The sequence below is a fragment of the Lagopus muta genome, chromosome 3 (genome assembly GCF_023343835.1).
Source record: "Lagopus muta isolate bLagMut1 chromosome 3, bLagMut1 primary, whole genome shotgun sequence".
Classification (NCBI taxonomy): Eukaryota; Metazoa; Chordata; class Aves; order Galliformes; family Phasianidae; genus Lagopus; species Lagopus muta.
Window position 1 is genome coordinate 44,736,374 of NC_064435.1, and position 133,747 is coordinate 44,870,120.

The 133,747-nt window shown below is 43.4% G+C and overlaps 1 protein-coding gene and 1 long non-coding RNA gene across 3 annotated transcripts; both read left to right on the forward strand.

Moving 5' to 3' along the window:
* Window positions 1-11,937: 11,937 nt before the first annotated feature.
* KCTD1 (potassium channel tetramerization domain containing 1) lies at window positions 11,938-108,400 on the forward strand. 2 transcript variants are annotated; one of them, XM_048940291.1, is made up of 5 exons: window positions 11,938-11,998; window positions 77,231-77,409; window positions 102,948-103,092; window positions 105,239-105,544; window positions 108,163-108,400. In XM_048940291.1, the coding sequence occupies exons 1-5, from the start codon at window positions 11,990-11,992 to the stop codon at window positions 108,319-108,321; spliced, it is 798 nt and encodes a 265-aa protein (XP_048796248.1). In that variant the 5' UTR covers window positions 11,938-11,989; the 3' UTR covers window positions 108,322-108,400. The 2 variants fall into 2 exon arrangements, with proteins under 2 accessions (XP_048796248.1, XP_048796249.1); XM_048940292.1 differs by lacking the exon at window positions 11,938-11,998 and adding an exon at window positions 51,681-60,334.
* Window positions 60,346-72,418, forward strand: LOC125691229 (uncharacterized). The gene is made up of 3 exons (XR_007376049.1): window positions 60,346-70,440; window positions 70,532-70,767; window positions 71,684-72,418. It is a non-coding gene; the product is annotated as an uncharacterized LOC125691229 (long non-coding RNA).
* Window positions 108,401-133,747: the final 25,347 nt, after the last annotated feature.

A 133,747-nucleotide genomic window follows, 5' to 3' on the forward strand; every position in this document is an offset into this window, starting at 1 on the left:
AAGATTAAGCAGGACTAGATTATAAGATGTTAAGTCTTTGGAATAGAGATTCTAGCTTAACCCAAACCATCATTTGCATAAATTACATTTTTTCTTTGCTTACAGAACTCTGCTTCCTGTCTTCATCTCTTTCTGCTCAGCTCTGAAGCAAGCCACAAGCTTATATCTAGGATGCTGTAGTCCCTGCTTACTGAGATAATTGTGATCATGGGAGTTTCTCCTTGTTGTTTCATATGGTCAGTTTCAAGTGAGAACTCCTATTCAAACCCTAATATCTGCAGTGATGAGACAAAAAGGCTGTAAACAGTGGCAGGCAACTGACAGAGGCAAATTTCCAATATGCACTCTGAGCTGTTTTCTTATACTAGAAGAATCTCTTCTTTTGGCGTGATCTTACCAGTGCTGAGTGACAGCTGATGGTGTTGATAATGGTGTGCTGCCACTGACATAAGCCAGACGTGAAGATGCTCCACCCTGCAGGGCTGTATCCTGCACTCATCATCACAGTGGTGCGTTTATGAGGCAGTTAGCACTTACTTTTACTTTTGGCATCCTAAAATATAAAATCATTTTTCTGTTATTTGCATTTTACTATGGAAGCAAAGTGTCTGTGGACATACATCTGCCTTAAGTTCAATGAACTCTGTTGTCATTTCACAAAATTAGGTTTCTGCCATGTGAATCTTCTCAACTTTTTCATGATTACTTTGTTGATTTTTTTTACGTCAGTGAGGCACCAAGGAACAAAACAACAAATCCATTTTCACACTGAGTGTATTAATCTCATTTACTAGTGAAATATTATCCCAAATTAAAAGTATTGCCAACTTAGTAGAGGAAAACATTGCTGAAGTCAGGTATGCTGCAAGTGGGCAGGTGAGACCTCCTCTGATAGCAATTATTTTATCTACGCTCAGCTTATTTTGCTAGTTGACATGTGACAGGTTTGGAGAGATATTTTAATGAAACCTCATGATACAGACATTCTAGAAACACCAGCATCACCATAAGCATTTGCAGCTATTTATTTTCCCTTTGTACTGGAGGAATGTAACATCTTTCTGCCAAGTCATAGGGCAGAAAGTACAAACAAATGAATACTTGTCCAAACAATAATGTCAGAAATAACTCATGTTTTCCAAATGGTGAGTTTTAATTGCTGGCTTAATCTAGTGTAATAACAATATGGAAGCTTCAGGCCTCCGTCCATTAAAGCATTTAAACATGCTTAAGTATTGTTGCGCTTCATGAGACTTAAGTCTCTCTCTGCCTCAGTGTTTAGCCAGTTCAGTGACTTGATACAGGAACTGAGGAGTAAATGTTGGCCGATTAAGTCAGACAACTGATGATTCCATAAAATAGCATCTGAACAAAAACTTCTACATAGCATTATCAAGCTAAAGGACAAAACAAAGCAATGAAAGCTAGTGAATCCACTTCCAGCTCCTATGAGCACACTTTCTAAGGAGGAGCTGATTGGAATACTCCCATGCAAAATACAAATATTAGAAAGCTATCAAATACAAACATGCAGCAGAATCTAGCAAGTCAAGTCTTCATGCTAAGAGAACACATTTTGAGAAGGTGAGATTCCCTCCAATTAACAGTCAGGAAACAGACCGCCTCCCATCATTGGAGAGCCTGTTGTGTACAGGGATAGTTGTCACCTACAGTTGCTCAGAAACACCAGGTGGCTGGGCAGGGAGACAGCACCTGGAAACTGAGAGATTCTTCGGGTTGCCTGTGAAACAACTTAGCTATTTTAGAGTTCAACATTTACATACCTCCCTGCAATTTTCTCTGCAGTCTGTCCAATTGCTTGGAGAAGAGAAGGCTCCACGGAGACCTCACTGTGGCTTTCCAGTACTTGAAAGGAACATATAAACAGGAGGGGGAATGGCTGTTTACAAGGGTGGATAGTGATAGGACAAGGGGGAATGGTTTTAAACTGAGACAGGGGAGGTTTAGGTTAGACATTTAGAGGAAGTTTTTCACACAGAGGGTGGCGATGCACTGGAACAGGTTGCCCAAGGAGGTTGTGGATGCCCCATCCCTGGAGGCATTCAAGGCCAGGCTGGATGTGGCTCTGGGCAGCCTGGTCTGGTGGTTGGTGACCCTGCATATAGCAGGGGGGTTAAAACTAGATTAACATTGTGGTCCTTTTCAACCCAGGCCATTCTATGATTCTATGATTCAATTTTTGCATTTTTCTCTAATAAATGTATTATTTTATTTCTGAATACAGTACTGATTTCATAGTTCATAATTTATAAGCTGGAAAATGCAAGAGTTTTGTGTATAGTCTTGACTCTGCCTTTTCTGTTACTGCTAAATAAATCGGTAGATAGATATTCAGATACTCATAGGTAGAGATAGGCATGTTTATATGCCTCTATATATATGTAGAAGAGTACTCAGTACTACCACACCCATAAGGGAGTGCCTGTAAAACTGGGTAATGTTTAAAACCTGAGCAAAGCATTAACAGGATATGTTTACCACCAGGGCTATAAGTGATATGAAATTGCAGTATGTTTGTTTCCGCAAGCTTACAGTTCTAGCTATGATCTCCACAGTAAAATGAATTTACAGAAAAAATTGGAAATGAGAAGTACAACCTTGGGGTATTTAAAGCCATAGGAATTTTGTTACTGGCATCACGAAAAATGAAGTTTCCTTGGGACATACAAATCAATGCTGTACTAATTAACTCTCCAAAGGGTCCAGGAATGTGATGGGCAGTACACATCTATTTGCAAGTTCCTAATTCACTGAAGTGCTACGATTAAAAAAGCCAAGGATTAATTACAAGGAAGGTTGACACTTAAATCTTCCAGTTAGTAAAGTTTTGTAACTAAATGAGAGAAGAATAGCTGTATAGCTAAGAACATAGAGAGAAGTTGTTGCATCAGCTTTATTTAAGACAAAGATTGCGCCTTTGTGATCTTACGACATCATTTCTCCCGAAAAGCTGGCTAGCCTGCAAGTTCCTTTCACAAACATAAGTCATCTGCACCAACACAGGATAGTTAAGATGATTTATTTGGATTTTCTTCAAACTTTTGACAAGATCCCTTACTTAAAGAAAACAACAACAACAACAAAAAGAACTGTAAAAGCTGTACTGTAGGAAAGAAATGTTCTCTGCTGTAAAAACTGGACTAGGAGACAGGAACTCCCAAGTTCTCATTGTATTTCCTTTGATCTATATGCCCTATTCATAGTAAGCCTGACACTTATTCCTTCGGTGGCTTTGGGCAAGTCATATAATCTCTGCCTCTTTTTTCCTGTCTTGGGGGCTATTGCATGGATTAGTTGGTCAATGTTTGTAAAGCAGCTAAAGAGTATTGACTCGATTCTCCCAGGGAAGCACGGACACTCTGCTTCTTGGGAAGTTATGACCAATAAATTCTAAGGCCCTCTACAGGAAATTAAAAAAAAAAAATAGAAATGAAGCCAGCCTTCACACAAATTGTATCTGTTTTAATTCAGCTCGTTCTTGCAAAAGGTTGAACACATTGACCCCCTCCCACAGCTGGCGAGGGAGCCCAGGATCCTCTTGGGGTGACTGACGTCTTTCAAGTTTGGACTGGTGCTTTTGGTGAGAAAGAAGGGAGAAAAGGCTGTTCCTGATGGGCACACAGAAACCACTCCTAGCTAATGTTTGCACTAGTGAGTTGGCAGAGGAAAATAAACAGTGAATGAGTGACACTTGCTAATGGTACTCATTGTCCCACATAGCTGAAGAGGATTGTGAGAAGACTGAGATGAATTAAAAGGCACTGGTGTACCCTCAGTTTGGGGATGACTGATGATCAGATGAAATTTATCTTGGACAAGCATAAGGTAATAAACATTGGCATCACTCCCTCTGTGATCTCACTGATTTCACTTTGAATTCATCTTGGCTTCAATTTGGTACGCAGTCACAACACACGTTTCTACATCTATCTGCATGCAAGCACAGAGAAATAACAGAGAGGATCGCTTCTGTGCTGGCATCAGAGTGGATTGGTTAGCTGAGCACTGAGTTAAAAAAGCAAATTGAACGTATTCATTACTAAAACTATGAGAGAAATCATAAGAAACAATATCCTGGCCAAGCTATTGGTAAGAGGCAACAAACAGCCAGGCTGTTTGAAGGGAGGTTTCTGTCCACCTCGGTGGTCGTTCCTTATCATTTTGGATATTGGTTTTCATCGTTTGTTGGTGCCATGCGGATAAAGAGAGAGACTGCTGCTGCATTAGCAAAGTTTTGTTTTCTGCTGAGGCAGACAAATGCAGGAGACAGAGATAGTGCAATTTTGCCTTTGTAAGCTCACTTTGGAGTAACTACTCATGTTTGTGGGCAGTGTAGTTGCATAGAGAGAAGGCAGCCAGCTATCTTGACAAAGAGCCTTCTCCTTCCTTTGCACCAGCAGCTATTCCAGCTACACCAAGCCGCAGACCCTTTGACAGCACTCTATGATATTATATCTGTCAGGGAAGTGTTCCTAACATAGACGTGGCCTTGGCAGCAATCCTTGCTTGCCAGCATGCTCTTGTGAGGTGCTTTTTTCATGCCACCTTCCCTGAATTGTCTTTGTATTTCTGTTTGGCAATCGTCACGTTCTTTCTCTTCTAAGGGCTCTCCTTTAGGAAGTACGTCCCAGGGTTCAGTTACTCACAAGAAGACTGAAGGCTGGAAGAAAATCAGCAAAAGCCCAAGCAGGTTAGCAGGAGGTTGTCTGACAAGGTAGGACTTCTCTCAATATCTGTTTCACGCTGGTTGGGACAGAGAAGGGCTGTCGGGAGGAATCTATGGGAACACTGCCCTTGCGTGAACTAGCTCAGCAGTTTTCATTGACTGTGGCATGAGAGGGGGAGCTTTTTTACATAGATAGCATTTTTCCCTGGCAGACATTTTCAGCCTTTGCCTTGGATGACTTACTCTATTTTCACAGGCAGTCAACTAAAATCCTTTTTAAACTTGTAGGTCTCTGCATGTCCCCCTAACAGCTGTGACAGGGCAAGCAGGACATGGATTAAAATATTGATGAGTTTCTAGCAAGCCACTACTTTTGATTCAAAAAGAAACAAATAAGAATAGTGATGGTGCTACAAGGTTCATCCTTCTGACTGCTTTCTCTATCCAAAAAACCTGCTGCTGTCTAGCACTACTCAGTGCTTACGAGTTCCTCATGTAAAACAAGGTACTGGGCCATTATTAAAACATAAATATCAGCAGTGTAACTGCAGGTGTGACATGCACACTACATATAGAACCAAGAATGAAGTAGTCAAGTAGTTCAACATTTGCTCACTCCTTCCTCCTTGCATAAACGCATCCATCAAGTAAGGCCTCATTAGCTCAGCTCCAATAATTCTTTGCAAACCTGGGAAATGACAATGATGTAAAATCAGTATGAGGTGAAAAACTGCTGCTTTTCATGAAGTGGCTAGGAGAAAAAACGTCACTGATCGAAAAGTGGATTTCTCCAAATTATTCCAAACAGAAAAGTACAGCTGCTTTCAGGGGATTCCCATTCCTGCAGAGAGAGATCAAAGGTATAACAACAACATCAGGTTTTCAAAGCTCACCTTAACACTGAAAGCTTAGGGTAATTTAAATAAATACAACACAACCCATAATACACCTTTGTTTTGGAAAGTCTAACAAGCAATTGCTGCTTCTTTAGTAGATCGGTAGTGAGTATCTCTTTCAAATATATATTTTTAAAATAAACACTTCGTCGACAATGAACATATAAAATGAGTCTGGTTCCAAAATCTGCAGGTCCCTCACTATAACAATTAGACTAACTATCTGAAGGTATAAAACCTTCAAATGGACTGTTTCTGAAGGGTAAGTCATGTTCAGATTTTACAGCCTGACTCTTTCTTCAGCCAGATCAGCCATTAACCATCCCAGACCACTACTCACTCCCAGACTTTGGGCTATTCAGAACACAGATATGGATCCAGATTTTACAGCCTGAGTTTCTCTTGAGGCTGTATTTCTTATCCCTCTGAAATATTTCTTTAGTGGAATAGGATGACTGGTTGCGTAGAAATTCATGCTTCAAGAAATTATCTCAAGGTATTACCATATTTCACTGGCATGCCAATTTTTCTAGAAGAACATGTATAAAAATAAAACTGTATTGAAAGAGAGTACTGTATCATCAATGCCAGTTTCCTCTCTGGAAATTTGTGGTACAGTTGAATAACACTCCAGAGAACAGTGCTTTTAATGTTCCAAATCTGGGAAGGAAGGTTGATGGCGCCTTTTGTTATTTAATAACATCAAATACCTCTGTTCACTGGCTTTATGTACACAGGTACACTCAGGGAATGCTTTTATGGGTAGGAAAGACAAGAGATTGACACTCAAAGGATGAACAAAGAGATATACATAAATTTCATATGGTGCCTCGAAGGTTCCGCCATTGTGTTATAGGGCTCCTCGTGTGCAGTTCTGGCTCAAGCAATAGGACTGTGAAGAAAAGTTAAGTGGCTCTGGACCAGGTGAACTAAGAATGAGTCAGATTATACGATCTCTATGAACTGTGTGTTTTGCTATAGAGTACTAAAAGATAAAATAGCAAAAACAAGTTAATTAAATGCTTATTTTACTCCTTACCAGCTTCCCCCGCACACCCCCAGCACACACACACACATACCCTTTACCCTCTTATCCTTGGTGTAGTCTTTAATTAGAATCAGTTGAGCAGTTCAGTTGGAATGGTCTTAGAGCAATTTGTACAATCTCATGAGATACATTATCACTTATGCCCTGAATTCTGCATGCTTTATCTAACAGTTAGACTGGCTGAAATTTCTCACATGTTCAATCCTGCTGCTGTTTCACATAGTCTGGCCCATAAAAGCTTACAGTGGTCATCAGGGTGCATTAGACCTTCGATAAAGCAGACATCCTTATCTGAAAAACAATCTGCCTTTTGCTGAGGTGGTGGAGGGAAAAAGCTTGAATATCCAAGTAACAGGTAACAGGAGCACAGGTGCACTCCAGTTTGCACTCTGCCTTCACAGGTTGTGCAGAATTGGTTCTTTCCCACCTGTTCTTCAGCAGAAAACACTTTCTGCAGTTCTGTCCTGTTGTGCCCCTCAAAAAGCTTCTCTATGCCACCACTGGGCAAGCAGAGGGGTATGCTACTCACAGAAAGGAGTGCCAGGGGAAGGAAGAGAGAAGGAGAGAATATCAGGGGATTTCTCAAAGTTCACTATAAATGCACCTGTACATAGGAGGCAATTACATCAAGATTCATAATTTCAGTCCTGCATGCTCAAAAACAATCTCCTAAGCCCATCCTTTTTTTGCCTAGCCACAAGTTTCCTGGAGTTCTTAGCATCTCCAGCTCTCACTGCTGGTAGAGGAATCTGGGGTCACTGAAAGCCTCTGGAAAACACTCACAGAAGAGTCCTCCAAAGAAAGAAGAGAGATTTTCTATGAAGCTATTCTATGGTCCCTTAATTACCTGTGCAGTCTGTAAGTGCATCCACAGATTCACATGGGACCCAGAAACTCTCAGAAGATTATGATATATCAGAACCTCATGTTTCTGGGGAAGAACGTAGTTCAGTTTGTGTTTTCACTCCAGTTAGAAAAATTGCATACAGTGTTACGTTAACTTCATCTCCCACTCCAGTGATGCTATTTCTCCTTTAACCACATACCCACAGACTCTGCTCTTATGCCCTGAAGAGGATAAGAAAGAGCTTGGAGCCCAAGGTGCTTAAATGTAGGAAGAAACATCGCCTCCACCTGTAGTTCATGGCAAAAAGGGCTGTCATATCTGGGCAGCCAAGCACAGGACAAGGGCATCTGCATGGAAAGCAGCTGGGAACTGCAAGTGGGATACAGAAATACTGAGATTCTGTTGTTTTTCTAAACACAACAGGACATAAGTGGCATAGGTGGTAGTGGTGTGTAAGGACTCCTTAGGGACAGGGCAGCTTGTTGCTGCATTAGTTCAGCCACCATCCTACAGCAGACCCATGGCATGATTTCCTACTTTTTTTGTGTGTGATTTTTCTCACAAGTGCAGAAGGGATACTATTGCTGAGCCTACATACTGCTCAGTTTGCTTTGCACTGTTCAGTCTCAATTACACCTAAATAAGAAAATCTATTTCTTCAAATGCTGCATCAAAATACTACCGATAACAATGGAAAAAAATAAACTGTCAGTATTTTTTGCAGTCTTTGGAGAAAACAAATCTGGATAAACTGTCTTTCTAAATCTCCCTTGTTGAATGCAATTTAAAATATTCTACATTTGTTTCCTAAAAAGAAGGAATGACTGACAAACCATTCAAACAATCTAAGGCAGATAACTGTCACTCAGCTTTTATTTCCACACTGACCTGCACTTCTCAGTACTTCTGAAACTAGATTACTGCACATGTGGAACTTAAGGAACTGCAGGAGGAAACTTGCAAAAGAAGGTCAGGCCAACATGAGGGCCTTCCTGAGAAGAGCCCTGGTCCTTGCTTGCAGACAGGATTACAACTAAATCAGAAATAATGCCCTTTAGCAAGTGGGCACATATGATCTGCAGCAGCTGGAAAACCTGTCTCTTCAGAAGCCACAATTTTCCCAACTGTTAACACTGACAATGATGCAGCAAAACTACTATAGATTTCCAGAAGCTAATTATGAACAGGTGATGATTTGAGCAAAAATTAAGAAATCAAATGTTGAGCTCAGTTTGAGCTCATTAAGGTTGCTATTCAGCATTGGTAAAATATTCATAATGCACAAACACAATGAAATTTTATGTAAACCTGTTTTTAAGGGAGAAAAAAATAAACATAACTTCAAATAAAAGAGAAAAGAATTTGGTTTAGTACGTTCTCCTTTACATGAAAATTACCTCCAAGCAATTGATAAAGGTAAACACCACTAACTTATTTAGAGTTATGTGGCAGCCCATATGGGTTAGACTAGTGAGCCCTACTGATGTCAAAAATACATCCCCAGGTCAGAGCATGGCCAAACAAGTAGAAAATTCAGACTGAGAGCACTGGATGCTGGTAGAAGGCAGGAGAAGCACAGGCAGGGGCTTTGCATCTCTTGGAAAGCACTGTGGAAATGTTTAATTTGCATGTAAAAAGAGATGCAGATGGCCTTTCAGTGTGATGGTTAATCTTGACATCTTTGAGTGTGTCTCCATTTTACGCATGTGCATTTATATTTTTCTCCATCCTGTAAAGGGAAGGAGGCTGCAGTCCCAACACCATATGGCAATGGACAAATAGAGACATCAGCATCTCCCCAGTATGGTTTGCAGAGAGCATTTGCCCTACCCTGTAAATGCGATGGGAGACTCCAGCCCATAGTTGACATGGAAATGAAAGTTTTAGTGAATGAGTCTTCTTGAAGTAATAAATGCATTTTCTTGCTTCTTAGGAAAATACATCTTTTCTTATCTTTTGACATCACCCGATAAACTCTTTACTGCACGTAAAATAATATTTTTTCATATTTTTTTTAAAGATGCTGCTTCGCTATTTTTCTTCACCTTTCTCTGCATTAGCTACATGCAAGCTTAAAATTAAAATCTGTTCCCTTCCTGATTTTTTCTCTGTGTATTATGCAGGTCGCTAATGAGTACTAGGCTGCTGGCATCGCTTTACTTATTTATTAGAAAGAGAAGAGCAGTGAAGCATTTAAAACAGTCACATACAAAGAGCCATAAAGATTTTTGCAGTGACACAAAGTAAGACTGAAATAAAGTTAGGTCAAGGCACAGGTCTCCCATACCCTGATGCTCAGTTCATTTGGATGGAAAACTTGAGGCCTTTTCTTTACTGCATTTCAAGGTTTTCAGTTCTTAAGGCAGCTTTAAGTTCTTAAAGATGACTCAGTTGCTGAAGCCGCATAACGTGAGTAAGAGCAGTGATGATGTTCTGCCCAAACCCAAGTGGGGAAGGCACAAATGGCTGAGGGAAGCTGTTCCTCCTGTGTGCTGCTTGGTTTTGGGAAGAGTATTAAAAATAAAAATTCCAGATGAAGCCACATATTTCAGTATTTCTTGGGGCATGTAAGTGTGTGGCTGCTTAAAGTTTTTGCTTTTAATTTCTGTCAGCCATTCTCGATTAATTAACAAATATACTGACCCTGCACACAGCATGGGAGTTGAAACCAGATGATCATTGTGGTTCTTTTCAGCCCAGGCCATTCTATGATTCTATGATATCTGTGCCTGTTATACCACAAAGACAAAGCAGTTGCAAATTATGTGACTCTTATGTGAGAAGTGACAACTGCTATTGAAAGAGAAAAGGGGGGAAAAAAATAAAGAAGAGATTGAGTTGGATGTATTTTTAAGCAAGAGAATTGGTCATCATTCCTTAGGTTACATCGACTGCCATCGGGGGAAAAGGCAATAGTTATATTTTGAATTATTTAAGATACTACACAAAAATATAATAAAACGCTAAATGCAGATATTTGCTGGACACGGCTGGTTCTATTTAGGGGCTTTACTGGGCAGTTTTGGCCGCACAGCCTGGTCTTTGTCATAAGAAATGTCAACAGAGTCCCTGAATTAATGGGCTGTGAAGTGCTTAGAAACATACAGTTTCCAAAAAAGTATACTGCAAGGATGTGACACTAATGGGAGGCGACCCATGGGTTTATGATAAAATAGCCCACTGTAACAAAATATATATAATTTAAAAAAAAAAAAAAAAAAAAGATATATTTCTGAACACGGTAGCCTTGAACGCAGCAATATGTAATGGAGTGGGGAGTGAGGAATGTCAGGGAGCCCCGCTCAAGAGAAAGATTTCCCAATGATTGAGTTATCCCTGGTTTTGTTTTCCTCAGGAGAAGGGAGCTGCACGCTCCCCACTGAAGAAGAGGAAATGCGCCAGGCTCCATTTTAATTGGATAATTGGAGAAAGAAAGTTAGTAGCATTTGTGAGCAATGTCACATGAACCTAATTGCTAAATTCCTGGCTTTGCTTACATGGGTTTGTTTTCTTTTAATTTTGCTGCTTCCAAAAAAAAAAAAAAATAAATAAAATAAAATAAAAATGCAATGCAACTCCTTCAATCTTTTTGGAATTCTGCATGGTTGAACATTTGAAATGAGTTTGTGCATCACCCCCAGGCACTGATTCAGACTCGATTGGGGCAAAGCAGACTCCATGTGCTTATTTTTATACACGTCATTTGGGAAGTTATATAGCCAAAGGAACAGAAAATGTGTTGCTCCGCTGCCAAATTATCACATATCCCTCGATCAGAACGGGAGGTGATCCTAATCAACAAGTGGTGTGACCTCGGTGCGATGGCAATGTCAGGTCAGCTCGGGGAGCAAGGAGACAGATCTAAATACAAATAGGGAGAGAGACAGAGAGAAAGAAAGAAACAACCAACAATCCTTATAATTATCATCATCTGCTGCTTTTCCCTCTTCTGGCAAAGAAACACTCCATCCATTTGCAGAAATCGCCTGCGGAAACGTTACATCAAAACTAATCACAACGATTAAAATCAGCTTTTCTGTGCAAGAGGAAAGTAAAAAGCAAGTTGGAGGCTGGAATGAGACTGTTTTTTCCACCAAAAAAAAAAAAATCGGAAAAAAAAATTACACGCGATATATGTATATATATACATATATATATATGCACGTTTCGAAGGAGATCAATTTAATGCCCGTGTGATCAGTTAATTTAATTTAACTTTTATTTCGGAGATTGATTCAGACTGGAGGTAGAGACATGAGCTAATTGTATCCTGATCCTTGCCTTGAGGGGTTTCAAAGCCCTGGAGCAACTATTCTCTGTATTTTGCTCTGTCTACCTTAGCCAAGCTATTGCATTTCTCTCTGGTGTAGCGAGGAGAGCAGACCGCTGCCGGGAGAGAGAAATATCGGAAGTGTGAGTTGGGGGGGGGGGGGAAGGGGAGAAAAAAAAAAAAAAAAAAGGAGGGAAAAAAAAAAAAAGAAAAAAAAAAGAGGGACACTTTGGAGGCTCCGATGTTCCAGGTAAGGGCTGCTCGGGATTGTTGTTGTTTGCAGCGGAGGGTGCGGAGGGACTCGGGCGCCGCTCGCTTCCACGCATGTGCCGGGCGCTCGCACCCCGCGCGGGGACGCGGCGCGGCCGTCTCACCCGCCGCGCTCCCCCGCGCAACTCGCGCCCCCGCGCAGCGCAGCGCCGCGGGGAGGCGGGGAGGGAGGGAAGGATGGAGAGGGAAGAAGGGGGGGGCCTCGCGGCGGCGGCGGCGGCGGCGGCGGGCGGGGGGGGGCTCCTCCTTTCCCCACCGCCTCTCCGAGGAGGGCGGGGGGGAAGGAATGGAAGAGGGGGAATTATTTCATTTAAATTTTAATATTTTCACGCGGGGGGTGCGCGGCAGGCATTGTTCTCCGGCGGGCTGCAGGAGGGGGCCGCCATTGTGTGTGTGTGTGCGTGTGTGTGTGTGTGTGCGGGAGCCGGAGGCACCTTCCCCCCGACACGCGCGCCGCACCTCATCTCACCCCCGCGCCGCCGTCCCTCCGCGGTGCATCCCCTCCGGAGCACCCCGCGGGGCCCTTTGTTGCCGGGGCGGCGAGACAGGCTCGGCCCCAGGGCCCTTCCCCCAACACGGCCCCGGGGGGTAGGCGGCGGGGCCGCGAGAACGGAGGGGATTGAGGTCCCCGAGCGTCCGGCTCCGCTCCCCCGGTGTCCCGGTAGAAAGAGAGCAGCGGTTTGATCTTAAAAAAAAACCAAAAATAAATAATAAAAAAAATAATAAAGCCGTTCGCCGCCTGTTTTCAATCAACGAGATACAAGTTTATTCGAGAATGCCCCGCGGGCAGCGAGCGTGCTGGGATTGTTCGGGCAAATGAAAAAAATGGGCGAAACGCCTCTACCTTCCCAGCGGCGGGGACAGCCCGGCTGCGTCCCCGCAGGGCGGTGGGGAAGGGACGCTTCCCCCCGCCGCAGCGCGAGCATCGCCCAGCGTGCGGGGGACGGCGGCGGACTGCCGGCTGGATGCCTTATGTTGGTTCTTAGGTTCGCCCGAAACGCGACTTTCCGTCTCCCTGGGGGCTCGGGGGTGCGCGGAGCTCCGCGCTGAGGCCGAGATAGGACTCGGGATAAGCCGAGGAAGTTGGTGTTTCGCTGACCGAACCGTCAGAAAGTGGAACTTTAATTGATGCCGATCGGGTTAAGCCGCGCCCGTGCGAGGATGCTCGCGAAGTAGTTGGGAAGCACTGAGCGAAACTTCCCGTCGCGTATTCAAAATGACTGCAGTGGTTGGGATGTGCGAGCCCCGAGCGCGGCACGCAGCTGTAGCACACGCTAGAGGTCCCTCTCACCGCTGTCAGGCACCGGGGTGCTCCCAGGTTGGGGCTTTCTCCCGGTTTCGCTGCTGAAACAGCGCGGGCTGTGGCTGCGAACGGGAGCGCTCCTCAAACGGCAGCGAGGAAACGGGCGGCTGTCAGTGTGCGGGTACCGTGGCTGTTTGGGTCGCCCGAGCTCCGAAAAACGAATGCGAGCGGAGCCAATGGCACTGCGTGCCGCATGGGTTGTCTCGCATGAGGTATCTTTGCAGTTTGTTGTTGTTGGGGCCGAAGTCCGAATTTGATCCTTGGTTTTCTCAAATGAATCCTGTGATGGAATTAACGCCTGAGTAAGGACTTCAGCCTACAGTTTGAGAGTTCTAAAAGCGAAATATGCAAGCGAGTGAAAATACTTGAATTAAGAATAGTCTGTAAAGGAGGTGGAGGTGACTAAAAACGGCTGAGCCCATGCAGTTTCCACCTCCAGAGAGTGCCATAGAACTAACCAGTCCCCCCAGCCTTCGTGTGTTACAAGCAGCATTATCACCATTTTACGGATGGAGAAGCTGAGAAATAAAAAGAAGGTCACTGACTTGCCTGGAGCCATATAGCAAATAAAAGATAGATCTGGAATCAGCTAGGACAGATTTAGATCTCTTGCGGATTTGCACTGTTGTAACCATTGATTTCAGTGGAATTCTCCCAGATATCATTCAGATTCAGACCTTAACGTGTTGCTCTGTCCCTTAGAAACCGCCACCATTTAAAGTTCCATTTTAAACATGATTGAATTAGATGCCAAAATTTCGGAGGAATGTTTGGTGTACATCTGCTATTCAGAAGACAAATTTATTGCAAAACTTTAGAACTGTGTTTTCTCTCCATTCTTTTGTTGTTGTTGTTCATCTGTCACATCAGCATAGTTCCCTGGTTGATGTTTGGTATTGTTTCTTTAATGAACAATTTCCTTGTGCCTGGTGCAGCTTTTGTTGCTGCCCTCCAAGAAGCACTACTTACCAGATGCCTCCTTCCTTTTGAGGCTGAGAACAACCTGTGAGCAAATGGTTTCACATGAGGGGAACTCATGGGTCTTGCTCATGCAGAAATGAAAAACTGACTGACTATCAGGGATCAAAAAGCCACCCTTTCCCCTGCGTCATGGGTAGAAGACCTGCATATATAGGCTCTTTATTGGATTAAGCCAAGTTTATGTATGGAGAAAATGTAACCTGAAAGGAAATATTCACTGTTTATAACAAATGTGAGGACATTATTCAAAGCGGGGTCTCTCGCAGTGAACAAAATATCCTATCTGCCATTCACAGTCAGGCAGAATTTCACATGAGCCCATCTGGGAAGGAAAGATATTTCTGTTTTCTGTATCCTGCCTTCTTTAGAAACATTTAGAGGATACCAGAAAACAGACAGAAACACACAGATTGTGATTATGGCGCTTTGCTGCTCATTTGTTAACGTTGTGCTGGTGTGTGTGAACTGCTACCACTAAAATAATACAGGGTTCTTGCTTTTGTGTATCTAGTCATCAGCTGGGTTTTGGAAGGTGCTGATGCTTCAGGGAGCCCATAGGCACTCACTGTTGCAAGCACTCCTGCAGCAAGGATTAGACCCCCACCTTTCAGTGTGAGGCAGCAGGCACTGAGCTTGGTGAAACTGTTTTCCCCCCACTCCTGAGTTTGAGCCTATATATTTAGGAAGTTGAAGACACTTGAGTGGGAGCTACCTTCACAGAATGTGTGTGAGTTGTTTAAGATCGTACACCGATTCCCAAGCTGAGTTTTAAATTCCAGAGCTTTTGCCCCCTTTTTACATTCTGTGCAGTAAGCTCCTGTGCCTCACTTGCAATATGTGTTCAACTCTTCGCTGGTACCAGAGGAAAAATCATGATGCTCAGAAGCAAATTTTAGTGGAGATGCCTGCTGTTACTTATTTTGGACCCTTCTACACTACTGCACTGGAGCCAAGTTGGATCTCCTTCCAGGAAATAAATTTAGTTAGTTGTTGTTGTTTTTATGACAGAAACATAACTCCTGCTCTAAATGGAATCTCTTCTGTTGGTCCACATTGCACTTATGTTTTCTTTTTACAGCCTGGATAAAATTCATCTCTGGTATAGTTCCATCGACTTCTGTGTTGTTTCACAAAGAATTAATTTGCCTTACTGTGTTAAAATACAGATTTCTGTGTCCTACTTTCCACAGAATAGAAATTCCTTCTTTTTTTTTTTTTTCTTCTGATTGAAATCAAACAGTGTGAAACTCAGACCTTCATTTTTATTTTGTCCACTTCACTACTTGTGCAGGCAGAAGTATCTCTCCTTTTCTTTTTTCTCTAGTAAATTATGTTCATAGAATCATAGAATGGCCTGGGTTTAAAAAGACCATGATGATCATGTAGTTTCAACCCCCCTGCAATGAGCAGGGTTGCCAACCACTAGACCAGGCTGCCCAGAGGCATGTATTGCATGTATTTATACACTTAGAGAATGTTTATGGGTGGGGGGAGGCAGTAACTACTATCTTCCTAGCTGATAATACCTTCAGCATTTTTTTTAAATGTACATGAAAGCCATGAGCACATTCCAAATTGATGATGTGTGTTGTAGTTTTAATAATCTCGAGTTGTCTGCTGTGAATTTTAATCGGGCTTTTGATCCAGAAATCAAATAAACAATATCCCATGCCCAACTGAATCAAAGTGGATGCTGGTACATTCTCAGTTGCGTTAAGCCCATATTTGTGATAAGAACTGCTCACCCTACAACCTTCTCCTGATGGCTGCTCATATGGCTGGCTGCCCCACCAGCAGTGGAAGTTCCCAGCTTGTTGTGGTTGGCAGGTTAGCGCAAATGTGGCTTTGCAGGTGGTTTATGAGTAGCTGAGGCATACGAGTGAGGGATACAAACCTTAAAGGTGCTTGTTTGGGCAAAGGGCAGCCCATCCTTGCAAATTATGTAGTGGCTTTACTCACCTGGCTTTCCTTGCTCGTACTGAGTGTAATGAGTGTACTACTCATAAGAAACAGACTTTTGAGGAAGGGAAAAAAAAGTAGCACTGCACAAGGAGGTTGTCTTTCCTTCCTGTCCTGTCCCCTTCTAAGAAGGGAAGGATTTCTCTCTCACCCAGGCTTTCTACTTGTGATTCTAAGGTGAGACCTGTACAGCTATGGTTATTTGCTCTCAGCCAGCCCTGCTGGTTCAGTTCTGCTCCAGACCTTGGAATTGGTGTAAGCCTCTATGGGATTTCCTTTATTTTCATGCTAATAATTCAGAATGACTGACTGGGTATCTAGCATGCGGGACTGTGACTGGTAGTACGTAAACTCAGGCATATGCCTATTCCTATCCCATCTCTGTGTGAATATGGTGGCCTCTGCCAGACACATACCCGGTGTGGGGACTGAATTATCTCATGCTGCTGTAATACATGTGCTAGACTTCATCTGTCATAGCTTTTAGTTTAGAAGTATGAAACCCCATTGGTACTTGGCTGGACTAGAAATTATGGGTAGTTGTCTCAGGAGAGTCAATTCCAGCAGAAATATTAATACTTCAGTTTAAGGCACAGGTGAAATTTAATCTAGAGCAGAATGCACGACTCAGAGCATCTGTCTTCTAGAACAATGAACTTGGGCTGGAACCAGGGCTAAAAGGATGACTAGGGAGTGGAGTGAAAGGAGATTTAAAGGAACTTGAATGTCTATCTTAGCAGAGCATAGTTTAGAAAGAGATATGACTGTTCTTTATAAATATACACAAGTTGTAAATCCCAGAGAAAAATATCTGCTCAGGCAAAGTGGTGATAAATGTGGACATAAAGAAAGCAATTGTTTCCAAGAATGCTTTCTGACACAAAACCTGGAGTATGTTATTGGAAGTGAGATACCCTTGAATTGAGTGATGCGTTGAACATGTGTTTAAACCTGAGCTGCTTGAAGAATATTTACAAAGAATGCCAACTCTTTATGTTGGTGAGCTCACCTGCACAGTCCCAGTAGTCTATGGCTGACTCACTCTTTTCATCAACAGTTCTGTCAGTAGAAAAAAGCTTAATTTTCTCAAGTAAAAATACATTTTACTTTTAAAAAATCAAATCTGTTTAAAAGCAGATGTGGTGGGATTCTTTTACAAAACTGAAACCAGAGATTTCTCACAACTAGCAACCACAATTTATTTTATTTTGAACTTCAGTTAAATAAAAATTTGAAGAAGACCATATGACAGAAAAACGAAAAAGTATCTGATTTTTTTTTCACAGGAATAAAGTCCTCAATCATTGTCTGTTATTCTGATCAATAAAAAATTTGGATGTTTGTCCATGAGAGGAATTTTTGATTGCCATGTATGTAGATCCATCATTGCTTCTCTGTTCCAGCTGTAAAATTATTTCTCTCTCTGTAGTTCTTTTTTTTTTTTTTTTCAAGTAAACCATTAATGTTTATTGTTCTCTGATTTACTTACTGACATTCACTTTGTTGTGAATTCACTTTCTCACCTCATTCATCCCCCCAGGAGCTGGATTCAGTGTTCCTTGTGGGTCCTTTCCAACTCTGGATGTTCTATGTTTCTATAATTAATATTCATCATGCTCTATGTCAGTGAAAGGAGGACTTAAAAAAGAAACTACGCAAAGAGCCTTTTTCTCTTTTCCTCACCTTCTTACAAGGACTTAAAAACATCCTCCTCATCATCTGATCACCCTGCAAACTTTCTACATGCTAGTTTACCTGTATACCCAGCTTACAGATCCTGCTGGGGAAGGACCACCTCTCCTGCTATAGCAGAACACTGCAGTTATTCAACAAGTAATTAATAATAGTAGCTCCTGCTATCATTGCCAGAGGAGCAGAGGGAAGAGTGGAAAGGCAAATGCTGAGAACATATAAATAGCTGTTGGAAACCAAAGCGTTCAGAAGCTGTTACAATTGCTCAGAGTTAAGGCAAAGTACTCTTACGAAATAAGAACAGCAGTATTTCCCTGTGTGATCTGAACTTGGAGGTAGCATTAGATAGAAGAGGAGCTGTGCATCTCGTGTCTTGTAAAAGAAATGCAGGCCCACCAGCATGATCAAGGGCTGAAGGTAAGAGTGCCATGGTCACCAGACAGAGGGGGAAGGGCTGAAGCAGGGTCTCTGACTAAAATAATGATGCCTCTCTCTATGAGGAGTGCTTCTTTCCAAGTAATGCAAGGAATTAACTTGAAGGTTTAGTTAAGACACCTTCCTAAATGAGATCAATGTTCCATCCATCCATTCAGCATTGGGACCCATGCTGAGTAATTCAAGTCATTGTCATTTCCGTAACCCATTACATACTCATTAAACCAAACACTTTTCTAAACATTGAAGGGTGATGCTGGGGATCACTGACATAAGGTGAATACAGACCTTCCTAGCTTGCTATTGATAGGCAAACTTGAGATCATTTATATACAGCAGCCTGATTCATCCTAAATGGAATAGTAGGAAAATGGCCAGGTGGGCCTTATGGTCTGTATTGGAGGGGACTTTATGGGTGATGTCAAGGCACCTGAACCAGTGCCTGTGGGTAAAGTAATGAAGACCACTGCACTACTAAAGGCAGACTAGGTCAACAGAGAAGGGTTAGCACTGTAATCACAGAAAAAAAAAAAGAGCTTACCGATGTGGGGAAGTTTAGGGAGAGCCCTGAAGAAAATGCAGCACCACTGTGGGGCTTTAAAGAGAGTCAGAAGAGACACCTGAACTGTTAGATCTAGTGGCTTCATTGTGTGTAGACAAACAAAAGGGCTGATGAACACCCTGGATGTCCAGGAAATAATCACTGCTGAGGCCCTGATGGGATCTCATATAGATCCACAGCTCAGCTCTGGAGAAAGAGGGAAAGAGCAGTAAAGTTGGAAGTGTCTGCACACGTGAGCTGAGGGGAAAAGAAACAGACAGCACAGCCTTCCTGACCCTAAGCTTTTTCTTGTATTGGCCCATGTGTACAAGGGCAGTTTGGGATTCCTGGAGGCAAGATGAGAATATCGTTTTGCCTGTTAGCAGGGCTGAGTGTCAAAGGCTGCTCTGATGAACAGGATTCCTGAAAAGTGTGTAGGCTGGTCTGCTCCCATTTGGGGGACATATGAAAAATCAGCTGCTGCCTTTCCTGGACTTTCGCACTCAGGCAGGTGACACTCAGTTGGAGAACATGAAGAGTTAGGTCTTTCTTGGGGGATGGTTCTTCCAGAAGAAAAATGGAGTTTTGAAGAAGTAGTTTCTTGAGCTCAAAGATCTTCTGTATTTATAACTAGCTATAACCATTCCTTTTTTTCTTAATCTTACTGAACAATTTACATCAATATCCTGCAACTGAGAGTTCCATAGGTTGCTTAGAGATAAGCTGGAAAGTGATATCCTTATCCATCTATAGGCTAATGCTGCTTTAAGTTCAATTAGGTGCCCTCTTGTTTTATGAAGGGCATCTGATTTCTCCTTCACACCATTCATTACTTTCTATACCTCAATTCTATCATCTTTTACCGTTTTCCTTTCTAAATGAAATGGTCTTAATCTTTTTGTTTAGAAATACCCCCACACGTCTCTAATCATTTTTGTTGCCTCTGGCTGTCTAGCGTGGCTATCTAGTACTCCCATCATTGCAACTCACTAGATCTTTTAAAGTGAGTTCCAAAGTCATCAGCATGAAGGAGACTGAAGGATGGTTTTGTGGCTAAGGTACATCGCCAGGAGTCCAAAGTCCTGCTTCCACCTCTCCTACCCCATGACCCTGTGCTAATCACTCAGCAGCAGAGATCTGCAGTTTCCCTTTTAGTCCCAGGGAATGAGGCTGGGAATTTTCAAGTAAAATATATGTTTCTCTACGCCTGGATGGAAATTATTATAGAAGCACAGCCGTAATACATGTAGTAGTTTGGATTGTTTTTCCACAATGCAGTTGCATGTGTGTTGAAATTTTTAACATCTCCCTAATTGTTTGATTGCACAGTGCCTGACTGTTTTCTGTTTGTTACACTGCTCTGACATTGGGTTCCAAACAAATTCAATTAAGTCATTTCTCTTTGTTATTTTATGGTGAACTTCGTATGGAAAGTATGAGTTACAAATGGTTTGGGCCAGAGAGACACATGGCTTTCATGTGTTCCTGGGGACTTGGAAAGCCAGCACAGTTCTGCTGAAAGTGAAAAACAGAATCAAATTCCGGCCTCTTACATGCAAGACGGCCCAATTCTTGAAGGTGCTGGGCACCCCACACTCCCACTTGGACTTCATGTGTATAGTTTCAAGACTAAGGTACATTTGCAAGTAGGCTTGGCTGTTACATATTTTCTGTCACACACCTAGTGCTCTCCAAAAGTCCATGTCAGGTCTGGTGACTTCTGTGGTTTTCTGTGTCATTGGTGTCCCCTCATTTCTGGCGTGAGGGATCCGAGGTGTACCCTGCTATTACAACCCATGCTCCAAAGAAACTTACAAGCAAACATTTCCAAATGTCAACTCGTCACAAAACGATCATGGCTCAAGTACTGAGAATGATCTTGGAGGTGTCTGCTATTAAATCCACTTTTTTCTTTTTTCTTTTTTCTTTTTTCTTTTTTCTTTTTTCTTTTTTCTTTTTTCTTTTTTCTTTTTTCTTTTTTCTTTTTTCTTTTTTCTTTTTTCTTTTTTCTTTTTTCTTTTTTCTTTTTTTTTTTTTTTTAATTTTTTGGCCACAAAAGGTGCTTAAGAGGATACACTTCCTTGATAGGATGCTACTCCAGCAGAATAGCAAAAGCAAGCTGCTCAGATATTTATGGTGCAAAACCAGGGAAATCTAAATTCTGCGTTAAGCTGTATTTTTTCCTCTGGTTGTTATCCTCTTAGCCTCATACCTCTCTCCCTTACCTTGATGTCCACCTCTCCTTTTCTGAGCATGTAGTAAGGTTCTGCTCCCATGTATACCCTGGGTTGCACTGCCTTCTGATGCTGACTGGCTAAAGCCTCTGCTCATATTCCCGTGCAGGCGCTGCGTTGTTCAGTTCTTTTCAGGTCTTTTGGGGAAAGAATCAGTCCTATAAGACCCTCTTGATAACCCTGGCTGTGTTAATAGGCCTGTTTGTGTAATTAAGGGTAATGCAGCAGAGCTCAGGGATTTTGTTGTATCAAGAATCTTTCAGCTTTAAGAGAGGAAAAGGGTGGTTTGGCCTTTGGTAGGGCTTGGAGGGTTTTGTTTCCCTTATGCCTTATAGCTGGCATTTTGTCAGAGCTTTCTGCTTGCTAGCATTCCCACGACATATGAACATGCTCAAAGAAAAATTTCCTGTGAGAAATCACTGGGCTTCATTAGATTTTCAGAGTTCAGAGCTGTGATCCTCTTTACCCCTCTCCGGTAGCTGGCCTTGCCAGATTCTGACTGCTTATATGAACATTTGATAAATCTCACTGTGGACTACATTTGCTCTTTCACCCGAGCAGTTATCACACACATTTCCCTAACACTTTAAAATTATGCCTGCCAAACATTTTCTGATGTAAAGTTAAAAGTCATCTATTACTGAAGTGATTTTTCAGCCCTCCTGGGCATGTTTTTCTTCCCTTTTTTTTCCCCTTGTGTAGTTCAGATAGTTTCAAGCTCTTTTAAACAGGCTGCCAAGGGTCAGTTTCAAAATACATATCTTTTTTAAAAATTTTCTCTGCCCTAAAAATACATTGGTGCTTTTCTTTTCTTTTACAAATCTCCTTTTAAAGCCAAGGTCTAATAAATGTAATGTCACCATGCTGCACGACTTCAGCTACCTGCAGCCAAGTAAATCCCACACCATGGTGGGGAAGTAAAAGAAACTGTCCAAACTGACCTTCGCTACGCAATGGCAACCGTCACCTCCAAATCAGGTATGTGGCTTGAAGGGTGTCTCAGCTCCTGCCTGGCTGCTGTGCATCAGAGGGCACTGGGTTCTTGCCCAGGGCCCATCTGGGATGTGGCTGTAGCAGGCATCCAGATGGGAAACACTCCAAGCTCCCCCATTGGACCTGGTTGCAGCTTTGCAGCCCAGTGATTTGGTGTCATTTATGGCCAACCTCCATATGCAAACTCTTTGGTCATATTCAGAGCCTTACCTGACCCTTTCCTTGTTTTTCCTCTTTTTCTCTTCCTGCATGATAATACTCTTGTTTTCAGTGTGAGGAAGGCTAGTTGTTAGTTTTTTCCTTACCATTATGCCCCTTCTCAGTGCTCTTGGCGTTTTTGTTTAAATGCCTTTTTTTTTCTTTTCCCCCCTTAGGTTTCAAAGCTGATTGAAACTGATTAAAGCAGTTTGTTCTACCATGGCAAGGAGATGTTAAAACAAAGCATGTGCGTCTGATGGTTTTAAACCAGAATTTTTTCTTGCAGTTTTCCCAGTTTCTATGTTTAATAAACACAGTGAAACAGGATCATGGAGCAAAAAGAAAACAGAGCAGCCCCTCCATTCCTGGAGAATGCCATCCTGATAACACATCCAGCTTTTTTTCCAAAACGCTGCCAGTGCTTTTGAACTTATTGAAACATGTTCCAGCATCAAGCAGTCTGACCAATCTTACTTTGTCATTTCCCCCTCAAAGTGCTTTGGCAGCACTTTTATTTGAAATTGCATTTGCCACTTGTTTGTGTCACAGCTGTGTTTCATGCAGGATCTGGAAGTATAAAAGCTTGTGCCAGCCTTAAACAAAGAAGCTAACACAGATATCTCCCACCCCGGCTCGGAACGAGAAACCCAAAACATAATACAAAGCCTTACAGGGTGGAGAACAAAATCTACCAGGCAGCTAACAATTAAATTATATTGTAGTTAAAGTATAATCTTTTACATTTCTTGCATTTGGAAGGAATAGAGGGTTGGAAAGAAGTACAGAAGAGGAAACTAATCAGAAGTGAAGACATCACAATCCTTAGCCTCTGCATGGAACTACTTAAGCATACCATAATTGCATCACAGAAGGTATGCATACCCTGAAACCAAAAAGGAAGCAGGAAGGCAAGAAAAAACAAACACAGTACGATGAACCAAACAGGTAACCTTCAGGAAAAGGAAATCTAGCCCTGACTAACCCAACAGAAAGGAACGTAAACTGGCAAGAAAGAGTGAAAGATGGGAAACAGGAGGACTGGGAGGAAATTTTAAAAGCAAGCAGACATATTTCTAGAAACAAATGAGAAATACTAATATGTAAAAGAGAGTTGGTAGACTTGCTAGCAGAGGCTATTCAAAAATGGTAAGTGTATCACAGAGCCTACATTGTGTCCTCCTGTTAGTCTTTACTCGTTGGAAATATATTCACTCTTTACATATTTTATTTAATTACTAAAGGTAAGGGCCTATCAAACATTGGGGTACCACAAGAGAAGCTTCAGGACTGACGTGCTAAAGGAACAAACCTCCCAGAGCAGATGGCATTAATCAAGGCTGAGAGCTGTTAAGAAAATCATGCAGTGTTCCCTTAGAAATTGACTACTCTGCTATACCAAATAAATGGAACATTTCAAGCATTTTGCTTTACAACTGAGATCATCTCAGCCTAATGAAAAAGAAGAAAGGGTGAATTAGTGAGGTACAAAACCTGCAGATGAGCTGAATGTTAGATGTTGTAGAATGAGTAGAGGAAAAGCATATCTCTCCTAATTTCCTAACAGATCCTTGAAGTCTCTCGGTGAAGCCATGGATTAAACAGAACCATTTAACATAAATATTAGGGAAAATAATTTCCATAAAAATTTGTGAAACTATGCGATAGTTTTTCTCACAAGATGAGAAAAATGTTATAGCTATGAAAAATCTAGCAGCCAGGAGGTAAGGTGCAAACTTCTGCCTCGTATATGATTTGAAATAGAAAGCAAATATCGTCAGAATGAAAAGTGAAAGGGCAGTGAGGTTAGGAAGGATGGCAGCAGAATACCCCCAGATAGACCCTTAGGGTAGTCTTTAATACTTTGATCAGTTATCTGAACAATAAAGCGGGGTGTTTGGATGTAATAAAATCAAAAATGTCTGTTCCTTTGGGCAGTCAGGGCAAGACAAGACTGAGAACTTGGGGACCCAAATACAGCGCTGTGAGGAGGAAGATGAAATTCATTTTGCTTCTTTGATGACACAGAAAGTGACAAATGTGAGAAGGAATATTCTGAGTTCTCCACATATGCCATCAGGTTACGGAAAATGTCTAAAAGCTTTATTTCATGTGTCACATGCAGTGTGTGGCTGCTAAAGGCAGCGCTGCAGCAGCGGGGTGCAGCAGGCAGCATGCAGGGCTCCTGGAGGAGCCTCTCAACTCCTTCTCTGGAGGTGGGGATCTCCCAACACAAAGCTGGGGAAAAGTATGTGTAGCAGCACTAGTATTGCTACTGAGGTTTTGTTCACCTGGGTGCTTCTTCTGAAACATGTATTTTTGGAAAATCCAACACACAATGCTAGAGAAAACTACAACAGCAGCAGACACTTTATAAATTTCTAGCAAAATTTGTGAAAGGCATTCTAGGCTATCGGGTATTTATAACAAAAGAAAATCTTGTGCTGACATTTTCAATATAGGACAGAATAACCCAAGTTTAGTATATGTGAAAGCACAATCTATTCCCACATCCCTCCTTTATCTATCTATCTATCTATCTATCTATCTATCTATCTATCTATCTATCTATCTATCTGTTTATTTAGGTTTCCAGTGCAAAACTGAAATCCATCCATGAAGTGCTGATCATCCCACACATTGCTAGTATGCTTCACATTGGTATTTAGTGCTCTACAGTAAAGCTGTGATGCATTTTTTAAGGAGAACAGTGCTGGAGCCTTTCATACCATTTATCTACAAAAACTATTAAATTTTGTGATCTAAAGGATTTTTCCACTCTTATGTATTTTCATTCCCTTGTTCCTGTAGTGATCAAATTCTGCTGCAAAATTACCGTTCAGTTCAGTATGCGCCTATATGATTTTTTTTTTTTCATTTCTGGAGTGGGCAAGAAAGAAATGGAGAGACACTTGAATGAGGAGAAATTCTAGTTTGAGGAAATGAGCAGGGCATGATGAAAGCAGAGTAAGCTCCTTTCATCTTACAGCATTTATGGGATGTGAGGATTACAAGTTTCTTGTGAACAAGTAGAGTTCAGAATACTCTTATTGGTAGTTTTGCAGGTAGGAGCACTTCAGGGTTCAAGAGTCACCCAGGGAAATTATAGAGAAGGAAATAATTTAGAGGAGAAACTAAAGTTTATTGTGACACAAATGACAGTGGAGAAAAGGAAAATAAATTTCACTCACGCATACTGTACATGCTTCAGTCTGCAAGATAAGAAATAATAACACACAGCCCTTCTGCCAGACTTGATCTACAAATAAAAAGGATTAAATTCCTATGCTTCTCCCTGGTACTGGAGTGGCAGTATAGGTAAAATATTGGTGACTTCAGAATGATATTGCAGAACTATGACATTTTTCTGTGGTTTAAGTAAACAGAAATTAGAGCCATATTTTGTTCTTTTTAGTCAGTGTCCCCAGTGGATGCTTCTGTTCTGGCTCATCCAGAGTATTTTCTAGGAAACTGCATTTGAAAGCCTAGTATTTGATCTGTGGTTTTGTCTAACAGGATTGATAATGTTAAAAGCAGAATGACAAACTTGGGAGAGTGCCAAGGTGGCCTTACATGGGCTGCTAGAAAATGAAAAGCATGCAATATATGATGAACTTCTGACCAAACCTTTCACAGAGGCTTCTAGGGTAATACCTATTGCTATATGTATGTAAGAAGGTGAGGGGAAAAAAGAGAGCAGCCAGATTGTGACTGTCTCTTCTGTTCGCAAAGGCAGATCATATAATCCCCATGGTGGGTGCATGTCTTTAAATATATTCAGAGTATTAAAGAAATGGACATTGGTGTCTGCCAGCCACAAAATGGCAATCAGACTGTTCAGAGCATCCTTCAGTGTCTCAGGGTTTCAGCGGAGGTGCTCAAAGCCTGACAAGATCAGACATGCTGGACAAAACCTGCCATATTTAGCTACGTATGAAGAGTTCCCCCCTTTCCTCCTCCATTACATTTGTAAATAAATGTTCTGCTGAAGGTTTTAGTAAGTGCTGTCTATCACTTGTTGGATCTGCAGACTGGATCAGATTAAAACTGATCGGCAAATAGGAAGTGCAGCTGTGTCTTGGGAAGGTGGAAGTCACTGTCCCAAAGCGAAGAGCCAAATACCGGTTCAGAAGCTAAAATAGAGCAGTTGAGCATTCCCTAGGCACATATGGAGGAGAAAAGGGTTGCTCAGTACACCATGCATTTATGAATAAGTATGAGTAGGCAGTAAGGCAGAGATAAGTGTTTTTGTGCTTTATTCTGGGTAAATTCAGTGAAGCAGGCTCCCAGAGGACACAGGTTTACCTGAAGAAGCAGCCTTGGAAACTGTGAACATTCTGTTCCCATTGTGCTCAGGAGAATATGTATCTTCTGCAATGGGTAGATGACACAAAAGGTTAATTTAAAACTATGATCATTTGAATGGAATAACCACAAAGAAAGATAGTGATAGTAATAATAATGGCAGTCTCTTCAGTAGCAGCAGATTTCAAAGTCTCTAACAAATGAGGTGTGGAGCTTGGATGCATTTTGCAGAGAAGGAAACTGCTGCCCAGAAGATAGAGTGGCCTATCCAAATTCAGCTGGGGGCATCTGGCTCAGTCAGGAGGAGAAACCAGAGTACCAGCCCAAAGGGGAATGCTCTCCCAAAGCGTATAGAACCAAGGAGAAACAGGAGCAAGGTCTCCGTGTACCTTTATTCATTCTTTGTTTAGAATATTAGTACCTGCATTTTTTTAAAGACAAGGTTTTAATTAATTACTGAGCAGTTACTCTACAGGGTGAAAACATACACTTGAACAAGCCTCTCCTGCCAACTTTGCCCAACATTGACTCACTTACACTTGTTGGATGAGCGCCACAGATCAGTCCCCAAAATGATACCAAATTTGACACCACAAAAGAAACTTACCACACTGCAGAGGAGAATTGCTCCCAAAGCAACATTGCCTAAATACCAGATTGCTCAGGTTCTTGGTAGAAGAGACCTGCACAGGACATAGAAAACCCTGCAGTTCCTACCACTACCTGCTGAAATCTTTCCATCTCTTTTTAACAGTCTTACCTAATATTTCAGCACGGCTGAAAAAGGATACAGAAATAACTGGCTACAGTTAGGGTGGGATGGGATGATGGAATCCTCTCCTCAGAAGAGTTTTTACTACGCCTTCCTGTATAGAGTGTAGTAAATAGGGGGGTGGGGGGGACAAAATGTCATGTTAATTGTATGAGTCTGACACATGGCTAGTTGGTGAAGTCCTCCTGTTGAGCTACAAGGTTTCTAAACTCCTTTTCAGGGAGGAATCTAGGTGTGTCTAGGCCCAGTCTTTCTCTCAGACTTGGTCAACAGTTTATGTCAGAGGGATTTTGTGCATAGCCACTTATCGGAATCAACATTTGCCTGTCGGAGGCCTCTCAAGGACTTTCTCTGAGATAGATTTTACAAAGTTAGTGGTAGATTTTTGGTAATGGTAGGTTTTTGAGACAACAGATATAACAGATTTGGAATTGTCATTAATAAATGCACTAGCTACATTAGTTCTAAATTTTATGAGGCTAGTCAGTAGTTAATTAAGCTATATTAACAATTTATCATTCACAAAGTAGCAGAGGTGCAATTTCTTACTAAAAGAGGCAACCCTGCTAATAGGCAGTGAGAATGAGACAGATCCACGAATCCACTCAAGTCAATGGAGTGTCTACTTTTAATGCAAGGGACCTGCTTTATACTGCTGGTGAGATGGAAGTCACATGTTGTGTGTTGATAGGCATCTAGTGAGGCTTCTTGTGTTGTTAAATGAAGTCTGGTATAGAGGTCTGAGTGAAGTGAAGTGAGTGTCTGCTCTTTCGCCTTCACTGAAACAACATTGGGTTGTGAAGTCACCACCTTGCCCCAAGCATCACTCAGACCATGGGTGTCCAACCTTTTGGCTTGTGTGGGCCACAGTGAGTAAAGAGGAATTGTCTTGGGCCATATATACGCAGGGTGCTCTAAAAGTAATGCCTTCTATTTGTTTCCATTGAAATGACAGCAAAGTGAACAATAACAGTGTTTGAGCAAATTCTCAGCTACAAAATACTATTTTTCAACATAGTCAATACCATTAGCTGTGCAAAGCTTGTAAAAATCTGTGCCAGTGGAGGTGGCTCACTGTTGATGTTATTGCTGCTGAAATGTACCACCCACTGCTTCACTGTGCTCATATCCACTGTTTGGTCCCTATAAACATTCAGCAAGTATCAATGAATGTCAACAAGTGCTATTTTTTCTATATGCTGGAATTCAGTGACACTCTATTGCTTCATACACGCTTCTGTGTCAGATGCCATTTTGTCAGACTGCCCCTCTGCTGCCGTCTGTCACACAGCAACAAAATGTAATGGGATACTGGTGGGAAGATTCATCCTGTACTACCATATCACCAACATCCACCTCTGACAGTGTGAGCCAAATTAATAAAACAGGAGGCATTACTTTTGGAACAGCTCTCATTAAATATATAGTATAATTGATGTATATAAGTAATAGATTTTTTTGGATTAAAACATATACAAATGAGAGCAACAAAAACATAAAACTTGTGGGATATGTGACCTTGTTTTTGTGAAACTAATACATCACTCTGGTTCAATGGCAGTGGCTTAGTGAACTTTCTTAGTGAGCTCTCAAGGTGTTACTCAGAGGTTTTTGAAGAAATTTTACTCTTCACGCACTTCATCCTTCAAAAGAGTTGTTCACAAATGTACATGCTGACCAAAAGTGATAACGATAATAAGGCATGACTGTGAAGTCAGGGATATTTCTCTCTAGTAAGAGAGGGATTATAAAGCTCTAATCAAAGTTTTGATTGCAGCTTTATACATTCCATTAATATGTTTATGTTGACAGAAAATGAAGTTGCAAATAAACAAAAAATTTGATGATTTTTTTTCAGACGTGTTCTCAAGTTCCTTTGTGGAAAGGGATAACGGCGCAGCATATTCTTTGCTGTTTGCAGATCTATGTTTAGCCAAGTGTATCTAAGTGCATAACTTTATTGGCCATGACTTGAGCTTACACCATGCTGTGCCCCATGCCCTGGTTTCAGCCCAGTTGGGGCTCACAGCACACCAAGGTTTGGTTGGTGCTGAAGGGCTGGGCCAGGCCATTCAGTAGGAAAAGCCGCTGCCATGATGGCACAGGGCAGGGGGTGGATGCTCTGCCAGGTGGGTTGGGCTTCATGCAAGTTGTGTTCTGCAGGTTGGACGTAGCTGACACTGTTGCTACGGTCATCGAGCCATGTTGGAGTGTGAAACAATGTACCTCCACATCTGTCTGCTGCTTTGGTCAGATAAGCAAATTTCTCCCATGTTTGCTCAAGTCCAGTGCAAGATAAGCACATTGATTAAATCACATTCTTTCTCCGTTTGGACTCATCAATTCTCTGCCAACTTATGGTCACACTGTATTTTGATACCTGGTAGTTTCCTGTACGTATGTATGTGAAGGTGAAAAGCTTGGATACTTACAAAGTCTGAAGACTTTGCAGGTTTGATAGATGGCCTAGGGAAACTGTGCTTTCTTGATCACTCGCCAAGTCTCTAGCATGAGATGACCACCTGAGCCAGATTAGCTCCTCAGGAGGTCTGGAGCATCCATAATTGGCACAACAAAGTTTAGATGAAAGAGATGTCTTTGCAAGCCTCGTTTGACTTCATCCAAAGCAATGGTCTTAAGTTTGACCTGCTGAGTGTCTTATTCTGGAATATTTAGTGTTTTTGTAGTGTTCTGCTGCAGTTGTATGGAATGAGCATTTAGCTCTTTCACAAATGACGCATTGAATGACTTGAATCAGACACCCATTTCAGTTTGGTTTAAGTGACTATCCCAGTATCATAGCATAGGAACTTTGTGGCACAAACAAGGCTAGAATCAAAAGATGAATCCTGAGCTCCAGGCAAGTCTACAGACAAACTGTCAGACTACAGATGTCTATTCAATGAGTTCCATTCATCCTGGGTACTGAATAAGGCAAAGGCCCTGTAGAAAAGAGAGAATGTGATTAGATCATTAAGTGCAGAAGAAAATGTGGCAGTAGGAAGAAGAAGCATGGCCACACTGTCTTTAACTAATGAAGAAACTGTTTTATGGTAGATGTGGCTGTATGGAAGACCTCAACAGTGGATGATTTGCATTAATGTTAAACCCTTAGTTTGTTGAGCAGATGTACCATATTCCAGTTGGTTTCCATAAATCCTCAACACGTTAAAGTCAGGATCCATTCTACGATCAAAGCTGAATCATATTCCTGCTGCCTTATCTCCTTCTCTCTATTTAAATGTGCCTGTATGATCACACAAGGTAGGCTTGAACTCAAATACCAAGGCACTGAATGTAACATAAAGGTTGATCAGAAATTGTACACATTTTTATTGTTCTGTAAGGTCTTTGCTTTTCATCTCTATGTAATCTTGAAAATACAGTCTTTCAAAATCCTTACAGCATATCTGTGTATCTCTGCATTTTAGAGAAACCCTGGCACTACGTCCATAAAGTGCATGAGCTAATCTGTGTTAATAGTTAACTGACTGCAGAACAAAGGCATGTGAATACAAATTCTTTGTGGATATTGGACCTCATTATTTTGTTCCTGTTGAAGCAGTGACCTCACCTTTTAGGCTTGTATAGTCTTAGTGTTGTCTAACACCATGGAAATTGAGGTACTGGATGTTTTAAAGCATGGCTATTGATTTCTGTATGCATTAATAAGTGTTTTTTTGTTTGGTTGGGGTTTTTTTGTTTTTGGTTTTTTTTTTACATCACATGGATTTGTAACACAGTTTGCAACATGTCACTCCAATTTTTGAGTCCGAAGACAGGCTCAGTGATGAATCCCAGAAAAAAAGGAGTGATATCCATTTGTAGCTGCATGGAGCTTTGAATGATGGTGGTGGTCTCATAAGAAATGTGACTTGTGGAGGTCGTGTTCACAGCAATGCACAAGACTTTATCAGTACCATCGTAGATCAGAATAAAATTAAAACTCTTCCCATTTAAAAATCACATTAATTAAATTGTCAGTGTTAAGCCAGTTCTGAAATGGTATGAGAAGCCTGTGAACAGAGAAAGGAAGGAGCATGAGAGGTTGTTTGGAGGTCTGTAGTTGGCCATTTTGTATTAGTTGTTGGGCAGATTGTTGCAACTTCATGTAGTAAATTATTTGTGACAGTTACGTCTGATGAAGTCTTGGAGAGACAAAGGAAAATAAGCTGAAGAGGAAGTAAAAATAGGGAAAATGAGGCAGATGAGAATGAATTTGAGAATTAGTTGACTTACAATATATGTGAGAATTGTCAGTTAGATGTCCCTGGACTGCATAGAGCCTAAGTCAGGGTGCAAATTCTGGGGCCCCCAACACTACAAGGACATTGAGCAGGTCCAGAGGAGGGCCACAAAGATGATCAGAGGGCTGGAGCATCTCCTCTGCGGGGAAAGGCTGAGAGAGCTGGGGCTCTTTAGTGTGCAGGAGAGGCTCTGGGGGACCTTGTAGTGGCCTTCTAGTACCTGAAGGGGGCCTACAGGAAAGCTGGGGAGGGACTTCTTGTAAGGGCGTGTAGCAACAGAATGAGGGGAACTGGCTTCAAAATGGAAGAGGATAGATGTAGTCTAGACATGAGGAAGAAATTCTTAACTGTGAGGGTGGTGTGACACTGGAACAGGTTGTCCAGAGAGGTTGTAGGTGCCCCATTCAGGGCCAGGCTGGATGGGGCTTTGAGAAACACAATCTAGAGGGAAGTGTCCCTGCCTATAGCATGCGGGTTGGAACTGGATTTTCAAATGTTTTCCATCAATGCAGTGTCCTTCCCATGGCTGTCCCCAAAGCCAGCTGTCTACTCACACTCATCTAACAGCCGTTCAGCAGCCCTCAGAAGTGACAGAGGAAGGGACATTGGAAGCAGTGGATTCTGTGGCTCAAAAGATTAATTTCCCCTTCATTTAAACATTTATCTTTTTTACAGTTGTAAGGATGACTGCTCAAATGTTCTTAATTGTGTCTGCTTGCCTGATGGGAAATGTGCAAGAGCATTTGGGGTCTGTGGCTTTGGTACATGGCAAATGGCAATTAACAGAACAAAATCTGCCTCTGGCAAATTAACCTTGCACAGATTCTAGAGACTTTTTTCCATCAGTTTTGTTTTTAGATGTTTTTATTTGCTGAAGCCCAGGAAATTGAGGTTATAATTTCAAAATGTATGTTGGGTTGGAGTCCTTCTTGCCTGTCAGGTGCGTGTATTTGCTAGCCCTCCTTTCCCACTCATATTTGCCTAGGTATTGGCCTGCATCCTTTAGTGTGTATTGCCTCTGATGTCTGACTCATTATGGCAACAGAAGTGCTGATGCCAGGCCCAGAAGCAGTACTTAAAAACCTGCTCCTTCAAGCTCAAAGCTAACCCAGTTTGTGGCAAATGGAAGAAATGCAATCATTTGGCACCTTGTCCATGCATCAGATCTGAAACATGGGACATTTCTCCTCTGCTTTTTCTGTTTGACTGGGTTGTCATAAAGTGCTAACTCTGGTGAGTGGAGTTTAATGCTTTGGAAGGAAATGACTGGCTTATTGCATTCTTTTTTGGGTTGCCAAGCATCTTCCCCCACCTCACTCCCCGCTATACTCTGTCTTATATCCAGGAATGAAGAAAAATCTCAGGTTTCAAAGGAGGGAAACAATGTTTTTTAGCCCTTATGTTTGGGATGGAGGGGGAATGGATTGGGCAGCAGGAGAAGAGGAAGGCGGAATAGGACATAAAAACAGACAAAATGCAATCTGAAGGTTCAAAACAAGAAGATAAGTGAATTCCCTCAAACAATCTGCTTTAAAAAAAAATAATGATCAAGTTTTTGTTTTCTTTTCCTTGTGCTTTGTTTGGGAACATCTTGTGGTTATGTGTACTTGAGGCTGGCAAGGCCTGGGCTCTGTTGTACCCAAACACTTGCAATGACACAGACTGAAAGCATAGATGTTCCCTACATGTATCTGTAGAGATCAGCGCTGGCAGACTGCCGTGGTGCCATCATGTTTCTTCCATGTCATATGCCAAGGTGAGGAGGTAGAAACTCCCAAGGAGGCTGGCAGGGTTACACAGAAAACAGAAGAGTTTGGAACAGGAGGTGATGATCATCCTGTCCTTCCCATAAATACCAGCATTATGATCATTTGTTTGAATGACCCCAACAGTGGAGCTGGGGATTCTCCCTGAGAAGTGTTTCTCATAGAAGAATACCAGCAGAAAGGAGAGTGCCAGGCACACAACTTTTGTCAGCTATTTGTACCAGTGTAGCACCTGACTGCTGAGAGTGAGAGTCAGGAGAAAAAGCTCAAGGAGTCTAAGATGAATTTGTCCACAGTCGTGTTTAATTGGAGTGAACAATTGGAAACTGGTAGGTTTCATGCCTCTTTGGGGGTTGCAAAAAAAGAAGATCAAGGACCATTGAAACCAGGCTTCATGCTCACTTTTGGGACAGAGCTGCCCTGTCTGCCAGCAATGATTTTTGCCTGGCCTCTGTGAGATGTCTTCCATTTTGCACTGCCCTAGAGCCCTCTTCTGTGTTCCAAGGGGAGATTCTGTATTGCCTTTTTAGGCACAGCAAATTTACCGTGGCTTTGGTGGGACACCAGTGGTTTGACATGAGTTGAGATTTTAAGCATAGCTGTCCAGAGGTTCTAGCAATTCAGGAAGAACCCAGAGCAGCAGATTGTCATGGGGATAAAACCACCTCAGCCAGAGCCCTAAGAAATGAGATTTGTTCCTGCTGTTTACCAAGGGACTGTCACTTCTGGAAAAGGAGGAATCAGATCCTGTCTCTTGCCAGCTGTGGGATGGAGGAAGCCTGGCTCTGTGGCACCTTTCTTCTGGCTCTGTCACATCTGCCCCCACTCCCCTCCCTCCTCTCTGTCAAATGGCACTGAAACCTGTTCATCGCTGCCACATCACTGGGGCAGTGAAGTTCAAATTCAGTGGTGCTACTGAGAAGCCTTTACCCGTACGGAGCTCACAAATACATCTGAATGTACCTATGTATCATCAGTGGTATAGGAATTCTCCCACATTGACTCATTCTGTACACTAGGACAGCTGATGGGAAAAAAATACAGGCAGACAGACCTCATCTTCTATTAAGTGCTCCTTAGGAAAGTATTGGATGAATGTCACACAGTCTGACAAAAGGATGGGTTTGGGGCCATAAGGTTTCAGATAACTGCTAACAGGCTTGTGTGACATGCAGGGACTGTTGGAGTAAAACACAACCCGAAGAAGAGCAGTTTCAGAATTACTTAATGTTCTGTTGTGGTCCAGCATTAGCCCTTGCTTACTCCTGTCGTTCATCCTTGTTTCACCTTCTTTTCCCTGGCTGATCTAAAACAGCCCTCGCATCATGGTTTCAGATCTTCTCTGATAGGACTGGGATAGTGGTTCAAAAGATCAAGAGAGGATGATATTGAAGCAAAAGCCATCTGTTTGATCTCAGTTTCTGGTGGGTTATTTTGTTTGTTTGATTGATTGATTGATTGATTGATCGGTTTTGGGTGGGATTTTCTTTGCTCAAGAGGAATGTCCATGGTGAAATTGTGTTTCCATCTGTTACGCCCTCGCAAGTAATTTTCTGTCAAACTGGTTGTCATGAGTCCAAGCTGGGTTTCCTCTGATAGGGCTGGTTTGCAATCCTGGGAGATTTTCTTCTCTCTTCTAGAACATATTCACGAACCTGTGACTCTTCTTCCCCTTAACAAGGGAACATGAAGATCTCACATATATAATTATGGCACATCAGCAGTCTTGGAATCCTTACTGTTTCCTGAGAATGTCCTTTTAAAAATAAAATAATAAGCTGAGTGACAGCTGACTACATAGAGTAAGGGAGGTTCCAATTTCTCCCAAGAGGAAACTAAGCCAAATCCATGATGCAGATTATTCTACCAGAAAGTCTTCAACTTTGCGCCTAGATTACTAACATGGTCCTCCAAGGTGTACGCATTTTTCAGTGAGGGCAAACAGCATGGCATGAATGAACATGAGGTCTCAGATGACTGCAGAGAGCTGAGATTCAGTTCTCCTTTGCCCAGCCTATTTGCCAAGTCATATTTTGTTGCCAGATTCCTGTGTTAATCCAGAACACAAGGACAGTCCTCATTGTAGGACTCGAAAGAAGAAGGGCAGCCAGTGATGTGAGATTTTCTCTGTTCTTGCTTTTGAAGTGATTCTTGATGTACTGCTTTGCAATATTAGTAATTTCTACATGAGAAATATGTCTTCTGCATTATCTGGCTAATTGTCCTCAAACTCGTTATTCCAACACAATACAGTTACTGCCCAATTCTGTGTACTGGCCTGTTGATTCAGTGACATTTTAGATGCACTTGAGGGAAAAGATCGTTTTCTAGCAGTGTGCAAATCTCTTGTGTCACCCAAATAAGAAGTTTTATTACCTATATTCATTTCAAGTTTCTTGTTTACATTAGTCTATTTTCAGCTTAGTTTATTATTCAATTTTAAAACATATTTGAAGTTGTCACTTTTTATTGTTGACCTTTCATGACACTTTGGCAAAGAAGTTGGAAGGAATAGTTCTCTCTCTGACGTTGAAACAAAAGGTACACCTTTCCTGAGCTGGGCAGAATAATCCAATTGGCATTGCTGAGAACACAGTGAAGCAGTGGGAGTTTTTCTTAGAAGATTTCTAAATGTAGCATCTAGCAAATATGGAGGTACAAAATATGTAACGCCCAGAAAGGCTGTGTTTTCCTGCAATCTTCAACCAGCGTGCCAGAAAGACCAAAGGTCAGGTTTTCAAAAGAATGCTGCATTCACTAATTCTAATTTAATTATCTACATAAGTAGCCATGTTTTCAAATGGCTAAGCACCAAGCAATTCCCATGGAAACTATATCAAGCACAACCCTGTTTAAAACTACAGCTGGTTTAAATTTCTATTCAACTTTTTTTTTTTTTTTTTTTTTTTTTTAATTTGGAGACTTTCTAGAAAACAGCAAACTTATTGGTTCTGAGAAGTGGACATTAGTGTCTTATGGTAGTTCTTTGTGATCCTTTGATTCTTCAAAAATATATTCCCAAAGAGAGAACAAGACGACTGGTGCGTTTGTTTGGAGTTTTCTGTATTTGTTAATATACATACAGAAGCCTAGAGAGAAGAAGAGCTCAGTAACTTAGAGACTTGTCAAGAAACCCAAGGCAAATTACCAGCTCAGCCCTCACAGGCAGATTGGGAAATCCCAGGAGTGCCAACAAGCAGTGTTCAGAATAAGAAATCTATCTTAAAAATCACAGGAATTTCTCCTTTTTGAACTATGCTTCTCCAGCTAATTTCCTAAGTTTAACAGAGCAGTCATTTGAGTCTTCAAACTATTCTTCCAAACATTAATTTTCAAGCCCTCCATTCCAGTATATGGAGGAGGAAGCTTCAGAAATCCTACCATGAGACTGCTTGAATTGGCAATCCTGTTATCAAGATGTTACTGTCAAGGCCAAACTCATAGGAATGACCTTGGAATAAAGGCCCTATTATCTCTCACCAGCTCTTCAAACTATCCCCCAGGAAGCTCCACAATTGGAATGGGATGCTGGGCTGTCTGGAAGGAGATTAAACTGTTCACAGCTGCCTGGGAATTGACAAACTTCCTGTCCTTTATGGTGGAATGCAGCATATTTTCAAGCCAGGTGGAAGATGGCATGCAACGTTCTTATAGGACCTAGAGTTGGCACAAAGAGCAACATTTTCATGTCTGCACATATATCTGAGCTACCAGGGCTCAATAATAATTTTCTGGCAGATTACTCCTGCCCTACAGCAGGTTTCTGTGATCACTAAAGCCAGAATGAAAGCAATGGGTCTGGATTTCACACTTCATATCATTCCACACTGAAGCTTTAATTTTGAAACCTATTTTTTTCTCCTGTGACACAAATCAGCGGGAATGAGTGTGACAACACACAGGTAAACAGCCGAGGAAACTGCGGGGACAGTTCTGTAGCAGACACAGTGATAATGTCATATCTGGGAGGAAATTATTCCGAATAACTTGATAAACCTTTGCCAAAATTGCTAACTGAGAGATTGTACACTGTAAATAGCAAATGAGATCTTGCTTTGTCCAAGGCAAAATAAAAGCTTCTAGTCTTTCCTTGTTTGTTTTCACAACACTCATTGATCCTAAAAAATAGAGTTCTTACTATCAAATAACTACCTGCCCATATTTAAAAAAAATCAAAGTCCATGAATGTGCAAAGGTCCTCTCGGAGGACTCCCTAAATTTTCTTTATTTGATGGCATCTTCTGTTCTGTGGAAAAAAACTGAATTTTAGCCCTGATCATTAAAGAAGGAAAATTTGGACTGTGCGCAGCTTAATCTTTTACAGACTTAAAAAGGCAGGGCTGTTTAGAACAGGAATGGACAGAAATCGTATTGCACTTAAGCATTCTTAGCAGTTGTAGAGGTAATTTTTTGTAATGCAAAATGCTAATAAAAATACTGATGCTCACCAGCTGTAAGAAGGTATTTTTCACCTGCTTTAGTATTGTCTGAATTGAAAACAAGAGAAGTATACACAATGCGTCAGGTTTTTTTCACTTTGTGTGTTTTCTTTGCCTCCTCATGACATGAAAAAAATCATTTCAATTTATATATATATATGTATATATATATATATATATATATATATATATATATATATATATATATATTTCTAGGGTTTACGGTCTGTGACTTAAAATACAGCTTTCTATTACAATTTGCACTTTCGGTTCTCTCCTACTACATGGCCACTGGTTTCAAACCTCAAGGAAAGGTCCTGGCAACATGCTGAAGATTTTACCACAAGTTTCTGTCTGAAATAACACACTCATTTGTGAAAGGGCTTTTGCATAAAGATCAGTCAAATTGAAACAAGTGCGCAGCCAGTTCTGCTCATCTGGTAATATTCTGACCCAGCTCTTTTCTTGATAAAGACTGAAATCACAGACTGAAAGAGGACATGGTACGAGATGGCAGTCAACATTCTATATTTTCTGTCCCTGTATTCTTCTTCCACATGATCCATGAATATATTCCTTTCTTTTCAAACGCTGCTTTATGAGTCAGTGTGATCTGTGATGCCGACCTTACATAGATGGTTCCTGTTCTCACAGGATGACTAGAAGTTCTTAAGCATCTCACACATAGAGAAGGGAATGAGGAATTCCACTAGTAGAGCCAGAAATCTTTGTGTCTAGGTAATGGCTTAAAAGAAGATAGGTGCAAAAATTGCACAAGACAGCTTTGCCAAAATCCTAGCAAACAAAATGTGGGAGAATGAAGAAAGGGGCACAAGAATGAAGCAGTATTTTTTTGTTTTTCTGATGGTAAATTCCTGCTCCAGCAGCAGCAAGGTGGACAGGGTGACAGCCTGCATGGGACTCTGACACTTGTGGTCAGGATAGTGTCACGCTCTGCATGGTTCAGCTGAACTCAGCCACTTCTAAAGTTGCTTAAAAGGGGTTTGTGTCAACCCGGCTGAGACAACTCAATTGAGGGAAGAAAATCCAAGTAGACAGGCCATTGGTGCTGGATTTTTTGCTATATAAATACCTGAAAAGGAATTTCCAAATCCACTGTGACACAGACATAATACTGGTGGAAAAGGGGAATAATCAGTTTATTTCAGTCACTAAGTCAAAACAAAAGTATATTGACAGTGAATCCACAGTGTAAAGAGTCTCTGAAGCCATTCGCCTGGCAGTGGGAGGAAGATTCCCTTTTGCAGGCGGTGCCAAAGGCCAGCTGCTGCCCATCCCTCGAGGATCCAACCTTGAGCAAAGCCTGCTGTGAGTGAGTGGGTTTGGGCAAGTCCCCAGCCCCAGCCCCACACTGGATTGGGGCACTGAGCCCCACCTTGGAGAGTGCTGGCGCTGTGTCTTACTTCCTGGGGATGGAGAGAATAAACAAGATAAAGCTGAACCCATGCAGTACAGAAACAAGGTAGGGAGTGCATTTCATCACGGTCTCAACAGCAGTATTTTATTTTTCATAGTATCATAGAATCATAGAATAGTCTGGGTTGAAAAGGATGTCAGAGATCATCTATTTTCAACCCTCCCACCACAAGGGAGGGTTGCCAACCACCAGACCAGTGTTTGGGCAGCATCATCAACCGCTGGACTAGTGTTTGTTACACTGTGAGGTTACAGGTTTTTCCTCCTTTCTTTCTTAAGGGAACGTTTAAGAAATCTTAAGAAGCAGTGCTGCAGTACAGCTGTGCCTTCCTTGCTGCATCTGTAGATTTCACACAGCCCAGTTTGACTTCCTGCCCCAACTTTTTGTTCAAAATAAACTTTTATTGGAAGATTATATATTTTGAGAAGTCCATATCCAACAGAGTATTAATTTATACTCCATTATGTAGCACTAAAAATGCTATTAAAAGCAAAAACTTATGCTTCCACAGACCAAGAATATCTATAAACGAGGCTTAGTGGTTTCACAGGGATCTCTCTTTTGAGGTTTCTTTCCTGAGTCACTGCTTTAGTCGTTCCAAATCTTCACCTCAGGGTAGTTTACTGAGGAGGACCACAAGCTGACCTGCATTATTACCCGGGCACAAAGAGCCCTTTCTCCCTGCGGAGGATAAATACCATGTCCCCAATGTAGTGGGCTGCTCAGTGTCAGCAGTTCCTACACACAACTGCCGGAGCCACTTCTGTGCATTACAGAGCAGCTGATTTGTTTCCAAAGCCATCATCAGCACAGAAGCAAAGACAAACACAAACGCAAACATAGATAAATAGAACATTAATATGCCTGCTGGCAACCTGCACCCTGCACAGATTAAGAGACCCTTAAAACCTCTGCGCAGTGTGATGCAATACACTACCTGACTCTCTTCAAGCTGTCTGACAACACAGCTCTCTGTATGTCTGTTTATAAGCAAAAAATGCTACAGCTACTTGACACTTCAAATAACAGCAATTCGCAAAGTCTTGGCACTTAATTTGCCAACTGTGCTTCCTTGCAAGGATGATGACTTGGGTTTTCTTCGTTTTGCTTGGAAAACAGAGTAATGAGGAAAACAACTTTCCTCAGCAGCACAAAATATTGCTTCTGTAAAAGAGTGAAAAAACATGAGTTAAAAGCAGCAAAAAGCTGTGGTAGAACTGCGAGCACACTTCGGCAGTGTGCTCTCAAGCCATGATACAGGGCTCGGTGTGGGCAGGCTGGATGCTGCCTTCATCCACTGTGTATTGGCAGCAGTCGGGGCTTTGATGTGCGCTGCTACCGCCTGCACTTCACAACAGGACCGTCCCTTAGGTGCAATAGCTTTTGTGTGTTAAATATCATTAAGGACAGCAGCTACTTGGCTGCAATGGATACAGCGCTGCTTTCTAAATCAGTGTCTCCTTTGTTGGGTTGTGTAAATCTGTTTTGCTGCTGCCCAGATAGGAACTGCTAATCTAAAAAACAAAACAAAACAAAACAAACAAACAAACAAAAAACCCACTAAAATAAGAGAGATTTATAATCTATTATAGCACAGTGTGTCGACATCAGCTTTCCCTGGTATTGAGAAGTAATAAAATAACCCAAATTATTCTATATACAAGTGAAAGACTGCAAGGAAAATGTTGTTTGAAGTGACTGCTCTGAAATGCTGAAAAAGCTCCTCTCAAATTGTAGTGTGCCTGAAGGACTTCTGGGACATGCTTTTTCCCTGAGTGAATTTACCAGGCATCCCGAGCATTGTTTGCCTCTTGGTTCTGTGGTGTCTCTGTGGATTTCTCATACTGATTGCTGCATTGCCTGCCTCTATGGGGAAAATAGCCTGTGTTTAGAAAATATATTAACATGCTTTAAGAATGTGTCTATTGTATTCAAACTAACAGTAAAAAAACAAGGAGAAAAAGCAATTTTCTTAAACCCATGCCGTGTGGTCAGCTTTAAAGCTAACCAACACACTTGTTCTGAGCACTGCGTTTAAAAATCTTTTTTAGATATCTCTCCTGGATCCCAAGGAACAGAGGTCTGGTGGGTTTTCTTTGCTCCTTGGCTCTTGAAGTGTATACCATTTTAGTTCGTAGTGAAGCTTCATGAAACACCTGCCGAGAACATAGAGCCTTAGGTGAATGCAAGTCAAATAGCCATGTCTGGGGGAGCGCCTGCACTGGATCTGTACGAGAATGAGGCTGCAAAGAGCTTTAGACAATGGTCTGATTGTCTGGGTCTCTGTGCCTGCCAGGAGCAAGACCAGGGGAAGGTGGGGTGGGGGCGAAAGGAGCTGGAAAAAAAGAAGTGAGGAAAAGCCTGAAACTATTTGGTTACAGCGTTACCCGTGTTATGACAGGGGCAGAAGGCTCCTTTGGTTTTGGTTCTTAACCTGGAATGCTAATTGTGTTACATATAAATCAATCTCTGAGAATATGAAAAGAAGGAAAATCAAGTCCTGGGGTTTCAGTCCTAGTGGGGGCAGGTGCATTATTAGTGCTTTGTGGGTAATTACATCTTCTCCACTGACAGCAGTAATAAAACTTATTGTGTGGACAGAGCTTACGTTGGTACCAGCCTCGAGCACTGAGTCACAGGGGAAGGCTCTGCCTGTGTGGGGCTCTCTGCAGGACAAAACTTTGATATGTGGCATGGAGGGTGTGATGGGTCTAAGTGTGATGTTGGTGTGTCTCAGTCAGACAGCCTTGTATGGCTCAGGCAGCTGTGAGACACTGCTCCATTACCTGGCATAGCCTGCGAGCTGAAGCTTCAGGAATGCAACTGAGGAAGCTATATTTTATCTTTATGAATGTAGAGAGACAGGCAGCTTACATGCCTATGTGATTAACATACACGTACACACGTATACATATAGGTTATACAGGTATATATGTTATATGGGTGTCTTCCCAATTATGGTCGCCTGCAGCACCCTAAACACTTCATTTGCGATTCTCTGAATTCCCTCTGGCTGTTGAGGTGCTTCCAACTGATGTGTATAATATGGATGTTCCATGTATATTTTTCCCCTCCAACCTCACTGCAAGTTCTTAATGTCCTTTATACTTACTATTCCTATACTTGGCTCCATATTCATCTCTGAATCTGTCAACACAGTTCACCTCCTGTAATCAGGAAATGGTGATTAAATGAACATCCAAGTACAGAAGCTGTCAACCTGGTGTTCATCTTTTTTTAAAGTTAGGAAAAAAAAAAAACAACCAACATTCAATTACCTTTTGCACTCATGTGGCTCTGAAAAACTCTTGGAAAAAGATTAAGGTGGAAAGGGGAAAATGAAAAAAAAAGGGGAGGGGAGGAGAAGGGGAAAAGATAAATGGGAAAAAAAAAAAAAAAGAAAAGGAAAAAAAGGGGGGAAAGGAGAAAAGGGGGAAAGATTGAAAGGAAGAAAGGAAAAAGGAAAAAGGAAGAGGGAGAGGGAGAGGGAGTGTATGACCTTAGCACAGAATCAGGTTGGAAGGCTAATATCAATTGTGTCATTTTTTGCATTTACTAGAGCAATAAAGGAAAAAGATCTCCATTGAAAATCCACGCATTGCAAGCCCTGCAGTTCTGTGTCTTCTTGGGTGGGTCACTAGAGCTCCTCAGAAAAACTCGTTTGGGACACAGCATCATAGCATCATATAATCGTAGACTCATAGCTTGGCGTGGGCTGGAAGGGACCTCGACGACCATCCGTTGCAGCTCCTGCCGTTTAGCGGCCTTTCTGCTCCGCGTTTTCGGCATCGGGTCCCCCTCTTCGAGAGCTCTCGGAAGCTTTGAGTCAGTGTTAAGTGACAGAGCGAAAAACAAGCCGCCTGGGGACGGGCGGACGCGGACTCTTCCCGCTCCCGTTCCCTTCTGTGGACTGGCCGGCCTCGAGCTGAGTGGCGCGGCGCGGCGCGGTGCGGCGCGCGCTCCCCGCAGCCCCGCTCTCTCCCAGCCTCTCCCGTCCCGCCCCGTCCGTTCCCCGCCGCCGCCACTGGGAGCGCGGCCCCTTTAAGAGCCCGGCTTTGCCTCCCGGTAGCTGAAGGTCATTAAACACAAAAGCGCTCCAGCGCTGCGGTCCAATATAGCGCATGCGCCCTGCCCGAGGACTGGCAGGGAGACGGCAATATGGCGAGAATGCCTGGCAGCGGCGGCGGCGGCGAGTGGAGCGGCGGTGGCGGCGGCGGCGGCGGCGGCGGCGGGGGCGGCGGGTACGGCGCGGGGGAGCGGCCGCCGGGCCGTGGGAGAGGAACCCCCCGGCCGCACCGCTACTGCAGCGCTGGAGAGGAGGAGGAGGGCGAGGAGGAGGATGAGATCCAGGAGGTGCAGATAACGGGGGACGAGGAGGAGGAGGACGGAGCCGATGGGGGGCTGCTGCTGGACGAGGAGGAGGAGGAGGAGGAGGAGGAAGAGGAGATGGGTCTGGACTGGGACGGCGAGGAGGAGCCCGAGCCCATGCCGCCCGCCCCGGGCCGTACGCCGAGCGGCGGCGGCGGCGGCGTCGGGGCAGCCCCGGGGGGAGCCGCGGCGACGGCCCCGGGGGGCGGCGGCGGCGGCCCCGGGGGGGCGGCGGAGGACGCGGAGCTGGAGGCGGCCCTGCTGCTGCAGCGGCCCGAGCGGGCGCGGCTGAGCGAGAACACGCGGCTGGCCACCCGCTACGCCGTGCGCATCTTCCGCGAGTACCTGAGCGAGAAGGCGCAGAGCCCGGACTTCGAGACCATGGACAAGGGGGCGCTGTGCCGGGTGCTGCGCTCCTTCTACGCCGAGGCACGCTCCAAGAGCGGACAGCTCTATTCCAAGTCGTCCCTCATCAGCATCCGCAGTTCCCTCAACCGCTACCTCAACGAGCCGCCCTACTGCCGCACCCTCGACCTCACCAAGGACCCCGAGCTGCGTGCCGCCAACCTGACGCTGGCTGCCGTCATCCGCAAGCTGGAGGAGCAGGGCGCGGGGCCGGTGGTGCAGAAGCAGGCCATCACCCGCGCTGACCTCCGCAAGCTCTACACCTGCAGCGTCTTCAGCACGCAGAGCCCCTTCGGGCTCCTCAACAAGGTCTGGTTTGAGACCTGCATGTACTTCTGCACGCGGGGCCGGGAGAACCAGCGGGAGCTGGAGGAGGACTCCTTCGGGCTGGCAGTGGACGAGGATGGACGCAAGTTCGTTTACTTCAAAGCGCTGGGGCCCTACCACAAGTCGCGCTCGTCCTCCTGGAGCAAGAAGCGGGCGGAGAGCAGTGACGAGGAGAACCTGCCCCGCATGTATGAGACTGGCACTGAGTTCTGCCCCTACGCCAGCTTCGTCAAGTACCTCTCCAAGCGCAACCCCCTGTGCAAAGCCTTTTTCCAGCGCCCGCGGGACCACTGCAGCGAGGGCGACGTCACCTGGTACGAGAACAAGGCCATCGGCAAGAACCTGTTGGGCACCCGCATGCAGATGCTCTCCAAGGCGGCCAAGCTCTCCAAGACCTACACCAATCACTGCATCGGTGCTGTCTCCATTGCCACCCTCAACAGCATCGCCGGCATTGGCACCAAGCTGGGGGGGCCACCGCCACCCCATCACCACCCCCCTCCCCATCACCACCACCACCACCACCACCACCTCCTCCACCACCCCGCTGGCGGGACCTGCTATGCCTCCGCTGCCCTCAACGGTGGGCCGAGGCCCCGGCCGCCCACCGCCAACCCGTACATGCTGCCCAAAGACGGTGACGCCGCGCCGGTGAAGGCGGAAGCAGCCGCGGTGGCCCCGGCCAAACGAGCCCTCTACGAGGCAGTGTTCCCAGCAGGGGCCGCGGCCGGCGGTGAGGCCTGCGGGTCCTCAGCCTCCCCCAAAAGACTGTGCCGCCGCCCCGCCGAGCCCCCAGACGCCGCCGCCGTGCCTGCCGTGGTGGTGGTCTCAGTGAAACACGACCCCCTGCCTCACCTCCTGCCCGAAGCCAACGGGCACAGAAGCACCACCTCACCCACTGTAGTATCACCTGCTCTTGTTTCCCCCACACAGGTAACCGGAAAAAGGAGGAAAAAAAAAAAAAAAAAAAAAAAAAAAAAAAAAAGAAAAAAAAGAAAAAGGCAAGCTGGTGACCCTGTCCCGTGCAGCCTGCTGCTTGCCCCCCTTCCCCTCTCTGTTTTTCTTTCTTTCCCTCCTTATTTTTTCTCCTCCCTCCTTTTTGCGGAAGATGCGAGTTATGAGTTCTGAAAGTCGGGCCAAAGTAGTAGATAAGGGCGTCTGATATCATTAGTGTGTGTGGTGTTCTTGATGTGCTAATGAACTATTTGAATAACCTCAGATGCAGGAAACAGCCAGGAGAATACTCAATTACACACTAGTAATGAGGGTGTAATTTTAAACTTCAGAAGTTAACAAGAGGGTTAATATGGCAATTGCATTCATCTTGTATTTGTTTATTTAAAATAGCTCTGTTTCCTGGCAGTGATCCTCTTTTTTTTTTTTTTTTCCTCTTTTTTTTTTTTTTTTTTATGAAGCAAATTGACTTGAGTTGCATTAGTTGCCATAGTGGCGAAATATACAGCAGCGCACAATTAGGTGGAGCTGAGCTGCAGAACCAGGCCCGGTTCTGCCTGCATGCCCACCACCTGCTGCCTGGCCCCTGCACTACCCTGTCTTTGGGTTTTTGGTCACAGGAGCTAACTTGGCAAACCCAGCTTCAATTGGAACCTTGCTACACTTTTACCCCTTGCTTTAAGTTTGGAAGTCATTCCAGCTCTGTCTATAAGATCTTGGCACCAACATCATGCCCCATACAATCTCATGTTTCAGGCCATAACCTCATTGCTCACTGCCCTATGTGACTCCCACCCCTGCAATGCCCAGTAACAGCGGTCAGTCGCAGCCTGCTGTGGGTGAGCGCAGCTCTCCGACATGCCTGAGCTGCTCCCAAGTGGAAATACCAGTTCTGGACAGAGTGACCCCACCGAGTGCCTGCAGCTCCTCAGCCACCTCAGGGCTGGCTAGGGGAGAGGCCGGGGATGCCTGCATAAGCATCTGTGGTCTTCAGAATACCGATGCCCCCTCCTTTTTGGTGTGTTCTTTGACCTAGTCAGTGGGGTTTGATCTCCTGGTGTCTGTGAATGGCTCGGAGGCTTGGCTGTGTGCAGACAGAGCTTTTGTTCTAGCTCATTATTTCAGGTATCAGCTAAAGCTTGTGGCTGAGTTTTAACCCCACGCTCCTCATTTACTTGCTTTTAACAACCTTGAGAGTAATTTTGAAACTCTCAGCACGGTCCAGTGTTCAGGAAGGTCTTGCATACAGGGACAGGGACCCAATGGAGAGAGCATCATGCACCCTCAAACTGTACAGCAAAGGCATTGGGTCTACAGCCTGGCCCGCACCTCTCTGAACAACGCACCCAGCTCATGTGAGGAGGGATCCATTTGTTGTGTAGCTGTGTTTTTGGGCACTAGTGATTCTCATTAGTGGCTGGTGACTCAAGTTGTTCTATGGTTCTGTGACTAGGAGGAGGAGAGAAGTATCTCAAACAGGTGGCGGCGTGCACAGCTATGTGCTGTTTTCTTATAACTGCAGCGGGGAGGAAAATGAGCAGTCAGCGAGGCTAGGAGACAGTGTGGGCTTCAGAAGTAATTATATGGAAATGTTCATCTCCGTTCACAATATCATGAGCTAAACAAGGTACCCAGCCACTTCTGTAGCTAAATCTCTCCTTTGCTACAAAAACTCATTAATTTAAGTCTTGAGGAGAGGGAAGCTTTGTTTTTTTCTTAATCACCAATTCTTGTGTGTCATTTTTAGCTTGTTTTAACTTACGTGCTTCTTCTGGGATGTGACAAAATCTTGTCTGCGAAATAGTTTCCTTGGGTAAATGTTCATGCTGAACTTTTTCTTTCCATCTACCTTTTACACTAGTTACGCTGGTTGGGACCCAAGGCATTTCCTGGGGAAATTAATGGCTGGCTGGGGTTAATGGCCCGCGGCACGGCCCCCAGTCATCGGCTCTCCCAGCTGGTCATTAATCCCCAGGAAATGCCTCGGCTCTCTAATCACGGTTGCTTCATTATAAACAAAGACTTTCCGGGCCCTTTTACTGAATGCATCTTATCAAGCCATGTGGTGCTAAATTCTGCTGTTGACAAATATCACTGATTCCCTGAAGTTGGTTGTGTTGGCAGCTATCCTTCCAGGGGTTGCGCACTGCTGTCCCACAGCCTGGTGTAACACCCTGCTTAATGAGTGGCAGTGTGATGAGCAGACATCGGAGTGGGTTTAGCTGTGTACAAGCATATGCATTCTTACAGCATTAATACCTTGAGCAAGGTATGGAAAAGGTTAAGCAAAGGCACTAAAGTGGAGGTATTGAATTTGCTCTGAGTATGAGCTTCAAACAATCTGAGCAGAGATGCTGCTTTTGCTCTTTTTTATTGTGGCTGCTGTGTTCTTTAAGTTTCAGCCCCGGGATGAGTTGTTAACACTTGGTTTGCAGGAGCCTCCTTCAGAATTGGAAAAGACGCTTTGAATGATCGTCTTGATCCTTAGGTTGCAGCTGTGAGAGCTGCATTATGCAGTGTGCTTTAAGCACACTGTGCCATCTTGGCACAACTTGCTTTTCAGTCCTAGTTTGCTCTGAAGTGTAGCAATTTTCTTGCCACTGACAGCAGTGTTTCAGCTCAAGTTGATGACAGAGGGATGTAATTTGGCTGTTGTTCATCTCTCATGGTACTGAAAGATGAACAATAGCTGAAGTTTAAGCTTTTGATGCTGCAATGTGGTGGTAGCTGTTGAGTTTTATAGGCCTGGTACATGCTGAGCTTCCTACAGTAGTAATTCCCAAAAATAGGTCTAAGGAAATAGTTCAGCTTCCGCTGTGGGTGAACGGAGTCGTGGGTCACTTCAGTATTCTCCTGTCATGTTGGTCTGTAACTCAGTGTCTGACGGCTTGTGGAGAGTTTATCAGCTCTTAAATGACCAGATGTTCAGAGGATGTCACAAGCATGGCCCGTGTGCTTTTGTCTTGGGTGTTCTGGGGAGTGCTTCGGTGTTTTTTTGCTGATTTAAACCCAAGGCTGTTTTTTTCATTTGTTTTCTTTTGATTTTTTTCACTGCCTTACACTTTCTTTGAAGGGCTTTCTTTGACCAGACCCAGAAATCTTGTACTGACTGCAGGTTTCTCAAAAGAAGGCAGAATAGTATTACATGATGAAATAATTAGACAGAAATCACAAATGGCAGCAAATCAAAGCAATTAATAAATTAGTCTAGCTCTCTTCATTACGTTTTTCTCTTAGCAGTGGGTGACAATCTTTACCTTTGTTGTGAGGATGTCCCACCTTTCCAAAAACTGCCACAAAAGAGGCTCCTGTTCTGCATAAGCTGTTACAGTGCTCTGCCAAGAGTCATCACCAGGAGCTTTCCATGTGTGCAGTATAGGAGAACTCTTAAGAAAGCATCAGGAATACTTAGGATCAGAAAGCATCAGGAATACTTAGCAGTGTTAGGAAGCTAGGCTTTATTTCTGTGTGGATAATAGGTGGACCAATATTCCTGTCTCAGCGGCTTAAAGTACAGCAGCTACTGAGACTGGTGATTGCAAAATGCCTTGTTAATTCTCCTGAGAGTGCATCTGTTTATTTAGCTTTCCAGGTTAGTTTTGGTTACACCACTATAGTGGTGTTAGTGCCATCCCCTTTCATTGGTAGATTAGCAGAGCTTGCAAGATGTACTTCATGTCTGTTCTAAAAGAAACACTGTTAAAATCTATAAGTGAGGATAAAAGGAATGTAACATTGCACCTGCCTTTGAGGCTGTTTGTTTCTTGGTTGATTTTTATTTTTTTCTTGAAAGGAAAAAGTTTCTTCTAGTAGAGTTACATACGTAGGAAGACAGTTGCAGAAAGGATGTGTTATAGCTGCTGGTCATCAAAGCTGCTCTTAAATCTGGGAGAGGGGAGGCAGATGAAGCACATATTGTCCCTAAATCTGATGTCCTTAACAGTCTCCATAGCAAAACCTTGGCTATTGTTTATTCAGTGTACAATCCATGCTGTTCGTAACTGTGAATTCTTCTAAAGACCAGTCATTGAACAGAGTTGTTTTGTTGTTTTGAAAGTGGAAGGATATCCTAAACTATGATCCTTATAACCAACCTGAGGTTAGGTAGGAGATGAGTGCAGGGAATGAGAAACAGAACAGAGAAGCAGCTCAGTAGCCTCCGCAGGCTCTGGGGGCTGTGTGTGCATTGGAGTGCAGGATGGGAGCTGCTCCTTCTTCTCTTCCACTTGAGGCAGCTGGTGGGGAGGGCAAGATGTGCTCCAAGGTGACCTGGGGTGAATTTCTTAGATGTGAGAATGGCATTTTGTTGCACACATGTAGAATTTGGATTTTGGAGTCAAATACAGTTGCTGTATCAACTTAGTTGCATTGGTGTGATGTATGTACCTGTTTCAGGTGGTGTTTTCTACCAGCAGCATGTAAGTTTTTATAAAGTTTTTACTTTTTAGAAGTTGGACTGCATTTAGTTATTTGCATCACGTGAAGTAGTCAGAAACTTGCCTAGTCCAGCTTTGGGTGAGAGGAGTGCCAGAGATTATCCATTTCATGTAAGTCAAACGAAGATGACCTTTTACATACAATTAGAGGGAAGACAGTGTCATTGAAGCACTGCTGTATTTTGACACTTCTGGAACTCTATAGAACCCCAAATGAGTAAGTCGGTACTCTTCCTCTGTGAGCATCAAAGGGGAACTGCACAAACTTAAAGGCAGCAGTTGTTTTTTTCTAACAGGAAAGTCTTCTATGATTATCCTGTAAAAGATTTCCCATTGCCCACTGCTCTCCTGCTAGAGAGCAAGAGATCAGAAACTGTTTGGTCTAATTGGTGAGTCTGTGTGACAGCGAGCTGCCTTATTTCATGTGTGGTGTAGAAATGAATGAGTGCTTAAAACCTTTGAAACACACCACTACTGCACAAGCCATAGGCTGTAATTAAATTGAATGTGGGGTTGTATTGTCTTGTGCCCTTGGCTATAAACTTGATAACAGACCATGGTACACCCACTATTGTGTTAGAAGCTGGAACCTAATTAGCAATGTTGTAGATTTTCAGTCACTTTCGAAGCCCTTCTGTTCATCCCTTTCCCAGTGTCCTTTTTTTTTTTTTCCTTATTATTTTGCTTTTCTGTTTCTGAAGCAATAAAAGCATCCTGTTTTTCGAAGGAAATTATTGAGGGCATGTAGCCAAATATGTACGTGGAAGATAATTTTTTATCGTATTTTGGATTGAAGGGACAAGTGTTAGTGACTGCGTTCTATCTGATGTAGAAGAGATTTATTAATGTGATAGTCAAAATATATAATCACATTTTGAGGGAATGCTTTGTAAGCCCCTCTCAGGCATTTAAGGGGGGAGGAGGGAAGGGATTGCAACTTCTCACAATACCTTGATCTGAAAGTAACGTTGAAAGACATGAGATTGAAGTCTGCTCTCGTTGTTATTTTGGGATTATCCACGTAGAAAAATGGCTCTTCCAGGCTTTTAGAAATTCACATGCTTTTGCACTCAGCCAATTTTAGTGAGTTGATCTGAAAACCTTCAAACTTGCTAGGGACTTAATCCCTAATGAGGACAAGTGCTTTGATCTGTTCTTAGTGCCATTTTTAATTTAGGAAATAAAGTTAGAGCACACAGATGCAGCATGTACATTTCCAGTAAATTCTTCATTAATTGATATGCTTACTGATTGCATGTGTCTGTACTCTTCTGTAGCTGGGACAGATCATTTCAGTTCTAGCACAGTACTCCATCTCCATCCTTCCTCCTTAAGCATACACACCAGTGTCTGGTGATGCTGTCATTTATTTGAGTTCTGCTGTTTTTTATATGGGGAGTGGGAGGCTGTGAAGTTCCAAGTGTTGCATTTGGGATCTCTAATGAAAGGGCTGCAGCTCCTGGGCTGCCCTGTAAATTGGCACCTGTGTATGCTGTTGCTACTTTTGCATCTCTCTGCCAGAAGCATAGTGCATAAATGAATGACTTCTCTAAAACGCCGCTGTATTTTAAGCTCCTCTTTTGTGTGTATGTGTCCGTTTGTGTGTTTAAAATTAAGGATTTCTGGAGAAATTTCAAGAGTGATTTTTCAGTGCCCTTGAGCTGAACCCTGAGTTGTTTCTAAGTGCACGTGTATAGAGATATGTATTTGTGTGTGTAATGGATCCGTATGCATATGCTGCTTTTACTGCTGTTGATTTCTTTCTGTGTGTTTCTAGTATGCTTCAAAAGTGTCAGGGAATAGTCAGAGGGAGTACTTAGCACTGGTGAGGCTGCACCTCGAGTACTGTGTTCAGTTTTTGGGTCCCTCACTACAAGAGAGACATTCAGAGAAGGGCGATGGTGCTATGAAGGTTTTGGAGCACAAGTCTCATGGGGAGCAGCTAAAGGAACTGGGATTGTTCAGCCTGGAGGAGGCTCAGGGAAGACCTTATTGCTCTGTGCAACTCCCTGAAAGGAGGTTATGGTGAGGTGTGGTTCAGCTTCTTCACCCAGGTAACAGCAATAGGAGAGCAGTAATGGTCTCAAGGTGCACCAGGGGAAGTTCAGATTGGGTATTAGGAGAAATTTCTCCACAGAGTGGTGAGGCAGTGGCACAGGCTGCCCAGGGAGGTGGAGGAGTCACTGTCCCTGGAGGTGTTCAAGAACCGTGTGGATGTGGCACTGAGGGACGTGGTCAGTGGGCATCGTGGTGATGGGCTGATGGTTGGACTACATGATCCTAGTGGTCTTTTCCAATCTTAATGATTCCATGATTCTGTTAAGGTCCAGTACCATAGTCCTGACCCCTTGCTCTGAGTTTGAGTTAGTAGCTGTGAAGCCCATGCCCATCTCGTCAGTGTAAGCTCCTATTTTACACTCACAAAGCAAACTTGTGCATTGTTCCTTTAGTCTTTGTCTTGGATATCACAGTAGATAGCTAGGAAATTAATGCAGACCATGTTTGCTGTGTTTGGGAGATGATACTTTCTCTAGGCTTTTATCAAGTTGGTGTGGAAACGTGTTGCCTTTTTTCTGTAATTGTATCACCAGTTAATGGAACTGACCCTGCATCCAGTCTGGACCTGGTTTGCATTTTACTCAACTGTTGAAAGTGCATTTTAGTGGGAAGAAGTAAAGAGATGCTGAAAGCATGTGGGTTTTTGGGAAGTAATTGCTTAGTAAAGAAGCCTGTTAGTATCTGTATACTTTCTGTTGCCTTTTAACTTCGCAATGCTGAAGCATACATTTTGCTGACTATATCTCTGAAAATGCAGCTTCTCAGAAGAATTACCTTGTCTTTCTAAAAATACATATAAATGGGTGACACAAAAAAAAAACACAGTAATTGGCAAATTCCAGGACTGTGAGGGCTAGAAAAGCACCTGTCCTTGCAGGCAGAGGGAATGGTGCAAAGCTGTGTGGTCTCCGTAGAACAGACTGATGGTGGTGGGAATAAGATTTGAAAAATGTGAAGTCTTGGAACATGTATTCTTCAGCTATGGTTTAGGTGTCTTAAAAAAAACAAAACAAAACAAGTCTGGAAAATCAGCTTGGGAAACTGTTCCCTCTCCAAACCCCTATGTGAAGGTTTGACTTCTATGACATGGACACAGCTTTAACTCAAAGCAGAGTTCTGCCTGCCTTGTTTAGTGCATTTGACGCACTTCCAAAATAACCTGATTTCTGTTTCTATCTCTGGAAGTCCTTGCAGGTTACCATTTATTTATTTAAAGCATTGTTGAAATGCACCTGCATCTGTCAGCTGCTTTCAGAGAAAACATTGCAGGTCTTCTTGCTGCTGCTTAAGCAGGACCTGGATACCAGTGTTTCCTCTGAAAGGACTTCTGGACACAAGCTGCTCCCTTCCTTGTAGGTTGTAGGGAAGTGCCAGAAGTGAGGCATGCCCCAAAGCATCAAGTAACAGCTATGCTCATTTTAACCAGTACAGAGTTGTTAAAATATGAATCAAGCTAAAATGTGGTGACTCAGATAATATTAAATGTAGTGTGAATTGCATTCTAATGCATTGCATTGGTAAACACAAGTAGCACTACACTGAGATGTGAATGGCCAAGAGTATCTGTATGGTATAGTGGAAGAGAAATGAATGCTTTTTTTTGTTTGTTTGGTTGGTTGGTTTTTAAGTTTGCTATGGTATTTGATAGAGAAGGATTCCTCAGAAAGGGAGTTTTAACCAATCAGTTTTCCTAAGTGTAGCATATTCACTTGCAGACTGCTGATAGATCTATGCAGGATGATGAATAATAATAGCAGGCTCAATCATGGTGTGGGGTAGTGATACAGCAGTGACTGCTGCAGTCATGTAGCGTGAATGGAGGCTGCATGTTAGTTGTGTTATAGAGAGGTAGTAAGGCATCAGATCAAATCCATAATTTGTCCAAGGTAGAAGTGGCTGATGTATATTTCATATATGTAAAGTCGTAAATATTTAATATCATATACAAGAGCTTCTCCGGAAGTAATGCCTCCTATTCTTTGATGCTGGACCACAAAGGCAGAGGTGAATGTTGGTGTTGGCCCCTCCAGAGCCTCTATGTCTTTTTGTAGTGAGAGACCCAAAAACTGAATGCAGTACTTGACGTGCAGCCTCACCAGTGATGAGTACAGGGGGATGATCACCTCCTGCTCCCACTGACTATTCCCTGCCACTTTTGAAGCATACTAGAAACACACAGAAAGAAATCAACAGTTGGAGGTGTGACAGTTGAGGTTGATTCAGTATTCAGTTTCATGTTGTTGCCATGTGACAGATGGCAGCAGAGGGGCTGTCTGACAGAATGGCATCTGATGTGGAAGTGCATATGAAGCAAAGATGTGTCATTGAACTTCTTCATGTGGAAGAAATGGCACCTATTTGTTGATGCTTGTTGAGTGCTTATGGAGACCAACCAGTGGCTGTGAGCACAGCAAGGTGGTGGGTGCTACGTTTCAGCTGTGGCAACAGTGACAGTGGGTCACCTCCACTGGAGCAAATTTTTATGAGCATGGCATGTAGACTCTTGTTCATCACTGGAGACAAAGCATAACAAATGGTCGTGACTGTGTTGAGAAAGAGCGTTTTGTAGCTGAGAGTTTTTTTCTATCAAATAGTGTTATTGCAGTCTATGTATCTGTTGTAGTTTCTGTGGAAATAAATAGGAAGCATTACTTTCAGAGTGACCTATGTGTTCGTGAAATACACTTTTTATTATATAAATATTTATATTTATATATAAAAATATGTATTTACATTCTTATATATATGAAACATACTTATACATAGCATAAATAATACAAATATATTTAAATTATGTACTGTAATACTATAAAACATGTGCTCTCTCTTTTTCTCTATACATGGATATATATAGTAGTAGATTAGATTTCACAGGGCCCATGTTCACATTCTTTCTAAAGGAGAAAGCAGAGCAAACAAAAATTCCTTCCATGCTGCTGTTTGAGCAGTGACCGAGGAGCCCTGCCCTGGGTACATGGGGCACCAGCAGCGAGGCAGCCTGAGCCCCTGAGGGTTTTCCTCCAGAAACGTAAACAAGTATTGTAGAGAAACCCTAAAGCATTCTCATTTTTTTCCCCTACTGTTTATAGAAAACAAAAAGCTCCAAATCAAACATATAGTCTGAAAACTTTTTATTCACTTTAATGGCAATGGTGTGATATAATTGTTACCTGAGAGGGGGAGGAGAGCAGGGGTGAGTGCTCCAACCTACCCAGAAGTAAGCAAGTAGAGTTAAATAATGGGTCCAGCTGGGCTGTGGGGCAGAATTTGAGGGTAAGGAAAAGAGATGGAACTGAGGAATAAGGATGAGAAGGTGAGAAGCCATTACCACCTACCTTATTGTAACCTGTCAGGTATGGACTAGATTTCATTTCTGTATGCCAGTGTGCATCCACTGAGTCCGTTGGATGGGTTCAAAAGGTGGGAAATAATGTCTCCGAACTGGGGCTACAACTAGAAGAGGAAATTTGGATTAAAAAATTTTTCCTTCCTAATACTAAATAACATGTATAGAGGGCAGTAAAGCAAGATTTGATCAAGGAAAAGATAGAGCCAGGGAGTGGCAACGAAGAATGGTTTGCTTTATTTAAAGTAGAAATGCTAGAGGAAAATGTAGAAGTAGAGTAGAGGGGGAGAAATCTTGGTGTTCTTCAACTTCCAAGTTAGTTACAAGAAGCTGAGTGTGACTTAAATTGAGTACACTGTATTACTGCCTCTTATGGAAATCAAAACCTAAAGATTTTTTTTCCTTAACCTTAAAAAATGTCGTGTTTTAAAGTAGTGGTTGCCTTTAGAGTTCTGTTTTACAGTAAGTGCTGGTTCTTGGGTATGTATCCCAAAAGGGATCTGCTGTCAGCACTGTGGTAGCGCAACGTGGAAGCATTGTGCTTGCTTTTATTCCTAATGGCCAATAAACGAGTTTCGTCAAGCTCCTTGAAATACTCCTTGTAAACTCAAGTGTCCAGATCAATCTCTCATTCACATCTTATTAAAGTTCAGTGAGGAAGTCGGGCAAACAGGGTTTTGATCAAAGCACTGTGTGCTGGTGATGTACCCCATTAGTCTTTAAGCTTCTTCATATAATTCCTCAAGAGAACTCCAGTGGGTTTTCTCCTCTAAAGAAAGCTTTCCCCCACCCAAACTGCTTCCAGCAATGAGGTGGGAGCATGTGGGTCCCCAGAGGGATGCAAGAATAGGATGCGATGTATGGGCTGTGGCCCTGCTTCTCTTGTGCCTATCTGGCTTGTGGTTTTCTAGTGAAATGCTAGCATTGTTTAGTCCCTGTGATAAATGGCTATGTGCATCCAAAATTACTTGTGTATACTGCTCTGTTCTGTATGTTAATGCCTGCGTTCTCATTGTGCAGTCAGTTCATGTTACGTATCACAGCTTTAAATGCCTCAGTGATGTGCTTAATCAAAACATGTTGGTTTTGCCCCTAAAGAAACAATTGCAGGGTCCTAGCTCCAAGAAGGCAGGAATTTCTTGTTGGTTCTGTTGGTGGATGGCTGGATGCTGGCTTTCAGCAAGTAATTCTTTAGAAGTAGTTAAGCTGCTATCATACAGCAGTCCATTTTTCTTAAACCTATTTTAAACTTTTATACAGTCTCTTTTCAGATCTCTCCTCTATCAAGTTTCTGCTTGTGCATCTCGATGAGTAGAAGACCTCAGAACAGTATTTACAGCATCTGCTTCTATGCTTTATACGTGTAACTGTAACAAGATGCACAACCATGTGCTGCATTATAACTTTATTCAAGGAGAAGAGTTTATCTGCTCTGCTTACCCATGGCAGGCAGATGCCTTGAGCATTGCTGCAAATCAGCAGCATTGTTTTGGAGGCACTGTTGAATACGTTGTTTTTGTTGTGCAATTTGAATAAAAGCTGTGTTTTGCTGTGGGGAAAATGAAGCCCACAAGAAATAGCCATCACAACACAACCTCCCTGCAGCCAGTGTGACCATCACCTAGGTGTGAGGTTGTGCTTCAGGAGCTAGGGATAGAAGTGCTGGAGGTGACTGAGAAAGCTGATAAGAGATGTTAATCAGTATCATCAGCAATTTTAGCCCAAAGCAGGGTGGGGAAGGAAGTCCTCAGCAATGATAATGGGAAATTGTTAGCTGTTCTTTGCCCTCCTGAGGCCCCAGCTGGAGCAGTGCATCCAGTCCTGGGGCCCCCAGCACAAGAAGGATGTGGAGCTGTTGAAGCGTGTCCAAAAGAGCACCAGGGCCATGAAGATCATCAAAGGGATGGAGCACCTCTTCCATGAAGAAAGGCTGAGGGAGCTGCATTTGTTCAGCTTGCACAGGAGAAGGCTTCAAGGAGTCCTCATTGCAGCTTTCCATTACATGAAGGGAACTTTTAAACAAGAGAGAGTCCAGCTTCTTATATGGTCTGAGAATGATAGGATAAGGGGAATGGCTTTCAACTAGAAGAGGGGAGATTTAGGTTAGATATTAGGTACAAATTATTTACTCAGAGGGTGGTAAGGTGTGAGCTGCTGGGTGGCAGCCCTGCCCATGGAGGTGGGAGAGACTGGATGGGTCCCTTCCAACCCAAACCATTCTATGACTCTTAAAGCAGTTTTCTTGTGATTTACATGAAAGGTAGCAGTCTCAGTTGGGATCCTAGTAGAGTGTCCTCCCTCCTGGCAGAGGAGTCCAGCACGAATGACACTAATTGTCACCTTTGCTGGCAGCGAGGCTGAGAGGAGGAGCTGCCTCTGTCACCAGCAGTGAGCTCCCCTGTGATGAGCTGGCTGTGGCTCTGCCCCCACCACACTGCCATCAGGGTGTCCTGCTGGGCTGGAAGCAGGATGTAAGCTAAAAGCAGTGGGCTCCTGCACCAATTTAAGTGGAAAAGCAAGACTAATGACCAAATTTGTTTTCTTCATGGTTTTTACTTGCCCTGAAAAATAGCGATTTGCTTCTCTATCCTCCTGGCTTTACCATCTCCTCAATATAACTTCTCTGACTTTTACTGATGGCTTCTTGTGCCTGATCTTTTCTTAATGAAGCAGGGGGGCTATATTTTATTCTGTCCTGCACAGGCTTCTTTTTGTCACTCATTCTTGTTTTCCTTCCACTCTGTTTCCACTCCAGGCAAAAATTATTTCCAGCCGAGAAGGGCTGGATGCGTGTCATTCCACAGCAGTTGTAAAAGGCCCCACAGTTTTGCTTGCAAACATCAGAACTCATTTTGCCTGTGTGCACATCCTGTGTTCTCACCTTGAGTGTACGTGAGGGAGGTCATTCAGGGCTGGACCCTGGGGCTGTCTGTCCCAGTGCTCCCATCCCTAGGCCAGTGACCAGGAGCAGGTGTCTGCGGAGACTGGGAAATGGGCAGGGAGGGCATGCTTGTGGTGGTCTCAGGTGCTTCTCATGTGGGTGTTATAAAAACACCAATTTCCCTCTGAGGTATAAATGACATTCGTAATGAAAAGATCAGATACTAACACAATAGCGTTCAGTCTGTGGGATGAACGGACCCCTTTGCATTTTCTTCTCAATCTGTTTTGATGGGAATGTTGATTGCAGACAAGGTAAACTTGTTTGTGCTTTGTTCATTAATAACAAACCATAAACTGGCCTGCCTCCCCTCCCCACAGGCAAGGCACTTGAAGAGATGCCAGACAATTAAACTACTTAAGGCAGTAATTACAGTCAAATATACAACAAAAATAAAATCACTGCACAGGCTTTTTTTATTTTTTTTTTATGCTTGGTTTTGTTCTCTCTATTTATTAAACCACAACTCTTGCCTCGCGACTGAACAGGAATCTCTCAGTCGGTGGTACCAAAGGACCGAAGTTCAGAGAAGCTGTGGTGCCCCATCCCTGGAGGCACTCAAGGCCAGGTTGGATGGGTCTATGGGCTGCTGAGCTGCTGGATGGCAACCCTGCCCACATCACGGGGCAGAACTGGATGGGCTTTGAGGTCCCTCCCAACCCAAACCATTCTGTGAAGGTTCCTGAAGTGCACAGCAAGCTTACCTGGGTTCAGCTTGGCATTTAGCAACCTCATTGATGGTCTTGCGACACATTCTTCACAGCACTGAAATTCTGCTTGTTTGAGGCATTTGTTCAGTTTATAGGACTGGCACCTGCCTGACTCTTATTAAGAGTGTGATACCAATGGTCTCCTGAAACTTTTCCTTTCTGACTTTCCTGATTCCTCTTGTACATGGCAGAGCGTTCCTCAGCCTGCTGTGATGCTGAGGAAGGGAAGGTTGAATGAGGCTGAATCACTTAATCCTGACTTAGCTTCAAATATTTACCTGTACCTGGTGCATTTTAAAATTCCAAAATAAGCGTCCACGTGCCTGACTTGCTGTGAGCCTATTTAATAAGTTGGCGTCCTGCAGCACTGTGTGCACCAGTTCAACATATTTAAGTGAAATTCTTAGTGACTTCAGTATTCCAGATAAAGTGCACTTTAAAAAGAAAGAAACGGAGCTGTAATGAGATCCAGCTGGTGTACATAAACCTTTCACATTGCATTACATAATTAAGTTGGGAAGTAATGTATGGGGGAAAGTTCTTGTTGCTTATTCTTTTGTACTGGAGTTTTACAAGGCTGTATAAATACTGTAAGTATTTAATGGGGGAAAAGCAGGATTAAAAGCAAACGGCAGAAGATGGATTGTACGACAACGTCATAAAACAAGCGAGCAGTATTACCCTTGTGGTATTTGGTATTAAATAACTGAAACTTGGCAGTGTGCTGTGCATTGACATTGCTCTCATAAGATCGTTTTCTAATTGATCGCTTTGGTTAACATGATTGCTTTAAAGGTAAATTGGTTTATGCTGAACAATACCAGAGCGCAAATTCCCTCTGGTTTTGGCCAGCCTTTTTTATTCAGCGAAATCTACACCGCTGCGGCATTCAAAGCAGGGTATGAGCTCCTGGGCTCCTTACCATAACTTAACAACCTGTTCTGCTTTTAACAAACTGTAATTACAGAAACATAAACTACATCTTCATTTATTTCGACTGTAGAGCATGGGAGAGGAATGTGGGAAGGAATTCTTTGTACCGCTGTGAATTTAGTTGCCTACCTTGCAGTTGTTTCATAAACATCCTCGAAAGCTTCTGAAAATACTGAATGTGGAATGTGCCAAAAATGGTTAAAACTCCAGACTCTGTCCTCTGGCAGGCAAGCCCTGGCAAATCTTAGCTTGATGCTGCTGCCCTCGGCTGCCCTCCTTTGCAGAAGGCTTTTGCTCCCTTGCAGAGTCAGCAGAACGTACCTGGGCTTCAGCAGCTGCACCAAGCCCTGGTCAGCGGATTTTATGGGGCTGCCCTTGTCGCTGGGGATGGGCACTGGGCTGCCCAGCTGGTGACGGGGCATGCACGAGGCACGGGCACGTGGTCAGCTCTGCCGGCACTGCCCCAGGGCAGTGACCCCAGGGAGAGGAGCGGTGAGAAGGAGCCGTCCCAAATTGCACAGCTGTTTGCTGAGTGATGGTGAGTCGGAGCCCTCAGCTATCCTCATTTAAAAAGGGTGGTCAGGCATGTATCGTAGCAAATTTAAAGCTTAGGCTGTTGTTCTGGTGAGAAGTCTAATTTACCGTAATTGCCTTTTTTTTAATAATGAGCTGATCCATTTGAGATGTCTCAATAACCATTACCCAGTTAAGATGATGGCTTAATTTGGAGTTGCTGTTACGAGTGTGGGCACGCTGGCCTCAAGCTGCTCGGTCTGGGCACTGCGGTGTGATGCTTTAAGTCTGCCGAGAGTGACTTTTGAACTATACAGAAACTTTCACTGACTTGCATGGGAGCTGTTCAATGAGAGGTGAAAGGAGCACTCAGGATATGAGTGAATACAAATATCTTCTGGTTTTGTGGTTTTGTAAGTTCCCATAAATCAGTCAGCAAGTTCCCAGTCATTGTGACAACCGCATGTCCTGTGCTCGGGCACTGCAGTTGCCACAAACCCCAGCAAAGGCTGCAGTCAGCCCATAAAGAGCAGCAAGGCAGAAGAGTGGCATTTAAAACACAGAGCACAATCTGACAGATTTCTGCCTTGTTTTTTTATTCAGACTGTCAGTGCACCAGCAGATTCTTAGAACCACCCTCTCTTTCCTCCATGCCCCCCACCTTGCTACTTAAATCAAGCAACAGAAATCCATAGAGGGATTTTCTGGGAGAAATGAGATGAAAGCTTTTATGGGCTTTCATAAGGATTTCATAGAATTACAGAATGGCTTCAGTTGGAAATGACCTTAAAGATCATCCAATTCCAACCTCCTGCTGTGGGCAGGCAGTAGATTAGACTCAGTATTTTGTACTGCTTGTTCTAAGGAAATGCTTGTGTTAATGAGCATTCATGGTGAAACATGGAATAGAAGTTGGTTAGAAGAGGAAGTGGGATGATCTGTGAGTCCCCACTTTCCTCAGTCTGCTGCAGGAGCTGGGGTCCATATGGGGCAGCAGTCAGTTCTGCTGCTTCCTGACCTACCTAAGTGGGATCCCTGTCCAGGGACCTGAACCTACCCTGGTTGGCTTAAGACTGGGGAGTCTGCAGCTCAAACAAGGCGCTTTGTTCCGCATTGTGAATGCACTGATTAAACCTCATAGTTGGGAGACTGGACATACTGATATTCTCTCCCTCTTTTGCATTGCACAACAGTACAGACACCCAGACATCTGCGAGCTAGCAGATTTGATCTGTGTTCCTAAGGATTGTGAAATTCTGGTTGTATATAAATTTGCTGTCTGAATTTGAAGCATGATTTATGACGGGTGCCTTGCCTCTTGTAGTTAGCATGACTTCCCTTTCTGTAGGATTGCTAGGCAGATGTTCTGACTTCTCCAGTATGCTGTCCTTAACATGGCTTTTCCTCATCTTTTGTGCTGCCTACTTACTTGCTGAAGCTGTTCAGCTGATACGCAATAAACTGTATCTTCCTTAGTATTCAGGCCTAGTGCTGGCTGGAATAACTAAAACGCAAAGCAAGGTGTGCATTTGTTTTGCACTGTTTAGGAGCTATCTAAAATACTCGGAAGCGTGTGGTGGTTCTTATTTTTGTTCCATTTCCTCAATCCTCTGTTATAAGTGCACTTTCGCTTGCTAATCTGCTGTCTGAAATACTCTTTGTTCAGGAAAGCAAGTCTATTTCTGTTGTAATCAGGGCTAAGAATTCAGCTGCAGGGTCACTTGCACTGCAGAGTTCACTGACCATGTTTTGCTGCTGGCAGTCCCAGCTTTGGCCCTTTACACAGATCAATGCCAGGCTAACCCCATTTATTGCTACTACTGAATCAAAGCTCTGCTGCTCCTACTTAATTTAGCTCAAAATAGACATAATGCAAACAAGCGTCAGCATGGCAAAAGAGCGAGAAGAAGGGGAGGAAGAAAAAAGGCGTGCAGTTGTTTGGGTTTTGATTTGTTGTTTTTTTGAATTGAAGATACCAAATGGTGCCAGGATTCAGAAGAGAGGAATTTGTTTGTACTGTGCTATTAGACTCTTTATAAAAAATAGTAGTCATCATTGATTCTGATCTGTGCAGTAGAGTTTGTCTGTCTGTCTTTCATTTCCTTTTTGTGTTTTGAGAATCTCTTCTAATTTAACAGCTTAGGCACACATTCTGATTTCTTCTGGGTTTTGTAGTCCCACTGATATCACTTGCAGTTTGCGTTGTCTTGGTCACACGAGGTGGGCCTCCATCCTTGCTACTGGGTACCCATCACCAGTTACTTCTGTTTCAGCTTCATGGAAACGTGCAGACCGGCTTGTGGTCAGGTGAAGTTACTGTTGGCAGGAGTGCTGTTCTCGGTGAAGCTACAATGGTGTTGAACCCTTTGTGAGGTTCATCATGGTGAGGTGGGTTATGAGGTTTTGTTTAAGGGAATAGGGTAGGTATTGCACTTTGTGACTGCACTATAACTCTTTTCTGCAGCTGTGGCACACCTCAGTCTGAGAAAACACTGGGATCCTGAGGACGTTACTTGGAGCTGAGATGACAGGACCTTTATGGCGTGGTTGGCAACCCGCCACTGTTTCCAGCTAGGACTGGATTTATGAATTCCACTGCCACACCTCATTCCACACAGCTTTCAAATATGTGGAGTAAGGCACACACATACCCTCGCAGCTTGTTGGCTCCTGGGCTGCAGCCCTGTTCCCTCTATGAGGCAGCATGGATGGAAATCCTGAGATTTAGTGTTTCTGATAAACACAAAGAAATCCCCTCCTTCCACTCCGCTCCTTCCCCTAACTCATCCCCCTCAGTTCTGCAGCTCCAGGGCACCACTCAGCAGAAATCAAGTGTTCAGCGTGGGTATGTATATAATGGGATTTAAGATGACAGCCATGAGACAAATCCATCACTTAGGAATTGTTGAAGTTAATTTCTGCCCCCTCTGCTACATGCTCATCACAGGTCTTCTGAAACTTTTCCTGTTTGCTCTAAGTGCTCTTACTCATTACAATTCAGCTGTTCCTGAAGGCAAACTTTTGTTCCGTGGAAGAGACCAAAGCAAAGATTGAATGTTTTTTGTGTTTCACCACCCTTCTCCACACTCTTGCAAATTAAATGCCTCCTCCTCCAGCCTACCCTTTTCTCTTCTGGCAGGGCACTGTTGCCCCAACAAGGGAAGCTTTGTCTTGCTTCTCCCACTCCCAGCACACGCTTGGCTTCCCCATTGCCTTCTGTTTTTGCCTCTTGGAGACCCTGCAGTCTCCCTGCTTTCCTGCCCAGTATTTTGGGACAGAGCTGCAGGTGTCCTGTACCACCTTCCTGGACAAAGGTTGGGCAGTGCATCAGGTCCTAGGCTTTCTGGCCTTTTCTACAAGCCTGCCCACTTCCAGAGTAAGTCCTTTGAGGGTTATCCTCCAGATTTAATCTGGATCTGCTCTTTCAACACCTTGAGATGTGTTACTATGTGACTGTCCTTTCATGAGCTGTTAAGTATTCCTCCTGTGATGCTTCCTTCCACTTCTCAGGTGTCTGTTGGAAGATAGTGGTTTTGTTTTTATTTTTATTCACAGTAAGGCAGTACTTTTGTGAAGAACAGCCTAAGTGTTGGGAGCCCGCTGCATGGTGCATTTGATTTGAGCATTCTCCATAGCATGCAATGTCTTGTTCCCTGTGTGCCTGGGAAAAGCCTCCAGTGGTGTCTCCTTGGTAAATAAGGGACAGTGTCTCAAAATCATTGTTTGTTGTGTGGTTTGCTCTTTCTTTTTTTTTTCTTTTTTCTTTTTGTGGTTTTGGTTGTTTTGGTTGTTTTGTTTTAGGCAGAGGTAGGATTCCATTCCTGCCTACTTTGTGTAGAAAATATTTTTTAACCCATTTTTTTTGCCCTTGGAAGTTAAACTGACTTCGCTATATTAAGTCAGTTAGATCTGTTTGGAAATCAAACAAATTTTGATGTATGAGGGCTGCTGAGAAAGTAATGCCTATTTTAAGATGTTGGCCTGTGACATCTGAGGCGGATGTTGGTGCTGTGGCAGTAGATGTTGAATCTTCCCACCAGTATCCCAGTATCTACATAACGCATGTTGTTGCTGTGTGACAGATGGCAGCAGAGGAGGAATCTGACAAATTGGCGTCTGATATGGAAGTGCCTTTGAAGCAGTGGTCTGTCAATGAATTCCTCTGTGTGGAAAAAATGGTATCAGATCTTAAATTATCATGTCTTCTAAGCACGTAATTATTATGTACTCAAACTGTTCTCCTAAATATGTCCTGCCCAGTCCTTGTGGCTTGATCCTTCTCTGAAGTATTTTTTTTGTCTGTTGCAAAAGCCAGGTGTAGTTCAGAATGGTTAATTTTGGACCTGAGCTGTTTATAGAGGATGTGTCCCCTTGTTAGCATGGTCTTACTAGTTCGTACCACTGGTTATTACCGCTCAAGATGCTCACTGGATTTGATTTCTGTGGCTCTTGTTAGGTGATGTCTTCCCCCCAGACAGATAAAAGATTTTTTCAGATGTTGTTTTGAATGAGGACAGTTTCACTTAAGCTTATTGCCTCAGCAGTGGTTAAATTATGCTAACTAACCTCTTGGCAATGGCCAGCTTCTCCAAGAACTCAGTTACAGAATAACCAACCAAAAAGAGAAATTTCATACCTGAACTCTTTCCACATGGGGTTGGTCCAGTTCTTGCCAGTGGCAATGCATACCCTTAGGTTGTCTGATGTAGTTTCTGTTTTAAAAATGAAGCAACTTTGTGTAATATAAGCTTGGCTTTTATTTTCTTCGTAAAGCTGCCTGTTGCCCTTTTTCTTTCTAGCTGTCTCAGAATTGCCTCATTTGGTCGTTTGGAAGAATACAGAAATACTGCTGGCTTCTATGTCATGGTATATGTATCTTTAGCATGAGTTTGCTAATATGTCTTTATTTCTTGCTTGTCAATTTGAAATTCATGTTATATGTTAGAAATGTTAAAAGCAAATAGCTAGAGAAAGTTAAGGTAGATATTTTTTGCTGAGTGACAGACATGGTCTCTAATGCTTCTTTTGACATATTCAGTTATTTTGTTGTCCGAACACTGGCACTTCATGTGTTTAGTAATAACCAAAGTGCAAAACTCGACTCAGAAACAGCCCATGCAAAGCTTATGAATATTATATGACACTTTTCCTGATATTCTGAGGATGTGTGTGTGGTCTATTGCATGTCAGACCAAGCAAAGTCTTTTAGTATGAAATTGTGAGTTTGCTGAGCTAGTTAACAGAAACCATTCTGTCTAAAACTAGTTAGTCAGCTGCTGCTTCATGAAGTTGGTGATAGCAGTGGTGGCTTCAGCATGCATACAGCACATGGTTATATAGATTTGTGGTTAATCCACCCTTGTGGGCAAAATGCACTAAAATTAGCTGGCAAATGAGTGTTTTTATCGTATGAGCTACTATGACTACTTGGAAGAATCCCTACAGGTCTGAAAACAATAATAATCAGAATTGTATTTCTTAGCCTTGGATCCAAAGGTATCTTTTACACATAATGGAATCAAATGAACCAAATCTAAAGTATGCTTTGTTCCTATGCCATATGTTTGCCGTCTTGCCAAGCACGCTTCTCTTCTCCTAGAGCAGGATCCTGTGTTCTCCTCTTCTCAAATCCTGCCCTTCATACCATGCAAAAAAGTGACTGCTTGACCTCACAGTTGTGTGGATACCATTCTTCTTCTCTTTTCATCCCTAAGTGTTTTTCCGATGTTTAAGAAAACTTAAAAAAACAAAACAAAACAAAACAAAATAGAAAAAGAGGTAGAAGCAAACTAAAAAGTACTGCATTAATGAAGCCTTTTAAGTTTAATTGAGGACTTCAGCCCCTTTCCACTAGTTGCCTCAAAGCAATACCTCCTCCTATGATGGCTTTAAGATCCAGAGAGCATCCGAGTTTCGGTATGGAGCAGGGGTAGGAAAGTATCTGGGTGGCTGAGGGCTGTTTACTCAGCTCCTGTATGCAGTGGTGCATCCGTAGCTTGCTAGGATTGCTCCTGAGATACCTCAACCATCTTCTGTCACTTTGTGTATGTGCCTTCAACATAAGCCTGATTCCTCTCCCAGCACCTGTGTGCTGTTATGCCGCCTGTCCCAAGGTATTAAGTAACCTACGTGCGTTTTGAAATAGCTAATGATAAATAAGGCGATTTCTCTCATGATAGTGCTTGGACTTTTTCATTCTCCTGCTTATTATGAAATATGTAGGCTGATAATTTTAATGAGAGTTACAAGAGAAGAGAGAAACTTTTAGCCAGACCTGGAAATGCATGGGATCATTTTAGAGCTGACTAAACTCTCCTTATTGCACTCTGCATTAACCAGGACTTCTGAAAAGCCTGTTGTTTCAGTAAGTTTGGTCTTTATCGTTTCTTTCACCCTCTTGGTCTCTATCACTCTGACAGGTTTTCAGTAGAGAACCTTTTTTTTTTTGAGGTGGCACCACCGCTTTGCTTAGGTCAGCACTGGGAGGGGAAATGGGCGATAGAGAGAAGGAAAAGCCTGTGACAACAGAGGACTCCTGAAGGCTGATTCTTTTTGGCTATAGTGTTGCATTTCATCCTTCCTGGAGTGAAGGATGTATAATTTAGCATTGCAGTTTTCCACGGTATTTCAATTTCTGTACTAGCTTGAACTCTAACTGTCAAACTTGCAATTTTGTTGACATCTTAATTGTAAATTAGATAATTACAAAGGTATTGTCTTAAAGCTCTTTTGTGTCTTTTTTTCCCGCTGTGAGGTTATAGATGAAGCTATCTGTCTGTTATATTGTCTAGTCTCATAATTACTAAGTGGACACAGTGTCTTCAAAATTACAATTCAGACTGAGAATATTTTATTATTTGTTGCTGCAAGAAACATCTGGAGAGTGCTTAGAGCTCAAGTGCATTACAGCGTTTCATAGAAACAGTTTTATTGGATTCTTAGGATTTGTCCCTCTCATATGGCAGGAAGAGCTAACAGAGGCGCTTTTTTTTTTTCTTAAGGTGATTCCAGATATAAAATTCTTCAGGCTATATGAAGGTGGTTCTTTCTGTTGGCTGCTTGTTCAGTCTGAAGTAGATAATATTCTGTTGATATGTCCAAAAATGCATCTTCTCCATATGGGTCAGTATTATCTCTTTCTGCTCCCAGGCAAATTAATAAAACAAATTTTAAAAGTGCAAAGGAAAGCAGGCAGCTGGCTGATTCAAAGGGTGAGGCTATGTTTTTCATCACCACCCTTTCAAAGCCTCTCTGAATCAAAAGAACCATTGGATTGCGAAGGCAAGACCTATGCCACACCAGAAGCTCCCAGTTCAGCAATTTTCCCAGGGTAAATTATAACTCATGTTTCCTCAGCACAGGCTGTAACTGGCAGCGTTCCTTCTACTTCTAAGGGTGAAATTGCTGGGGGGAGAACAGACATCTAATGTGCCTCTGGAAGTTTTACAATGGGTGTTAGCCTGGCTTTGTGAAAAGGGAGACGTTCCTCTGGAACATACCCAAGGGCAGGTGCTATTCAAACTGTAGTGTAAATTAACTTTAAATAAAGTAGTGTGGGCCTACTTCTGTTGGGGTTGCGAGTCAAATTTGCAGAAAAGGCCCATTTTTCAAATTCTGACAGTTAATGACAATCTTCCAGTTATCCCACTGTAGTCTGCATTCTTATGAGTCTTTAAAATCTTCAGATATGACTGCAATTCAAGATGCTAATCTTTGTTCATGTACAGCTGATAGGATCTTAACTCACAAACAAAACAGCCGGATTTTAGCAATGCTTGTATTTTGGTGTTTCTTCTCACCAGGAGATTATTGGACAAATTGCAGACTCATGAAGAATGTAGCCAGTTAGTCTTTCTCCTCATTCAAATTTTGACACCATCTTTAAAAAGTTGTTTAACTTTGCATTCAAATGTACCTGCATGGTCCTGGCCAAGAAAAGCTCTTCCCTTTTTAAGCTCAGGAGGGAGCGTTGTGTTGCTTGTTTTTGGTTTTTTTTTCCCTCTTTTTTTTTTTTTCATATGTGAAGACTCCTACAGAACGTGCTCAGAGTGCCTGCTGGAAGTGGATAAAGGACCTGAGTGAGAAGTATGAGTGAAATTATTTATTCAGCTTAACCTATGCGGTGTCCACTTGGGAGGAGTGGATGGCAGATTCGTGTGTTCAGAGCTGCTCCTTCCCACCTCCATTCCTGACCTGAACTCTGTGTACTACTCAGGGCCAAGGTGGCTGTGGTATAGCATCGCTGCAGCAGGAACTGTTGGCTGCTCTGTGCTGGGTTCTTCCCAGCACAGCCTGGGGGTAGCTGCCCAGGTGGCTGTCTTTTCTAGGGAGGAGGTGAGAGCACCAGTGGAGTCCCAGGGCAGGTATCTTGTCTGCAAAGGCACTGGCAGACCACACCTCTGCACCCAGGATGAGGTGGTCCATGGCATTTGGATCAAGGCTGCTGCTGGAACAGCTAAGGCCTTGTATGAAGGAGAACGGGTCTGTCATCTGCCCTCTGCCAGAAGGCAAAACTTCTTTGTGTGCTTGCTTTCGTACAGTTATGAGTAAATTCACCCTCTTTCTGCTACCTGAGGTTTGATAGGGGTAAGAGAAATGAGTGACCTATTTTCCAGCTTTAAAGAAAAATAAATGAAGTTGTCCTCAGGGCAGTGGAAGCAAAGGCTTTTGTATCAGCTGGAGTGTTGTGGGCAGGGCTGCCAGACTGTGCAAGGCTCCTCAGACCTTGCAGCCTCTTTCCCAGGGACTCCTCATCTCTGTGTTTCCTTTTATTAATATAAATAAATAAAAATAATTGCATGGATGTGTACAAGATAACTGTAGTCTGTCTCCATTGAGGCTGAGGAATCTGCTGGCAATTGGTGGCTTGTAGCAGTTCCTTCAGTACCTGGCAGGATCCACTTTCTGTCTGTGAGAACAAAAGCATGAGAAGGAGGTACCTGGCTATGCATACCTTCAAGTATTTGGGGCTGGGCACATGTAGTTAGAGGAGGCTCAGGCTGGGGAGCTGCTCTTCCTTTTGGTCACTCCTAAATCAATGTTACTGTCAGTTTGAGTAGAAGCTAGTGTAGAGCAAATCAGCTCCTAGTGGAACAAACGGTCTAAAATTGCATGCATGTGTCCCATTCCCATTGTAGGACTCCATTAGAGGTGGTGCAGCAGGTCTGTTGGCCTTCGGTCTGGTGCCCTCCTTCATCCTCCCGAAGGTTTAGGGGATGGTTTTGCTGGCCGCAGTCTGGGTTGTATACCCTGTGATTATACAGTGTTGGGTGGGCAGTTGTGTGCTGTGTAGTAATTGAGAGCAGCTTTCAAATCCGGTTTTGCTTGTAAATTACAGTGCCTCTTTTCCCAAGTGAGAATCCAACCAGCAGCAAGTCTGAAGACCATAGAAGTCTGCTTCCATTACAGAAAGCAAAGTGGCTAGAGGCTGTGTGCCGGAGGAGGTGATGCACCTGAGCTTGACCCCCAAGTTTAACATGGATTTTATTTTAATAGTGTGTTGGGTTGCATATATGCAGAAGATCCAGCTTGAGCTATAGGCTTAAGTCAAGTCCTGCATCAGCCACATTTACCACTGGCTTGACCAGTGTTTAGAGGGTGTATATGGCAAGAAGAGGGTAGGACATACAGAAGTATAGAGCTTTACTTACAGTGCTTGAATGTAATAAATGAAAGCATTTGGTCTGGCCTCAGTTATGCTTACCCAAACAAGCAAGGGGCTGAGTTAATCTTCCAGAAAGACTGCAAACTATAGAATATCTTGGGCAGTGGTAAACTTTCGCATGCAGTTTCAAGGCCTAGGGAAATCTCCAGAAAAATTTCTGGGCACTTGAAGAGAGAAATCCTGTCTCTGTAAACTTTACTTTTACTAGAATTTGGAATTGCCTTTGCTGCAATGATGGTATAAGCATAGCTCCTGCCCTTATTCCTAAAGCCTCCTTCTCAAATTAATTAGAGATTTTCTTAAGTTCTCAGTGGTCAGTCTATGATGAAATTGTGGTTAGAGCTGTTCTGCTGAAGCTAGGTGTGTGCTGCAGGCTCGACTACTGTCTACCTGCATGTTGATGTTGGGATTTTCAAATCTTCAAGATTTGAAGATTTCAAGACTTCTTCACTGTCCTGAACCTCCAGGTAGGCAGTGCTCTCCATCCAGCAGAAATACCCCTCATCCTGTAGATCTTGCCTTGCCCTTGGTTCTCTGCACCTGTGGTGTTTATTCTAGGTCTGATCAACTCAGATGAAGTTCCAGCAAGACTTACTGTGCCAAGGAAATTCAACCATGTTCTCTCCAGCTCTTGCAGCACTTCACAGGCTGGTGTGCCCAGCCATGCCTGCATCCAGAGGAGGAGGCTGTGAGAGTAGCATGTAGGATATGGAGCAAGGGAGACTCGTCTTGAGGGCTCTCTGGGGTCAGCACCTCTGGGACAAGGAGGACATAGCAGCAAACTGTCCTGTCAGGTAAGCCTCAGTCACCTTTGTTGTTTGGACTATTGCATGATACAGATGATCTCACCTCCAGGAGTTGGTTCAGCAGATCTTTATCTTTTCACAGAATGGCTTAGATTGAAAGGGACCTCAAGGATCATAAAGCTTCAACCCCCCCACCACAGGCAGGGCCACCAATCTCCACATTTAATACTAGACCAGGCTGCCCAGTGCCCCGTCCAACCTGGCCTTGAACACCTGCAGGGATGGGGCATCCACAGCCTCTCTGGGCAAAGATAATGGCCTTTCATGTCCTTTTGATGGCCTGGACCATATTCCCTGGCTGTGATACCCTCTGAGTATCTCTGACTTCTCTCAGGCAGTCACTTGTCACGCACCTTGTTATGAAATGCATTGCTGTCTGTATTTCTGCAAATTGTACTGAGTGCTGCAGACATGGCAGTGGTTGTAGGCAGAGTGCTGCTTGTTAAAGTAGTTGGTCTTGTGCTGCACTCAGTGCTTCAGCATCTCAGAGAAACTGTCCTGACTTCTCAAGCTCTCTATTGTACTTGACTGTCTTGTATAGAATAATTTAGTCTTCCATCACATTTTGACAGGCATTCCGGATGTAAAATGAGGTTTTTCCTCCAGAGATCTAAAATAATTCTTCTACTACTACCACTGAGTCTCAGGGGGCCTAGTATCTCAACTTACTGTGGCACTAAATTGCATCTGATGGTGTTTTGGGCCTGTCTCTCACACAGCACTCAAACAATTGTTTTGGAGTTTTGCTTTATAAACGTAATTCTTAATGTTCAGAGTCAGCAGTTTAAAGCTTGCAGCTGCAAGGGAAAGAACATTCAGATTATATTGATGAAAGGCAAAACATTACAGCACAATCGGCAGATTTTTGCCAGGGAAGGTGATGTGTTACTTCTTTGTTTTGCAGACCTGATGGCACCATTACAGCCCAGACATCTCCTCAGAGAGCTTCCATCAGTGTAAAGGTGAAGAAGAAGAAGAAAAAAGAGCATTGATATGTGTGAAGTGCAAAAAGCGTAAAGACTTTTTCCAAAGGGTCTGAACCACTTCTTTGTGTCTGTTCTTCAGAATGAAGATGAAGAGAAGGCACTGCCATTGCAATTAGGAGACTGAAAAGCATCTGGCATATTCTGTGCCGTGTACAGTCTCTGACAACCTTGCAGGTCTGTCTGAGGGGCTAGCACAACCTGGTGTTCCCTGTGGACATGGTGTACCATGGCCAAAACCAGGGAGCTCATTGTGAGGATGTCACCAGCCTGGAGGATTTTCCCCTTCCAGCAGAACAAGCTTCCTGGACATATAGCTCTGTATCTCTTTGTGTTTGTTACACCTTCTAGAGGAGTTGTTTGTACTGTACTGATACTGTTTATATTGAATAAATGCTTTCTCCAGCCTCTTTGTTGTGGTGACTGTTTCTGCTGAATTGGAAAAAAGTGGAGGGTACTTGCTTAAGCATTGTGGTGAGACATGATAGTGATTTTTTTTAATCTTTAATGAAATGTTTCTTTTGAAAAAAGTGTCTCCTCAGAATGAGGACACTTCTGCAGGAGCCAAATCAGAGTCATCTTAATGTTCTTGGTTTGTATGAGGGACTTGAAGCAGTATTTTGTGCATCACCGCAAGCTCCCCTGAGGATCAGCCCACTGTTATTTCAGAGTCAAGGAGCACAGCTGGCTGTGAGATTTGAATGGTTCCTGCTATGTACTGAAGGAAAAAGCCCTTGTGCTTTTCAAAATCTTTGAAAGATTTTTAGCTGTTTGGATTCACTTTCCACATGGTGGGATATGTGCAGTCAAAGACGTTTCTGCTGGAAATTGTTGGTGTGACTATGCTGACTACTTTTGTCACGTCAAGTGGTTCCTCAACACAAAGCTGTGGAGAGAAACATCTCTTATGGCTTTCTATTGTAAGAAAATGTAATGATTGGATGTGTTACAATGAACTGTTGCATGATTATCATTTCTTCTGGCTTGCCTAGGTGAGACAAGTTATCCTTGTCTCCCCCTGAAAAGTCCAAGAATGTTTGAAGTATGTAACTGTGACTTTCTCAACAGGGATAATTGTTTTAATTGTGACAGGGAGGATCCAGTACTTTACAGTTTGGTACAAAGACAGAACTGAAGCATACTGAGTAGCATTTATACGTTTCTTCTTGAGCTGGGCTGGCTCATGGACAGTGTGTTTGCTTTATTAACCCTGGCCAGATATGCCTTGACCCACAGTCTGAAATTATCCTCTTGGTCATGGGAGTTAAGTAGATGCTTTGCACTTGAATGTTGATCATACAGTGAGTGAGCTTGGTTTGTCTTGTAGTGGTGTGGTTTTTGTCAAGGTTCTTGGCATGAGAAGGGAACTGAAATGACTTTGCTTAAGACCACAGAGTGTAAATAACACTTCTGAAACCACTTCTAATCAGAGCAGCCTAACATGAGCGAATATTTTCAGAGCATCTTGTCTCTTTGAGTTAGTACTCTTAGCAGTACATTGTAATACCTTATATTCTTCAGATATTTCTTATTTCTTCCAATTGCCACCACGTTGATGTGGTTATTGTGTTGTTCTTTGGTAGACCGGATGTTCTGGTGCACATCTCAGTCCTACAGTTTTGTTTTTTTTTTTCCAGCCTGGATGTAAATGCTTATTCTTTAGCAATACTTTTTGACTTAGTTGGTGAGAAAGAAAAAAAAGGCAGGGAGTGAGGAGATCTGAAAGGTTTCCACCATGACCCTCAGTACCGTTTGGCAGAATGCCTTCTTGGTCCTAAGGATTTTTGTAGATTCAGGAAAGAGTTCAGATAAGGCTACTTTTGGTTCTGTTGACTCTACGTGATGGCTCACATAGGGCAGAAAGTGAGAAGTGGATTCAGATGTACTCGAAAGACCTGGACCTACCAACTGCTTGTTATTTGAAGGCTCCCTCTAGTAACAGCAGGGAAACAGAGGAGAACCAAATTGTACTTTTGTGTGCTGAACCAAAACTGCAGCATCTTGTAAAACTTAAATATCTTTAACCTGCCCAGTATATAGCTTTTAGTAGCTCTTTTGAGTATGTAGTTTGAGCAATAAGTTTGTTTGAAATCGGAACTCATTAATTGAAAAGTTGTTGGGATCAAAATACTGGAGTAGAAATAATGACAAATATTTCACAAAGTATCTCAAGTATTTCAGTCCACAGGAAGTGTTGTGAAACTTGGGATTTCCTGTTCTTATTTAATTTTTTCATAGTAAATATTGAAATATTTGTAAAGGAAATATACCAAGTGGAAAAGTGAACTGCTAGCAGAGCAGGAAGATTACTGATCCTACAGCCAGCACAGACGCTGGCTATGCTTTGTGTCCCACTCATGAATGAAGTCAGTGCAATTCCCAAGGCAGAAAACCACCTCCATAATCTCCCTCCCATATGGGAGCAGCCATGGTTGAAGTACAAACCCTTCCTGGGCACAGGGACCTACGTGAGACAGAGCACACCAAAGGAGGCTGCCGAGGAGCCTTTTGGTTGTTTTTGTTACCAGCTGTTTTAAATAGCTTGTAATCGGTTGGATCCCGCTGAGTTTGGTTTCTACGACTCCCTTCACTCCTCTAATTGTTTCTAAGGAATGGTATTTGTAATTACTGCAGGTTAGTGGAAGTTTAATTTACCAGTACTGCCTTAACTGTAACCACTTTTTTCTATCTAAGCTTGCTCAATTCATATTTGTGATAGTTTTGGATGTTTTTGCAGGGGGACTATCTTCCTAACTCATTGTCTCCATAGCTGAACTAATACAACAATTTAACTCCAATCTGTTAAGCAGAGTGGTCTAACACTATGCCTGTTGAACAATGATCTTCTCTGCTATGCTGGCTGGGATGTGCCACACAGAAGAAGTTGCTTTTTAATCACTCAGTTCTCTGAATCCCATTTCTGCATCAATTTCTCAAGGGTAACTGGACAAAAGTAGTGGAATAGCAGAGCTACCGCTGCATAATTTCACAGTGGTCGCCAAAGGAGTAGTGAATGAGTTTCATCTTTGTAAGCTAGGACTAGAGCAGCATTAAGTTATTGTATTTAGTATCTAAATGTTGAACACTCGAGCATTGTTTCTTGAGGCAGAATGATGTAGTTAGCTTGAAGGGGGAATGTTGAGAAGGAGGACGGTGAAATAAAATAGGAATGGTTTTAATATAGTTCTTTTTATTGGGAGTTTTAATGGTAAACTGTGTACAGGGCTGCTTGGTTATGTCTCACTTTTGGAAACCAGTTCTGTTTTCTTACCTTTTTTTTTTGTCTTGTGAAATGCCCACGGTCTTTTGAACTATTTCCCATACCTGTGGTGATGTTCTTCCTATGCCTTTTCCTCCTGTTTCATATGCCCAGCATTATCACAGCTCTGCTGAATGAGGTCCCAGCCTAACTACAATATTAACCCTGAAAATCTGTTCATTTTCTCCTGAGCAGCCCTGGGCAGGATATACAGGAGAATGTGTCCAATTGAAAAACTATTACAGGCTCCACAGTGCTGCGGTCTGCTAAATTGTTACAGGGCTGTGTTTTTCTGACAGAGAGGATCCCAGTAAGGGGGGTGATGCTGTCTATTCCATACAAGTTACGGAATTTATTTTTCTTTTTAGTCTCAGCTTTCTTTGTTGGCTTTTCAAATTGTTTGCCCGCTTTTGAGCACTGGAATGTGTTCTGTACCCCACTGTGCACACTTTATCCTCATTCAGTATCATTTCTTGCCTTCTTATTTCCACTTTTCCAGTCATCATTTTTAATTTTTTCTTCATTATTTTGCTAAGTACCTTGCTGCAGATCACTAACATCTTGGGTGGTGGTTGTACCACATAGCATTTATAGCAGACATTAGTTTTGCATAGCGTGTGTACCGTATTTTGTCTGGACTTGTCTTCATTGTGCTGCAGGCACCTCCTCAAGCAATTGTAGTAATTAAGAGTGGTATTTCTGCAAATTTATATTAACTTCTGCTTATGTAGAAACAGGGGAAGAAAAAAAAAAAGCAAAACAAGCAGCACTCCCCCCAACTCCAACATCTAAACTAGGCGTTTTTCTTCATCCTCTTCGTTTTTATCAGTATTTGACCAAAGCTTGCTTTTGTATATGAAAGAAAATTAGTTAAGTACCTTGTGGTTTATAGATGCCTTTTGTTACGTATTACTTGGATTTATTGTGCAACACTGGCCTGTAAATCATTTGGGTTAGACGTTTACCTGGCTCACGTTGCCTTTATGGTTTGAATCTTTAACAGCCATGAAAAACATACATGTTTTCAACAGCAAAGGGCTTCGCCAGTCCAAATTCCCCGTAACTCTGCTTCAGCGAGGCTTAGTACCCAGATCTGTGAGATGTTTACAAAGAAGCCATTAGGTTTTGCAGCTAAAAGACGTGTTGAAAGAACAAAGAGAGTTTTGTGATGAAGTGTATCTGACTTCTCACTGCTTTGCTTACCTTTTAAATGTAAAACTGCATAATTTGCAAGGGCTTTTATTTCTCAGGGCATCTCTGTAAGATTCCACCAGTGTGGAGCTTTCCTTCAGCAGAAAGTGCGGTCGTCCCAAAACCGCTCTCGAACGCATTTCTATTTTAATCCCCAGCTTTGAATACAGCCTGCCTTACTGGCTCGGGCAAATGGCTCTGCCCTGCCCCACCCCGCCGGGCGCGCAGACGAGGAGCACGCTGCTTGCTGGCGTTACATCCCTGCCTTTGTGACTAAAAGTTGGTTTCATCAGCATCAGCTCCCGCTCCACTTTGGGAGCCCGCCTGCCCGGGGAAGCCGCTCAGACCCGCCGCCTATGTGGGGCACGCAGGGGCAGCTCTCGCCATCCGTGTAACTTTTAAATGGAAGATGTCTTTCTCAAAGGCTGCCGATGTCCAGCGGTGTGCAGTGCGTGAACAGTTGACTAGTCCAGGTGTTTCTGCTTCTGTTTCTGTGCTATGTGAGTTGGAAATTCAAGAGAAGAGTGTGCAGAATGGAGGAGTTGAGGGTTCGTATTTCTCTTCTGACTGCATTGCAGTGACTGAGGGCTTGGGAAGGAACATAAATTCTACCTGTGGGTTTTAATTAAAGAAAATAGTAATTGTTCTTAGGCTTTCTGTCTGCGGCTCGTGGTGCTTTTGTCAGAGACTTTATCAGCTCTGAAGTACGAGAATGAGCTTCTTTCTCTTTTCTGTATGGGTTGTCTGTCATGAGCAGTGTTCAGGAGGAACTTGTTGTATCAAATGTGATTTCTACTTTGGGGGCTCGATCGCTGCATTTTGCCACGCTTTACCTATTTGAAATGCAGCCAGTTAAGACTTTTACAAGTGGATTGATTTTAAAAACTGCCAAGGATTTATCTGTGCTTTAATAAGATGAAAATGGTAAGCTGAGGCTACAACAGAACTGTTGACTGGAGACTGTGGGTTTCTGCGAGGTTTTCAAGAAGATCATTAATCCAGGTCTATCTCTTCACAGGACAGTCGGCCCAATATGTCAAGACCTCTGATCACTAGATCCCCTGCATCTCCATTGAACAATCAAGGCATCCCCACTCCAGCACAACTCACAAAATCCAACGCACCAGTTCACATTGATGTGGGTGGGCACATGTATACCAGCAGCTTGGCCACGCTTACAAAATATCCTGATTCCAGGTAACTTTAAAAAGATTGTTCTGCATGTCTTTGGCAACTCCTTTTCTTCAATTTCATGCTTGGACGTCCTGGGGCTGTCTTAGAGCGATAAATTTAGTTCCTTTTGTTTCGGAATGAAATTAGGTTTCTTTGTTCATAGGAGGTTAGAGACTGACTTTTCTTTCTCTGATCCACTGTGTTTCAGACAAATGGCATCTTTGCAGATCCCTGTGTTTACATACTAAAACAAAGTAAAGAACACTGACTTTCTACCATAGTTTTTTGCCCGGCATACATTCTGTGGTTTATTACAATCAAAAGCTGTACAAATACTGCATTTAAGTCTGAAGTTGGGGGTGCTGGGATATTTGTTTTGTTTCACTTTTTTTTTAACCTTTCACTTTTTTTTTTTTGGTCTTTTGGAGACCTTTTTTCCTGTGCTGTCAAAGTATACTCTTAGATGTGTCACATGAGGTTATATGTAACAAAATATAGGACAGCATTAACTTCATACTTTTTATAGCATCTTAGGACTTTTTCAGATAATTAGACTCTTTAATTCTCACATTCTCACTTTATATATCTTCTAAATGGAAAATATGTGGCTTTGGTAACTTAATGGAATTAAGTAATTAGAAAGCTTTTGAATGCATGAGTAAAGGGTTGTATGTATATAGAATAGATGTAATAGAAGTGCAGTTTTAAGAAAACGGGTTCACTGAACATATAGCATGAGAATGTTTCATAGTGATGGTGGCAGATAAACATGGCAGGATATTGTAATTCTAAAAGTGGTTATCAGAGGTTGATTGTGTCTGCAGCATTAGTCTATAGCTACTCTAGAATAAGAACTTTTACCTTCATGGTCTTTCCTCACCAGCATATGAGTAGGGGTGGAAGAATTTTAAGGCACAGCTCCCCTTTCTCCCCACCCACTTGTACTCCTCTTTCTCAGCTCTGCTCTGCTAAGGCAGAAAAGAAGCTCTGCATAGTATAGTCAGCATAGATCTATGGGTTCATAGGAGCAGAAGACCCAAAGGGGTCTCAATGCTTCCTTGATGTGTGACCTTCTGCAGAGAGGTGGCTCAGTCTAACAGGACAGATGGATTAGTGCATGGGGGCTTAGTGGGAGAAGAGCAGTGCAGTCTATCAGATCCTTGGCCATAGGCATTTGGCAGCATTGTCACCTTACTAGCACTGAGATCACTTTTTTTGGATGATGATCACATAAATGATTTAAATGGTATTCTCCATCACAATGAGACTTCTAATTCATGTTTTGAGACCTAAAGAAATTAAAGAGAATCTTACAGTGAATGGAAATACTCATGCTAGTCCATGAGAGGATGTCTTGGTGGCATCCTGTCACTCTAGTTGAATCTCAGTTAAGTGGTTCATTTAGAAAGGACCCAGAAAGACAGAAAGATCCTTTCTGCAATTCAAGCAAGCCAATTCTTTTCTGCTTCACGAGCAATTCCCTCTATTAATTATTGTCCTATCACATGACTGATCTCCAGTGTCACCTTTGCCCATTATTTTGAGCTATTTTAGTAACAGCAATTCACAGCTGAAGCATTTATTTAGATAATTTCTTTTGTCTTGCTAAGCTTTTGTTTCCATCAGCTCTTTTTTACTGGGTTGTGGGGAGTGATTTCATGAGTTTCCTGATCCCACAACACTAACTTGCCTTTTCAAAGGGTATAAGGTGCACTTAATGGAGTATGGTTTTGTTCTAAGAGTAGTTTTCACTGCTACTACTGCCTCTGCAGCATTGTCAGCATAGTTTTAAGTAGGACTGGAGCGCTTCTAACACTAGGACCTGACAGTGACAGGAAGAGAATGGTAAATAAAGGCATGTGAAAGAGAAACAGCTGGACACACGGCCTTTCTTTTAACGCTTCAAGGAAGGCCAGGCAGAGAGAACTAATAGAGGCATTGCCAGATGACAGGCCTGCCTTGAGAGATTGAAGCAATGTCTGGAAAAACTCGAACTGTTCTTCGAAAATGGAACCTACCCACATGAAGAATTTTTCTTAGGACCTGGTTGTGTTCAGCTTCTAGGATTGGTTATTATTTAGCATTTCCTCTGTAGCTGGGGTGGTGACGGTGTCTGAAATAGTAGGGAAATGCCTTCCTGCTGTGTATGGCTTCTTACAGTGCAGCAGAAGAGGCTGTTGCTATTAATGCATGCAGCTTCTGTTTGCATGTCGAATTCACCAGGACAGCGTATTTCTTTTTAAGTGCAGAAACTGAAGTATCTTTTCTAAGTGTTTAGTGGCAGTGGAATTTAAACTTAATGCATTCTACATTCAGTTGAGTTATTGTAACACTTTAAAGTGGAAGCTACGCCTCTAGTATCAAAGTCAGTTTAATAAATTAAACATTTTAAAGCTCTCCGAACATAATGTATAGAAAATCCAAACTCTAAGTTATAGTCATTCTGTTTCAAGTCGTTCTGACATGCATTTATGTCTCAGTTCTGACAGAAAGTGTCTTTTGAACCCCTTGATGAGTGAATAATTCCAGCACAGCTATTAGATTCTGGAATTCCCAGTCACTTCCAGAACTTGAGATATTTCTTTTTTAACATCAGTAGCTTCAAAAGAACAATTACTAAACTCGTTTGGATGTCAAGACAGTGGCATGAAGCAATAAGCTGGCAATTACGATACTGTAGTTTGTTTTTGTCTATGAGATCTTAACAATTTATTTCCAGCGTTGTGCATGTGTGTGTATGGGGAGTTCTAGGTAGTACCCAGTAACGTTTGGACCTTAATACAGATTGTTCCTCAGAGCCTGACCTGGTCAGTCTGTACTCAACAGACTTTTTTAGCGTGTGTTACTCTTGTCCAAAGTTTTGGTCAACTTTGTTTAAAATCTTCTTTTTCCACCAATATCACATTTGTGAACGAGATCAAAACTATGGCAGGGTCTCACAGATCTTTTTGGGTGAGTTGAAGCCTCCTGAGGCTCACTGTCACATGGAGTATTGCTTGTGAAAAATAAGGTCTTGATTATCTTGCCTGAAAGAGCACTGCTCCAGGGATGAGTCAAAGCATAGGTTGCAGGCTCCAGCATCTAACAGGTTGAGACACGAAAGTCATTAGGCTCCTGACTCGTATTACATGTAGTCTAAGGGCCAGAAGCCTAAAATGAACCTTTCATCTGTGGGCCAGGTACCAGAGTCATCTTTCTTTGTGAGATTGAAAGGGTGATATCCAAAGCAGCAGTTTTGGAGTCACTATGACTTGCCAGTGTAGAGGAGACCCATCCTGATAGAGCACTTTGTTTGGGAGCGTGTATTGTTCCTTCATCTTTTGGATTTAATAACAGCTGATCTTGTTCCTCTCCATTCTCTTGTTCTTGAACAATACAGTGGGAATTGGAAAGAGTTCCTTAACTAGTACCAGGTAAAGATTTGCAGTTTGCAGGGTACATTTTCCATAATTCTTTTGTTAGATCTCTGAAAGGAATTTATAATTTGATATGTAAAATTCCTACAGACAGGTATCTATCCTTTCCTCCAAAGAAAACCTAGGAAAGATTAGAAAAGCATCTTGCTGCTGATGCTATGTCCCTTCCCCTTCCTATGGAAAGACCATTGTGGGCTTCCCTCAAATGTTCATACAAAGAACACTAGGAATTGAGGCCTAACTGAATTCTGGTCAAAGGCTGGTACCATGAAGCAATTCAGCAGACAAGCAGCTTATCTTCTGCTAGCTTGAATTGAGTAAGTAAGCCTGGAATGAAAAATTCTGAAGCTGAAATAATGCTTACATTTCATTAAAAAAAATAATAATCAGCAGTATAGAATTTAGGGGATCCCAGCTTATATTCCTGCTGTCCTCACAAAGAAGATCCCATATAATCATTGCAATGCATCAGCAGGCTTCAGGATCTCCCAAGACATCATGCCTCAGACATGATCTCATGCTGCTGAATAAAAAAATTTGCCAGAGCTAGGCTTCATGAAGAGGCAATTGGAATCAGTGTATTTGCCAAGAGGACTTAATGTAAGGTCAATTTGCTGGAAAAAAAAAGTAGTTTTCTTTAAATGCTTGAGCAGGGACAGATGTCCTTTTGTGCACCTCCCCCCAAGAAGACTGTAAGTTGTGATGCATTCACCCATGTGCAGACTGTTCCTCCTGCTTCTCAGTTGTTAATCAATGGTTATGCATATATCTATGTGAGCTAACCAAACAATGGTGTTTCTACTCTGTGAGGAGTCCTGTGGTTTTGGAATTTGTTTGTTTTGAACTAGATTGTGCAGGATATTTCATAACACAGTGTTATCTATTAAGAATTTGGGCACACCGTTTTATTTATGTTTTTAATTGGTTTTATTTTGCAAAGGAAGTTTTCAGAAATTAGTCTGTTTTCGACAGCCCAGAGTAAGCCTCATGGTTTTTATTCTGGAGAAGATGGGTACCCTTTCTCATGGTCACCAAGGAGTCTGAGAAAACCAGGTTGAGGTTTTAGCAGAGATCTGATTATGAGCAGAGGAAGCACAGTCCTGTTAGTTCTGATTGTTGAACTTAAGCAGCTTACTCACCTTCTCAGTGCATTATCATCTTGCATAAGATCAAACTCTTTGCTTGGAGATGGCATTTCTACACCTTTAAGCTTTAATGCTGTCTGTATGGGAGGTACCAAAAGGTGCTGTGCACCAGGCTAAGACAAAGTCAAACAACTGTCACGACTAAATGGAAAAATGTTTGACTTTGACTCTATGAGGATCAGCTCTCTGATATCTGCTATCGACTATATCAGCAGTGTGGTCTATCACAAGTTCAAAGCATATGAACTTCTAATTAGTACTGTCCAAGTCACACAGTACAAACCTTTGCATAATTCCAAAACAACAAATTGCCACATCCTGTATTCTCACTGTAGAGTTGAAAGATTTCATCAAAAGCCCTATATATTTTTTCCTTCTACAATCTGTTGGGGCATCTGTTTGCATTGCTACATCTCCCATCTTGAGTTACTCCCTGCATATGAAGGTGGGTTCTTCTTGAATAGTATTTCACAATACTTCCAAATTTCTGCCCAGGGCTATTTCACGTTTTCATATTAACCAATCCATTCATGTCCCAGTTTTCTTACACAATCTTCCCTCTCAGCCCTCAGGGAAATTAAATTTCACACACCTGGATCTAGTTAGGACACTGGCTTTTTTTGGTTTGTGAGAGTTTCTTTTGCATCAATAGCACAAAATTACTTAGGAGAATGCCCAGACTGTCCTTGGCCTTTACGGGCAGGTTGGGAACAGGGCTTATCTTTCCTTCATAGGTTACATATGGACATGATAAACTCTTGAGTTAGGTAGGATGACACTGTTCACTTTTTTCAGAGCTTTGGCAGGTTCTGCTGTCTGAATACTGTTCACAGCTCCAGAAGAAGACACTGTCTTTGCCCTTAGTACATACTTATGCAGTTTGCAGCACCATGCTGGAGGCTTCTTTTTAGATAGGAGGTTTGTTGTGGTGGGGTTGTTTCATATTTTGCATAGCACTGCCTCTGCAACACCATCACGAGAGTAGTTGTGCTACCCATTTCCTACTCACCTTGGATGATACCTTCCAAACTATTGTCACATGATGCTAGTAGTTCAAAAACAGTAAATACAAAATCTTCTAATTAATTAGCTCTTTTAGTTTTTGGGTTTTTTTGTTTGCTTTTTGCTGTTTTTCTGTTTTTATGAAAATGCTAATAGAATGGGAATTATTACATCCTTCTTCCAGTCCCCCTATTTATGTCCATCTTCTTTGAAGGAGTATCTGTATCAGTGGAACTATTTGGTGATCTTTCTAGAGTAGCGTCATCCAAGCTGATGAGCTAATACTTCTTAAATCACCATGCTAAAAATCTTATACACTTTTTTTGCTTCTGCAGGCTGCAAAGAGCCAGCTCCCTGAAGAGCTTTGAATGTAGTTATGCACTAGCTCAGGCAGTTTCCTTGATGTGAGTGGTCCAGGCAGCAGCATTTTTTTTTTTCTTTTCTTTTTTTAAATATTTTGTAACATTCCTAGCAGGGGGGAATGGATAGAAAAGGTAGGTATTGGCTCAGTTTAATTTTTGCCTGGCTTGCTCGTCTAGTTATTCACCTTTTATATTTTGTCATTTGATATCTGCATGGTATTGTGGTAAGTGAAAAAGAAATATGTTGAGTCCATCACTGACTTGTTGTGTGGCCCAAGATTGACTTAACTTTGAGGTTTTGTTGCTTCCTGACAAAGCTGACAAAAAAGGCAATTTGTAAAATGCTTTGGGATGATGATTGAATGTGTGAAAGATTGCTAACTCTATGCGTAAATGTTTACAGATACCAGGAGCTGTGCTAGAAACAGCTGACGATGTTGGAATCATCAGGAGCATGTATCAGTAAAAAATGAAATGCTGATTCAGAAAGACCATATGGAGTACAGTTAGTCCAACGTTGTTTAAAACTTTTGTGCTGTCATCTGCTGTTTCTTACTCCTAGGCTGCTGGTCTGTGCTTTGTTCTGGTCGCTGTAACCAACTGTACAAATCTGGGGGAAAATAGAACAGTGAATGATAGTGCACTCCATGCCTATTTCAAGAAATTCATAGAATTTTCGCAACTGATATTGTGAAGAGAAATCTTTTGTAACACACGTTTGTCAATAAAGAGCTCAGAGGGGTATTTTCTGGTTGAAGATTAATTGTATCTCTAGGTGCATATATTGAGCTCAAGATACGTATTGACCTCACTTTGTCTCAATTAATGATCACCACGGGTCAGACATCACTGTCACCTGGGTAGGAGTGAATATTTTCTGAATCTTAGTCCTGTACTATATTTGCCTTGCGAGGTCAGCAAGTCATTGCTGTTGCTTGTGGCTAGTGACTGGGTGAAAGAAACAGTATCATCAGTTTGGAAGGTTTTCACATTGTGTGGTCAGTAACTGGTAGTGAGTAATCACTGAACCATCGAGTTCATGTCTTTATGTTTTAAGTGTTACTAAAATTGTTTTGGTATATTAGTTGTTTGGTTGATTAAAAATAGTGTTTTCTACTTGTTATATGCTTGTGTACTCAAATATCTAATATAATAGTGAAATCAAGATAGTGGATAGTGGGCATATGGAGACTGATAAAAAGTAAATGTACAAACTTCATATTACAGGGTTCATGCCATGCTTTTATCCATGGCTGCATGAGTATGATAGTGCAGATGGAAATATTCAGGAGAATAAATTTGTATATTCAGGAGCATTACAAAGCGAAAGGTTTTGTCCCCTTATTTCTGAGGCCTCTGAGTCAGCAAATCTTTGTCTTGAGGAAAGAGAAGGTTGGAATCCATATTGTCAGCAGGGTTCAGAGGTCTGTTTACCAGTAGGCCTGTGTGAAGTCATATGGTTTGGATCGAGATGGCAATCCAAAAGAGGAGGGATGTCAGTAACTACTTTTGTAGGGTCTGTACACTGAGAAATCTTCTCTTTGCCAAGACTTGATACCAGCCCCATGATTGGAAATGTTTTAGTGAGAAGCAGTTTGTTGTAGCATTTGGACTTCTGTGCTCAGTAGCATGGCTTCTTAAACCAGCCTAAAGGCATCCAAGCAGTATTTCTCATTTGAAATAGCCAAGAAAATTCTCAGGAAAAATAAAAGAGTGCTGAGTCTGTGGGTTGTGCTTTTCTGATAAGGACAAGCCCATTAGAAACTGAGGTGGCTGCTTCCTGCTTGGCACTGAAGGATTTGGCTTATTGGTCATTCTGGTTGGGTCTAGATCTCAGTAACAGCCTTGAGGCTCACTGCTTTGCTTTTTGTTTTGCTGTACCCAATTCTTGCACTCAGGAACCTCTCTCTAATGTTAGCATTAGATTCAGATCCTGCTCCTTCATAAATTATGTGCTTCATTGGTCTTTCATAAATTGCAGTGCAGTTGCTAAGCAAATTGGTGTCTCATATTAGGTAGGTAGATAATTGCTGAAGTAAACATTTGACCTCCAGTTTCACCATCAACACCTAGCCACCTATTGGGTATGTTTGGAGCTTTAGGATATAGATTCTGATTTCCGTCTTATTTCTTTCTGGTGACAATCAACTTTCCTGACGGATTTCTTGTATACAAGCCTGTATGCCATTTGGGGATATGTTTGTATAGAAATTTGGGAAAACTGTTTAGTCTGTTATCTGCACTCTTTCTAACACAAACAAGGGTTATGCCTTATAGTGTGTTGGCCTGGGGGTTGTCACCTGTTCCTGTTATGAGAGCATGCCTTCTAACTTAGCTGGTTTAGAGTGTATTCGAATGCAGGTGTGTCATAACCAGACACCTGTCATCTGACGAGCTTTAGTTCTCCTTTGTCATTCATTCTCAGTCTTTATTTTCTCTCAGTCTTTAGCTTTCAAGATGTTGCAGTCTCTTCAGCTGCATCTTCAATCCCCTTTCAGCTCCGAGCACTGAGCCTAATTTTGTCACCTCAATTCCCTCCTTGCTTTTGTGTCATTTCTTCTTCACCTACATTTTTCTGTCTCTGTCAGAAGGGATTGAAGCTCACAGAGGTCAAAACTGATCTTTACCTGATCAGATCAAGTCACATTGCCTCCTTCTTGTCCATTACTCTCCATGCACCCTTGGGTCTCTGGCTTCTGTTAATGGTGAGCTTCCCGAGAGGACTTAAACAGCCAGTATATTTTATGGTTACATCATATAATGCTTTCTCTTGTAGTGACAGCAGTTCAGAGGATGCTGTGAGATTCACTGATATTGATCTCTTCCATTGAATCTTTGAATTGATAATCAGAATAATGTATTACCAACTGTGGTGTGTATGTTAGCTTAGATCCAGCACTGTTGTCTCTGGACTTCATTTGGACAGTTCTCCAGGCTTTTTTGAGGCACTTTCTGCTTGCCTCAGAGACGTGAGGGGCTCCTATAACAGTCTGAAGGCGTTTAAGCTGAGCTTGGAGCTGATTCTTGTGGTCTGCTTTGAAGGGAATTTAAGAACGCAGTGGTCACCTTTGCACCCAGTCCTGCTGTGCAGCATGGTCTGCGGAGACTCAAAGCAATATGGTACAACATTCTTCCTGGACTCGTTTATCCTGCTTCCAGCTAGCTCAGCTGAGCTGCCTCGGCTACCCAAGCTAATTACTGCAGACCGATCTTCTGGATTTCTACGCACCACTGCGTTCTGCAGTGCAGGCACTCAGTAAAAGGAGAGCAACACTGGCAACTCAGTTTTTGTGAATCAACTTCGTGAGGCTGTAAAAGAAGAGGAAGGGAAGGGTAATAGAAAGATACAGATACATTTTTTTTTTCATGAGATGGCAGACCAAAGCAATATTAAATGCAGCGGGAGCATACTTCAGTAGTTCATCAATTTATAAAGACAGAGATTAATTCTACTTCCTCAACCCCACTGGGTTTTCATGTTAAAATGTGACTTGTCTGTCAGTCAAATGGTAGGCATAATTGTTCTTTAAGTGACCTATTAAAATACCATTCCTTTTAATTAAAATTTGTATTTGTGCTCTTGTGCACCCTGTATCCAAACTGTTAAAGCCCTTCTTGTGCAAGGTGCGTTGCAGGTAGGGAGCTGTGGGACATGCATAAAATGAGAGGAGTGACGAATGTCCCAGTGCAGCAAAATGAGGCTTGCCTTCAGCTCCAGCTGGCGGGGAGGGAGATGGAGGGATAAGAAGCATCTCCCAGCACCGCACCCAAGCTCTCTGCATTCCTTGCCTAAGACATTGCTCGTAGTTACTACTTGTGGCATAGAAAGTTATAGCGCAGAGCATTTCCCATAAGTGTGTCACTTCAGAGCAAATGATAGATTACATTCTTCCACACCCCAAAAGTATTCTTTGTGCTGTAATTAAAAAATAAACGTTGCGACATTGAATTGGAAATATTTTCTGCCATACAGTGAATTTGTTTTGTTAGGTTGCCTGGGTATAATTGCAACAATGTCAGGGTATTAAAACCTTGTCACGAGGTAATGGTTTCCTGCCGCTACGCAGTGCCAAGGACTGCTTAGCTTAGCAGCAGTGTTGCTGCTTATCTCCATCGGTGGTGATTATTTTGCTTCTGTGGAACTTTTTTTGCTTATTTTGTTGCCCATATGCATGCTATAAATTACACTTGTGAGCGAATGCTAACCACAGACCTTCAAGAGTGGGAAGCAGCGCCGTGCCAGAACACAGCAGGACTGGGAGATGCTCCCAGTTTGCCCAAACTTGTAAGCGATCTGAAGGGAGGCCTCCCAGAACGGAGCTTTGCCGGCCCCTCTTGCCCACCTCAAAATTGATTCTTCTTAAACAGTTCAGAGGCCCTGGGGGCCTCATGGCTTGCATAAAAAATGAAAGCCCTTCCTGTCTTAGAGCAGTGCATGCAGTCAATAACAAAGGAGAAAAATGATCTTTTAAGTGTATCCCATTGAATCCATTATCTTGAGGGCCCGTGTGCAATGCTTCATCAAAACATCATCATCTGGGTGATACATGGGGAGGGAGCGAGGCAGCGTTCAGGGAATTCAGAGAAGCATCTGTGGTACAGTCAGTGCCACAGGACAGGCTAAATATGATGCGAGCCAGAAAATGAGAGCTGCAACAAAACTGATATGTTCCTCTTTATAACAAATGGATTTCATATTATACATATTTGAGACGCAAACAAATTGTCCAGGAAAAGTTTGGAATGCTTCTTGTGTAGGTAGGAAAGCCCTGTTGGGCATCTCTTACAATAATTGCTCTGTTTTAGATCAGAATACAAACTTTCTGATTTTGGGGGGGATTTTTTTGCATCACAATGATAATGTGAGGGAGGAAAGAAAAGGAAAAAAAAAGAGTATTTGGTGTGCTGCCAGTGCATTCTATCCTTGTTTTGTCAGGTTGTCAATGGGTGAGACTCAGTATCATGGGCTAAATTGGTGCTGAACTTCAGGTTCTTGTGAGTGTGTCACAACTGTTACTTCTTAAATATTGGCATTTTTAAAATGTTTTGCGTGCCTTTAGTAATTATTTGTATGTTTTTCTTTGAAAAGTAAGCATGACAGGAAGATCTTTGCTTTTAGCTGTTCTGAGTTTGCAGCGTTTACTGAAGACTGGTGTGTTTTACCAGATTCCGTGTTTAGCAGCTGAATTTTTGCAGTCGGTGTTTCCATACTGCTAATAATAAGCACTTTGTTAGGTCCTATGAAATAAAAGACAGATGCCATCAGGTTCATTTCCAGTAATCAGTAGTACCAATGATCGAAAAAAGATATTTTTGGAGGTCAGATGCAATGGGGAGGGGAAAGAAAAAGTTTTCCAGAATGCAGCTGACCCATCAATCTTAAATCCTTCAGGGTGTCTTCCATTTCCTTTGGTGAAAGGTTTGCTTAAATAAACTGAGCAGTAGGCAACGGGTGTGTGCTTTTACACAACATCCACCCAGGTACATTGCTGGCCACGGTGATCCTAAAGGCAGAGTGCTGTCAACATTCCTAATTGGTTATTACCCAATAACACACACCCTCGAGTGTCTTGGGACTGCAAAACACTTTTTACCTAGCCTTCCTACATGAATAATGAAAACTTCAAATATTCATCCAATTATATTCAGCTTCTCTCTTGACTAAGGGTTGCCAAATGCAATTGGACATACTTCTGACATAGAATTTCAGGCTGTATCTGTGTTGGAAGGGCTTAGTCATAATTCTTGACTTCTGGGGAGAGATTAGATAACACCGTGATGGTAATTTCTCCAGCCTGAAAACCTATTGTTTATTCACTTTTGCTACTTATTCTGGTTTAGTAGCAGTATAATTGCAGAATTTAAAAAAAATGTTTTTTAATTTTATACTTGGAGCTTGTCACATGGAACAGCACAAGTTCCATTTGAAGCAATAAGACAATTTCCTTGTTCTCCAAGTGTTGCTGATACAGCTGCATAACTGAAGTCACCAGCAAGCATTTGAAAGGCAGATGGTTATTTTTCATAGAGCTATTTTGTATTGGTTTTCATCTCTTAGGTTTTCAAGTCATTTTGCTGTCAATCGTGATTGGCTCCCAGTCTCTTATTTTAAAATGGATTTTTCTTAAGTCTTGCTACCATGTTGTTATAGGTGGAGTAGCCTGAGCAATGGTAGCAGGAAAGATGCTTCCCTGCTTGCTTTTGCTGTGGAAGACTGAATTCGTGGAAAAGGATGAAGAGAAAAGCTGCTGCTTTTCAGTGGCTAATGCCTATTTGGATGCTCTGCTTTTTGTCAGGCATTCTCATTTTTCCAGCTTCTAATATTGTTGTCTCATAAAGCCGGGCCCTGGGCCATGCCTTTCATACTGGCCTTTCCCTTCTTAGTAGCTAACCCAGATAAACTCATCAGCAGAGCTACAATTGCGCTTTCCCTTTCCCCATTGGATTAATGGCGCAGCTCCCTGTGACTGAGTGGATGCTGCTCTCTGAGCTGCAGAGGTCTGGTTACAGGAGAGCCTCTAATTCTTCACTCTAGACACAGAAATAACAGCCCTAATCAGGTGTGTTTCATGCGTCTCTTTGGTGGGCTTAACAAAAGGAGAGGTGAAAAGGATGTGTGTCAAGCGTTGGTTTGAAAATAGAAACAGCTGGTAGGGCTGCAACTTTCCATTGCAGTTAGCCTCCATCTAGGTCACAGTATTACCTATGGAAATGTGAATCTATGCAAGAGGCGTGAGTCCTTCCTTCTTTTTACTGAGAGGGCCTGAAAACATGAAAGGTCATAGGAAATGATGGAGAACACATTCCAGGCATCAGTGCCATGCCAAAATCACAAAGCGGTACGGTGGGACGTTTTTCATTTGTAGAATCATATTGGCCATGTTGTTTCCAGTCCCATCCCAAGCTGCGGGAGGACAGCAACACTGTGTGATCCAGGCTGCTCCTTGTGGGAAGGCCTGAACCAGGAGCCCATGGTCCTGCATTCTGCCCTGCTGTGCAGCAGCTCTGCCCCTCGAGTTGCATACCTGAGTCTCTTTGCAGGCTGCTACCACTGGAGAGGCTGTGCACAGAACAAAATGAACGGGGTGGGGTCTGGAAAAACAGGGCCAGTGAAACCCAGTGCCAGTAAAGGTCATGTCTCTTGCAGTACGTTGCTGACTAAATGTATGTACGAAATGAGGGCATATCCATCACAGCACAGAGGGTTTATTTTCCTCATCGGTGTGCTAATGTTGTTGTGCCGTAGTAACAAAACATTTATGGGGCGGCACAGGCAGAGCCAGCGGTCATTATGGGCTCTGCACCTCACAGCATTCCTATTCCACAGGTCAAAAGCGAAATCCCTTGTTTGCCTTCTCTGTGTGTCCAGCAATAATAAATTATAAGCCATCAGTGTACCCTGAAAGTGAGATGGAGGATTTAACTCTGCCTGTGTTCTCAGACTGTACGGAGCTGGCATGTTCTTGGCTGACTTTGATGCTATGGAGAAGCCGGAGCTGCCATCTGCAGTGACACAGTAGTGGTTCCTGCACCACTTGGAGTTTTTTAGCAGAGGATTTCCCACAGGGATCAACCAGACCTTGAAGCACAGTGGAGAAATACTCCTTCCTCCTGACAAGCCATCAGGCAGCACTTCTCCCTGATCCCTACAGGCCGTCCCCGCTGAAGATGTGGCAGAGCTCTTTCCTCACAGCTGGGACGTGTCCCTGCTAGGGGTCTGAACATCCAAGCAGTTCAGTATGGGTTGATGTCACTCAGAGGCAGCAGGCTCTGTCACAAATCACCTTTGTGAGTGTTGGCACTGCTGCTGCAAAAGTGGGTGGTAAAGAACAGCACTATAGGTTTCCCTCATTGAGGTCTGCATGGCTAATGCAAATACAGACTTTCTTGGACTTGGTGGTTAGCAAGAGAGTACAGAGAATTTGATGGTCTTGATTCATAGTTGGCGTTGCTTGTTTTGAAAGACATCATGATCAACAGATTGTGCTAATTGGCTTCTGCCTGCCTTTGAACTCTACGAAAAGTAGGCTTTCAGAAAGGTGTGGAAAATGATCTTTACCTTCACATGGCCTCAAACCATTTATTGCAGCCCCAGCAGCTTTTGGAGCGGTGGCAGTGGAGAGCTTTGATGAAAAAGCACAGCTTTTGATTATCCCAAACTATTTTTGGGCTTCTGCACCTTTCGATAACGTGGTTCTGTAGATCTCCTCTAAAGATAGTAGAAAACAATTATATCTATGCCCTGTGGTGAGGCAAGAAAAAAAAAATCAGAAGTCTAACAAAACACCTGGATTTCTGCTAAATTAAAATTTTATTACATTCAAGAATAGAGCAAAAAGTATCAGTATTAAGTAGCTACACAAATGGAGGGGCTAATGCAAGGTTGTTGTAACATGTTTTATTTCCAGGGAGCACAGAGAGGAAGAGGACATTTTGGAATAGTTTGTCCTTGAAAATGCTTGTACTGGAACTGATATTATTCTTCAAAATGATACTTTGAGATTCAGGATTTTTCTAACTGCATTGTTAGGTCTTTTCCATGTTGTTAGTTAGGGACATGCAGCCTTGTGGACACATAACCCATGTTGGTTGTTCAGTTCTTTTGAGTTGCACTCATTAGTGCAAGCTGCAAGGAGAGTGATGCAGCTGTGCCAATGTCCAGAGACAAGGGCAGATACAGTATGGAAATGTCTTTTAGGTGATGCCTTCTCCCCACACCCCTTTCTTTAATCCAAGTGTGGTTAATACCATTCTGTCTTTTTAAAGAAAGGTTTCAAATTAGTGTACAAAAAAAAAAAAACAAATTAGCGAAAATTTATAGATTCATGCAGTAGACTACTCCATAGGCAACATCTAGCTGCTTGTTTTAAAGCAGTGCTCAGCTTTCCAGGAGAGCAATGTCTTGTTTATTATCAACCTGGTATTGCCACAAGGAAATTTTGGCTGTTGGGCTCTGCTGGTTTCTACCAGTAAGGTCTGATCATCCTGTGGGCAGGAAACTCTTGCCGTCACGTGGGCAGCTAGCACCCATGTATGGTTCCTGTGAGACTTCCCTGTGCTTTTCCCAGTCCTCCAGGGATCTCAGAGATGCCCTTAAGCATCCCAAATGGCACCAGGAGCCTGCAATTTGGCAGCTGAATTGCATCCTGGCTCTCCCACTTTGAAAGCATTGTGATATGACATTTAGTTTTGATGTGTGATACTTCTGAGGGTTTTGTCAGCTGGAATTATGCTGTTTTCACGTGTTGATTAATTATTTCTCATGTCCCTATTTATGGGCTTATATTGCTTCTATACTGTATCTCCGTTCTTTTCTTTTCTTCCTTCTTTACCTCCTCCACAGAAATACGTCTTATGTACTGTTGGGTTTGGTATGGCTGCAGGGATTATTACACCATGACAGCATCTAATTTAATAAACAATAAAGCCACTGTTTTGTACATGTAAAGTTTGTCAATGGAGGTAATGTTATCTGTATGCTTTTTAACACCCCCACCACCAGTAGAGTATTCAGGTGTGGCTTTGGCATTTCTAACCTATGCATTAAGCATTTTTTATTGCTCAGAGCCACTGTCTAAGCTGTCTGAGGTGGACTTTCCCGTCCTCTTAACTGATTAGCATGCAGGTTTTGTATCAACTGATTTGGTTAATAGTGTGATTTTCCTAGTTACTGAAATGCTTACATCATTTCGACCTCTAGCGTGGAAGCAGTTAAACATGTAAATGTATGAGAATAAATTAGGCAGGTGTAAGCACGTCTCTCTGTGTAGGCACATGGGTGTCCACACTAGGAATCAGTGCAGTGCAATTGTAATGCATGTAAGCTAGAGTTAATCAGAACAATAGCAGCACATGGCCCTGCGTTCTCATAGTAAATTCTGTATGTCCACACCTTCCTTGCTTCTATTGTGCCTGCTCACATGCTATCTGGATTGCTTTTCTCAAGGAATTTGTAACCTGAGCTGTTAACCTGGAAGTACAGTGCTCAGTTCAGGTGGAGGAACGTAGTAACACTTTACATGGTAAAGCAGAACACGAATGCTCAAGAGACGTAAACGTGTTACTGTGTAGTTGGCCTTGCTGCTTTTCTCAGTGCAATTAAAGTCAGCTTTTTAGGAAAATAAATCCATTAGGGCTACCAGGGCAACCTTAGTTTGTCATCTTCATGGTGTATGTGCTCAGTGTGATTCTTGGTTAATGAACAGCTCATCAACATCTCTTGTTTGTCCTCACAGTTAAGCACTGTCCTTGGGCCATATTTCCTGCACATTATTCATGTCCTGTTCTGAGGAGTCATTCCTACATGCTTTCTTGCAGCTTTCCTTAGCCTGTTGCCTACTTGGTTCTCTCCTGGCAGTTTGTTTGAAGGCAGAGACTTGATGTGAAAAGGTCTGAGGTGGTGTGACATGGAAGTTGTGACCAGGATTGTGCCGTGACTTTGTCTTCTGTGAGATACTGCTACCCAAGCTCACACAGCACTTGTGTCATGCAGCGCCTTGCTGTGGTCAGCATGACTGATGCTATAAGCTCTCAGAGCTTCTGCAAACCAGACCCGTGTCTGACAGCAGAGAAGTCCGCAAAATATGACCTCCTTCTGCTCCTCCAGCAGCTCAAGCAGGGGTCCTGTTGGCTGCAGTCCCCTACAATGCAGCCCTGGCTCATCTGCTGCCCAGGGGTTACAGAGGGTGCTGGAGGAAGGCTGTATGTCATGATAGACCAATCCTGAAGAGGTTTCATATGAGAGCAGTTTGCAAATTAAAGTTGCAGAAGCATTTCCAGTGTCTGACATCTCAACATGTGGTGCTTGTTTGACTACTGTCATAATGTTCTTTATATGAGTTCTTTCACATGTGTGTGTTCTTGTAGCATTTTAAAAAGCAGGCTAAATGTCCTTTCCACCTTTCCTTACAAATTTGCCTTGTGAAAGCATGAACAAGTTCAGCAGAAGGGCTGAAACTTGTTAATCTGTCCTACAGGCTTTTGCTGTACAAGCTATTGTCATTTGGGTGAACTGTACCCGAGGAGGGTGATACAAACTATGCAAGTCCCACTGGTGTTTGTTGAGAGAAGAGGAACGAGTGTGTGTGGGAATACTTTATTCCAACACAGCCTTGTAATTAACAGCTAAACGTTTCAGAAGCACTTTGACTTTTATTCATTAATGAGATTCTGTTACTTAGGGTTCACTGCAGAAGTGACCTCTCTCTCAAGCAGTCCTCGCCATCTCCCAGTGTGACATGCAGTCTGGACGTACACTCTTGTCTTCATGGGCAGCAGTGCAGAAGGATCTTGTGCAACTCCTGCAAATAGCACTTCCTTAGCTTGGAAGTGTGTTGTCCATCCTATTGGAGGAAGCAACAGTTAGCAAAACATCAGAGCTGGGATTTGTGACAAAGAAGGCAGAGTTGTAAAGCCCTTGGAAAGCTTACTTTGTTACAGTTTCATGGCAGTGATTGTCCTTTGCAGGGGCTGGGATGCCCAGCTTGCAAAGTGTGATGCTTGCTTCCCAAAGTAACCTGCTGAAAAGTGGCAGAGCTGGCAGTATTGTGGTGCTTCCTACATAGTGTAGGCATGCCTAACTAAGGTCTCCAGAGTATCATTTTGCTGATGCTTTTCAAAGAGAAAATGTTTTTTGTGGAGAATCTGTGTTTCTTAATTTCCAGTGACATGTATGTGAAAATTTAATGCTGAGCATTCTTCAGTGTACAGAGAAAATACTGAGAGCTGGGAGAGGTTTCAATGAAATTCATGAAAGCTGAGGGGCAGGTTTGATGTGCAAAGGAATCCATCAAAGAATTTCTCCCATTCCGAGAAGGCTGGATATTGGTGCTTTCCCCCCCCTTAGCACCCACATTTTTGAAAGGGAAATGTCTCTTGTAGTTTTCCTCATTTTTTTTAAGTGTTATCTCTTTGTGTAATCTAGGTTTATGGGGTTTATGATAGGGCTGTGAAGACTGCCAGAGCATTTTTAAGAAAAATTGACAGGCTCAGAAGAGAGTGGGTTGGAGCTAATGAATTTGTTGCTTTTTTTCCCTAAACATGTTCCCAAGATACAAGTTCTGCTTCAGTACTTTGCTGACTGGGAATGGGTTCAGCCTTCTGAGTACACAGATCATCATGGCCTTTGGGATGTTGTGCCTTCACCAGTTTAGCTGCTTTCTGGCTTTTGGTATTGAATGATAAACGCTCCAGTTCTGCTCCTATCCTCCATTATCTCTACTCACAGCAAACCTGGCCATCTTAAACATGATTAAAATATAATTCAAAAGTTATTAGCTAATTATGACGCAAAGTACTTAATTTGCCATTGCACCCTAATAACTTAAGGTACTCCTGATAACTTGGTAATAACCGTATCATAAGCAAAAGGACACGGTTGGTAGTAACTTAATAGGCAGCTTCCCTCAAGATAAAACATAAATAACGTACCTCAATGAAATCGGATTCGAGCTTAGTAAAATTATCTTGGCAAGCAAAGAGAATATTTGTTAATTTTTCTGTGAAATGTTATCATTGCCAAGAAAACTTGGTTACAAAAAAGAGAGATGGAGAAAGTGTTTGCGTGAATAATTGATTTAACATTTCATTGGCTTAAGTGATTTTAGGAAAAGTGGTTTTGATACGCAATGGAAAACTGGAAAGTTTTCCAGGACTTACTTGCAAGATATTGAGCACTGTAGGAGATGTGGACTTCAAGACTTGCAGTCTGCTGTGCTACTGCAGGATCTAGGAAGTTGCGGTGCTGTGGTGTAGATAAAGGACTAGGGACAACCCATGTGGGACTTGCACGGCTGAGGTTTGTTGGAAAGGGGGTCTGTTACTGTAGAAGAAAGGGCTTGGGGAAGTGCTCAGTGACTGGAAGCAAGCAGAACTGAGAGGGTTGGTGATAGATGCGATATTTTGGGAAATATCAGCCACTTTGGTGTCTGTCAGAAGGAGGAACCTCACCTTGCCAGGAGTGCTGGGGATCATGGGGCAAGGGTCTCAGCTGGGAACCTCACTCAGCCACCTCTAAAGCTTGTCAGTTTGGCTGCCATGGTATTGAAAGCACTTTTAAAACACTTACTTGCCTCACCGTGCATGAAAAGGTGCATATTTGGGTTGCAGCCTGTTCCTCTTATCTGTCTGTATCTCCTTGGTATACCAGAAGCTAAGATGTGCAAAGCAGAGAGATAAAGTATCTGGTAAACAGAAGCTCCTGGTCCATCACCCACACTCCAGGGATGGTGCTCTGCTGGTCTCACCCTGGCCGCAGCCGTGCAGTGTGGGGTATGACTTCCATCTGCTCGCATGCATCGTCTGCTGGTCGTGAGTCACTAGCCCCTGACATCCCAGCCCAAGTATTTATCCCCTTCCTTTCTAAAACATCAACATTTCTACAAGAGATGCTTGGCTCTGGGTGGGTGATACTCCTTAGCGTCCCAGGAGGAGGCTGTGTCAGAGCCAAATTATTTAGCCTACTTCTGTTGGACATTTGAGCACCCTGAACCTACTGCTTGTACTTAAAATACATGGTGACTTGCTGTACAAGTTGTATTTTGGAGGATAATTTTTACTTCTGCCTGAACCTCCTCCGTTTCTAGATAGCTAGCTTATTGAGGAAAACACAGGCTTTCATTTTTCTTGGGAAAACTTCCTTTTCAGACAAATAATTTTGTCTTCTGGGGCCTTTGCCATCCATTGTTTAGTTCACCCTCATGTCTCCTGTAACCCACATGTCCCTATTGCAAGGTGTTGCTCAGGTGCACATCCCAGCATCTCCACGCTCATCTGTGGAATAGAAAGCTGCAGCTGACTCTTGTGGAAGTCACATTCCTGCAGTATGACTGCATGGTGTTGGGCAATTTATTCTCTTCCAATTAAAGTCTGTTTGTCCATGTGGGTTAGACCCAGTGACTGCTGGTTCTTTTTATGATATATATCTGTTGGCTTTCATCTCTGCTCCTGGTGCTGCCACTGATGACGTGGGTCATAGCAAATCCCACACTTCACTACTTTGTCTGTGATGCTTTCCTTCATGATACCTCCTCACTCATCATCTCAATCCTTCTGTTCCTCACATGCTTTACTCTTCATTTAAGGCTATTCACCACCTCCCTATCTCAAGTGTTGTCTTCCAAGTGTTGTATGAGCCCTTGCACTTGTCCTTACCCTCTCTTTTGCCTCCTTGCTCAGATAACAGTAAGACATTTGAAGTGGTCTCCATGTAAATGATTCTGTTCTTTAATCTTCAGCAAATGTTTCCACAAGGGTTTCCAACCTCACTTCCACTCAGTATCTAGGATTTATCTGTTCTTTAAAATGCCAAGTAACATTTTCTCTTAAATCTCCTAAGACCTGGTGTTTTGATGTTTCCTCCTGTACATCCTTCTTACCTGGTCTGCTTTGACTCCTGTATTAATACCTTTTTTTATAGAAGGTTTAATAATACACTTCAATACACTTTCAATACACTTTTCCCCAGTTACTTTTGTGTTGTAATCATTGTTTTCATGACACTTCTAATAACATAGGAACTGTCTGTGCCAAGGAATTCCTGAGACTCCTGGACATGAAACCTGAAATTAAATAGAAGGGGGAAGAGATAAGAACAAACTATAACAGCACAGAGAACAAGAGATTACAACAAGAAGTTGTTAAATTATGGTTTTCATAATGTATGTGTTAGTGAACACTGCAAAGTTACTTTCTTCTATCATGCTTATGAGGCAACTTTTGTTATGCAGAGCTAGGAAGGTTGCTGGGTATTCAGGGATCCAAGTGACGTGAGGTGTTCAGAAAAAGATGGGCAGGTAGTGACTGCTAGCGTGGTCCTCTGAGACATAATAGAAATGCAGTCAGTCTGCACTTGGCTAGCACAGCATTTCTACCTGGTGTGGCCACCTCCTTGAAAGTACTAGCTGCTAGGGGAGAGTGCAATATTATGTAATTTAGACATACAAGGAAGTAAAATTAAATAGCCATGAGATGAGCATACCATTAAACAGATCTAATTTATAATGGACTCTTATGCAAATTGCCTTTGAGCGCTCAGAGAAAGAAAATGAAAAGAAATTAATAAGGACAATGTGGACTAAGAAGAAAAAAAAAAAGTGAAAGCCTCTTCAAACTCACTGTCTGCACACCCTGGAGTCTTAAATAAGCATTTGCATTAGCCACGTAAGTGTAATGAGGAGATAGGAAAACCCGTGTTCATTTTGTCTCTATGGGCCCAAACAGGTAAAGCATCAACTGAAATACTTTCTTTTTCTCTCTCTCCTTTTTTTTTTTTTTCTTTTCCTTTTTTAAATTCTCTGCCATGCAATCCTTTATTTGAAGAAGAGAAATGTGTTTCCATGAATACTTTGTATCAGAGCTCAGTGGGTTCCAGGACTGGGTGCAATGACACCACTGATGGTGTGCCCATGCATCTCTGCCAGGCCACTAAAAGGGCTTTGCTTCTTTCCCAAGTTCTCATCCAAGGCAGCACATACTAAAGAAAAGACTCTTCTTGTGTATAACAATGTATGTAAGTATTTGTATGTTCAGAGAACAAGGCTATAAAAACACTTCAGCTGTGTATAACAGCCTCACTGCAGACTGAGTGTATTTTTATATTTGAAAAAGGGACTCATTTCTGAAGAATTTGAGACATCCTGTAAGTGGTGTCACCTTCCCTTGCTTTTTATTGTAGAAATGCTGTTATGCGAGCACTGGGCTGTGGGAACAAGGGTCCATGCAGTAATTTAGAGAAGTAAAGCACTGGTCTCCTCAGCATATCTTTGTTTTTTCCCCCACAGCACCAGGTTTGTGGCTGCACCTGTTTTATGTCCTTAAAGTAAAACCCAGTTCTCTGATGAGAGCTGACTTTTACACTGGTTATATTTTCAACCCTTGAAGCATTCGATTTCTGTCAGTGGATTATGATACTTAAAGCCATCAGCGTTAATTATTACCCATTGGAGGTTGCACTTTCAACCCATGGGACATTAATTTTCCTTATATACAGAAAATTCCAGCCTGTTAGCTTTAATTAAACATTTTAGAAGTATGTTGCCTTGTAAATGGACTACAATTTTTCATCCTTTACCCTTGATATTTGGTTAGCTCTCCATGTAATTATCACTTTGTTTTGCAAGCATCCTTCAAAGTACTTTGCTGTTTGGAAATCCATTCAGTTCTTATGTGTTTGGCAGTGAAAAAAACAAACTTATCTTTGTCAATCATCAGCTGAAGTTGTCTAGAAAGAGATGAGGAAAAACATCTTCCAGTTTTTCTTGGTAAGTGAAACATACCTTCACAGTCCCATCTCATGCCTGCAGCCTGGTGTCACTTAAGCATTTGCAATTTCAGCATGAGACCAAGCAGAATGAAGAGCAACAGAGAGGAGAGGGTCTCAGATATTACCCAGCGTGCAGAATGAGGCAGGGCTCAGTCACAGTTTGCTGCTGTGCCTCTTTCCATTCCGTCTCCTCTCCTGGCAGGTGCAGCAAATTTAGCTTAGGCCATGCCACCAGATTTGGGCACTCAGTTATCACAGGCCTTACCCTGGAGGTGCCACAAAGCTGGAATTTGCTGTTCTCTATCTGAAAAAAAAAAAAAAGAAAGCTACCATTACCATTTTATTTCCAGAAGTCTCCCAGAGCATCATTGTTGCAGTCTGAATCTGGGGAGGGGACAGGGGATGAAGTTGGCACTTTGCAGTTCTTTGGGTTTTTCTGCTGCTGGAAAGCAGCTGCACTCAAAGGTGGCACTTTGTTGGCTCTCCCTCCCAGGCCAGCTGGGCTGGCTCTCAGGTGTTGGTGCTCTCTGTGATTTTTGTCAGAAGACTCCATCCTCTGATAATATCTTACTTTTCTCCTAAACAATTAATAAAATGAAGGCAAAAAGCCTAGAGGTTTTAAAATACGTAATTATAACAGTAATTTAGAACTAGGGTAAAGCTGCAGAAACCAATTACAATTATACTTTTCAGTAATGACTGACTTGGCCAAATGTATATGTTTTGTGTGTGTATTCTGTGATAGATTCCAAGACAACATGCTTGAGTATGGGGGAAAATTAAATCTAAATGCCTTATGTTTCTATATTAGACATAAACGTTGCTCATCCACCTAGTGAACAGGAGCCTGCATTATATGGCCTGTCACAGCTTACATTTTGACTGTTGGGGCAGGCAGTAACAGGTAGCAGTGGAAGAAAGTTTGAATTGCTCTAATCTAAGGGATAGCTTTGAGAAAAAATTGTTTTGTGCTGCTTGGATCTTTCTGCAAAATGTGTTCAGTTTCTTATATCTTACAGATTTCAAGCCAGTTGAATTGATTCTGAATTTTTAATGGCCCGCTGAGGTTAATGGGTTTTTATTTCTTTCTTGGTCTCACCTCTTCTAGCATTACGTGCATATAAATGTGCAGCATTTATTACTGAATGTACTACAGAGATGCCTGCTGTGTTCATGTATGCCATTTCAGACTCCATTTTTGGGTTGGCTGTGACATTTCAAATGGATGCAGAGCATCCTTGGGTCACATTCTACCCCGAGGTCAGGGCAATCCTGAATGTGGGTACAGGCTGGGCAATTAGTGGATCAAGAGCAGCCCTCTGGAGAAGGACTTGGGGTACTGGTGGGTGAAAAAATGGAGCCAGCGATTTATGCTAGACTGAAAGTCTGCAGTCCAGATGGTCTGCATTGAAAGAGGGGTGGCTAGCAGGGCCAGGGAGGCCGTTGTCCCTTCTACTCCATCCTTGTAAATCCCCAGCTGGAGTATTCTGCTCAGGTCTGGAGTCCACAGCAGAGGATGTAGAGCTTTGAAGCGGGTCCAGAGGAGGGCCTTGAGGATGATCAGAGAGTTGGAGCACCTCTCCTACAAAGATAGGCTGAAGGAGCTGGCTTTGTTCTGTCTGGAGAAGAGAAGGCTCTGGGGATGCCTGATCGTGGCCTTCCAGTTACTCAAAGGGTCTGCAGGAGAGATGAGGAGGAACTATTTATCAGGAAGTACAGTGATAGGAAAAGGAGCAATGCCTTTAAACTAGAAGAGAGAGCTTTAGATTAGACTTGAGGAAGAAACTCTTCACTGAGCAGGTGGCAAGGCACTGGCACAAGGGAAGCTGTGGTTCCCCATCCCTGAAGGTGCTCAAGGCCAGCTTGGATGGGGCCCTGAGCTGCTGGGTGGCAGCCCTGCCCATGGCATGGAGGGGACTGGGTGGGCTTTAAGGTTCCTTCCAACCTAAGCCATTCTACGAGAAAATGAACCAGGGATTGACTGCCTCTGAGTTACATTGAGTTTAGGTTTTGGTTTTGAGGGCTCAAAGCAGCCTCAGGGTGGTGATGAGGAATGGTTGTTTACTCACATCTTCTTTTAAAAGGAAAACAGTGTGCTGTGGTTGTTCATTGTGCTTGCTGGATCTGTTTGTGAAAAGACAGTCGTGTACATTGCCTGTGTCACAAGCTGGGTGTGATCAGGGAAAAAGAGTGCCTGTGCCTCACCTAGCTCCATGCTGGTGTACATTGATGTTATTGACTGTTCCTTAACAAAATGCATAGGATTTTTCGTGTTGGTTCACAGATCAGATTGGGTATATTAGGACAAGAGCTACATACAAATGAGCCTTTTCATTAAAACAATGAAGGCACAGAGTCTGCAGAATATTGCAGAATGCAACAGCTTGTGACAAAGCTCTAAAATCATGCCCATGTGTCAGTAGTATTTCATGCAAAGTGTCCACGTGACGTATCACAAGTTAGCTATTTTGAGACCATTTTGTTTACAGTTCTTTGGAGAGGTGGGTGGTGTCACGAAGAATCAAAAAATACCTCCACATGCACGTATAGGCACGTAAACATGCACTCCCAGTCAGACATACCTGTCATTGCTGTTGATTTCACTGGAAAACGGTGAGTGACTCAGGAGATGTTTGCAAACACCTCAGCACAGAAACGTAGCATGCATTTCTTGTTACTGAGGCTGATGTTTTGTTCCCAGTTTTCAGCCCTTCCCGTTGCTCTGACTAAATCGGGTTTTGTGAGGAACATGTGTAGAAAGTGTGTGTTCAACCAGCAGCTGGTGTTATAAGCATGTTTAGCAAGTGAGATTTTCTGGGTTCTCTGGGTAACTGAGTGGTCTCTAAAAGCTGAGGTGTTTCTTCTGGTTATTTTAGAGCCTGGTGATTGATACTTGCCACAAACTGTTGGGTTTTGCTGTGAAATCATTACCTCCCATTTAAACACGATAACTTTTACATCCTTAGCTGCTTATTCCTACAATGTGCTGTCCCCTCAGTTATGCTGGTCTAAACGTTAGCTGCAGTAAATGGCATGCAAAAAGTGATCTGGGTTTAAAAGTAAATTAATAATACATTAGAAATAATTAAAAATTTTTTCCTGAGTGCAGTTTTTAAGCCATATCAAGTTCACCGTGTGCTCCCCCAGAAAGCAGAATGAAACTGATGGAGGAGATTGCTGCAGCAGAGTGGGATGGGGTCTGCTGATGAAGCCACTGGGAGATATGTCCTAAATGGGATCTGCTGTTGAGAGAGATTGCCCAAAATACTCAAGGGTTGTCCTCTTATGAAACAGGGCTTTGAGCAGAAGGTTTTCCTAATCACTGCCAAGCCGCACATGGTCTGACTCTGACGTTTGCCTCTTGTTTCCTCTGCAGAATCGGCAGACTCTTTGATGGCACGGAGCCCATCGTCCTCGACAGCCTCAAGCAGCATTATTTCATCGACAGAGATGGGCAAATGTTCAGATATATCTTGAATTTTTTAAGAACATCGAAACTCCTCATTCCTGATGATTTCAAGGTGAGATTTCAAAGGACTTGGATATTTTGCGTGTACTTCAGTAAAACAAGAATCTGTGATCAAACCGGAATCCTAGACAGGGGGCACAGCTGGAATATGGTGCTTGATTTCAGGTACTTTGCAAAACTAAGTGTGGCGTTGCTGCCATAGCATCTGTCAGGCTTTCCTAGAGTGACATCAGTGTTAAATTATCCCCTCGTCTGTAGTGTAATGGAGCAACCTTGCCATGTTTGACCTAGGGAAATTAAAAGTCATAATATACTGAAGGGGACAGAAGGGATGTTAGCATCTGTAACCAGCTTCTCATGAGCCTTGCCGGTTACTTGCCTTCTAGTCTTCTCTTATCGTTCTCTTCAGATTGAAACAACTCCTGCTTCCACTCCCACACTGAAATTCAGAAAATTGTTTGGGAATCGTAGTACTGACAAAATAAACTGCACACATGGTAATGTTCGAACATTATGTCATAGACTGTTTTCTCCTCCAGATCCTTGGTTTATTTAATCTTTATTAGAGTCTGCTTTTCTCTTTTTTAATAGCAAAGTAAACTTGTGATAGTTCACCTAGACATCAGCCTGTAGATGCACAGCTTCAGACTCTGTGTTCTTGCAGGTATATCAGGTATATTGGTGTAGCTGTGGTGTCAGTGTAGTAAGTATTGGAGACAACAGTTGCAATTATAAGATATTTTAATTGTTATTTATGAATGCACATCAATGTAGCCGGCTGGGCGATTGGATCACTGTAGGACATACAGCAATTCAAACTGATCAGAAGTGGTGCTGTGGAAGGGCTAGAGCAGTTCACACAGCAGTGCAGTCTTTTTATCTTTTGTATCTGAGACATTTTGAGGTGTTTGGGGCATAACGGGTGTGAGCTTGAGTTCAAGAGCAATCTTTGAATTTCTGCTGCAGATGTGTACTGCTCCCATGCGTGACAAGGGCAGACCTACCTGAATATTGTGCGAGTTTAGAAATAGCTGATAAGCGTCATACCCCTCTTTTGAAGCCTTAGAATGGCATTGTGCTGCTCTCTGCTCTTGTCCTGAAGGTAATCAGAAATATTGAAAAAGGAAAAGCCACTTTCCATGCAGTATTAAGAAGTTATATATGCAGAGACCTTTAACAACATAAATACGCTGTAGCTCTGCTGAAATTAAAAATGTTAACTTCTGATCCTCTCCACTTGTGTTGCAAGTCACCTGAAACATGTGTTTAAAATGAACTGCAGCACTCATTTTTCAGAAATGTATAGGTTAGATTACTTTTTCATTAGACAGTAAGAAGCATTCTGAATATGATTTAGGTTTCCCATGTTCATCGAGTATTCAGTCTGTAGCTGAAATTTAGGGCTGTATTGACTGTTACCAGCCTTCTTATTTGGTCTTCCTATTCCTCTGCCTTGCCAAATTCTCTTGTATTTCTTTTTCCCTATATAAATATTTTCCAAATTGTCTTATGGTCTTAAGCCTAGATCAGTAATATTTGTTTTTTTATTTAAAATGCGATGACAGACAAAGTTCAGACCGACAGGTACAGCCATGCTTAGTAATGCATTCTCTCTGCTCTGGTGTGTGAAATGATGTAGTGAACAATACTGTTGGCAAAATGGAGAGGTACTAAAAGATCCTTATTTTTTTTAAATGCAGTAGTATGTGCAATTTATTATGCAAATTTCTTAACCATTTTGCACTGAACCAATGCAGGCTCCCTCATTTACATTCTTATACCTGTTACAGTGGCTGCCAGTATTGCTGTAAGACACAATGGATCCTAATGATGAATTTTCTGAATCCTGATTGAATTCTGTTCCATCTGCTTAATGAGGTCATTATCTTATGACATCACTGTTGGAATAAAAACAGAGGGAAAAGTGGGATGTGACTTGCCTGGGTTATTCCACAGCATGAGCAAATGCAACTTCCCCCTTCCCTTACAAATGCTGGTCTGTTTCAAGCAGCTGATGGTTTTATTATTATTTTTTGCTTGCACTGTTATTTTATTACACCTTCCTACACAGTATTTATGAGCTATGTCTGAAGGGTTCCAGAGCTAGAGCAATGTTAGCCTGAATAACCGTATACATTAAGCAGTACATTAGCACTGCCTCTTTCCTAACTGTGCACAGTAACATATGTGTCTTTCAGGACTACAGTTTGTTATACGAAGAAGCAAAGTATTTCCAGCTTCAGCCCATGCTAGGAGAGATGGAAAGGTGGAAACAAGACCGGGAGAGTGGCCGCTTCTCAAAATCTTGTGAATGCCTGGTGGTGCGTGTTGCCCCAGATCTCGGTGAGAGGATCACACTGAGTGGTGATAAGTCATTGATAGAAGAAGTGTTTCCAGAGATTGGTGATGTGATGTGTAATTCTGTCAATGCCGGCTGGAATCATGACTCAACGCATGTCATCAGATTTCCGCTGAACGGATACTGCCACCTCAACTCAGTTCAGGTAGGAAAGAGCTTACCGACCAGGTACCTGTGGGCTGATGTGTTTCTCTCTCATTGCTGGGAATTCCACGAACAAAACCAGCTAGGTTCTGAGCTAGTTACTTCTGTGGGTTATGGCTGCTTTCTCATCTTAATTCTCACGTATCATCACCAAATCTCTTCACAAAACAAGTTACAGTAGTTGAAAACTTGCTTTAACACCCTGAAGGGGGGCATCTTGGTGGGACTTTTGCCTTTCAATGGGACTGTCAGGTGACATACAATGTGAAGAATTCTTACAGAGCACTATGGGGGAAGTTAACACAAGTGTGGTAAAACTGGTATATAATTTTCCCAGTGGAAAAAAGTTCACACCCATCTGCAACTAGTTAGCACATCATGCACAACCAGCACTTTGGAGTGAAATGCTTTTTCATGGCTGGGTAGTCATAGAATCATAGAATCATAGAATCACCAAGGTTGGAAAAGACCTAAAAGATCATCCAGTCCAACCGTTCACCTATTCCCAGTAACTCCCACTAAACCATGTCCCTCAACACAACATCCAGCCTTTCCTTGAACACCCCCAGGCTCGGTGACTCCACCATCTCCCTGGGCAGTCCATTCCAGTGCCTGACCACCCTTTCTGAAAAGTAATACTTCCTAATGTCATTTTCCAAGCCATACTGTGATTCTATGATGGTCTTTGGTTTAGCTGCACCTCCTTACGCTCGCTTCACACTCATAAGCAAGTTCTTACCTGAAGGAGCATTGCCATCTGAGCTTGACATCTTCCTGCTACCGAGTCCTGCCTCCAGGTAGCAAAATTCTGTCCCCCTTTTCTGATGCAGAGGAAGGCTGAGCATGGCAGCATGTGCTGAAGGCTTGTGTGGTGCTGCATATGTGCTACTGCAACATAGGAATACGGACAGATCTATCTGAACTATCGAGATGTGGTTAATGCATGCTATGGTCGGACATTTGTGCCTCTTACTGGCCCCATGGTCATACTGAAACATCAAAGCTCTTTTGTCATAGTGACTAATGCAAATTTAGAACACCGCTACATGCAAGATTATAACTGGAAAGGGATATGAATTTCAAGGAGAGTTGTCTAGCCACATGTTGTATGAGAGTTGTCAAAGCAATTTGTCCTTTAGCAGTTCAGCATTTGTCCCGATATTCATGTTTTTATCACACAAATAAGAATTTCCAAGCCTATTTCACGATAAAAAGTAAAAATGGCAACACGTACATAGACTTCAAGACAGGTGATGATCCCATGCTGATGATGCCACATCTTCCATTTTTGGTGTCCATAATCATCTCCCCACCCCAAAACAGTGTGATGTAGGACAGTGACTATTTGCAGACCTTGAGAAGGAGACGTAGACTCAGTGATTTGCCCAAGGCTGAACTAGATTCCTGACCCATTGCATTTTTTCCCAGGACCTAATTTCTCCTGCTGTATTTTCCAGTGGCTTGCATTGAGACATACTTGGGGAATGTAGACTTAATGTTGTTAAAAGCTAAGGATCATGTTAAACAGAAATTGCTCTGAAGTTTTGATGTTTGTTCTTCTTTCAGGGCTTCTTTCCACCTCCTACTTCTTGAGATTTGTCTGCTCTTTAATTAACTGTATTTTGGAAAGACATTTGCTGACCTGAAGCAGTGCATGTAAAAGCATGGCATGTCTTGTAGTTCCGAGCATTTTAAAACCCAACTTGCTCCTCCATCTTCCCCAACCCTCCCCTTGCAAGCCAATGTGCTAATTGGTGGCACAGTGGGACAAACACTGTATTCCCCTGCCTTCAGGTGTGTGAAGAGAGCAGTGAGAGCAGTTGGTAACAGAAGGGAACCCTGCAAGTGTCCCTACTTCAGCTAAACATCAGTGGGGTATTGTCGGTATTGTCCTTCTAGACAGAAGTCCCATGTCTCTTACTGGTGAGAGACAATAAAGCCCTGGCAGCAGAAGAGACAGGCATGGGAAAAGTAGCAGAGTCAAAGTAAGGTTAAGAGCACAGGAGTTGCAGGAAAACTTAATAATAACAGTGGAATCTTGTTGTGGAAGAAAACTTGGCTCTTGCATGCTTTTGGCAGTGTGATGCTAGGACCTGAGCTCTTAGCCCATCTGCTTGCTGGGTGAACTGCATGGGTGCGTGCCCTTCTGCCCACCCTCCTCCTCTCCTCTCCTCTCCTCTCCTCTCCTCTCCTCTCCTCTCCTCTCCTCTCCTCTCCTCTCCTCTCCTCTCCTCTCCTCTCCTCTCCTCTCCTCTCCTCTCCTCTCCTCTCCTCTCCTCTCCTCTCCTCTCCTCTCCTCTCCTCTCCTCTCCTCTCTTCCCCTCTCCTCTCTAACCTTCCCTTTGCTCTTCACTTTTCTATTCCCTTCTCCTCCTCTCCCCTCCTCTCTTTTCCCCTTCCCTTCCCTCCCCTCCCACTGGAAGCAACACTCAGGCTGTGAAGATGAAGGTAAGTAGGTGACTGGAGAGATTTAGTTCCATCATTAAAGCTTTCTAGTTTTTACCACTGGTCTGAATACAGGCACAGATCTTTGCAGTTATGGTTGGTTTTTTAGTCTTTAGAAGATACAGACAGTCCGCTCATTACTTAAACCTTGGTGTTTGTTTCCTGTTTTTTCAGGTCCTTGAGAGGTTACAGCAAAGAGGATTTGAGATTGTTGGCTCATGTGGAGGTGGAGTGGACTCTTCCCAATTCAGTGAATACGTACTGAGACGAGAACTCAGAAGGACATCTCGTGCACCCTCCGTCATTCGAATAAAGCAAGAGCCTCTGGACTAAAATGGACATGTTTCTTTATGCAAAAAAAAAAAAAAAAAAAAAAAAAAAAAGAGGAAAAAAAAAAGAGAGGAAAAAAGGGGGAACGTTTCATGTGCAGTTTGGACTCCAAACAAGTCCTGCAAGTAAAAGTGAATAAAAGACACATTTATATCAAATATAGAGACCACACCTGAATTCATATGGGAACACTTGGAATAGTAGTAATAATAAAAACCTCAAGGTGTAGAAGAAAATACAGCCATACATATATATATGTACATACATACGTATATATATGTATGCATACATCAAAGGGTAGGAAATGCAATGACAAACAAGTGGTAGATGAGGTTGGTGCTGTGATGGCCATTAAGTGTCCTAAGACTTACTTGGGTCCACTTAATGGTGTACAAGCCATTACCATGGGGGGATTCTTAGACAGCTCATAACACATTTTTCATTTCCAAACACTCATTCAATTTTTAATATCTACACACCTTGATTCAACTCTACTTGCATATGGAGGTTTTATGTCTGTCTTTTAGAGGTGGATGGGCAGGCGTTCAGGAGATGACCATTCATTGCATTGAAAAGCTACTCAAATGAAATTTTAAATGTAGTTTGTACAGAAGTCGCACACGTTTTGTCTGCCCTCACAGATGTGAAAGCTTAACTTTTCTTTTGAATGAATTTTTTGGGTTTTTTTTGTTTTGTTTTGTTTTGTTTTTTCATTTTGTTTTGTGTTTTTTCAAAGGGGGCCAGAATAATTAATATTTGGTAGAGACGCTCTGGTTTGAATCTGCTGCTTTCCTACAATTTTTCAAATTTTATAATGTATTAAATACAATAAACTCTGTTTAAAGTAATAAAGGTCTGATTTCAGCCAGCAGGAGCAGAGAGGTGGGGTTCAGCTCCCTGTGCTCTGGCACAGTGCACAGAGATGAAGGCAGCAGGCGTTGTGCGGGCATTGTGTTTTGGGGTCTTCCTTCAGGGCTGTCCTTAAGATTTGTCCTGGTTTGAAGAGACAAGCTCAAAAAACAGCACCAATCCAGCCCAGGGAAACCCATCTGAAATGGATGCCTGAGTTTGTAAGTGTTGATGTAACAACGCTTGCATCATTTCCTCTAACTAAAGAGCAGGCAGCTTCCATTTTCAATGACCTTGCCCTGCTGCATGTTAACCAGCCAGTTTGTTTTCGTGCCCTTCATTTCCCTTGTTCAGACCTAGTGTTCTTCTCCCTAGAGAGTGAGCCCCTCAGCTCCTCACGCTGCACCGTGGCTGACAGCAGGCAATGGGTGAGTCCTGCAAGGCCATCCTAGAGCCAGCCCAACTCCATGAGGCCACCACATGGCCCTCTCCCAGGGAGATGCTTCTGCCACATGAGATGAACCAGCAACCACTTTCTTTCCTCTGAAGTACCTTTTTATGCAATATTCCAGAATATGACTGTGTACTCATCCCGGTATGGAAGTTTCTATCGAAGCAGTGGTGCCGGCGTTACATTCATTTTGGTGACACTTTGCTATTTATTTAAGAAAAGAAAAAAGAAATTGTTAAAGTAAATACATGTAATAAGGTTTTTAATATAGTCTGATAACTCAAAGCTACCATTTTTTTCTGTTTTCCATTGAAATTTGTCAGAGGGCATACTTAAATAGCTCTTTGGCAGCACCTATCAATGGGGTTTTGAAACTACTGAGATATGGAAATGGGTGGAAGGGGGGGCTCCATAAATGAAGATTCCTGAGCAGGTTATTGGGTCTTCAATGTGATGCTGATCTGTCTACTCACAGTACTGAAACAGCTGCCTCACTGAAAGTGCTTGTTTTCAATCAGCAGCAAGTAGTCCTCATACCAAATAAATGCTTGCTCTTTCTACCCAAAATTTGGTTGTTAGTATGCATAGAAAAGTTTTAAAAAAAAATTAAAAAAAAAAGAAACAAACAAACTCTGGGAAATAAATACTTTTAACATCTCTTCAGACTTCTCGAATTGAACAATGTTGACCTGAAGCCAGTCCTGCAGGCTGACAACACACCGCCCAGTACTGGCATGAGGTGATGTGCTGTTCTGGGGACAGTTTGCTGCAGAAATCCTTCCTGCTCCCCAGATGCAGCCCTGTGTGCACCTGAGGACATGTTTCCATCTGTTGAGCCCAGAGGTGCTCCCCGATTAAACACTGCCAGCCCCCACGCACAAGTATGGGCCTGGGCTCTGGTGCAAGCTGGAGGGGCTGGTAGCAACGTCAGCCCCAAAATTGTCCTCATGGTGCCTTGCATGTGAGATGCAGGCAAAAGGGGCACTCACTCAATGTTCACCCCACTTTTCACCATCTGTGATACTTGTTGCCTTGCTCCCAAAGCAGAAGGCTGTGCTTGGCTGGCAGTTGTGCTTGCTGTATCCATACCTGTTCAATCTGACAAGCACCAAGGCCACCTCGGTGCTCTGTGTGGCACCTGGATGGCCGGGTGGCTTCCCACCAAGGCCACACGCATTGCTAATGGAGCCATAAATCACCCTTTGACCCTGGACGTGAATGTCACTGTGATAACGGTGTGGCCACAAAGTCAGAGGTCGTAAGTAAACGCAGCCAGATGCGCAGCAAACACTACACAGCAGCGAGCTGGACTGAGAGAGGCAGTGGGGTTGGTTCTGGGTACAGCCCAGGCTTACCACCGCGTGTTTGAGTTGCTCTTCAGAAAAAGGGATCAGCAGACAGGAAGGGAGGTGGAAAAAAACAAAGAAGCAGACGACAGTTAGCTCTTTCCTGGAGGTCAGTAGTTTTGATGTGTGCAGTAGTTTAAATTTATCTGATTTTTTATTAAAAATGTTACGCTGCCAGCAGCGCTGCATTCAACAAGAGGAAGCGGTGCGGTGAGCAGCTGCTGCCGGCGTTGTAGCTGAGCAGCCTGGCCAGGCAGTGACTGGAGAACCACTGTGGGCACATGGGGAATGCAGTTGCCACTTCCACCCCTTCTCATGGAGGAGCTGTGCCAGCGTCACCTCTTTCTGTAGTGTGAACACTGATTCCATCGACTCGGGGTTCAGCCCCCCCTGAAAAGTAAGCCACTCATTCAGCAATTTTACTTTCTGCTCAGCAGGCCTTGATTTCAACTCGAGGAGAAACATTCTGTTCATGAGCATAATTTTTTACAGCACCCTTTAAAAATTGATTGATACGCTAATTTACAGGGGCTTTGCCATCACCTAAATGAATTGTCACATGCATTTTTCTGTAATGTTCATCTTTTTGGGGACTCTAGGGAGGAAAACTTGATTTTAAGGGGAGTGAGGAAAGCATATTTCTTGACCACTGGGCTGCTTTTCAGAGAAATAAAAACATTTATTTCCATCTGTCATTTCTTGACTGCAGAGTTCTATATTATGAATTATTTCTAGAGACAACTGGTATTTGTATGTAGGCATTCTTGCTGCCTGAAGTTTATTTACAGTGGAAATGAAACCAAGACAGCCTCAGGGCCTGTAGACCGGTTGCTTTTTCTCAGACTTGAGTTTGAGTGGTTTATTATTTCTTGAGGGTCTGGAGGCATCACCACCACCAAAAATCAATATGTTGCATCAGGTCCCAGTGTTGGCTTTGGCTGCCAACTCATTGACCTGGTTACTAAAGACCCCAAAACTGTCTTGGCACTTGGGATGCCCTGTTTGAGATTAAAATTGTTAAAGTCTCATTGATTAAAGTCACATCTCTTCCACTCCACCCCCACCCCACCCCCCCCAAAAAAAGGAAAGAAAAAGAAGAAAAAAGAAAAAGGAAAAGGGAAAAAACAATGCAGGCACATAGCACAAACATATATATCCCCTTTAATCTAGAGTTAGTGCTGCTACCTGGTAATCAGGATGCTAATGTCCATGCTAGGGGAGAACACTGATACCAAACCCAAAAAGCTTCCTCCGTGTGCACAGGAGTGAGCTCCCAAACAGGGGTGTCCTTCTGACAGCTGGGGAAAGACCTTTTTCCCTGAATCTATGCTTTTATTTCCATTTATTGGATGGGGGCTTAATACATTACTGAGTCCTGTGCCCCTAAAATAAAATACATTATTATGCAGCTGATAACAGATCCTGTGGGCTAGATTTCATCTTCTACCTTCCTTATTAATGGTGAGCTTGCCTCACAAAAGAGGCAGAGCACAGCTATCAGCCGTAGTGTTGCACTGGACCATGCCCTCTGTGTATTATCTTTAAAAGCTGTAACATTTCCCACAGGCAGTCACTGGAAGCCTGGTTGAATCTGACTCCTCCCTACAGGGCAGGGTGGTGATGTGCTAAGCATGCAGCTCCCTTTGGGCGTTGGCAGAAAGAAAAACTACATTTGCTGAAGTCCCCTGAAGTCCCATTCTGCATGCGCTCTGGCTCAGCTCAAATAGAAGGCTTAGCAAGGATAGAGGTAGGTGTTCAGTGCTTCCCTTGTTTAGCCCCAGAGAAATCAGAATCAGTGGAAGTGCAAAAAAAACAGACCAACCCAAACATGGTTCTTGAGATCAGCAGCAGTGATTTCACTAATCCTTACTGCTTCTAAACATCTCACACAATCACAGAATTGCAGGGGCAGGAAGGGACCTCATGAGATCATGAGTCCCCCCCTTGCTAAAACAGGTTCCTTACATCAGGTTGCCCAGGTAGGCATCGAGACATGTCTTGAATATCTCCATAGAAGGAGACTCCACAACGTCTTTGGGCAGCCTGTTCCAGTGCTCCACCACCTTTACCATAAAGAAGTTCCATGTTTGTATGGAACTTCCTGTATTCAAGTTTTATGCCATTGCTCCTTGTCCTCTCACTACACACCACTGAGAAGAGCCTGGCCTCTTAAGATCTGGAAGGCTCACATTAAAAACTTGTATTGCCAGATAATAACCAAAAGTAGCTGTGTCTTTCTTTCCCTCATTTCTTTCTTCAGCTCAGGAAGCTTAATTTTCTTCTGCCTGGGAGTAGGCAGCTCAAAAGTAGTAATTTTGACTTTATTACCATAATTGATTTCTTCAAAGCATCATGTGAGCCTTCAGTTGAGCACCTCCCTATCTTTAAGAGCAAAAGGCAGTAACACACTCCTCTTACGGCTGGGGGACTCAAGAAGGATGGTTTCCAAATACCTGGATAGAAGCTGTGCTCCAGGATTCCCAACCAGCTGTCACCTCGCCTTTCACAGCACCTCTACAGAATGGAGAGATGTTGGAGTCAGTGAGGTGCTATGGCACACTGTTTTAAGGCTGAGAAAATATAAAGCATTGTTGAAATGTTCAAATAGGTTTAACAAGTAACGCTGTGAGCATGTTAGACTTGACACAACTTTGGGATTGTTTTCTAATTCCTTCCCAAGTGAAAGAAAAATAAATGAAACAAACAGTGGGCTCTTCTTATGTCTCCATCTCCTCCCTCTGGCTCAGCTCTCCAGGAGCGACTGCAATTTTCTATTTATTTGTGATGTTTCAGTTCACAGAATCATAGAATTGTAGAATGGCTTGGGTTGGAAAGGATCTCAAGGATCATCAGGTTCCAACCCCCTGCTATGGGCAGTATTGCCCACCACTAGATCAAGCACTAGATCAGATTGCACAAGGTCCAGTCCAGCCTGGCCTCGAACACTTCCAGGGATAGGGCATCCAAAGCTTCTCTGGGCAGCCTGTTCCAGCATCTCACCACTCTCTCAGTAAAAAAATTCCCCCAACATCTAATCTAAATCTCTCCTTTAGTTAAAAACCATTCCCACTTGTCCTGTAATTATCTACCTGCATAAAAAGTTGATTTCTCTCATGTTCATAAGCTCCATTTAAATACAGGAAGGCTGCAATGAGGTTTCCCTGCAACCTTCTCTTCTCTAGGCTGAACAAACCTATTTCCTTCAGCCTGTTTTCATAGGAGAAATGCTCCAGCCCTTGGATTGTCTTCATAGCCCTCCTCTGGACCCTCTCCAATGGCTCCACATCTTTCCTGTGTTGCGGGCCCTATACTTGGATGCAGTATTCTAATTGGGGCCTCATGAGGGTAGAACAGAGGCAGACAATCCCCTCCCTGTCCAAGCTGGCCACCCCTCTTTTGATGGAACCCAGGATACCATGAGTTTTCTGGGCTGCAAGCACACAGTGCTGGCTCATATTAAGTTTTTCATCAGCCAGGACCCCTAAAGTCCTTCTCAGGACTTAGCAGGCTGAAGTTCCTTACCACAGAACTTGGGTATTAGAAGGAGAAAAAAAAAACAACAAACCAGCAACAAAGTACCCTGGTGTATTTTGTGAAAGGGCTTTGGCTTCAGGAGTTCCAAAATCTCAATGGCAGCACCAGGAAAGCAGAGCTAAACCCTCCCAGATGATCTCTCTCCTGGCACATCTGCTCATCTCGCAGTTGTAGCCTTTAGATGAGAGGTTTGCAAACTGCAGCAGCGTATCAGCTGTAACCAGCGCTGCTATTCCAGGAGAAAGCCGCTTGGCTCAGGGACAGCTGCGTGCAAAAAAATTCTCTTCTGATGCATTATTGATAGATGTAAGTTAAAGCCATAGAGCTTGCAGCTTTATCAGACAATATCTACTAAATCCTGGAAGCATGTAAGATAACCTAAATGTAATCTACTGCATACCAGCTCCTTCAGTGATGGATAGCACAACAAAAGCAGGACTAATGAAAAATTAATGAAAACAGTTACTTCCATAAGAAAAATGATCTGTTTTCTCCCACCTTTGTATTGATTTTAACTGGCCCTGTAATTGGAAGTGTATAATTTTTTCCTAAGGTGAAGAGGATTGAGGGCAAGGGAGAGTGAGCGTATCATTCTATTCATGTTTGCGACATACTTTCAGGCTACAAAAACAAAGCGTTTTCCTTAGGATGCTGAAGCCGCCTGTGAATGCAGACTTCAAGCATATTTTCTCAGCTCAGGCACACTGCCACGCTGCTTGCCTGAAACCAGATATTGCAGAGCAGAGCGCTCTGAGTGCTTTGAAATCCAGCGAGGAAGCACAGCGGAGCAGTGGTGAAGAAAAATCAAACACAGTGCATGGAACATGGTGGTTTAACATGTTGCATGCATTCAAGTTCATTTCTGATCAATCTTCCCTTTTCTGGGAAGGAAAAATCCTCAGGTTGCTCTTTGGAGAGTGAATGAACGCTGTGCTGATGGGAACGATGTGGAAGCATGTTGGTCTTTCTAACCTTAATTGTAACCTTCTGTACAATTCTGTTCCCTGGAGGTTTTCAACAAAAGGGTGGATGTGGCACTGAGTGACGTGGCCTAGAGCAGACACATGCATGGGCTGATGGTTGGACTAGCTGATCTTACTGGTCTTTCCAACCTTCATAGCAGAGGGGTTGAAACTAGATGATCATGATGGTCCTTTTCAACCCAGGCCATTCTATGATTCTATGAGATTCTCTGTGACCTCAAACCCATGGCTACTCCTCGCTCACTGGCCCAGCACTGAGATTTACCAACTGGATGGGACAGTTGTTCCCAGTGACCAGTGCTGGTGGTCACCCCTTCCTCTCACCGATGCCTCTCCTCTAAGTACAACTCTCTTTTTGCCGAAATTTAACAGCAGCACAAATCCATCTGATTTACAACTCTACATCTATTTTAGATTAAAATCTTTACCTGCTTAATTTTAATAAATTCATTAAGCTCAGAGGCAAAGGTAATAATTCAGAGTAGGATATACCCTGTTTTGGTAGGAAAAAGTGTTTCTCAAAATGTTAGGAAAAATGCTTCTTTCCCATTGTCCATTGTGTATGAATGATTCTATTTCCAATTTACTCCGTGAGATCTACCAGAGATGTGATACAGGGCTGTAATATGGTGGGAGATAAAAAGAATGCTGTTTCTACACATCTTGGTAGTAAATGTCACTCTTTATCCTAGTACTTTGCCAGCATCTCTCAAGCAGCATGCCTTCATTTTATGCATGCTTACATTGCTGCACGTTCTTTAATTTCAGAGATGTAGCCGCACTCATGGCTGTTGTTTGCTTGCTGTTCTCATTGGCCTGACAGCAGCTGCAGTATGAGATTTGCAATAAGAGATTTGCAATATGAGACACAAAAAATTAGGGTACTTACCTCTCCTCGATACTTAGCCGGGCTTTATTTTTATTGCATCAGTTTCAGACAGTCTGTGCTTGTTAGGTGCTCTGCAGAATTGATGTGGGGGATCATCAGCGTGGGGTACCAACGACCACCACTTAATGATGCCTTCCCCAGATAATGAGTGAGTGCTGCAAGGGCAGAGCTAAAAACAGAGTATGGGAGGAAGAGCACCGTGTAAACATGGAAGGGTCCTCATGTGGCTATCAGTCTTCAGCAGTGCTTAAAAAGCAGACCATAAAAGAAATATTTAGAGTCACTGGCAGCTCTGGTGTTAGGTTTGTATTTTATATGGTCAGTGATGGTAAAACATGGGAATGGCAAAGGATAAGGGCAAGTAAAATGCTCGTCAGAAAAATTGATCAGCAATGAACTTTTCACACAGCAAGGCACAGAGGGAGAAGGGCAGTAATTTGAGTGACAATGCATAGAGGAGGAAATGCTCCTTATTGCTTTGTTCAAAGATGAAACAGCTACATCTGTTACTGGGAAAGCACACAAAGGCAAAACCTGGACAGCCACTCAGTGTAGAGCGAAGAAAGAAAAGACAGTCTGAAAAAGTCTATTTTGTAACAGTGTTCTCATTATCTCCTTCTTCCAACATTAGTGCATTAACCATAGAATCACAGAATCATTTGAGTTGGAAGGGACCCTTAAAAGCCATCTGGTCCAACTCCCCTGCAATGAACAGGGACACCTACAATTAGATTAGGTTGCTCACAGCCCCATCCAGCCTGATCTTGAGTGTCTCCAGGGATGGGGCATCCACCACCTCTCTGGACAACCTCTTCCAGTGCTTCATCACCCTTTTATAGAAACTTTCTTCCTTACAGCCAACCTAAATCTCCCTGTTTTAGTTTGAAACCATCTCCCCTTGTTCTAATCACAGTAGACCATGCTAAAGAGTCTGACTTCTTTCTTAGAGTCCCCATTTGGATACTGAAAGGCTGCTCTTAGGTCACCTTCTCTTCTCCCGACCCCAGCTCTCTCAGCCTGTCTCACAAGCGAGCTGTTCCATCCCTTGCTTTATTTTTGTGGCCCTCCTCTGAAATGTGCTCCAACAGCTCCATGTCTCTCCTGTACAGAGGACTCCACATCTGGATGCAGTCCTCCAGGTGAGATCTCACCAGCACAGAACAGAGGGGCAGGATCACCTCCCTTGCCCTGCTGGCCATGCTCCTTTTGATGCAGCCCAGGATACAGTTGGCTTTCTGGGCTGGGAGGTCACATTGCTGGCTCATATCCAGCTTGCCACCCACCAGTACCCCCTGATCCTTTTTGGCAGTGCTGTGCTACATCCTTACATCCCTCAGCTTGTACTGATAGCTGGGGTTACCATGACCCAAGTGCAAGACCTTGCACTTGGCTTTGTTGAATCTCATGAGGTACATCTGGGCCTACTGCTCAAGCCTCTCTAGGCCCCTCTGGATGACATCATGTCCCTTGGGTGTCAACTGCACCACACAGCATGGTGTCATCTGCCAAGTTGCTGAGAATGCATTCAATTCCACAGTCAATGTAACTGATGAAGATGTTAAAGAGCAGTTAACTCAGTACCGACCTCTGAGAGACACCACTTGTCACTGATCTCCATCAGAATATTCAGACATTGACTACTGCTCTCTGAGTACGATCTTGTAACCAATTTCTTGTCTATCAAACAGTCCATCCATGAAATCCATATCTTTCAACTTTCTAAACTACAACATCAGTTTCTTACCTGGCCTTCCCTTCATTCTTTCTTGTTCAACACATCATATGTACTGTAAGCAAGTACACACACACAAAAAAAATTGAAACAGTTTAATGTTAAAAAGTTTTTTTTTATTTTCCTTCCAGAAAAAACATTATTTATACCTAACTTTTCTTAATACATGAATATACTCTGTCTGGTCATCCAGTCCCTTACCTTGAAATTTAATTGTGTTTTGAGAGAGTGAATGAGGCAGAGCCTGACTAAAAGTTTCCTTTGGGAAGTGCCTTGGATGTTATTCTTCTGCAGGAGAAGCAAGAACAGACAACTCTCATTAAACAGGGATAAATAAAACAAGAACCTTGTGAGTGATTGGAAAAATGAGTCCGCTTTTCAGCCTCCTTTATGTAACTGTAACTGTTGTACTTCTTGACTCCCTGAACACAATATTGTGTTATGTCAAACATAAAAAATAGCAGCAAAACATCTTCCATGCTTCTTTCCATATATAGTGATCCAAAGAGGACACAAATTCATTTCTCCTTCCAACTGTCTAAAGTTACGCCATTTGTTTCTGGCTCATCAGAAGTTCTTGTGTCTTTTACAAGTGAGACCACTTCATTCTTTTACATTTTATTCAGAAGGGAACTGTATGGGGATTCAGTCCTACCAGGGGTTGAAAGCCATCAGGCTCCAGTGCTGAGCTTGATGTAATAAACTATATTTAAAGAATTACTCACAGAACGTCTGTGAACAGCCAAGCTGTGGCTCTTAATTACATGGCATTGTTCCTGAAGAATGGGCAAGTTGATCAGCAGAACACTAAGAAAGATCGACCCAGTGCTCCTCAAAGGTCTTTTGTGGGGACCCAACATGGGAAGGCAATGAAACTGTCCTTAGTGTTGATACGTTAGAAGTTCAGTCTTCATTTCAGTGGAACAGTTGCAGTACAACTGTGCATGTATTTTCATACTTCCCCAAGCAAACACATGGGTGCCTAAAGGAAAGAGAGGAGAGAAGACACCAAGGGAAACTTCTCCAAATGTTTGTTTTTGCTGAGCTTTTTGTTTGTTTTAATGATGGTAAACTGTCAGGCTAAATATTGATTTCTCAGCTTTGAAAACTGAAGACATAGCATCTTCTTCTGCCTTGTTCTCAATATGTTTAAAAAGAAAAATTGCTCCATGACCACATTTTCCCCTATAAAAATGTGAGCAATTAACACAGCAGGTTCCCAGTTCAATATGTATAATTTATGGTAAAATGTATGTAATTGGTTTGGCAGGCAGCAAATGCACCAACACACACATAAACCTTTTTATGAATCCATATGTAATGCTGGATGCTGATGGATTATTACTACAGCAAGATGTCACGTTAAATAACTGATGCAGATGTACTGTAGCAAATTACTGTTTTTGCCATTTTCATTAAAAAAGAAAACAATGAAAAAATTATTCCCATCTCCATTATTTATTGAAGAATTTTGTAATGCACTTACTGCTGGAGCATCTGGGTGTATTAAACAGACAAATTCAGTATCACATTAAACTAAATTGTCCACAATGGACAGCTGCCTCATTTCATCATTCTTAGAAGGCCAAAACATGCTTCCAGAACGTGAGGCACTTGCTTCCTCTAGTCCCCAAGACTGCTGTTGTTGGCAGGCATTCCAGCCCAGGGAGAGGGCACTGGGAGAGAAGAGAACTTCTTGCCAAGTAGGCCATGGCCAAGCAGGAAGGCCAAACGTCCCCAAGCAGAGGAGAGAGGACAGTAAGAGTAGGAGAGGCCAAAACCACATTCCCAACTTCATACTCATGGGCTTGGTTCAGAACCTGGTGACAGAGTCCTATTCTGTGCCTGGTCATGATTGTCTGGGTCCATGGCACCTCTTAGGTTGGCTCAGGAACCTCTCAAGTTGCTTGCTGCTAGATGAATACATGCCATGGCAGGGGCACAGGAATGGCACACTGTATCAGCTCCAAAGCCCCTAGAACAAGAGTACCCCTATTCACAGGTATCAAAAGAGGAGGGAGGTGCGTTGAGGTAAGGGGGATGTGACAAAGGAGACACTTGGGCCTGTCCAGACTGTCCAGTAGGAAGCCACACAATTCCTCAGAAAAAGAAAAAAAAAAGAGGATCCTGCAGTATCCTCCTGGGCTCAGTCCCTAGGGCATGTCTGGCAGGATGGGTAGGACAAAGGGACACCCAACTACCTTCCCTTTCCCATTACAACTGTCTTCTTCTATCAGGAGGCCATAAACAGCTCAAAGAGTTGTTTAACTCCCCTGGGGGAGTCTCCTTGAATTGCTGTTGAGGTTCAGACCCTGATGTCAAAGTCCAAGTCTGTCCCCTCCATCCCCAACCCCAGCAGCTCCTGTGTTTCTGCCACATTTACACACCAGTGTTCCTCCACTCTTTTCACATCTTCTTCAGACTCTCCCTGATCCCAGACTGGATTTTCCCATTCACTTTCCCACCTTTTATATCTTCCTCCTCCCTTAACCCATTTTTCATCATCTCCTTCTAGTTGTCTGTTTTCTTTCTTCTCCTATAATCCTGTACATTTGGATAATTTTCATTTGGACTGTTTAACATAACCACTAGATTTGTGTTTTAGCCTTGCTTGGCAAGTTAAAGTCTCCCTTTTCTATCATCTTCAGCTTTTTCTTCTCCTTCTTCATCTAGGCTAGGGTTGACAGACTTGGGATCCAGTTCAGCTTCAGTGGGAAACCTCACCAGTGATTTCCATAGCAGCTGGGGAAAAGCATCAAAAATGTTCCAATAGGAGAGGCTAAAACTAATTTTCTGGATTTGTACATGGCCAGACTTCCCAGGCTTCTCCATGCTTCCAATACCCTGCAGCTTCAGCTGGATGCGTAGGTAGAAAGGACAAGCGTTTTGAAAAGCAAGGCACTTTTCCTTAGGTTACAGATGCAGCATGTCAGAGCAGGGACTTCACCTCTGGCAAGTCTTTCTTTGCTAGGCATCACGTGCAGTCCTTGTGCTACATTTTTATCTATCAGTAGTATGCTTGGGAAGAAGGAAAAGAAAATCTTTTTTTCCCTTTCAACTCATTTCCAGGGACAGCTCTTAGATGACCACGTGTTCCTGGCAAGCTAGAAGTATACATCCCATCGATCTACATGGCACAGTCCCGTGTTGTCTGGAGATGGGGCTGCCCCACAGCGTGAATCCTGTGGATGTGCTGTGGCCAACTCAAAAGCAATGGCAGGTGATGCTCCTCACTCACAGAGACTGTTTAACAAAAATCCATAATATGTGCTCACTGCCATTCTCATACAAGCAGACTTTGCTCTGTGAGTGCTCTCCTCAGCAAGGGTTGGTGTGGGGATGCCTGCAGGAAGCCCTCTCAACACCTGCACAACTCGTGGCAAACACCACTCCTGCAGCTCCAGAAATAGGCAGCCATGGCTGTTTCCAGCCTTGGGTTGTACACAGAAAGACTCCCTCATGACACTGCCATCACATTCAGATGGGTTGTATCCTTCAGTTGTGAAACAATATAGGAAAATAATCCAAACAAACCTGTAGAGTGAAAGAAAAATGGAATGGCAGGTGTTTGTTTGCGCTACGCTCCTTTGTCAAATGGTGTCTGTCCAAACCTCTTCTTCTCTGTATGACATCCCATCAGAAAGAGCCCTGTTTCCAGCTCTCCTCTTCCACGATTGCCACTGTGCTTGCTCATTGCTCCTGGGGCTGCCAGCACCTGTGTCTGCCCTGATGCAATCTGGAGGCTCTCAATGTTTATTTCAATGTAAATATTTTTTTTGTTGAGAAACAAAAGGGCTGGAAAAAGGGAGGTTATGGGAATATTCAGGATGAGATAAGGAATCTGAGGCAGAAAAGAACACACCAATTACCTCAGCTCACACTCTCATCTGCCAGATGAAACCAGTTTTACCGGCTATTGCCCAAAGGCAAAACACCACAGGGCTTCTGATGTCATGTTGGCCTTTGGTTATGAGCCCAGATAAATGGGTACCTGGCATGGGGAGAAAAAGTGCTGCGCTGCTTAACGCCAGCTTCAAGTATTTACGTTCGTCTAGCATCAATTAAAAATACCTCTGTCTCATTCTGCCTCCTGCTATGTGGTATTCATTTTCTTTCCAGAACTGCTCACATTGCTTTGCCCTACAGTTTACAGCAGCAAGAGTTGGCACTTGCCTCCGGCGTGGCAGGGGAAGAGAAACCATTTCACTTTTATGCTACTTTTCCCCTGCTCCGTCTGCGCACATAGCAGCAGAGGTGTTTGATGTGCTCGTTGTCTTGGAGAGGTGATGTACATTCTGCTGTTAATTTGCAGTGCTTCAATAGCATTAGCTTTTTCCTTAGGATTTAAATTGAATTGGTGGCATTGCTGGGGCAATATAGTGCTGTAGATCTGAACTGTGTTCAGTGTACCCATCTGTCTTTTTTTCTTTATTGTATTAACCTTCCTTTTCTTCCTTTTTTTTTTTTTTTTTTAATTTTTACCCTGTCATATCAGCAAAACCCAGTGAAACAGACTTTATGGTGTAATAATTCCGCATGTTTTGGTTACAAATAACCTGAAGCAAAGTTAAGGTTTTTCATATTACTATCAAAGCAACAAACCTGTGTCTGCTTCAGCACACTGAGGGAAAGGGACGTTTTACACATAAAAGCTCATCAGTGGGTGGTAGACAGCTTTGGTCCTAATACATATTGCAAACACTCCGCTGCAGCACAGACTGGAGGCTTTGGTAACATTGGCAGAACCTGGCTGTCATGGAAGCCTGACGAGGGTCCAAGCACTCCTGAAATCAGGAAAATCAGGTTGTCACCTGCTGCACTACAAATGACTCCTCTCACTTTTGAAACTTCCAGTTTTCTGCCGGAGAGCCGATAATGCTGCAAAGTAATTTAAAAGCAGAAGAGGTGGAAATCAATAACTTCAACAGCAGCAGCAGTGCAGCCAGCTTGCCCCATCTCCAGCTTTGATCGTGGCTTTCCAGATGTTGGTGGCTGACTTGATGGGTGCCCAGCACAAAGCACCTCAGACCAGTCAGAGCAGTCAGACTGTGAGAGCAGATGCTGAATGGCTCCTGAAAACCACAGCTCTTCATGAGTTCTCAAGCTGAACATCTAAAACTGCTAAATGCTTCATGTTTTTCTTCTTCCTCGGCATTGCATGCACTCAGAATGGCAAAAGCTTTACGATCTGAAGTCAATACAACAGCACTGGTGTACCACCAGCTTATAATAGCATCTATTTGAAGGGGTGTTTTAACAGCCTGCAATGCTGGAAGGCGGCTTTTCTGCACCGCTTCCAGCAAGTATGTGCTCATCTGAGCATTTGGTGGCATGGTTTATTTATCAGAACTTCAGTACAGGTTTTTTTCTCCGCTTTGACATGGGATTAAAATTAAACATCCTTAACTGTGGGAGATGAAAGCACAGCGTAGCTCATTCAGGTACATCTGAAGAAGATACCTATGTAAGTAAGTGACTGCTATTTGCAAGCTTGATCTCACATTCCTATATTGACAAATCCCCAAGAAGACTTGCTGCAGTGGATGCTTGGATGGGGTTGGATGTGTGGCAACATGCGCAGAGGTTGTAAAGGTTGGACTGGACAAGGGCAAAGCTATGCAGCTCCTTCAAAGGCTTCATCGATAGCTGTCATTGATACAAAGAGGGCTTCTCTTTAAGGCTGAAGAGACCCATGGGGCTTATGGCTCAGCCATTGTAGCTGTCGAGCACAACGCTGCTCAAACCAGACATACAGAATATCCTGAGTTGGAAGGGACCCATGAGGATCATAGCATCGTAGAATATGATGCTAATATACCCTCCTTCTTGGAAGCACTCAAGGCCAGGTTGGACAGGGCTTTGAGCAACCTGGTCTAGAGGGAGATTGGCCTATAGCAGAGGGGTTGGAACGAGATGATCTTACAGGTCTCTTCCAATCCAAACCATTCTATGATTCTATGATTCTATATCCTGGATGGGAAGGGATCCATAAGGAACGAGTTCAACCCCTGACTCCATGCAGGGCAACCTGAGAGCGAGATCTAAACGCATTATCCAAGGCTTCTCAAAGCCTTGAAGTTTGATATCTCTTCTCTAAAGGAGTGGAGCTCGGCCCCGGCAGTGGAAAGCCTTGGGAACACCAGCCCTTGAAAGGTTGGCCTGGGTAGCAGACATATGCAGGAGCTCAGCTTCCCTGTCTCTGTCAGAGCCCTCCAGCAGCTCCACAGCCACAGCACTGCATGTGACCATAATTGTACCAGTGGAAAGGAGCCGGCCACCAAGGTCTGGGGCCATCCTCAGATATGCTCCTGACTCACTCTTGGGCCCTCCCCTCCTCCTGCTCTGGTAGCCATCACCTCACCTTCTACCTGCAAGTCTCTGTGGGTGAGATCCTCATCATATTAGCACTGAAGAACCAGCGCCCCTTTGTAACTCTGCAAGAGCAGAAGAAGTGTGTGAGCAAGAGAAAGTGACAGCTCACAGGAAGGAGCAGGATAACAGCGGCCCATCGGCCAAGCTGGCTGAAGTTGTCTTCCTCACCCTGTCTACTTCAGCCAACTCTGCTCTGGTAGCTGTCACAGCCCAGGCACAATGAGGGTCAGGGCAGCACCACTGTTACAGCATTTCTTTCTCCTTTCCCAGACAAGTTTGGCAGGGCTGAGCCTGGGCTGGTAGCCGCACCAGCACTGAGCTCTGCTGCAGGTGCTGCCCTGGCTCAGTGCCTGCTTCTGTGCTGGGGACGCGTGTTTTGAAGTCAGCTTTCACCACTCCTCAGGAATGGTTGCACTGCCAGGGGTTATTTGCGCTGCCTCACGTCAGGAGTTTGCTCATATGGGTTACCATGTCTCAGGCTGAGGGAAGTGGTGGCACTTCACCAAGGGTCTCATCCCTTGATGCTGACTCACTCAAGTGGGTGCAAAACACCCAGTGGGATTGCAAGAAACACTGAACATCACAGTCCAAACCCCCTGCCATGGGAAGGGCAACCTTCACTAGATCAGGTTGCTCAAAGCCCCATCCAACCAACTTTGAAAACTTCCAAAGGTGTTATCTAGAAACTAAATGCTTCTCCAGCAAGGATCATTAAATATTCTTCTTACTGGAAACATCATTAAAAGTTCAACTTTTAACACGAACATTTTTGCATGAACTACTTTGAAACACAGCCTCATAGAATCAAAGAATCATCTGAGTTGGAAGGGACCCTTAGAATTCATCTGGGCCAACTCCCCTGTGATGAACAAGGACACCTACAGCTCACTCAGGTTGCTCAGAGCCACATCGAACCTGACCCCGAGTGTCTCCAGGGATGGGGCCCCCACCACCTCTCTGGGCAACCTGCTCCAGTGCCTCATCATCCTTACTGTAAAAAACTCAACCTGCACACAACAGACAATTTTTCCCTCCAGATCTCCTTATTTCCCTTCTTTCGCAATAACTAACAAGTTTATTGCTTTGCCTCTTGCCCTAGGTGCATACATGGGTGGTGTGATGACACTGACAGCAGCTGCCCTGCACTTGAGTCCCCAAGGTTTGGGGAGGTGGCCTAAGGTGAAGCTACTGTCAGAAGGACATTCACACACAGTCTGGTTGGGTGGTGATTACAGAATGAAAGGGATGAGCTGAAACTGATGGCAGAGCTTGGGCAGTTTTATTACAAACACTGTGGTAAAGATCGTGCTGTAGGTGTTGAGATGTCTTGATCCACAAAACTTAAATCAGAAGATACAGGAAGCAGCCATGTTAGCAGTGCTTGCAGAAACATAAAAGTGTATAAAAGCACTTCCATCTCTCCAGAAGTAAACAGAAATTAAAATGTGCTCTAAGTTTGCACATAGAGAATCATTAACTTCGAATAGTTAGGGACTGGAATAAGGCAGAGAAGGGGGATTTTTGGTATTTTTTTACTCTTTTTCTGCCCCAGGCAAAATTTTCAACATTAGCTAATTAATGTTTATAAAGCACTTTGCATATATAGTGCCTTTCATCAGGGGATCTCCAAGTATTAGATTATATTATCTGGAAGGCCTCAGGCCTGTGCATGCTAGCCCTATAAAGTATTAGCCTTATAAACTTCAGTAATTCACTTTGTTTTTTTTTCTGTTTTTTGTTGTGTTGTGTTTTTTGTTTTTTTTTCTCGGTTGGGTTTTTAATCTTCCCTCTTCTGAAAATGTGCCGAGCACTTTGTCTGAGTATGTAAAGAGGTGGTAAAAAGGGTGGTGTCAGCCAGAATGACCATACAAGAAATCGGAGCCCTGTCATGCACTCCTCTAATTGCTGGAGTCGGGGAGTAGCAACTGTGCCAAACTCAAATTGGACTACCAATCCCACACGTCACACAGGGTTCAGCAAGAGGCATTGGCACTGGCCATGGAAGAAGCTCTGATGTTTGCTCTGTGCCACATGGTAATGACGGTGGGGACAGGAGGGCATGTGAGAGACCCTTGATAGATGGCAACATCAGGAAGCAAAGGCAAGGTACTGGTGGGAGGGAAGAAAAAGCTCCCACATGGGGCAGTCTGGCAGCTTTTCTGCATTGCATTAAGCCTCTGTTCTTCCAGCAAAGGCTTCATGGTGGCTGGGAGCAGGGACCCGAGGAAGGCCATGGGAATGGAGTGTCTCAGGGCACCGGTTGTCCCTGTCCTGGCCAACGCAGGAGGCAGAGTACCCTAGAGCCATGCTAACAGTAGTGAATCCTCCATATGTCAAATCTAAAGAGCCTGCTTGGGTGTGGGCTCGGCTGATGACTCAAACAATTACTTAACAATAGCCTGTTTCGTGAGCTGGCAGAGATGTAGCCAGGTTCACAATGGAAAAAATGTGTGGGCATTTCTGCTGCAGCGAAACACATGGGGAGCAGACTTGCTGCTGCATGTAGGAGCTACCAGCAGAGAAAGCAAGGCCTTGGGGAGCAGAAACTTGACAGGGACAAAGCAGAGGATGTCTTTGCCCTTACTTGCACGTCTTACAGGTGGAATTCCCCCAGCTGAATTTAGCTGGGTAAGGGCTGCAGCTCCGAAGCCAAGGAGAGAGCAGCAAACCCAATCTTTCAAAGAGTCAGCGGTATTCAGAAATGGAGAACAGAGCCATCCCCTCCAAGGCCATCTGGCCTAGACCAAAGGAGCCCTGTGCAGTAGAGGTTAGCAGTAGAGGGTGGGAAATCCCCGTCCTTCAAAGGAGGAGAGGCTGATGGCACACGTAGCAAAACCGGATTGGTGTTGCTTCACATAAACAGCTCTTCACAGCCTGCACACACTGAAGAACTCGATGGAGAGCTCGAGATCAGTAAAGTTATTCACTCACCACTCACGGACTGACATTCTGAGTCCCAAAATGGCAGTTGTGGGTAGGCAACTCCAGGGGGAGAAGCAGCTGGGAGAAGTGTACAAGGGGCGAGGGGAATGGTTTGCCAGCTGGAGTGATGGCAGCAGCAGGAAGAGGAAATCCGTATTCAGGAACTGGACAGGTGGTGATGGCTTTGTCGTGGAGCAAGGTGGCCCTCATCCCTGCAGCCAAAAGTATGCCCAGTGCCCAGAAGGCTACAAGTGGCAGGTCTGCCAGAAAGCACGTCCCACACAGGCTGCTCTGTGGTAGGAAGCAGCAGAGGGCCACAATGGCCACCTATGGATTGCACATGAAGAGAAGGCTAAAATTCCTTCTCTGGAGACACTGCACTGAAGCTAAAGGTTTCATCACCTCGATCCAACCAAGAGTGCAGGCTGAGATACCAAGCATGATCCCAGCGAGCACTGAAAAGGCTCTGCTGGCCTCCTTCCCCTCAGTTAGGTGCGGTATGCAAGAGACTGGGAGGAGCAGAGCGAGAGCTTCTCTGGGTGCGGTTGGGGCTGCCCCCCGGGCTGTGGCTGCACATTTGCTTTGATCTTTGCATGCTCTGGGCTCACCGTGCATGCTGCTTCTGTGCTGCACACATGGTGCGTCTCTGCTAGTGAGTGTGGAAGCAGAGCTGTATATTCATATCGGCAAATGAGAGTATCTACCAGAGAGAGGCAAGTGGGCATGTTTACAAGGTGCTGCTGGCCGTGTATGTATGCACTATTCTCATCTCTTCTTTGATACAGACTTTGATACAGCAGGATAGGCTAATATGCTCAGTCCTCTGGGCTGGGACAACCCCACACCAGATTGTTGTGCCACACGAGGAAGTGTGCAGTGCTACTGGCAAGACCTCCAGCCTAGGGCAAGAATGGACTAACTCAGCTCACCCATAGAGACCAAAACACCTTCTTCCTTTCACCCAGCACAGGGAGCAGACATTGCTGAATTAGGCCCTGCTGAGCCCAGCATGACAGCTCACCAGCTAACATCAACTGGCTTTGAGTCATCCCTGCCCTCGAAGCCAACCAGCTCATCAGCTGCCATTGCAGCAGCTACCACTGCTGTGAGGTATTAGCGGTTTCGCTGCCCACTGGTTGTTGTCTCTGCCCATCGGCTTGGAAGTCATCTGCATTCCTCCATGGGCAGCTCTACATATGCTCCAAAGCTTTGATGGAGAAAGCCCGATGAGGTTTTACCCATAGCAGCTCCACCCTTCAGTGGAGCAGGTGCACAGCGGCTGCAGACAGTCTCAGCAGGGCTGGGAGAGCTGGAACACTGTGGCTGCTCTGCCTATTTGCATGCAATTCCTTCTAGCTGCAGAATGCTCTCCCAGTGACGGGTAATTTGCCTGCCTGGGGAGCTCAGGAGGAGCCACACAGACGGGGATTTCCCCATGCTTCGCACCTATGAGGCCCTGTGGGGTTGCTCCTGTAACTGTGAGCTGGGGCGTGAGTGACAGGGGAGCAACACCACAGGGTGAGAGTGACTGGTGCAGTGTCGGGATGTAACACTGCCGTGTGTTGACTTGGGGAGAAGGCATCATGGTGCTGCACGGGGAGTTATCTCCCAAGGGATCACTTCGTGTGTCCTGCGGTGTGAGCAGCTGGAGCTGAGCAGCCGACATGGGACCAGAGAACATGTGAGGACCGACCATGGCGCTGGCAGTGGCTGAGGGACTCCAGAAGGATGGACAAGAAACAACTTGTAGCAAAGCTGACACTGCAAGGCTGAGTTGGGCAAGAACGGTTTAGATCAGTGATACATCTGGAGGCCCTCAAGTGAGGCAGCCGAGGGAGGAAGCTGCAGCCTCTTGGCAGCACAGCCCTGTTTGGAGGTGTGGGTGGGGGCTGCTTGTCACCTGGGGCTTGTGCTCCAGCAGATGGAGAGATTTCAGCCTAGCACTATAGGAGTGTTCCTTCGCTAGTTAGTTTTTTTCATGGTGACTTTAGGGAAGGGGTGTTAATGTGTTCTTCCAGACAAAATACCTTCAGTAGTGTCTTGTGTGCTCTCACAAGGGCAGAAAGCAGCAGGACAGACTACATGTGTAATTATGGTGGGTTTTCTGGAGAGAGGACGGGATGGCCGGGGCATGATGGAACATTTGGCCAAAAGTTGCCATCATCCAGAAACAAGGCTGTGGTGCTCCTTCATTCTTGAGGAGGAGGAAGAGGCTGTCACAGCCTGGAGCATGGCACATCAGTCTCGGCGTGGGGCTTCCTAGGGCAATCTCTGGTCATTTGTGCTCTTCCAAAACATCAGCAGCTCTTCCTATCTCAAGGAGTGCTGTTTTGATTGCATGGCACAGCCTGTGCAAGTGTTTGAATTACTCCAAGAGATGGCTCTGTCTCATTCAGCTCCATGGGTCTAAACTAGAGACTCCAGTTCCTCACCACCCATCTGCCAGGGCTCAGCCTGCCCACAAGCAGGGCAGCAGTAGGAAGGGCAGGGACAGGGAGCACAGCAGCCATGCAGACTGGGGCACTGGGAGGTAGGAACGAGCATCTGGTGCCAAGGAGGATGGCTTCCTGTGAGCCTTGCCACCAGCTGACCCCAGAGCAATTGAAAACAATGAGGGAAATACCCTTCGGAAACTGCCCAGATTTTATAGTTGAAATTTAGACCACCAGTCTTGTGATTCCTGGAGATCTGATTCATGCTTTTTGAACGTGTGGGTTTGGCAATCCTGCGCTCACATTTTGAGCCGTTTCCCAACCCCTTATTTTCCCCAGAGGCATTCTTACTTTTCGCATTTTTGCTCCCATATTTAGGAAACAAACTGCTTGGGGGGCTCCAAGAGTTGTAAGCAAAACCCATCCATTAAGTCTGTTCACTGAACAACACACACAGACACCCCTTCCCCAGCTCCGGCTAAGGACTATGGGATGGCACTGAGGGCCTCCCTGGAGTCACAGGACAGAGGGTGGCTGTGGTTAGGGGCTGAGCATGAGTTTGAGATCCATATTCAGTCAGGGAACAAAACATCCTGTTGTTGGTTTGGTTTTTTTTTAAGGCTGAAGGATTTAGGGTTGCTGTGGGGAAACCTTTTAAAGGAATCTTCATAAAGGGGACTTCAGGAAAGTTAAGAAGGGAGCTTTTTTCAGGGAGTATAATGATAGGACAAGGGATAATGCCTTTAAACTATAAGAAGGTGACTTCAGATTAAACATGAGGAAGAAATGCTTTACTCAGAGGGCAGTGAGGTGCTGGCACAGCTGCCCATGTAAGCTGTGGTGCCCCTGGAGGAGCTCAAGACCAGGTTGGATGGGGCCCTGGGTAGCTGAGCTGCTGGGTGGCAGCCCTGCCCACAGCACGGGGTGGGACTGGGTGGGCTTTAGGTTCCCTCCCAACCCATACCATTCTGTGATTCCACTCAAATCTTTTTTCATCCAGTTGTTGTTGGACCTATATATTTATCAGCACAGATATCAATCAGGGAATAAGTGCTACCTTCATGCAGAGAAACAACATTAATTACACAGAGCCTCTGCAGTGTGCCACTTGCTTCCCATGGGTAGCCTGCTGCAGGCAGAGTGCAAGGAGAGCTCCACGCCCTGGGGAGTGGAGGCTGTTTTCAGTTCCCTGTGAGAGGCATCCCTGCCTGCTTGGGAAGAAAACTGCAGTCAGAGAGCAAAGGGAGCCCCTCTGTGACACCCAGGGCTTGCAAGCAATGGGCAGCACCAAATTGCCACTGGCTCCAGGGAGCCAGTGTGGGAGGTGCTGCAAGATGTAGCTTTGTTGGAGGGCTTGGGACACAATTATGTGCCAAGGAGATCCCCAGAGTGTGGCAAGTGGGAGGGGGAATTACCAAAACTACCCGCAGGGAAATCCCAGATGCAGGGATGTAGGTTGTCAGGCTGCTGAGAAGTGTTTCCTTCTTGCGGTGTTTGTTGCAATGCTGCAGAAGCCTAACAATAGCAAGCTTTTGTTGGCAGTACAGCAAAGCACATCTTGAAGGAGACATCCAAGAGAGAACAGCTTAATAGCTTAAAATAGCTACAGCTGTGTGGGACAGTCCTCCTCCTCCTTTTTGCTTTTGATCCCAAGAGGGGTCTATGACAGGAAAACTGCTCCATCTCTGTTGCCCTCTGGGGAGAGGGTAGGGCAACACCTCAGGAGGGCTGGAGGGTGGGGGCATTGGGATGATGGTGCATTGCAGACCATTGCAGCCAGTGCTTCCAAGGCTCTCCAGACATCCCATCCCAGATCTATAAGCTCTCAAGAGCTAAAGTGTGATGTTGCCTAACAGTTAACAAAGGTCACCAGAAGAGGAGGTAACGGAACCCTCTTTTAGTTCTGTTGAATTGTTTCCACACACATGGAGGATATCCAAATACTCACTGTTTCTGTCTGCATGGAGGACAACAGGTCTGCCATAGAGATCTGTGACCCCACAATCCAGACATGTGGACATGTGACAGCTGAAGATTTGTTTGTGCACATGCCCTCCTATGGAAGGAAACCAAGACATCCAGCCTAGGGAGAACTGGGATAGAACAGTCATCTTTTGAGGGGGAAAACAATATTTCAGGCATGGAGAAAGCTTTGGGGAAAAGATATGCCTGTGAAGCTGTGCAAGATGAGGTTGAAAACAACAACTCTGCCCATTGTGAGGCCATGGGAACTCACTCAGGTCACTGCACCCTGACTTCAGGCAGCCAGATTTGGTGCTCTTAGTTCAAAAAGTCAAGAAGTATTTATGCCATACCCCCAAGTCGCCAAGCCCCTTACATGTGGCATAATACCCTCAAGGGAATCTAGAGACTTCAGCATGCATCAACAAGCTGCGGAGAGCAGAGGGGCAGGGCAGTCCCCTGGCCCTGGGCAGGCCTGGCTGTCATCAGAAACTCAGCTTTCACTCAGAACTGCAAAAACTTCAGCCTGTTACAGAGAAAAAGCCTGAAAGAGCAGTCATGTACCCCAGAAGCTGAAGGAGCCTCACCCGGGTGTAGCGAGCTCTAGAAGAATTGGATCCTGGCAAACTCTTCAGAAGTTTTGTCTTGATCAAGCATATAGAGACTGCTCTTAAAAAAAAAAAAAAAAAAGAAAAAAGAAAAAAAGCAAAAAAAAAGCAGCTTCCTGACTCACTCTCTTCCCAAGACTGCCCTAGCCCAAGGCATTTTCCCTGCCTTGGGAAGTGTTGCAAAATTTGAGCTTGCCCTGGAGGTATCTCTCACTAATTACTGGATATCCTGGTTTTGTGTAAGGACACAGCCAGAACTTCCCACAGGTTCTTCTTTATAGCATGGGAAAAAAACTAGAAACACTGATTTCTGTTTCGGCATCCTACAGCAGACTACTGAAAAGGGCTGATTAAACACTCAAGGGGATCTCTTTCTGGAGCCATCCTCTCCAGCTCCAGGGCATCACTCACCAGCAGTCTCTAAGAAGCAAGGAATTTCAAAGGCAAAACCTACTTCACTTTTAATATTTGCCTTTTGTACCTGAAGCTTGGGTCACTTTCAGTTTTGTTTTTTTTTTTTTTTTCTTCTCTGTAATAAAGAAGGTTAAAACTTTCAAGTGAGAAGCAAAGACTCTGAGAGCTCTCTGAGACGAGACCCATTTGAGTTTGCACCACCTTCCAGCCAAGTTGCAAAGGGCTAATGAGCCAGCTGGTGAAAGGCAGAGTGCAGAAAATTACAGCCCTCGCCCTGACAAGAGGTAGCGCAACCCTGATGACTGTGTCAGCTCAATGCTAGGCAGATGGGCTATAAGCTTCCTCCCATGTTTGTTTTCACATCAGTACAAACTGCTCCAGCTTTGAGATATTGAACAGATCATGCCATATCTACTCATCCCAGCTTGCCAGCATCAGTTGGGCCACTGATCCCCATGGAAACAACACATTCCCCCACATCTGGCAGCACTCCAGCTGTGTGCCTGGAGTGCAGAACTGGGCTGAAGCTGGTGGTCACCTTTCATGCTATTCCTTCAAAGCGCAGTGATAGGATTACAGAGGATTTCTCCAAATTTTGAGAAACATAGAGGTGAAAACTGCCTTGAACAGGAAGTAACAATTTAAGGATTTTTCCCAAGTAGTAATTATCCAATAAGTCTGCTTCATTAAAAATACAGCCTGCATACACATACTCACCTACCTCAATGGACCTCTTCTTCTACAAGGGCAGTTTTATGCAATTTCTGTTAAAAAAAAAAAAAAAAAAGCCTATGCCAGAAAGCATGTAAATGTATCACCAGAGTTGCTGAGACAGAAGAGAGCTCAGTTCTCAGTCTCCTTTTCCTACCTTCCTTCTTGAGTACTTCAGCTCATCAGCTCTTCAAGGGGGTCTTTATTCTCTGCACAATTTTGCA

Coding starts and splice junctions, on each gene's coding strand:
- KCTD1 (XM_048940291.1), top strand. Junction 103,093..105,238: donor TCATTCCTGATGATTTCAAG/GTGAGATTTCAA, acceptor TGTGTCTTTCAG/GACTACAGTTTGTTATACGA. Junction 105,545..108,162: donor GCCACCTCAACTCAGTTCAG/GTAGGAAAGAGC, acceptor CTGTTTTTTCAG/GTCCTTGAGAGGTTACAGCA.